Genomic DNA, 137,559 nt, shown 5'->3' with positions numbered 1-137,559 from the left:
AAAAAACCAAACAAACATAAACAGCCATTAAATAGAATGCATATGAAACCTGGTTGCTGCTCTGCAGGTACTTGAGGCTCAAAGAAGACACCAGAAGGAAAAGTCTGGAATCATACCTACCTCACCCACTCCGTACACCTACAACAAGGTGAGACTTGGACGGGAAGCGAGAGGATCGCCAGCCTAGCTTGAATCAAGTCTCGTTGTCTCCCTCCAGAGCTGTGACTTGTGGTCTCTGGGCGTCATCATCTACGTGATGCTGTGCGGCTACCCTCCGTTCTACTCCAAACATCACAGTCGCACCATTCCCAAGGACATGAGAAAGAAGATCATGATGGGGAGCTTCGACTTCCCTGAAGACGAGTGGGGTCAGATCTCAGAGATGGCCAAGGACATCGTGCGCAAGTGAGTTTAGTTACATTGTCAATGCCCTGTAAAATAAACAAATAGAATCATTTTTTTGTCATTGTAACGCCGCGATTAACTGCAAGCAAGCAATATTAGTGGCAGACGCAGAGATGCGATTTGGATTATTGTTTATATATTGTTGGCTAGTGCAAAATAATAGTGAACAGCCTTGAAAGAGACCGACTGGACTGAATGAATGACGGCCTGGTTTTAATTTTGTGACTGTGCTGAGTTTCTATTGCTTGCGGACGGAGGAGAAAATAAGATTTTTTTTTTTTTTTTTTTTTTTGTTACATATAAAAAAAATGTTTCCTTTGTTGTGGAGAAAATTAGTCGATAACACAGACAAGGATTCTTTTAAAGACAAATAAGCTTGAATAGTTTATTATCATTGCAAAGTGGTCTCGTGGTATTTGTCCAAAAAGCGGTTTCATGCTGAGGTCGTTACACCCCCCACGTGTGGGCAAATGAAGGCAATAAAACAATAAGATGCAGCACGTTTGGTGTGGCTGCTCGCATCTGAGATTTCCTCTTGAAATTCAAGGCAAGGCAACAGTACGGCAAAAAGCAACACGTAAAGTGTTGATGATAACATCTCACGGCGTCAGCCGTTTGAAAACCTTTTCTGTTTTGATCAGGAGGCGTAAAGGAATCGAACCCAGGTCTCGTGTAATTTTGTATTTGAATGGCTATAGAGTTTTCTGGCAGCGGTTACCGGGCCTGAATTCACGTCGTCGTACACAAACATCTCCAGTCTTCGGGTTCGGACTACCGACTATGAGCTGATTTTGACCTCCCTTCAGGCTGCTGAAGGTGAAGCCAGAGGAGAGGCTGACCATCGAAGGAGTCTTGTCTCACCCGTGGCTCAACTGCACCGAGGCCCTGGACAACGTGCTGCCCTCCGCCCAGATGATGATGGACAAGGTGGGCAGGGGATGGGGAAAGACACTGTTGGAGTCTTTTTGAACGAAGATGCAGTGACACTGGCGACGTTTCTCAGGCTGTGGTCGCAGGCATCCAGCAGGCCCACGCGGAGCAACTGGCCAACATGAGGATTCAGGATCTGAACATCAGCCTGAAGCCACTCAACTCCGTCAACAACCCAATCCTCAGGAAGAGGAAACTCCTTGGGTCAGTTTGCTTATGTCCATGTCAAGTGAAGGAGCTTTGGTTGTTTATTTGAGGCTTTTACTTGTGCAATTCTAATTTTGTAATACTCAATGCTCTCAGGAGAGAGGTTTGATACCGATACGAATACTCACCAAAAGCGTCCATACTTTTGATCCATAAATTTCAACGAATACAATGAGGAAAGATTGTGTTCTCTCTTTCTGACGCACATGATGAGTTGCCAACGGGTTGAACCTGGTGAGGACAACTTAGATTATTTTTTGTCACCAAAATAGTCGGTGGTGCATTTATTGAGGCAATTATAACGAGTTTTGCGGGGTCAGTTACTTGTTTTGTTTTATGTTCTGGCAGAAAGGTTCATCCACTGGTATTTCCTGTACATCCAGATGTATTTTTTTTGAAGCATTTCTTTATTTATCCGCGACTACTGTCAAAGTTGGGAATGAGTGCAGCATGATTCTGTTTTTTGTTCCGAATGCCGTACCAGTGCAGAAACCGACAGCCGGAAATAAATTGAAAAGCTGCTTCTGATTCTGATGGTTGAACAGTACGTCACCTTTGTTGCAGGCCCAAGCCCGGTGACAGTTTCTTCATTCACGACCCAGAGAACGGCGGCGAGGACTCCAACGTAGCGCTGGAGAAACTCCGAGATGTCATTGCACAGTGTATTCTTCCGCAGGCGGGTCAGTCAACAAAAACACGAGACGGTAAACAATTTGGAAACGTTGATGAAATTGTGCTTGCTCAGGCGAGAACGAGGACGAGAAGCTGAACGTGGTGATGTTTGAAGCCTGGCGGTTCAACAGGGACTGCAAACTCCTGCGAGATGGCCTGCAAGGCCTCAGTTGGGACGGTCAGTGCTCACTTCTGCTGCTTGACTTGAACTTCCAAATGATGTCACACCTTAAACAGTTTTCCAAAATATGAGCGATTCTCCCCCGAAAAATCAGTGAGACTGAGCCCCGTCACGAAGAGCAGAAAAAATAATGTACCGTAATTCCCGGCCCACAGAGCGCACCTGGTTATAAGCCTCACCCAGTACGTTTGTAAAGGAAATACTATTTGGTACATACAGCCGCCGCAGCCGTGCAAAAGCCGCAAGTGCCAACATTAAAACACGAGATATTTACAAAGAAAGACGGTACACAGAGAGTTTAACGCAAGCGCCGCCACGCAGACGATAACATTAGCGCTAATGTTAGTGCCGCTGTGCTAATGCTAACGTCAGTGCCGCCACGCTAACGCTAGCACCGCACTAACTCTAACAGGGCTGGTAAAAAAAAATAAAACGTACTGGTAAAAATCACTGAGACACGGTAGTAACACGCTAGCGCAGCGCTAACAGGGCCGGATCGGTAAAAGTCACTTCCTCGGCACATGTATTCCACCGGTCTCATGCTTACCTTTTCCGCTCGAGTGCCCCCTTGCGGCCGTTAGAAAAAAAAAAAAATGCATAAATGAGCCGCATCACCTCATAAACCGCACAGTTGAAAGTATGGGAAAAAAGTCACGGCTTGTAGGCCGGAAATTACGGTAATTGCCACGCCTCCAAATATTTCAGAATTCAGAACTATAATCATAACACAAACTATGATCCTGAAATACTTTCTTTTCAAAACTGATCTTACATTACCCTTAAAAATAAATGGTTCACGCAAATTTTGGTGTACCAGCTCGTGGGAAAATCTTTTTTTTTTTTTTTTTTAAATTCATCTTTCATGACTTTTTGTCCATTTGTGCCCTTTGATCTTGCATTATTATGTTTTCGTTTGATCACTTAAGATTTGGGTCAGGACTGACTGGATTTGAGCTCAACGGCCTTTACGTGGGTGTTGTTCTGTGTCAAAATTATCGGAACACACCAGACGCAATACGACCAAAACGGTTAAATGGCTGATTTTAATATTCATGTGTGGGATCTGTAACATAACATTTTTGTAATTTTATTTTTTTTTAGATATAACAAACTTTTGAGCACCACGCCCAAGTTTCATTTGGTGCTTTGTGTTTGCAGGTCGCGCGTTCTCCGATAAGGTGGATCGCTTGAAGTTGGCCGAAATCGTAAAACAGGCCATCGAAGAGAGGACAAATCTGGAGGAGTCGCACTAGTCGACGTCTTTCTATTCATCCTTTTTATATTCATCTTTTTAACACGGCTTTTATAAAAAGTCAAATGTGCTTTTCCTCCCCCTGGATTCATTTGCAAGTCCTATCGTACAGCTGTTAAAAAAAAAAACAAAAAAACTTGGTACTTGCAAAGAAAAAAAAATTTCATTTTTGCAAAAAAAGGAGAGAAAAATCCATGTGAGAAATTATTTTCTTGGAGGGAATTTTTATTCGCAGCCTTTAGTAATTTGTTTTATCAATGATTTCATTTCTTTTAACTTTCCAATCTGTTTTATTTATTTAAAGAAAAAGTTCCATTATTTATGTACCGTTTTTTTTTTTTGTTGTTGTTGCCTGTGAGCGGGCTTTAAAGAGAAGAATTCATATTTGTATGCACACGATATGTTTTCGAGCTAAAGTTGTTCTTTTTTGTAGGAGAAGCTCCTCGTCTTCGTCCTCCCAGCACATCAAATCTTTCCTACTGGAACTTCCTCCTTCCGCTTTTCTTTGTTGCGTCACTTTCCATCTCGTACCCATCCAGAAGATTGTTGTTGTCGTCGTCTCTCGCGTTAAAGTCCCGATTCAGCCTTCGTCGTCGGCTCATTTTTGTACGATTTGTTTCAAAAGCGTTCATTTGAGTTCGACATCCTCCTGCTTGACAAAGAAACGCCTTTTCTTTGCTCGTGGGTGTCCATCCTCATACGTCCTTCCTTCCCCAATTTGTCGCCGGGTGCATTTAAACGGCTCCCTTTTCATCTTGTCCGGAGACGCCGTTGGTGCCCATTCAAACCTACCGAAGCACTCAAATCTCAAAGAAAAAAAACAAGTACAGAATCAAGTTCCCTCGACGATATTGATCATCTTAAAACTCCATCCATCCATTTTCTTTGCCGCTTATCCTCACGAGGCTCGCGGGGAGGGCAGGAGGCGGGGCGCACCCTGAACTGGTTGCCAGCCAATTGCAGCGCACATACAGACAAAAAGTCACACAAATCACACCTGGCGCATGTTTTTGGGATGTGAGAGGAAACGGGGAGAACGTGCAAACTCTACACAGGCGGCGCTGGGATCGAACCCGGGTCCTCAGAACTGTGGGGCCAACGCTTTACCAGCTGAGCCACCGTGCCGCCTCCCAAAATTCCGGCTCAACGTCGTATTCAAGAAGCATTCGTTAGTATTCCCGAACACATTTTGAACAGCTGTAAGTAAATAAAGCCCACCCCCCATTATGGGGGCCTTAATGTTGTGATCATATCCCCAACCGTCCATTTTCTGAGCCGCTTATCCTCACAAACACAAGTGCTGGAGCCCATCCCGGCTATCATTGCCCAGGGGGGCACCCTGGACTGGTCGCCAGCCACTCACAATCACACCTAGGGGCAATTTAGTCTCTCCAATTGCCATGTTTTTGGCATGTGGGAGGAAAGCGGAGAAAAGCCACACAGGGAGGGGCGGGATCGAACACGGGTCCTCAGAACTGCGAGGCCAACGTTGTAACCAGATTAACCACCGTATCCCCATCTGGTCTCGTCCAAGTCCATGTGCTCATGCCTGTCATATGGAGTCAAGCCCACATATGAACATAATGTGGAGTAATATCCATATGTGGGTCTAGCCAAGTGGCCTTGTCCATATATGGTCTAGTTCCGTGTGTTAATGTCCATCTTATGGGTGTGTGTGTGTGTATATCATATATATGATATACCCCCATCCATATATGGCGGGTCCGGATCCAAAATGCTGCGTTGTCGCGTCCACCAACGCATGTGTGTGCTAAAATTGATGATATGGAATCTTGTCCATAGCACGCTCATCATGTCGGCCACGAGCCAGTGTGGCATTTCTATGGCGACGTGTTGAGCCAGCAGAACTCCGCGTCGCTCGATATTCACAGCTTGTTTCTTTTCCGCCACTTAAATGCTCGCTCTCTGATCCCCGTGGATGGAATAATATGGATTTTCCTTTTCCAATCTGTCGCTGATCGGATAACGCCAAGGATGAAATATTACACCGACGACGCTACTTTTCACGGAAAGGAAATGATTTCTGCCGTTTACGTTCAGCGTTAGTGAAACTATTGAGGATTTGGATTTTGACTTCGTTATGCTCTGCTCCGTCATTTGATGATGTGAATATTTGGGGGATTTGTTGACGAACGTGAATCTCTTGAAATCTCCTGGACGACTTCCAACTTCCAAAACTATTTGAAGGCCTTAACGCACAAGCAAAATGTGCCTTCGGGACTTCGGAGTACAAAATTGTTCAAATCATTATTTTGTATTTTCTCAAATATATAAATCATTCCACAAATGGGATTTTTTTTTTTTTTTTTTCTAAAATGGCTTTCACATTTTTTTGGGAGCTCAACTGAAGTAACTAATCAAAAATGTTCTTTTTTTTTTTTTTAATTAGCCTTTTTAGTTTAGCATCTGATTCAAAAGCATCAATGTTAAAAAAAAAAAAAAAAAAAAAAAAGATTTCTCAGCTGATGTAGCACGAGCCCATCATTGAAGTCTTGACATATTTCTGCCTTCTCTGGAATGTCTTGAACTTGCTGACTTTGTAATAAAAGACTTTGCGATAGCTCTCGTCTTATGTCGTGCTTTCGTTCTCTTCTTTTTCTCATTTAACGTTTGTTTCATTACATAACATTTTGTCGCAGACGTTACAGCTCGGGTCATGATACTTACTGACTTTATTCCACTATTTCTTTTCTCCTGCATTATTACTTTTTGTGATCGTGCAACTTATTTTTTTGTCACGTTTAGGGTTAATAATTACTTCTTCTGTCCCATATTACAACTTTTTTTTCTTTTTATCATGCTAACCAGTTAGCTCGGTGCTTCTTGCTGCAATGAAAACACCACAGATTGAGCTCAAATGCTTCCATCGTTCATCATTTTGTATGTTTATAAAAAGAAAATAAAAGCATTTTAATTCAAAACTCTTTTAATTGCAGAAATAAAGTGTTTCATGAGAAAAGTCAATTGACAACCACCAACATGACTGTTTTACATACAGAAGGCACTGTTTTAATCTTCAATCATTCGTCATAAAGCAGCAAGACTGCTCCCGTGATGGGATTGAAAACTATTCTAAATTAGAGTATCGTTCATACTTGTCATTTCAAACTGGGAATTGGAAAAGCAAAATGACATTTTGTCATTTGAAATAAACAATGGAATCGCTTTTGTTTGACGGTGTTGGCGTGCCATTTGAAAATGGAAAGAACAAATGGACACAACGATGACTTGAGATGGTTTTTTTTTTTTTAACCATTTAGGAGTACGTGGAATGACATTTAAGTGGACCAAGGAACAAATAGAAGGAAAATCTGTCTGCCTGCACGATCGACAGCTGTGCGGAAATCAATATTTTTTGCATTTTTGGTCCTTTTTTTGTGCAACACGCCAGACGACGAATCGTCCTCAGGTTCCAAATTTACACTGCTGCGACGCTGAGGGCTTTGTTCAAAATAGAGTTACAGTAAAAACCGCGCCGACGACGACGACGACGACGACAAGGTCCATTTTTTTGAAGTCGGTCTCCAGACTTTGCGTTTTTCAGTCCGAGTCCTCATCATCCAAATACTCTTCAGCGTTGCTGTGTGAGCGGGTGATGGCTGAGGTAAAGAAACAAAATGGTTTTGTTTGCGTTATGAGAGCATCTACAGTAAAGCCTCAGTTCTCGAACGTCCCCCGTTTTGGAACGGAAATTGAGATTTTTCTGCTTCCGTTTTCGAGCGAAAATCGGAACTTGAACGCAGCCGAAAAAACATGGAAATAATATATTGCGCGCGGCCAGACCAGCTGACCCACGACGCGCTTTATTGTGAATTCCCACGCTGCTGAAAAAACATGGAAATAACAATGCGCGCGGCGCCGCAGGCAGCTGACCCGCCAATGACGCATTTTGTTATTGTCTTTTCAAACTACTCCAAAGAAGGCAAATTGCTTGTTTAAAGTTATTGTGCACTTTTGTTCATACAAAATATTTACAAGGCTGGGGGCCGAGTCACTACAGATATGGCAAAGCACTCCCAGCCTAGCGTTCTCTACTACTAAAGCATACATTTTAAGCAAAAAATAAATATATTTCTTCATTTATTTTATTACATAAAGTATTTAAACTATACATGTATTTCTAGTATGCAGTTTATTATCAGGAAAACCTAAAAAAAGTGTTTAAAAAAAAAAGCCTAATTTTTTTGGGCTTGGAACCCATTATTTCGTTTTCCATTCATTGTAATGGGAAACGTCGATTCGGTTTTCAAACAAATCACTTCTCAAACCGTTTTCCGGAACGGATTGCGGTCGAGAACCGAGGCGTCACCGTATTTGGGAAAACGTCAACATCGGGGCTCGGGACTTACAGCTGGCCAGCTTCTTCTTGAGCAACGAGGCACATTGCGCGTTGGTGGCCATCTCCAGAGCCAGCTTGTTCTCGTTGTTGCGGACGTCGGTACGTGCGTCTGGGAAAAAAAAAAACCCAAAACATACCTTTAGTATTTTTTTGTTTTTTGATACACGTGTTGCTGATTAGAATTTTTTTATGTTTCGAGTTGCAAGCAAACATGTGACGAGCGTTACGTGGTGGGTGCTAACGTCACAACAAGCAGCAGATAGATAGTGAACAATATTTTAAAAAAAAAAAAAAAAAAAGTATTTTCCTGTCAAAATAATATTGCAACCTTGACGTGTGTACTCACTCTTGTTCAGCAACATGGCAACAATGTCGGAATAACCCTTCCAAGAAGCAGCGTGCAAAGGAGTGTCCCCAAGCTTATTCTACAAAACAAATCTTGGTTTAAAAACACTTTTTTTTTTTTTTTTTTTTTAAATTGTGTTTGTGCCCGAACACTGAATTCTTTTGAACTTGTTCTCACCTGCTGGTTGAGTTCGACGCTGGGCTGGCTGAGCAGAAGCTCCACTACGTCTAGGAGTCAGAAAAAAGAAAATGTAAACGGCTCATTGGGGCAAAGAGGGACATTTTCTGACATCTTCAAGTCAGACAGGAACCGTGACGCACAGGGAAAAAAAAAAAAAAAAAAAAAAAAAAAATGGGAGAAAAGAAACTTATCAAACAGAACAGTGACTGACGCCAATACTCTTTGCTTTGTGGCACCGTGAAATGTAAAAAAAAAAAAATGCAAAAACAAGACACGGAAAGCGCTTTCCATAGAAAAAAAACATTTCTCTACAGGCGCCACGGTGGATTCAGTTGGAAAGCGTTGGCATCACAGCTCTGAGGTCCCGGGTTCGATCCCGGCCCCGCCTGTGCGGAGTTTGCATGTTCTCCCCGTGCCTGTGTGGGTTTCCTCCCACATCCCAAAAAACAAGACACTCTAAATTGCCCCCAAGCTGTGATTTGAAGTGCGACTGTTTGTCTCCATGAGCCCTGCGATTGGCTGGCGACCGGTTCAGGGTGTGGCCCGCCCACAGCTGGGATAGGCTCCGGCGCTCCCCGCGACCCTTGAGAGGATAAGCAGCTAAGAAAATGGATGGATGGATGGATGGATTTAAAAGCAATGAGCGACGCCGGCGCAGCAAATGTCTCAGGTTGAGCGTGACGGCGTTTATGGAAATCCCCTTCAACATTTCAGGGAAGGGCCAATGGAAAAGTTGCCACTCGGAGTAACATGGGGGGGGGGGGGGGGGGTGTCTTCACCTCGTTATATGGCTGCGCTCTCCCCCAATCATCACCGCGTGCCAACTGTACCCAGAAGACGGCGCCGCTACCTTTTGCTACGACGTTTTGGCGAGTTCTCGGCGCCTTCGAAGCAGGACGCACCGCGACAAGCACAAAGACAAAATCTAGATTGTTAATCTAAAATCTCTCGCAAAACTTGGCCACAAGCGAAGGTCTGCAAGTTGGATTTGAAACGCACGGGACGGCGTGGAAGACCCTACGTCGACCGATGCCTTAAAACTGTAACTCGAGACGAAAACGCCGGGACGGACTTCGACGGCGATACTGAAGACGGTGAATTAAAAAGAACTTTTCTGGGATGTTTGAGTCGTTTTACTGCCGTGTTACAGTCGTTGTATTTACAAAAAGTCTGTATGACTAATTTCACACCGTACCGTTATGTACAATACATATCTACAGCGGGGTCAGGCTACAAAGTGGACGCGGTTTATGATCCGGTGGTGCTGTCACGTCACGACAGGAAAGGGGAGGCCCAAAGGCTACAACCAGAATCCAACGATCGCGACCTTGTGGCACCGAAAGGCAATCACAGACCTTTTTTTTTTTTTTTGGGAGAACTTCTGTAGTTTTTACTGCAGCGCGGTACCTTTATGTCCTCCGTGACATCCCCAGTAGAGGGCAGTGTTGCCCGCCTTGTCCAGGCCGTTGATCCCCACCCTGTTCTCCACGCATTCCCTCAGCCAGGAAAGGTTCCCTGAGTCAAAATCGGGACAAAACGGGAACGGGTCACGGCCAACGGAGGCGACGGGACGAAAGAGGCAGCCGGGCGGTCGCCGCACCTCGTTTGGCCGCTTCGTGCATCGGGTGGTCGATGGACTCGGCGTGCTCGGTCACTGAAACGCACCGCCGCTGATTTTGCCACTTGGGATTCACGAGCCAAAAAGATTTCAAATGTCCTCCCCCACTTACCGTAGTTGCGCGGAATAAGGCCCGTCCTCCCCCGGCATGTTCCTTTCCACCAGTTACTGTCACTCTGAGGACAAAAAAAAAAAAAAAAAAAACTCATAAATTGGTTTTAAACAGAGCTTTTCTATTTATATATAAACACTTGTCACAAAATTTCTCTTCATAACAAAGCGATGACGAAAGATACGTCTGGAACTAATACTTCATATAAACTATAAAAAAAAAAAAAAAAAAAAAAGCTTGATTCATTGGTCCGAGTGTGTTAACTTCTTTTTCCCTCTTCACTTCTTACGACTATGAGATTTGGGCGCCTGATTTAAGATGTACCGTAAAAGCGGATTTTTCGAGGATGGTCTTACCGAGTCAGAGATGTAGAGGATGTCATCTTCTTCGAAGTAAAGCTCATCAGGCTGCAACATACAAAAACAACGCGACAGTTGGACAAGTGGCCCGTTTGTCGGCCCTTGAACGGACGAGTTTATGATCAAATGCGGCGGAACCCGACAGGGATGGATAAGTTTCATTTTTCTAATTTCCGGCCTATAAGACGAGTTTTTCCCCACACGCTTTCAACCCTGCGGTTTATGCAATGATGCGGCTAATTTGTGCATTTTTTCCTAACGGCCGCAAGGGGGCACTCGATCGGAAAAGGTAAAAGTGAGACCGGTGGAATGTATGTGCCGAGGAAGTGACTTTTACCAGTCCGGCCCTGTTAGCGCTGCACTAGCGTGTTACTGCCGCGTCTCGGGGATTTTTACCAGTATGCTTTTTCTTAACCGGCCCTGGCGTTAAACTCGCTGTGTACCGTCTTTCTTTGTAAATATCTCGTGTTTCAATGCAAGCACTTGCGGCTTTTACACGGCCTCGGCCTGTGTGTGTACCAAATGGTATTTCCTTTACAAATGTACCGGGTGAGGCTTGTAACCAGGTGCGCTCTGTAGGCCGCGAATTACGGTATTTTTCCTCCTCGGTTATAAAACAGGGTTCATACTCAGTCGGACCCCCAAAAATTTAAGGGCTTTTTAGGGCTGACACGGAAAAAATTTCGGGCCATCGCGGGAAACCAAGAGTAGGGAAAAAAGACTCACCCAATGGTGCCATCGGCTGTTCTTGGTTCATCAAAGGTTCCTGTGACAGTGATCACCTGTCGCCCCCTTGTGGTAGTTCTCATTGATGTGACCATTGTCAACGTCTTCACATAACCGTTTAGAGAAAAACTGATTCTAACTCCAATTGCAACAAATGTCTGTCTCAGCACCCCTACGAGTGTCGCTCCTTGAGCCCACCCACTGCCTCCTCTATTTGCTGCTGCAGAGGTGCCAAAGAGGCTCTCTTGTCCTCGGTGATGAACCTCAGCTTCCTCTTTTCTTCTGCCTTCTCAATGAGCGGAGATATGTCAGTCTCTATTCTGGCTTTTTTGGCTTTGAGGCAGTCGAGATGAAAAGTGGCAGCGATGCCAAATGTAGCCAGGTACGAAGTCTTCCTTTCCCCACGGTGGTAGTTTTTAGCAATGTCACTGTCTGGGAGCATGACTGCAAACCCTTTCGAATTATTTTCACAAGATTTGTAACTGTAACGGCTGCAGATCACTTTTAAAGTCCGCACGATCTCTGCCTTTCACGAGTCCGCCTTCGTGCACTGAACGACGTTCACAGAGCCTGACTTCCGGCTGGACAACTGGAGGTGCTCGTACCACTGCCTGAAGTTGATGCTTCACTATCTTGATATTTTACAAACAGATTCATACCAACGGAAGATGAGCGAGTCTTCGCCAAATCAGCGTGTCTCCTTCCCCCCCCCCCCCCCCCCCCCCCCCCCCGGTGCGACTCCAGCGCTTTGACGTCCATCTTTCCTAGCCGGTAGCTCTGCTGCCCAGATGCCAGTAAAACATGTGCCGATCTTTTGCATCTCGACGAACCCAGCTTCCAAACTCCTTACTTTCAACCCGAGCATCTTGAAAAATGCACTTCCCCGTGATACAAGTTGGATCAATGAGAGGCGTAACGAAGACGAAGTCAAATGCCGACTCACGGAAACGAACAATGGAATAGCGATGACAAGATGGCGACTCGTTGTCAACACTGTGACTTCCGTTGACAATTTCCGGATGTTTTAGACGCTAGACGGATCGCTATTTTTTTTTTTTTAAATAAAAGATCATTTTTCTTTTTTCGGGAGAATTTTGGCGGTAGAGGTCCTCCCTTTGATTTTTGATCATTTAAGGCCTTTTTAGGGGCTCGACTGGTTTTCGCGGATTTTAAGGACTTTTAGGAGCCCCTAAATGCACCTTCGAAAATTTGGGGGTTTTTAGGCACTTTTAGGAACGCGTGCGAACCCTGTAAAAATAATGCATTCCAAGGTCAAACACTCACGAGTTAAAAGACAAACGTTTCCATGGTGGATGAACGCGTGACGTCCATCTTGCCTTACGTGCTAATGATTGTGCATCACGATTGGCCACTTTGATGCTTGGTGTCATTTTGGCCGGTATGCCAACACCTTGAGTAAAGTTTTGCATGTAAGTGGTCCATCTTTTGCAATAAGCCACACCCCCCCAATCAAAAAAAACTACCAAAAAAATGGAAAGGCTGTTGGGCTGAACACTGTAATTTAATGAAGTGACAAAGTGGTGCCTCCTCGAGTAAAAAGCAAACCAATTCACTTTTTTTTTTTTAATTTAGACTGGGTGGACTGCAAGATGAGCCCTCCTCGCCATGAGCAAACAATTAGCTCTGCGGCAGTTGCTATGGTAACTGCACAACTTCCGTCAAAACTGGCTAATGTCAACCTTCGAATGGTCTCTACTTCTGTCGTTCAGCTGTATTGAACGTCCAACTGGCATGAAATCAGCAACTAGCATTTTTCATCAATCGCATTTGAAAAATGTACAGATGTGGTCCACCAGTCATGCCCGCAGATATAAAGTTGCGGCTGTGTGTTCTGTTTGTAATTATGAGTGTACCCCTTTAAGAGCGGAGGGGGCCGGTGTCAGGTAAACCAGGAAGTAGAAGTAGGTTTTCATGTGCGCTGAGAGTGTGCGACAAGTGCGCAATGGCGCAGCTTAGAGGCAACATTAGTCAAGAGTACGCAAAATAAGCGACGTCTTTCGATCCATTTCAATCTACGTATTTCTACTCGTAACAAATTTTACGCACCCGTTAATGACAGTGATTGAGTCACATTTCTTTTCGGTATTCGGAGGGAGCACAGCTAGCGCATACCATCATTTGTATCCTTTGCTCAAAGACAAACATGGGGAAAAAAAAAAAGGTGTCTTACAGTTCTGGGGTGAAAGGTGAACTCAGCTCTGAACACCTTGACCTGGCCTGCAAGGAAAACCACAAAAAGACGTCGGGTTGAGTTCATGCCATAAAGCGGGCGGAAATCCACTTGGTGGCCACCAGAACCAAAAGGGGTCCACTCGTGGTGGATTTCAGCTTGGATGGCATATTTGGGGAACTTTGCATTCAGTGCAATACGCCAGCGCTTCTTACAAGAGCAAAAAGAAGCACACGCGCACACATACAATCTTGTGTTTTGAGAATAATGCTGAAGTTAACGCCATCGGAGAGAAACAAAATCATTCACATACATCATCTTAATATTTGGGGGGGGGGAATCAATGAGCCTTATTTGACATGAATGAATAAAAACGAGTGATTACCAGCTGGATCGTACATTAAACAGAAGGACTTTACAGCAAAAGTTCATCTTTTGTCATTTCTTGATGATTCTATTTTAAAATACACAAATCTTGAGTTTCTGTGGCATATAATCCAAAAATGCCAGACTGTTTTATGGTTACTAGACAACAGACGTCTAGAATAAAGCTGTCATGTCAACAGCATTTGGAAAACATTTTGAGAGTTAATACAGTTTTGACATTCCACATAATACAAAAGTCAACACATCAACCGTGTCTACACGTTCCAAATATGCACTGCGAGCAGGGGTGGGAGGCAGCCGGTGTGGGGCTTGGACGAGCCCGCTCACCTTTTGGAGTTGGGAAAACTTAATACCGAAATTTCCGGCCTAGATGCCGCAAATCAACCCCCTCCCCCCCACACACACACACACACGCTGCGGCTTGTGCGGTGATGCGGCTAATTTGTGCATTTTTTCCCCTATCGGCCGCAAGGGAGCACGCGAGCAGAAAAGGTAAAAATAAGACCGGTGTAACATATGTGCCAAGGAAGTGACTTTTACCAGTATGTGTTTTTTTTTTTTTTTTTTAAACCGGCCCTATTAGCGCTGCACTAGCGTTAGCCCCGTGCTAGTGTGTCGCTGCCGTGTCTCAGTGATTTTTACTAGTATGTTTTTTTGTTTAACCGGCCCCGTTAGTGCTGTGCTACAGTGTTGTTACTGTGTAGCTGCCACGGGTGTGTTAATTTTTTTTACCAGTATGTTTTTTTTTAAACCAGCCCTGTTCATGCTACCGTGTTGTTGCTAAGTTAAACCGAGATATTAAAACTTTGAAAACTCTGTATACCGTCTTTCTTTCTAAATATTTCATGTTCAAAAGTGGGTTTCAATGTGACCACTTGCGGCTTATGTATGTACCAAATGGTATTTCCTTTCCAAATGTACTGGGTGAGGCTTATAATCCGCTGCGCTTTGTCGGCCAGAAATTACGGTACTGTCAATCACGTTTTAGATTAATTAAATTCTATGTGAGACAAAGCATAACACGTTTGTTTTAGTCATAATAATTCAACAACAGAAAAAAAAAAAAAAAAAAAAGTTTTGACACAGGTTATCTGTATGTATTGGCGACATCGGGGACCGAGCCCTGCTTTTCTACACACTTTTGTCACTTTTCTTCTCTGGCGGCGGGAGCAAACGTGAAAGGGAGGAGCGAGGAGGTTACAAATTGAGATTGGGCCGCAGAGACGTCGCGTCGATCACACGCGCAGACGCAGGCGGTCCGCCACAAATGCAAACTGCAACGTAAGTTATTGCAGAATTGGCAAGACGCAAAATCATCAATTCATGGGATTTTTTTGTAATTAGTTTGTGAGTCTTTCTCCATTTGTTACTGTATGCGTTTGTATTTAATATGACGAATGCAGCACAATTTAAAGGTGAGCGAGCACCCCTCCCACACGCCGGAGCTCTTTTTTTGACATATTTTTTTTCCCCCACACTGCACAGGCCCGATCCTGTCGATGTCAATTATGCGCCGCGCGTCGGCTTGTGAAGCGCAGCACGCAAGCCCAATCACGTCGCTAGGAAACCCACACGCCGCGCTGCCGACTTCCAGCGTTTTAAGCCCGATGACCGCATATTTTCTCACACACAAATGATGAATCACTTTAAAAAGTGGATGCCAACAAGACGGGAGCAGTCCAAGTTTAATTAAAAGCGAACGCATCATCACACAAAAGTGACATTCCTGCATGAATAAACGTGTTGGTTTGTGTTTTTTAAAGTGCAAAAGGTGTATTTTTACAGGTATACGCTTGTGTTTTTCGAGATCACAAAGTGTGCTTTTGAGAATGGAGCCAATCGAAAACTCGTGGTGACGATTTTCAATTTCTACAAAGTCAAATCAACAAAAGCATTCTTGTAAAACAGACCTGAAACTCTGTCCTGCAAGACTTGGAAGTTAACATGACGTCACACACCGCAAAATCAGCTCAGCTCAGTGAGCGTCGACAGAATAAACCAGACGTTGCAAGCTTTGCTTCTTTTAAAAAATCTTTGCGATGTAGCAAAACCAAAAGGTGGTTTTTGCGTCGTGTAGTAAGAGAGAAAAAATAAGACTCATGATGGCATCTTAAGTCCTCATCATGAGATTAAAGTCATCACGAGCTAAAATGGATGTTGATTTGGGACGCTTTCCTCACGTGTCACTCTCTCGCCCAATTCTTGCAACCAATAAGAGAGGAGCTCACTGTCACACGGTTTGTGGGAATGTGTTTTGGGATCTTGCATTCATGAAAATTCCATTTTGTGTTCTGCTGTGTACAATTTGCAACGTGCAAAAGGTTGCTAATTCAATATTTTCTGCATTCAAAACAATGATGCAATGCATGCATCTGCAATTGTGTTCACTTTTAGCAACAGTACGCAAAGCGGACAAAATTCTTGGTTTGGAAAGGACAAAAAGAAAATGTTCTGCTAGAACACGTCAATAGCCATGAATTAAGTAGTAAAAGGCTCGACATGATTTTCCCCATCTCAACAGCGCGTCGGTTCTCCTTCAACGACGCCTTGACGTGAATAATTAATAGCGTGCGCCCTTAATGTCACGAATAACCGCAAGACAATAACAGACAGTAAAACCTCATTTACTCCCTTTGTTACCACTTGAGCGCAATCAAAAAACAAATAAATCCACGTTGACACATTCGAGCAAGGCTCCTAAATCCACAACTAGATGAGATCGTGGAGGTATTTTCCGAATAAATGAACATCGAAGGTCATATCAGCATGCTTCACCTTCAATGATCAGGAAGAGATTGAAACACCCCACAAAAGAACTCCACACATGAACATTTTTTTTTTTTTTTTAAGTGGTGCTAACGTCGCAGTAACACGGTACAGATCAGGCAAAGATTATATTTATGATAAAGCTGGGCATTTGATTGCATTACCTTGATGGAATATGGGGACAGCTGACCGTGAATTCATTTTTATTTGCATTGTTAATGAACTCAAAATGCCTGTCGTTAGAAAAGTGGACATTATTTGCGCTGCAAAGCAGGGGTGGGGCCAAGTCACGTCACACAATCTTGCTCAGTGACAACAGATATTCGCACAATTAGGCCCTTTGCGCCCAGCACTTGTGCTTATTAACTCTAGTAACGACTTTTTTTTTTTTTTTTTACACAAATTGTTCCAAAACCAGTCCCTCTATTGTCTTTTAAAACTTAGTTCAATGTTTTACCAGGTACCGGTGAGCAAACCTGAACTTAGCAAAGCTAATCTTAGCTAGCGTCATTGTTCCTTTCCTCAAGTGTTCCATACCTTGCTGCCACTCTTTTTCCTGATTTAATCCAAAACATAAATTTTGATTCCATCTATCATCCATCAATTTTATAGATCCCTTATCATTAGCAAATAGCAAAAACAGCAAAAACTGCCAGAGGTAGCCGGCACAGGCTTTAGCACGCCCACGACTCTTGTGAGGATAGGCTGTTAACTCAAATTTCGACTTAAGTCAGATTCCGCAATTAAAGTCAGAATTTACATCAAAATACTTTGTATAAAGATAAAAAAATACAGTGAAATAAACAAGATGATGTACGATAAGATAATAAGTGGAGGCTGTGCTTAGCTATTGCCAAGGAACCCGGTCCTCAATCGTCTCCATCTCGACAAGTATCAAAGAACCTTGTTTTGCGATCATTGTATCCGACATGGGAATGGAACCCTTCACGTGCAATCAAATACGGGCTTTGTCTTTAATAATTGTCATCACGGTCGACCGACTGAAGCCTTGGTGGTGTTGGTGTCTCTCTTTTCTGCAATCTTTTTATCATCTTGAGCTTCGTTTCCATGGTAATGGATTTTATTTTTGGCTGCAGAAGCATTGCTAAAAGACACAGCTGTCTTCTTCGGGGCCATAATATCAAAGAATAGGGTGAAAAATGCGAAGATACTCCCGCCGCACAAACACGGACAACCATTAGCCAGACAAAATGGCGGACGGAGGACGGGCGTTGTAAAGTCCAAAATGTCTTAGGTCGAGACCGTCTCAACCCGAGGACTCCCTGGATGGAAAATCTGATCACTTTACATTTTACATTCAAATCTTGTTTTCTGTGGCATTTCAAATTCAAATCCTGACGGCACATATTTACTTCTACGTTATTCTGCTGATTTCCTTTCTCTCCGTTTGATGGCATCGTGCTTCGGCAGACGCTCCGCGTTGTCATGTTACATTTTCATCTCGACTAATAAGGAACATCTGATCATTTTTCACACAATTCCTAATGATTTACATTGATTTCTTCCTATCAAAATAAAACGTAGTATCAAGACCCCTAATCCTCATCTGATTGTTACAAACTAGGGCTCATTTTATTTATGTTCCGATGACAGTCAATTTTGATATACGGTAAGGAAATTTTGAAGAAAAAAAATTGGGACACTGCTACTTTGCCTCTGGTCCCAAGACTGACCAAGATTGAAAAAAAAAAAATGTACTTAAGACCCGTGAACCCAAATCATGACTTGACTTGCTTGAATGTTGTTAGGACTTTACTTGCTATTTTTTTACCCATCCCCCCCCCCGCACAAGTAATTTGAGATTTACTTGCAACATGAAGTTTGACTTAAGACTTAATTATGGTCTACACATGTTTCATACTCATTTTCGAATTCCAAGCAGCTGAGAAGACATCTGCAGTGCGAGCTGCACAGAATGCATCAATTGTCATCATCGTTGAACCTGCGACCTTAAACGCAACACGCTCACCTACAGGACTGGTGCAAATAGGGAAGTCAGAGGCCAACCGAATGTCTCGAGAACTACATCACGATTTTTCATTCGTTTTTTTTTTTTTTTTTTTTTTTTTTGTTCTTCCCTCAGTGTTCACATGCAGACTTTACGTCTCTCTTTTGCGTGAACACTCAAAATAAGACAGAAATACACCATTCAGTAGGCGATTTTCACGATATTCCCCAAGCGTAAAAAAAAAACGCGTAACAAGGTGCTCGAACTAGTTTTCGAAATGTAACCAAAGAGCCCGACGTAGAGTTGCTCTTACCTGGCTTGGCCGGCTTGGGAGGAGGTTTGGACATCGGGGAGGATGAAAAGTCAAGTGCAAAATCGAAACACCGCGTAGAAAATTAAAGTGGAAACGTTCGTTGAGCAGGACACGCACTTGGGTGTCGCTCCCTTTGAGGAAGTCGATGCTAGCTCGGGCTACCCGGAAGTTCTGCTCTGCGCATGTGCACAAAGAAAAAAAAATACTTATTTTATTTCAATGAGTTAAATGAAGAACGCATTTTCCGTCTATTTTTACTCAAGTGTATTTGTTTTAACCCGTTTTTAATCCTTTCCCACGTTCTCAAATCGTTTTTTTTTTTGGGTAGATGTATTCACATTTACAGCCACGAATTCAATACAAGAACTGCATTAAATATTTGCTACGTTGAAGAGCTATCAAAGATTTGAAGTGTTTCTGTTATTTTCCTTCTTAGCTAAAAAAAAAAAAAAGATTTTAAAAATATCCATCTCACTGTGATGCGCTCCAGAGCAATGAATACTACTACTACTACTACTATTACTACTACTACTACTACTACTACTAATAATAATAATAATAATAAATTAACACCTCTGACCAGATCAATCCAATGTGAACGTTTTTATCTTCATAAAAGTAGAGTTCTTGACACAGTTATGTGAACTGTAATGGGCATTTTTTTCAATAGGATTTCAAAACGTATACATTTTATATGATTTTCTACGATAATATATTGCAATTATGTTGTATTTCATATCGTTTCATTGTTTTTTTGTTTTCGTGGTATTTGTTTATTTATTCATTGTTTACGATGGGTTCCCAAGTGACGTCACATTCAAGCCAACCAATCCTGAGAGTCGTAAGGCGGAAGTTCGTGAGCGCAAATGTTTAGCGTAAATAAACGGCGCATGTGATCTGTTTAATTTCTGCAGCGTTGTAGATTGCACATATTTGCTGCAGTCTGAGCTTTTTTGTTTGTGTGTCAGCGTCGCAGGCTAATGCAAGATGAAGACGCTCATTGTGGGAGTGGGTGGGTGAGTTCGATCACTTTTTTTTTTGTTCTCATAAAGTGCTTATTTTCTTGGATATGTTTCTCATAAAAGATGTCAATGTTTCCAGTTCACAATATATATATATAATTAAAAAATGGATAATCTTGGTGGCACTTAAAGGCAAGTGAAAAGAGTGAAAGGGTCACAATTTGGAAAACGGTCGCATGTGACAAACGTGGTCGAATGGATAACAACTGGACAAATGTATGCTGTGGAACTTTTAAAGGAGACATATTTTGCATTTTAAAACAGTTCACAGGGGTCTGTATAACATGTCTGTGATATGCTTGTTTCAAAGAACAATGGGTCCATATTGATGGCAAAATTCACACACAGCCTTTTTTTGAGTTTCTGAAACAAGCCTGTTTTTAAGTCTCATGCAAGTGAGCAACTACATCGAGCTCGTGGACCTACGTCATAAAATCACGTGATTCGCCATATTGCCGGTCAAACAAAGCATTGTTGCAAGTTAATTGTATTGAGCCCAAACGAAAATAAGTCTTACAGCACGACATCCAGAGTTTTGTCTGATACCGTTAAACATTTTAGAAGGTGAAAATAAACGAAGGTACGTGGAAAAATGAGATAAACTCGGCATAGAGGACCCGTAATTAATGCCGAAGTCAATCTTTTTGCCGATAAGAAATTGGACTGTTAACCCGCTTCCGCTTGTCTTGGACAATTGGATACAAACGTGTATCTGGTGAGTAAGTCGTTGAGATTTGCACGGAAGAGTTTGAAAGCGTTTAAAGGTATAGACGCATACAAATACTTCATTGCGAGATCTGTTCTCAATCAAGAATAAATCCCACATAGTGATGGACCAACTCATTTTCATTTTCTATCATCGCAGACTTTTTTTTTTAAATATGCGTTGTTCTCAAATGAGTCCAGTGCGAATTTAAAAAAGAAAAATAAACTTCTGGGATACGCTTCAGCCCCCGTACACGGAAGCGTGTTGCGGCCACACGTTAACCTACGTAAACCTCTGTGTGACCGACGGTTTATTTTCTTTTTTTAAATACGCATTGGACTCATTTGAAAACACCGCCACCATGCCGGCGGCTTCACCCGGCAATCGCGTAGGTGCTGGTGGTCAGAAAATGCTAATCTGTGCATACGACAAAACTCAATGCAGCGCTGCTCGCCTTTTGTCTTGGACATGCTCGGAATAATGTCAAACTGGTGGGGGATGTGAGTGTTTCTGTGCAGAACAGCTTGTTGACAGTCTTATTTTCAGATAACAAAAGAGATTTACTGTCATGAGAATTTGAACCAGTTGCTTTGCATTTATCTTTTTAAAAAAAAACGTTTTCTGCTGTTCCCCTTTAAGAATGACCAATGGAGGAAAATCCACTCTTTCCAAATCTTTACAAGAGAAGATACCCAACAGCTGCATCATTGCACAGGATTCATTTTTTAAGGTAGACTCGTTCAGGGGTGGGGAGCCATTTGACTTTCTGTAAAATCCTTTGGTGAAACATATTAAATTTATGAAAAACCACGCGCAATCTCCAGCCTTTCTAGGCTCACGTTGTTTTTTGTTCAGGATGAGTCTGTGGTTCCCGTGGACGCTTCCGGCTTCAAGCAGTACGACAGTGAGGAGCCTTCTATTCACAGCAGAATCTCTGAAGTCTAACACAGTTGAAAACGTTCCCGTGTGACCGTCTAGCGCTCAACGCTCTCCACATGGACGCCATGATGGGCCGGGTCGACGCCTGGCGAAGAGACCCGCCGGCTTTCCTGAGAGAAACCGGTGGGACCGCGGAGACGACGGCGCGGTGGGCCGGCCGCGTTTTTGTGCTGATCGTGGAAGGCTTCCTAATATTCAATCACAGGCAAACAAGGACTTTCCTGCTGCGTTCTACGCAAATCACCAAAGATTTGGATATTCTCGATGGAGAAACCTAAAATGCACAATAATCGAACTCAATCTTGTTCGGACCTCTGCTTGCAGACCTTTGAATGAGCTGATGGACAAAAGATACTTCCTGGAAATACCCTACGACATCTGCAAGGAGAGACGGAGGTCGGCGCTTTTATCCCGGTTCTGTTCTGCGTGGACGCGTCGAATCACGTTGAACATTTTAACACACGGACGTTGCTTGTGCGCAACGAACAGTTCGAGGGTGTACAAGCCGCCGGACCCCCCGGGCTACTTCGACGGACACGTGTGGCCCATGTACCTGAAGAACCGGCGCCAGATGGAGAACGCAGTGGTGGGAATCGGTGCGCTGAAATTAAGTAATACGGAGTCCCCCCTCCTCTCCAAAAAAATGGCATTGTTTGACAGTTAAAAATTGGCTAATTCTCACCTAAACAATCTCAAATGTCCCCGAGCTCTTAGAGTACCACCATCATTCCCAAGATTCAAAAAAAAAAACATAGCAGAGGTTTTATTTGATTTAATTGTACCCGATTTTGGGAATAATTGTGTAAAAATATCCTCGAATATAGACACACAAGATTGTGGAGTAAGCATTTTCGAGGGACATTTTGTGAAAATACACCAACGGGAAAGCAGCGCACTTTGCTCGTCTCGATGGAAAGTTGTGTGTTTTTTTTTTTTTTTTTTAAATCTTACAAGTGGGCGGCACGGTGGCTCAGCTGGTAAAGCGTTGGCCTCACAGTTTTGAGGTCCCGGGTGCAATCCCGGACTCGCCTGTGTGGAGTTTGCATTTTTTCCCCGTGCCCGCGTGGGCTTCCTCCTTGCGCTCCGGTTTCTTCCCACATCCCAAAAACATGCAACATTTATTGGACACTCTAAATTGCCCATAGGTGTGACTGTGAGTGTGGCTGATTCTCTCTATGTGCCCTGCGATTGGCTGGCGACCAGTTGAGGGCTGTTCGTTGACAGCTGGGATAGGCTTCAGCACTCTCCGTGACTGTCATGAGGATAAGCGGCAAAATGGATGGATACTAGAAGTGTGTGAATTGTCCATTTAGCAGTATGCTTATTGTCCCCACTAGTTTGTTTTTTTTATTTCTTTGTTTGTTTGTTTGCCTCGTGAAAACATTCATAAAATCGATATCCTTTTTTTTTTTTAAAAAATGTACATTTTAATGGATATGCAATTTGTTTTTCAAAACGCTGCCAGTTTAATTTCCCCTTGGGTAGGTTATTGGGTGTGTGTGTTGGTGTGGAATGGGAGAGGCGGGGCAACCCGTATAATAAAGCAAATCCCATTTATTTGTGTTGATATTGCAGTATTTTTGGATGGACTGAAGTCAAAGGAGGAACTGCTGGCTGCTGTATTTCAAGATGTTCGTCAGGAAATACATATGCTGACAGGTAAATTGGCTGTGAATTATGTACGTAGAAGACTTCAGAAGCTCAAATATAAAGTATGTGTTGAAACATAACGCACTTCTCGCTTTTTACTCGTTTGCAGAGAAGGATTGAAGAGAGAGCGTCGATTATTTCCTCCGCTTCGAATGAATTGGAAGACCGCAGTGGTACGTGCGCCTAAAAGGACCAAACCAACACATTTACAGAAGGTTGACATATTTAGAGAAGCTCGGTCATCCGGGAGGGGCTCAGTGTCGAGTCGCTGCTCCTCCGCATTGAGGGGAGCCAGGTGAGGTGGCTGGGGCATCTGATTCAGATGCTTCCCGGACGCCTCCCTGGTGAGGTGTTCCGGGCGCGTCCCACCGGAAAGAGACCCCGAGGACGACCCAGGACACGCCGGAGAGACTATGTCTCTCGGCTGGCTCGGGAACGCCTCGGGATCCCTCCGGAAGAGCTGGAAGAAGTGGCTGGGGAAAGGGAAGTCTGGCTATCCCTGCTGAAGCTACTTCCCCCGCGACCTGACCCGGAAAAACGGTAGAAAATAGATGTATGGATGGATAATCGAGAACGCCCGGGAGGCATCCGAATCAGATGCCCCAGCCACCTCGTCGGGCTCCTTTCAATCCGAAGGAGCAGCGTCTGTGGAAGCAAATATGTGCCGCCAGGATTTGAATTTGAAATGTAAAGTGATCACGTTCTTAGTCACGTCACTTCATATACTAGGAAAGCGTAAGTGCGATTGGCTGGCTGCTCGGTTCTGACCTGAAGTGACCCTGCCTGGTGCCGCAGACGGTGAATTTTAGACAGCTAGCAGAATTGTAGCAACTAGTGAAAATGTGATGCCTTTACATTTCAAATTCAAATCCCGGTGGCACTAATTTAGTTCCGTAAGCGGCTCTGTTCTGAGCCCCTCCCTGATGACCGAGCTTCTCACCCTCGTCTTAAGGTCACAAGGAATCTAGTCACAAGAGTGAAATGTTCTTATAAAGAGAAAAAAAAAAAAAGAAAAGCGTATGAACCAAGAGAAATCATGCTATATGGTTGACATTTCTCGAAATATTAATAACTTTTTATATTTACAAAATGACACATTTGTCAAATTTGAACTTTTGTCGCTCACTCTAACCACTTGATCCTCGGGGAGTATGATTTGTTTTCATGAAATGACATCATTATTGTTGTAAGGCTACATTTTTTTTTGTCATAAGATTACAACTTCCACTTACTGTTATAACTTTATTAAAGATTACAAATGTATTATTTAGACTTTCTCCTGAAATATAATTAAATTGATTCTTCTTTCACTTACTTTTTATTGTAAGATTCACATTTTTCTTGTAATCTAGCCCAGCAGCCAAAAACGACTCGGGCTGATCTTCAGCTCTCAAAAAAAATTGTGTGTCCACAAAATGCAATGCCCCCCCACCCACCCCTTTGACATACATTTTTTGTGGGGCTAAGGCCCCCCCCCCAATGTCAAAACTTAGTAAGGCCTCTGGTATTTAATTTTTTGTCAAATTCTGACTGTTATCTTACTATTATGACCTTTTCTTATGATACTACTACTCAAATTCAGGTCATATTGATTTTAATGTGTACGTTTTTCCTGTCAAATCCCAATTACTATAATAACTTTTTCTCTTTGCCATTTAAGTCTCATCCATTTTTTTCCTCACAGTATAAAATCTACAATCGTATTTACACTGCTTGATTTGTAAATCCACGATGTAGATTCCAACAGTTCCAACACCCCTGAGTGACACTGTTATAATCTTCGTCATATATCATGAATAATAAAAACAATGAAGTGCCCTCGTTTGTTGGTCCACATTAGAGACGAATTTAGAAATTTCTCAATGAATTACATGTGAGAAAATGCTTTGTGTTTTCAGAGACATATTTTAATGTACAGGTCTCATTGGTAATTTAGTTGGAAGGAGACGAAAACGACAGATTTTGCGCAATTTGTTTGACAGTACATAGAGCAGATGGTCTCAAACTGGCGGCCCGCGGGCCATTTGCCGCCCCCCGAGGTGATATTTTTTGGCCCGCACCTTACTACGAAAGTTAAACGATATTGCGGCCCCGCAGTTTTACATGAATGGAACTTTTACAGTGTTATGTGCGGAGCCGCAGTGGGGTTGCGGTGACAGCGACCGGGCTTTTTGCAAGCAGAGAAACATTTTTCATTCTATACACTTTCAAACTCTTCCGTGTAAATGTCGACAACTTACTCACCAGATACGCGTGCATATCCAGTTGTCCAAGACAAGCGGAAGCCAATTAACAGTCCACTTTCTTATCGGCGCAAACATCAACTTCGGCATGAAATACGGGTCCCCGATGCCGAGTTGATCTCATTTTTCATTTATTTTCACCTTCTAAATGTCTGACAAGACTCTGGGTGTCGTGCTACAAGACATATTTTTGTGTCAACCGACTTCGCATTGCTTGACCGGCAATATGGCGACGTAAACAAAAGTCACGTGATTTTATGACGTGGGTGCACGAGCTGTATAAAGCCAGCGTGTCCTTCCTCAAGTCCGCAGTTACCAGCGTCCACTGCGCGGTGTGCGTGCATGCGATTGGCCAAATGCGCACTCACTTGACTCGACTCGACTCGACTCGACTTCCTCATTCTTCTTCCCCGTAAATTCTCTCCCTTTTGACTGACTCCTCCGTGAGCGTTCAGGCTTGAAAATGCGACCGTGCTCTTTTTTGCCTGTCCTTCTTGTCTGTGGATGTTTGAGTTCTTGCCAGGGCGAGCTGAGTCAACACCAGCGAAGGTTTGGGAATGACAGACCTGTCATTGGTAAGTACAAGACGCAGTATCTCACTTTATCCAATAGATTACACTGTTTAACTCTTCCATCTGTATTTTAGGATTTGATATCGTTGATGTATTTTAATTGCCAGGTTTCACTGAAGTGTACTGATTGTTCTGTTGCTAGGGTAGCTTTCCTGTCGCTTACTTCCCAGTTCTGCTGAGGCCCATCATTTTCTGAGCGAACAAGCAAACCTCCAAATTGCATGCTAATTTGCAAGCTAAAAAAGGGGAACTTGTCAGATGTAATCTGTATAAATTAATGTAAATGCTTCTTCTCAATTTTTTAAGATGCATTTACATTTCAAATGTGTCCAATTTTAATTGAAATATATTTACTTTTTAAAGTTAAAAGAATTTATTTGTATTAAAAAACAAATGGGGAAAAAAATCATCGTAATTAGCCAAACAAAAACTATTTAAATTGAAAAGCTCAACTAAAATAATGTATTTAAGGGACAAGCCAAAACAAACTTACTTATATTTAAAGCCAATACATTTTTTTTCTTACTTTAAAGGCCAAAATATTTACAGACATGATTTAAATCAAAGAGGTAAACATTGAAAACTGGTATTTAAATTCATTCATTCATTTCCCATGCCGCTTATCCTCACAAGGGTCGTGGGAGTGTCGGAGCCAATCCCAGCTGTCTTTGGGCGGGAGGCGGGGTACACCCAGAACTGGTTGCCAGCCAATCACAGGGCACATGGAGACAGACTACGGGCAATTTAGAGTCTCCAATGAATATTTCATGTTTTTGGGGATGTGGGAGGAAAGCGAAGCGGTGAAAAGCCACGCAGGCATGGAGAGAACATGCAAACTCCACAGAGGATTTGAACCCGGGTCCTCAGAACTGTGAAGCAACCAATTTTCCATCATTTCGCCTCCATTTAAATTGGAATTCTAAATTTATAGAAAAAAACTCGCAGATAATGAATGCCCATCATCAATTAAAAAAAAAAAGAAATCCCGAATAAGCAAGCATAAGTCTGTTAGGCCCTCCCCCCCCAAAAAAAAAAAAAAAAATCAAAGAAAACAAAAAATCTTTAAAAATGGGACAATATTGAAAACATTTTTTTTTTAATAAACTGAAGTCTAATGTTGAGTATGCAGACGGCTACCGGACTTGATTTTGCGCTGCCTCTTCGTGTCCTCGCAGGTATTTTGACTCAGATTGTTTCAGACGAAGTGATGAAACAATACGGGAGCACGTACATCCCGGCCTCCTACGTCAAGTACATCGAGTCGGCCGGCAGCCGAGTGATGCCCATCAGGTCAGCTGTCGTGTCGTCCAAGCCGCTTATCCTCACGAGGGTTGCGTTAAAACTGGAGCCTATCCCAGCTAGCGTCGGGCCAAAGGCAGAGTACACCCTGAACTGGAGTTGTGAGCATTCGCATCCCTTGAAATAATATTTGCGACTATTCAATTTTTTTTCTTCATCTTCCCATGCAGGCTGACTCTTACCACGACAGAGTATGAAAACATCTTTAGCAGGATAAATGGGTAAGCAAACAACGGTGACGTCGGCAGTCGCCGGCCTCGTGCCCTGACTCGGGATTTGCGTTTCAGCCTCCTGCTCATCGGTGGAGCCTCCAATCTCGAGACTTCCGACTTCGCCAGAGTCTCAAATATTTTTTTCCAGCTTGCCCTCAAGGTGAGTGGCGTACTGCACTGGAAGCTTTATTTACGGTTACCACCATATCGGCTGAGCGGTGGGAACAAACGCTTTGTTAGTGCACTCAACTCTATTTTTAAGGATTCGGGAATTTACTTTAGGACTTTTTAAGTCCCTGGATTTGAAAGCAGACATTTCAAAATATGCTGGGTACTATTTTTCAGCTTCCAGGTGACAACACAATGTACCGTAATCCCCGACCTACAAGCCTCAGCGAGTACATTTGTAAAGGAATTACCATTTGGTGTATATACATACACTGCACCCGTGTAAAAGCCGCGAGTGCCCACATTGAAACACGAGATAGCTCGCGCTAACGCCAACAGGGCCAGTTAATATAAAACTTACTGGTAAATATCAGTGAGACACGGCAGCAACACGCTAGCACAGCACTAACAGGGCCGGTAAAAGTCTCTTCCTCGGCAGATATATTCCACCTGGTCTCATTCTTACCTTTTCCGCTCGAGTGGCCCCATGCACCCATTATAAAAAAATGCACAAATTAGCCACATCACCGGACAAACCGCAGGGTTGAAAGCCTGTGAAAAAAGTCGAGGTTTGTAGGCCGGAAATTACGGTGAATCGAAACAAATATTAGAGAGGAAGGGGAAGTCATGATTTGAAATCTGAATTGATTCAGATCTTGTCCCTATCACTAGAGGGAGCCCTTGATATATTGATTTGATTGATTGACTGAGAATAGGGATGGCAACATCATAAAGGAACACGATCCAGGGAGCATTGATAAGACACGTAAAATTCAGAGAAGCAATATTTCTGTGTATATGGCTACGGGTACGTGTTTTGATAGAATTTGCTGTTTTTTTTAATGTACTTCCCCCTAGGCTACAAGCACTTTAGATGTTAATAAAAAAAAAAGGAAACTTTATTGTGCGCATATAGAACGTAACATTGACTGCAAAATGTAATTTTTGCTTCTGTACTTACTGTAAGTACATTATAAAAAAAAATCTTAATTTAATAAACGAGTTGAATCACTAATTCTACTTCTAATGTTTTTTTTTTTTCAACTGTCAACAAAACAAAAGGAAAAAAATCAGCTTTGGTTTTATCGGACCCAAAAACATTTTCCAGGATCTGTTTGGGAGATTTCGTATTGGTCCAATGAAAGCAAGGTTGAACGAATCCAAAATGTGCGTTTGGCACATGTGCAAAAAGCCACCGTGTCCGTATCTAAAATGAAGGGGGCCAAAGTCAATTCGAAACAGTTCAAAGTCAGTCAGTTAGCAGAAAACTTTCGGGCTTCTGCAAGAAAGTGAAGGGAGGAAAAAAAAAGTTGTGGAGTTTTTGTGACAGATTAATGGTAGAAAAAGTTTTCTAATGATTTATCTTGGTCTCATTTTTCTTCACATCATTTGTACAGGGGTGTGTAGACTCTTTATATTCATGCTAAGTACAGATAGTGGACACTTTTGCCATCTCTGACCATATCTAATGATCGGCCACATCACTTAAAACGTGACATTTGTACAGGGGTGTGTAGACTTTTTATATTCATGCTAAGTGCAGATAGTGGACACTTTTGCCATCTCTGACCATATCTAATGATCGGCCACATCATTAGGTACAACAGTACAGTCTAATGAGATGTGTATTCATAACGCTCAGAACATCATAATACTTAGTATGTGTATTGTTGTGGTCGTGGAGAAAATGAAAATGGACCCTGCCACAAACGGGGGGGGGGGGATTCGTAATATTTTGTGCATCACATGTAACAAAGTAAGGTTCGCTGAAATGCAGGTCATTGCAACACCGCAGACTACAATCACAATAACTATGAACTATTATGGTATATTATCGTATAATAATTTGACCTCTCAAAAGTGGGCATTCATATTTTGGTAAAAAGTGCAAACTGTCCTTTTAGTTGCAGAGAGCGTAGACCTAATATTTTTGTGACTTTTGAGTATTTTGTATGAATTGAGATGAGGGGGGGGGGATAATTGCATTTTTTTTATTATTTTTTTTTTTTTTTTTGCTTTTTGCGGAACGTCCAATGCACGGACGGCGTCCAGGCGAACGAGGCCGGAGACCACTTCCCGGTGTGGGGGACGTGCTTGGGCATGCAGCTGCTCACCGTGCTGGTGTCGGGCCACAATCTGTTGACCGGAGCCGAGGCCGACAACGTGGCCTTGCCGCTCAACCTGACGGCAGGTCGGTCGCTCATTTTCTTTTTCACGGGCGAGCGCGGTAGCTGGGTTCGAATCTCGGCTCCGACTTCCTGCCACGGTCCACAAACACGACTGGGTCATTGAAGATTGTAAATGCTTGTTTGTCCGTGGGTCTTCGTTAAATGCAATTTTGTTCACCTTCTTTTTTCAAAGGCAGCAAAATACATAAAGTGACAAATATTATTGTGCGCCATTGAATGTTAAGGTGGCCTAATCACATTATACAATGCTCGATTTTCTTTTTTTTTTTTTTTTTTTTCAAATACAGAGAAACAAATCCAAAATCTTGTACAGTATTCTTTTCCTGAGCCAAGGTGCGTTCAATTGCAGTACTGAATCCGACCACTTAGCGAAGGCAGAGAAATATTTGCCACAATTTTGACAATTTGTGCACTTACGAGTACAATTGAACACTACTTAAAGGAAATGGAAGGACCGCAATGCAGCTTTTTGCTAATGTTATACAGTTTTTATTGTTTATTTTTCATCCAACTAAAGCTGGGGGAGGACAATAATGTCTTTGATTAGCTTTTTAATATCATCTGCACATATGCAATTTCAAGAAGCTTGAACAGAAGAAAAACGTACTGCATTTGTAAATAATCGCAGAAATTTTGCTCATCAGTCTTTAAAGTTGTATTGAATAGTTGTAAGTAGGTGAAAATAAATACATTTTGATTTTTTAAAAAAATGACAAAAAATTTCAAAGAAAGGTCAGTTAATGAATCTGTAATTTGTATCAACAATTTTGGATCAACAAATATGTTCTCTTTGTGTGATGTTTTAACAATGACATTAATCAAGTACATAAATTGGTCGTTTGTTCAAAGTAATACAAAAAATTAAGAAGTCTTTGTAGATGAATGAGTAGTAAGTAGTTTCCCAGAAGTTAAAATTGCTTTATTGTGAAATATTTGGGACTTAAGTTTTTCAAAAGGTTGTCTATTATGAAGTCATTTGCAGAACATTAAACATATCTCGAATAAACTCATCATTTTATTACTTATACTACTTAGAACAAACGCAAAAATCAAATTTAAGACACGAAAAACATGACTATATAAAGCTGAAATGCTCTGAATAACTTTAACACTGTGTGTGTGTGTGTGTGTGTGTGTTGGTGTACTTCTTAATCATTTTCTGTATTTCTAAATCAATTTTCAACATGGGACAATTTGATTTGGTCTGGATGCGCAACCCCCGCTGGCTTTTGCAGCGCCAGCACACTTTGGCCCGTGTCATGAAGTGTCATTCAAGCCGCTTATCCTCACTAGGGTTGCGGGAAATCTGGAGCCTATCCCAGCTAGCTTCGGGCGAAAGGCGGACTACACCCTGAACCGGTCGCCAGTCGGTCGCAGGGCAGATGTCATGAAGTGTCTTCATTGTTTTGCTTTGTTTTGTTTTGTTTTTGTTTTCCTCCCAGCTGCCTTCTCTAGTCACATGTTTGGGGGCTTCCCTCAGGAGCTGATGCGGGCTTTGCAGAAAGAACCTCTGACCGGTCATTTCCACCACTACGGACTCGCCGAGAAAGTAGACCAAAACTCTCGAGCTTGATTTTGATTTTATTCGGTTTTACTTAAGGTGTTGTTAACGTGTTGCTCGCAGGCCTTCAAACAAAACGTTGAGCTCCAGGATTTTTTCTCCCTGATTTCTACCAACGTTGGTAAAAATGGAGTAACCTTCGTCTCAACCATCGAAGGTTTGTATATATATATAAAATAATAATAATAGATTAGTGTTGAGACATACGGGGAAGGCGCTTTTCTGTGTCCTTAAAGGCATGCTTAGGCGAATTGGACATGGAAAAACTTGAACCAATGAGCTAGGAACGGGATTTTCAAAGCTTTTGGGTCAGATTCCGATAAAAAAATCACATTAATTTGAGATTTTTTTTTTTTTTTAACAATTAGCTGGGGTAATCTGACATGTATTCTGTCTGGATAAAAAGTCAGAATATGAAATAATAATTTGGATTTTCCATAATAAGATCAAAATTTAACATGGGAAAAAGTTATATTAGATGAATAAAAAAAGTTACTTGAAGCAAATATTTAAATCATTGCACATTGATTTTAAAATTTGTTGTAAGGTGCTTAGAGGTGGTATCATTATTTTTTTTTCATTACTATGATTATTCTTGTTTGCCCTTTAAGGTAATTTTTTTTTTGCTCACTTATGGGTATGAACGTGGTTGAGGATGACCTACTAGATTAGATAATTGAAAATGAAAAAAACCCTCCAATTCTGTCATTTATTGTATAAAAATTATATAACAATGCATGGAATATTTTTTCCTCTCCTTTTTTTCTTTTCTTTTTTCTTTCTTTCTCTGTATATAAAAATATGGGGAAAAAAACACGAAAAAAAACGACGCTATTCTCCTTTTTCATTCTGGCAAAACAATGGGAATGTATTCTCAGAAAAATGTTTTTTTTGTTAATGAAAACATGGAGGGTTGTCATATTTAGTTACGATGCATACGTCACAATCATATTAGCTCATTTAATTTGGCTAGAGCTAACGAGTTACGGGTTTTCTCGGTATTTTGATGCGCTGATGGCCATATTTAAAAAAAAAAAAAAAAAAAAGATCTGAGGGCGTCATTTCTTGCAAATGATTTTGTGAACGGCTCTTATCTCTCGTTTTCTTCCATTTTCACTTTTCTTTTTGTCCGGGTTTTGAATGTAAACCTCGACGAACAACGTGCTGTGATTGCAGGCAAGCGATATCCCTTCTATGGCGTGCAGTGGCACCCGGAGGTCAACCGTTTTCAGTGGGACGGCACCAAGAGCTTTCCCCACTCGCCTCGCGCCGTCCAGCTGTCGTCACTCCTGGCCCAGTTTTTTGTAAATGAAGGTCAGCCATTAATGGGCTCGAAGGATGGATGGATGGAGTAATTTGACCTCAATGTTGAAGATGTTTTCAAAAACAAGCACAAGTCCAAACACTTTGACAGCCTGGACTTTGTCATTTTTCAGGATGTTTAGCATCCCGACAGCCTATAATTGGCTAAAATGTGGATTTTTTTGCTCAAGAAAATGAAACTGGCAGTCTTCTCAGTTTTGAAGCAGTCGTTAAATCATTCGGAATACCCAAAATTGCTACGCCGCCGTGTCTCAGCGTGACATCAGTGACGCGACGAGAGTGCGAATTTGCTGCGTTTCCAGTTACTCATATTTGATATATCGCTGCTGTCGCGCAGAATCCCGAATAGACTTGGACAAAACAAGCCCGTTCGAATAAATCTCCCGTCATTATTTTCACTGAATATTTTGGAAACGTCCTCGTCCGCCACATCGCTGACAAAAGTCAAGAATCTCCAAAATCCGTCTGAAAATCAAATATATCAACAGAAAACAAGTCTCAAGTTAATATTTGGGGGGGTCATTCAGACATTGTTTTTCACTTCAGAACTAGATTGAAAAAGAGTTCAGAGCATTCGAGAGAACGTCTTTTTATATGGTTCTCAAAGTGCGGGACATGGGCTACTTTCAGCTTGCGTATGGAAGTAAATATGTGCCACCAGGATTAAATGATCAGATTTTCAATAGTTGTATTTCAGTGTAACTTTTCAATTTTAACAATTCAATTTAACGATTCGCTGTCTGAAATTCGCCCTTTTGTGCCACCAGGCAAGGTTATTTCAGGTCAGAAACGAACAGCCAGCCAATCGCAGTGACCCTTTCTTAGTCACGTGACATCCCATACTGAGAAAGCGTAACCGGATTGGTTCTCATTCGAGGTATAAATAAAATTGCCGTTGAAGGTGTCACTTGTGCACATTCAAAATTAGAAAACCATGGAAGTAAATTAGTGCCACCAGGATTTGAATTCTAAACATAAAGGGAACAGCGATCCAGTTATGCTTTCTTAGTATGTGACGTCACGCGACTAAGAAAGCGTAACTGCGATTGGCTGGCTGTTCGCTTCTGACCTGAAGTAACCCTGCCTGCCTGGTGGCAGACGGTGAATTTTAGACCGCGAATTGTAGCCGCTTGAATTGAATACTTTCATACAGATTTGAACCTGTGGCTGTAATTAATGTTGGATATTCGGATGGTTCTTGACTACTCGGAGGCCAACGCGCGACATACAATAAGCGCGCAAACGTAGACCCCCGGGAGCTCCGGGCCGGCGGCCGCGAATGGTTCTTCGGACGGGAATGACGAGCGAACTCCGGCGGCGGGCCGCGAGCCGAGCTCCCAGGCGGCGGAGGCCTTTAGCCGAGCTTCGGTGGTGGCGGAGACCTTTAGCCTAGCTCCGGCTAAAGGCCTCCCCGGACATCGAAGCTCGGCTCGCGGCCCGCCGCCGGAGCTCGCGGCCCCCCTTCGTGGCGTTTGGAACGGCACGGTACACTTCACATACGCCCACGTAGCTCGTGTGACTCGCGAAAATGGCAGCGCCCCGGAAAATTCGTAATTGTCGCTAAAAATGAGAGAGGACTTAACTTCACATGACCTATTGGACACATTGTAGGATTCCCCTTTGACATTGAAAAGTTACACTGAAATACAACGATTGAAAATGTGATCACTTTACATTTGAAATTCAAATCCTGCTGGCACTTATTTACTTCCATACTAGCCCTACCCGAAAGAGTCACCGAATGAATAATCGAGTGACTAAACAAGAGTGTTCCTCTCGAAACTGTGCCTAATGTTACAGTGGCTTACAATCACTTCTTTTATGAATAAAGCTGCCTTGTTTCTACGTTGTCCAATGCGGCGATACTTGAAGAGCACAAAAATGTTTTTCTGGTTCTCGCTGTACAAAGTGTGAGTGGAAGGGACACGAGCGAGCCCTCAGTTAGTTCGAGGGGAGTCAAGTGAGGACGTGCCTAAAATCACATGCGTCTCATTTCTGCTTTTTTTTTTCCTGCAGGGAGGAGAAGTTTGCATATCTTTGATGACCCAACAAAGGAGGTCTTGACACTGATTTACAAGTACACACCCGTTTTTGCGGAAAGCTTCAGCGGATATGAGCAGATCTATTTCTTCTGAAAGGCTGTCCTGAAAAAAAAAAGGTCGTAAAGTACACGTCGCAATGCAGACGACTCGCCATCAAACAAGCTGTACGCTGCTTTTTTTTTTTTGTTTGTTTTTTCTATGTATTACACTTCACGCTCAGACATACTGTGTGTACTGAAATTATTCCAAATCAAGAGCGGGGAATCTTTCCTTTTTGTTTTTTTTTATAGTCAATTTATGAAAAAATATAATGCAATGATCCAATTGTGCATCCTTGCGAAATGTGTGTATTTTTGGGGTCTACAACCCGAGGCACCGAAACCCACTCATAAGGTCGCTGGAATGTTGACAGGAGGACCCCCCCAAAAAAAATCTGAAAAATGAGTTATTGTGCATTGTACTCACGAGCAAAAATTGATTTTGCATCCCACGAAAGAACAAAACCAAATAAAAACCCACGTTATTGTTTTGTTGTTTTATTTCTTGCAATCATTCATATTTATAATTGCAAATTTTTGAGGGGGATTAAATTTTTTTTTTAATTTGAGTTAGTTTGGGGAATCAAATTATTGCCAGCAGATCACACAATTTTGGGGGGGATTAAAAATGTTATGCTGATGAAAACTAAATCCGGCATGCAGATTCCAAAATAGCAGTTAATTTTTTTTCTAGTGCATTATGTTTTTGTTTTTTTTTTGTTTGTTTTTTTTTTTTTTTTGTCCACAGTTTGCTCTGCAGATAAGCAACATTTCAGTGTTTGGCTAATTACGATTGGACTCGGATGTTCGTCTCCGTGGCAACTTCTTTGTGCAGTCACAAATGAGAGATGCGTGCAGCTCCCGACGCGTCAGTACAGTACGACCACTACTGTATACAGAAAGTAGCAATTAAAAAGGATTTGTGCCATATCCTCTGGAAAACAAAATCATGCAGCCATGTCCGTTTCTTTCATATTTCATTGTGAGTCAGTATTCGAAAAGTTTTATTGAGTAAGCACATAGCGTATCTGTTAAGTACAGTATTTTTCACATTTTCGTAAGAAAGCGGGGATCTATACTTAAAAAAATCTTGAATAACTGAGATCAGTTTTGGATCCCGCACCCAAAAAGTAGTTCAAAACAGCTGTCAGACATGACTCACTAAAACTGTTGTTACCCAATATCATCAAAAACGTGTTTTTCCCCCATTTTTTTTTAAAAAAAGGGGAAATGTAATATATTATTATTAAATGTAGTGACTTATTTTAATACCTGAATGATTCACTGTATATATGTGTATACATACTGTACTATAGGTACGTTTTTTTTTAAGTTTAAAAAAAAAAAATCTGGCCCTGCGGTCCCCTTTTGAGGAGGAAGGAGGGGTCAGAGGACGAGCGCGGATGTCGGGAAGCACAACTCCGAGCAGTGCAGACGACACTCAACACATGTTTCGGTCCCTACGCACGTCACTGACGTCCCCGTGGGAAGACTGAGGGGGGCGGGCGAGAGCCGTAAAAAAAAAGAAAGAAAGAAAGAAAGAACGTGAAAAAAAATCCATGCAGCCAACCAGCCAGTCTGTGTAACGTTCCACTTTGTCTCTCCCGCAGATGCTGCCGTCGTGCTCTCTCGCGTGCGGGAAGCCTTCTGAAGTCGCCGTTTTGGTCACGCGTGGACCGCCGGACGATGCGACTCGGATCGTGCGCGCTCCTGGTCATCTGTTGTGCCCGCGGCTTGGTTCGGTGACCTCATCTTGACTGCCGGCTACTTTGTTGAGCTCTTCCATCCGCAGAAAAACAAAAAAGAGGGAGAGAGACTCTTCGAACCGATACATTGATGCACTCTTTTCAGTGGTGCAACGGTAAGCAGAACTCCTCTACTTACGAAAGCAGCAACAACATGCCGATTTGTTATTTTTATTGCAACTGATAGCATTGGCCTTAATTCTTCTTACAATGCGACGGAGAAAAAAAAAAAAGAATGACAAAAGCATCGGAAGCATCTTGCTTGATTTTGGGCTGTGCAGCCTTGCAGCTGTGCGAAGGAGAAACGAGAAACGAGAACAATTCTCCCCTTTGTGCTGGCCAAAGCAGCAAAAGTGTGAGCTGGCTTCTTATCTCTTTCTGATCACTGTTAGCTACAATCATATCAAACTCTGCCTTTCTCTCGCTCTCTATTTCTGAGGTTGTGGGCTCAAAGCTGGCCATGTTGGCGCTCCCAAAGCATGCATGCCAGGTTCACGGGAAGACGAAATTGTCCATAGGTGTGATTGGTTGTTTGAGCTCGTTACTAATCCTATCCTACCTGCTCACTCCGAGCGAGAACCTCAACATCTTCATTTCCGCCACCTCCAGCTCTGCTTCCTGTTGTTTCTTCGGCGCCACCGTCTCGAATCCGTTCATCATGACCGGCCTCACCACTGCTTTATAAACTTTGCCCTCCTTCATCCGAGCGGAGACTCTTCTGTCACATAACACACCAGACACCTTCCGCCAACTGTTCCACCCCGCTTGGACCCCTTTTCTTCTCTTCCTTACCACACTCACCATTGCTCTGTATTGTTGACCTCGAGTATTTGAAGTCGTCCACCCTCGCTATCTCTTCTCCCTGGAGCCTCACTCTTCCCCCTCCGCCCCTCTCATTCACGCACAAATATTCTGTTTTACTTCTTCTAATCTTCATTCCTCTCCTTTCCAGTGCGTGCCTCCATCTTTCTAATTGTTCCTCCGCCTGCTCCCTGCTTTCGGTGCATATCACAATATCATCTGCGAACATCGTGGTCCGAGGGGAATCCAGTCTAACCTCGTCTGTCAGCCTATACATTACCACCGCAAGCAGGAAGGGGCTCAGCGCGGATCCCTGATGCAGTCCCACCTCCGCCTTCAATTCTTCGGACACACCTTCGGCACACCTCACCGCTCTTCTGCTGCCCTCAAACACGTCCTGTACTATCCTAACACATTTCTCCGCCACGCCGTACTTGCGCATGCAGTACCACGTGTAGTTCCTCTCTTGGTAAAGACACAATGTTGCTCCTTCTGACCTTGTCTGTACTTTTCCACGAGCATCCTCAAGGCAAATAATGCATCTGTGGTACTCTTTCTAGGCATGAAACCATTCTGTTGCTCGCAGATAAGTCAGCACTCTGTAGTCAGGATAAAAAAAAAAATCTTGTAAGGGGAATGACAAATAAGTGAATATGTTTCGTGGGGGTTATGAGACACGTTTATGGATGAGCGTCAGTCGCAGCGCCGGGAGCGACTGGTGCTTCGGTGCCACCCGCTCTGGATGTTTGTGACAACACGATGTCACGTCGCCATGATTTGGGCTCAACCTACTTTCTCCAAGCAGCAGAGCAGGCTTCAGCGATCCTCCTCCTCCTCCCCCTGTTGAATATTTGATGCCGTCTTTGGTGCACACAGCAGCAGTTTCATGCGTAGATAGGACAATAACAAAAATTAAAAAAAAAAAAAATGTACCAGCAGCTGTTAGAAGAGATACGGAACCACACGGGGGCTTTCCCGACATATTGTGTCTAGCGGGCAAAAGTGGATTTCGGATGTTTCTCTTTGGTGCGTTTACAGCCGCCATCGCCATAGCGACGCCTCGGAGTGTGTTCATATATAGGTCAGCGGCTCTGCGGGCCTCCCACTACCACAACAACAACAACAAAAAAACCCGGAGTAGATTTTACAGGTATTTGATGACTTTTCATTGTCACATTTGAAAAGAGAAATCGCTACATTCGACTTCTTGCGACAACAACAACAAATTGAGAGGGAAAGTTAACCACGGTGGAGTTTGTCATTGAAACGTTGGGGCAACAAGGCAGGATGAAAAAAAAAAAAAAAAAACAGATTTCCAAGGGAATTTCTGGGTATTTATGGGAATAAATGTGAATATGCTGTACCATGTTTACTTGGAATTGGTGACTTGAGATTTCTCCAATTTGAGAGTTTTGCTGATTAAAAGTCGTCGCTTGGTCAATTTTTAGCCCTGTTACATGGCCAAAATATTTTGGTACACTATAAAGTTTGGTACATGTACTTGTATTGATTCACTGATGGTGTAGTGGTACACACGCCTGCCTTTGTATGTGTATAATTCCCGCTCAGTGACGATGTCGATAAGTGCAACTGAATAGCGACCAGTTCAGGGTGTAGTCCGCCTTTCGCCCGAAATTAGCTGGGTAAGGCTCCAGGTGTCCCGTGACCCTTGTGAGGATAAACGGCTTGGATAATGGATGGATATAGTCACTGACGGTGTCGTGGTACACACGCCTGCGGGCAGCGTGTGATCGATTCCCGCTCAGTGGTTGTGTCGATATCTGCCCTGCGACTGACTGGCGACCAGCTCAGGGTGTAGTCCGAAGCTAGCTGGGAGAGGCTCCAGCTTTCCCGCAGCCCTTGTGAGGATAAGCGGCCTGGGTAATGACGTGACGTGTTCTTCTGTTTGAGTACAGACTGTGAGTACTTTTGCAACCTCTGCAAAATAGAACAAATGTCCCTGCGTGTTCCACAAACGGTGGATGGAGGAGATGCGTGCACTCGTGCGTGTACACAATGCGAGATAACGTGAGAACGTGCGCCACACTTGACCCAGATTTGCCTCGCACGGGTCGACCGCACATACGCGTTACCTTACAGCAATGGCACGCGCGGACGGCGACCGCGTCCCGGCGTCGTATAATGAAATTGCATCTCGAGGGCGGACCCGGACGGCGGGGTCGGTCGCCGGCAAGCGCCGATTAAAAAGCCCGTCGTGACGGAGCGGAGCGCGGAGGCGTCCGCCATCGATCGATGCGGGGGCTTGGATTTCAGCCGGGGGAGGTGCGAGTCAAATGTCGTCTGGGATCTTTATTTTTATGCGTGCGTTTGTGGGGTGAGGAGGGGAAAGGAGACGTCCGAAAAGAGAGATTGCTAAAAGGTTGCTCTCCGGCTGTCACCCGTTCACCCGTTCATCTTATCGTGTGCCATCAGTCTTTGCAATTTATCTTGTACTTCCTCTCCTTTGTGTCTCACAATGTGTGCCCCTGAATAACTTTCAGGTCCATCATCGCTTGTTAATCTCTGTGACAACCATCCGTCCGTCCGTCCATCGAGTGTTGCTCTCTTTGACTTATCTTTGTGTCTCAGCTTCCTTTTAATGCAGTACGTAAATAATCACCGTGAGCCCTGTCCGCTTTTAAACTGCTCCATAAACTTTGATTTTGGCTTCCTTTGGTCGTTCTGGCTCAATGGGTGTGCCCCCCCCGGTCCCCTTCTAGGGCCACCCTGGTTCTCCATACCAAACCGCAAATGCTTCCGTCATCTACTTCAGCTTTCCCTCTGATTTCCGTTAATCTCTTTTGACTCACCGCATCTATCTGAGTTTCCCTTTTTGATCATTTTCTATTAAAAACACACACTTGCATCGATCGGGCCAATCTTTCATCTAGCCATCCTTTTGTGCATCCCAATTATGAGGACAAAACCCCGCTGCCACGTATCGACTTTTTGAGTCTTTCCTAACAGCAGGTGTGATTGTGGCCTTTCTCCCTCCACCAGGAAATATGCGATTATGTCGCCGTTGTCGCAAACCTATCGCTTTTGTTGCACGAGGCCAGCTGTGAACGCCTCGTTTTGTCGCCGGGTCGTCAGCGGCGTCCGCCTCCGCTCCCGCGGCGCTCTTCCTGTAACCTTGGCGATGGCGCGACGATCTCTTTTGTGGTTGCGCAGCGAGCGAGCGAGCGGGAGTCGAGCATCAAAGCAAAGTGCGACGAGACAAAGGAGGGGGCGAGCCTCCCATCTGTTTGCGCTGGAGTTCAAGACTTGAAAACGCGAGATCCTTCTTCAGTTTGTAGGAGTGTGGCGTGGCGTGTAGCACAACTCGTAACTTTATTGATTTCCATGTGATAACAATGTGTTCTCTCCTTGTCCCCTGAGTGCCACATTATTATGTCATGCATGGTTTTGTCCAATGCTATACCCAACTGAATCCAGTAGTTATCATTTCTGTAATGTCAGATATGAAGGAATCCTTTTTTGTGAAGTGTGTTCCACTGGTACGACGCTAACGCTAATTACTCTACGTGCATCCACGAGAACTCTACGCAGCTCGGCTTACCTTTTGGCTTCGCTGTGGTGCGTTTCTACCCGTTGGAATTATTACTTTATCATGCATTTGTTTCTATCATCCTTGCCCGAATCATTCTCTTTGCGACCCAGAGTGTGATCCAGCGACATCAGGACACCGCTGAAGCTTTGAAGAAATGTTTACTTTAGTGTTTGTGTTGGTGTTGGCATCTGCTTCACCATTTGTATGCAGAGAATTTGCAACTTTGTAACCCTTTGACCTGAGAAAGCAATAAAAAGAGGCACAACGGTGAGGCTGACTCAGAACGTGGTTCGGCGGTGCAGCGGGTCGGCCGAACCCGACCTCCTCACGAGCCAGTCAAAGGTCTCTTCTCGTCTCCAATTATTTGCACATTTGTCCAGCGGTTAGGTGATGAACGTTGACAGCGCCTGCGCACGACAGCGTAGCCCGGCAACCGGACTCGAGCAGTCGCTTGAAAGCGGCTGTGATTCTTCGCCCAGGCCGGCTGGTCACATAAGTGGCGGAGATATTCGGTTTGAGGTGTCTTTATTTTGATTCGAAATGACACTTTCAATCACAGAAAATGGAACTCCATAAATCAAGAGTTGTCCACTTCGGACGAACAAAATTTTCCCCTTTTGTGTTCCATTCAGGAGAACATGGTCTCACTTTTCCTGTTTCCTTTTAATTGCCGATGCTAATCACGACAAATTAGCATCCCTGGAGGGAAAAAAAAAATCAGTTTACGCTGTTAATCGTCCTCTCTGTCCTCACGTAGGCTGCTTGTGTGGTCTGGCTCTGGTTTCTTCCAACAAGTCGTGCGCCATGCCGCCCATCACCTTCCAGGATCTGCCCCTCAACATTTACATGGTCATCTTCGGCACGGGCATCTTCGTCTTCGTCCTCAGCCTCATCTTCTGCTGTTACTTCATCAGGTGAGGACGCCGGGCCGAAAACTCCACAGCGTTGTTAGCTCAGTGAGGGATGGAAGACTGGCGGTGGGGGGGGGGGGGGTCACACGAAGGGAACGGAAATGAGGCAACGGGAAGCCTCCTGCACAAATGTCACTACGTGCTGCGTTGACAGAACTGAGGAAAATGCAGAAAATAAACAAAAACGGTGGGAGTGCACAAACGCACACGAAACAGCATCTGCAGTTTTGGTGGATGAAGCACTTCCTTTGGGCTTCTGGTGCAGGATACCCCGCCCACCGAGAGATAGATAGATAGATAGATAGATAGATAGATAGATAGATAGATAGATAGATAGAAGAGACCCCCTGCTATTTGTGGGGGGGGGGGGGGCATGGACGAGGCCAGACACTGAATAATGAAAAGCCATTTTCATTGCATTGAGGGAAAAAAAGTTAGTTGTTTTTTTTCTGTTTTGCTTTCTGTTTAGGAATAAAAGTTTTTGAATAAGCAGAGATAACTTGCCTTTTGCCTCCCAAAAAAAAAAAAAAATCATAATTTAAACGATGAAACAAAATAAATAGTTGAATCTGCGAGTGCGAAACCGCACGTATGAGAGGGTCCACTGTATTGTAACGTGGTATTGTAACGTGATAGATAGATACTGTACATCCCATCATCATCATAGTATTTATGATCAGCTGTCATCGGGCAGGAGACGGGCTACACCCTGAACTTTTTGCCAGCCAATCGCAGGGCACATCGAGACAAACAGCAGCACTCATAATCACACCGACGGGGCAATTTAGAGTTTCCATGCATGTTTTTGGGATGTGGGAGGAAAGCGGAGTGCCCACCCGGAGAAAACCCACACAGGCACGGGGAGAACATGCAAACTCCACACAGGCGGGTTCAAGATCGAACCCGGGACCTCAGAACTGTGAGGCCAACGCTTTAACAGCTGACCCACCGCGCTACCATCGTGTGCCCAGACACAGCTTGCGCCCTTTAGCTATTAGCCAGGTTCGATTCATATTTGGCAGTGCAAACAATCAATGTCGTACTTTTGTGCTTTCCCATGAAGACATTTTTACGATGGACAGACTTGGAAAAAAAAAAGACAAAAGATGATTCGCTATTCCCTGATTTTTTGTCGAAAAGTTGACTCATCGACTTGTAAAATAATCGGTTCAACCTCAACTTTCTTATCAAGTCGGTGCAAGAATTCAGATTGATCGATTGATCGATCAATGGATACGTCCTCAAATAGAGGCTCAGTCTTGCAGTTATCTAAACGAATATTTTCTTGACCAAAACGGAAATCCCGCACCCACCTGTTAGTAAGTACCACTTTAACAATCACAGACAGAGACCCCTTCAAGTGTTTGTCAGGCAAGGAACCGCAGTTTAGCCCCCCCCCCCCCCCCCCCGTTGTCTGATCATTTCAACATGAGTCATCAGCACTGAGTCACTTCCTGTGCGCGCATTAACATGCTGATGGCGGAGCAGGCGAGGAGGGCGACCGAAAGCTTCATTTATAGAGCCGCTGATTCATTCGATGTCTTTGTCGGGTGGGGGCGGGGGGCAGTTTTCCCGTTATCCCAACCCGGCGTGTCCTGCGTGCTTTGCGGTGGGGGACCCGGGCGCAAAAAAAAAAAAAGACGCCTTCTGTTTCCTATTTTCTTGCATGTGAGAATGCGTATTTCCATAAAAGCACGCAGGATCATCTCGCATAGGAGTGGCGAGATTGCGGTCTTGCGCGGCAAAAATATGACTTTAGATCGGGGGTCTCGAAATCAATTCACTGCGCCGAGGCTGACCCAATTTAATTGATTTAAAAATCCAACTTTCTCAAACGCATTTCGTATTTTTTAACCCAAAATAAGATGCACAAGGAAATTGGTGTAAACGCGTATGCAAAACTATGAATAAAACTCTCCATGGCAACAGCGCTGTAACTTTCACTCAATGAAAAATGTTTCTCTGGTCGATGTCACGCCCCCGAGATCAATACACCCCGCGTGATTGGTAGATTAGTCCGCTCTGCGCACAAGGGCTGTAAAAGTTCCGTTCACGTAAAACTCGAGGGCCGCGCTAACATTAAACTTTCACAGGAAGGTTGGGGGCCGCAAATGGCCCGCGGGCCGCCAGCTTGACACCCCCGCTTTATATAGAAGGAGCGTTATTGCCACGGCAACGAGGCGAGGCGAGGCGAGAGAAATGGGTCACACCCGTGAGGTAATTTCCGATTTGAACGTTTTTGGAAAGTTTGCAAAAATAGCTTTAACACAATGTGTGTAAAGAATGAATTTATGACAGTGCTTTCATTCAAAAAGCAGTGAATTATTAAAAAATGACTTTGAATATTACATTGACAAATGATTTCTAACACGGGCATTAGCCTTGCGCAAAGTATCTGAATGTCTTGAATGTAACTATTTTCATATGGAATTCAATTTTCTACATGTAATTTATCGGGCGGCACGGTGGCGCACCTGTAAAGTGTTGGCCTCACAGTTCTGAGGTCCCCGACTGTGTGGCGTTTGCACGTTCTCCCCGTGACTCGCGTGGGTTTTCTCCGGGTACTCCGGTTTCCTCCCACATCCCCAAAACGTGCAACATTTCTTGGACACTCTAAATTGCCCCTAGGTGCGATCGTGAGGGCAGCTGTTTGTCCCTATGTGGCCTGCGATCGGCTGGCGACCAGTTGAGGGCGTACCCTGCCTCCTGCCCGTTCAGGCTTCAGCACTCTCCGCAACCCTCATGAGGATAAGTGGCAAAGAAAATGGATGGATGGATGGATGTAATCTATCGAGATGCCTTGTTTATGACCGATTCGGTAAAACGACTATTGTTTTATTTCCTAACTTTTGACCTTCTTTTTGTATTTTTCCCAAATATTGTTTCGATCTTTGGAATTGACGCATGGTGATAGACCAGCTGCGCTGGCCTACATCATGCTAACTTCTTTTCCTTTCGGTTTGTCCCGTCAGGGGTCGCCACAGCGCGTCACCTTTTTCCGTCCAACATCACGCCAACCGGCTTTTCTTCATTTTCGTCACTCCGTGGCGGTCGTGAAATTAATGAAATGAAACGAATGAGTTTTTTGGGCGCTATTTGCATCGACTGTTCCCGCGACAGTCCGGAGTTTCCCCGGACAAATATTAATATCCGAGGAATGCCTCTTATTCACACACCTGTTTCACGCAGAGCTGCTCGATGAGGACATTTTCAATTTGAGTCATTGCACACAATAGCTGCAGTAATGTGCCTTCATGAACCCCCCCCCACCCCCCGCCCCCGCCCCTCCCATATCATGCTCTAACCTACTTCTCATGCCCCCCCCCCTCCTCCACGGGAACCCCCGCACGCACGTGAAAGCTGCATCCTCGCATTGTTCCCAACGGTGGCTCGCGCGCAGCAATCAGTGCGAACAACAAGCCCCGTGACAAAAACAACCAATAATTGTTATTTCCCTTCAAAATGGCATTTTTGTCCTCATTTTTTTTTTTTGGGGGGGGGGGGGGCGTACATGTGTGGCAGCACGAGGCCTGACGATCCCAGCCGCTGCTGTCTTTCTGTCTTCGGTTAGTGATCTAAAAATAATCGCTTAAACGACGATAAGCATCGCTTCGTTGCCGCTTTTGTGGGCAGCGGAAAACTTTACACTGCTCATTAGTTGTGTCATTATTGCTTGAATAATGGATGTGCGTGCGCTTAATTAACGATTGATACAGTACGGTGAGTGCCGTGGACCCTTGGACAACGATTATAATTTCATTATTTTCAATGAAAAAAGAAATGAGTAGTGTGGAAAACGGTCACCGGTGGTGTAGTGGTACACACGGCTGGCTTTGGTGTGGGCAGCGTGGGCTCGATTCCCGCTCAGTGATGGTGTCGATATCTGCCCTGCGACTCTACTACACCCTGAACTGCGACCGGTTCTGGGTGTAGTCCGCCTTTCGCCCGAAGCTAGCTGGGATAGTTCTCCGTCTCTCCCGTCACCCTTGTGAGGATAAGCGGTTTGGATAATGGATGGAATGGATGGATTCGTTGTGGTGGCTTGTGATGGGGCACGGTGGATCAGCTGGTAAAGCGTTTGCCTCACAGTTCTGAGGTCCCGGGTTCAATCCACCTGTGTGGAGTTTGCACGTTCTCCCCGTGCCTGTGTGGCTTTTCTCTGGGTGCTCCGGTTCCCTCCCACATCCTCAAAACATGCAACATTAATTGGAGACTCTAAATTGCCCCTCGGTGTGATTGCGAGCGCGGCTGTTTGTCTCCAACCAGTGGAGGGTGCCCCCCGCCTCCTGCCCACTGACAGCTGAGATAGGCTCCGGCACTCCCCGCGCCTCTTGTGAGGATAAGCGGCTAAGAAAATAGATGGATGGATGGACACAAAACTGCACGTCTGATCTGTGGCCAAAACTGAGGAGGAACTTGTCCATTTTGGTTGGGTTCCAGAGCGAGTGCTTTGATGAACTCCATCCATTTTTTGAGCTGCTTATCCTCACTAGGGGCGCGGGAATCCATCAAATTTCGTTCATCATTACTACAGTGGTCATTTGATCGATTATCCACTCGTAGAAAGTCGCCATGGCAGCACGGCGGATCAGCTGGAAAGCGTCGGCCTCACAGTTCCGAGGTCCCGGGTTCAATCCCGGACCCGCCTGTGTGGAGTTTGCACGTTCTCCCCCGTGCCTGCGTGGCTTTTCTCCGGGTGGGCACTCCGGTTTCCTCAACACATCCCAAAAACATGCAACGTTAATCGGACACTCTAAAATGTCCCGTCGGTGTGATTGTGAGTGCGGCCGTTTGTCTCCATGTGCCCTGCGATTGGGTGGCGACCAGTTCAGGGTGTGCCCCGCCTCCTGCCCAATGACAGCTGGGATTGGCTCCGGGTCTCCTGCAACCCTCATGAGGATAAGCGGCTCAGGAAATGGATGGATGGATTTTGTGGGTGACGGGGGCAATGCTCAGCCACGTTTCTTTACAGATTAAAACACAAATGACTGGAGAATATTCAACAAAATGAATCGTCTTTTCTCCCACAGCAAACTTCGCCACCAGGCCCAAAGTGAGCGCTTTGGATACAGAGAGGTAGACTCAACAGAGTTTGTGACATTTTCATACTGTCATTTGAATGTCTATTATACGTGCGCGTGTGTGTGTGTTTGCGTGACCCCACAGGTGGTTTTAAAAGCAGATTCGAAGAGAGTCAACATGCACGGGGTAAGAACGCAGCGCGAGCGACGTTCGCGGCTCGCCCTCGAGTGGCCAAACAAATGTGAAAAAAATGGCCGCTGAGCGTGCCGCCTGTCAATCACACAGCAGACGTGCGCCGTGTGTCTGGAGGACTTCAAGATCAAAGACGAGCTGGGGGTGTTGCCATGCCAACACGCTTTCCATCGCAAGTGAGTGCACGCGTGACACGTACACTATATGTCACACTTCTTTTCATCATAAGCAGGAAACGAGCCATCAAGCAAATATTCATTCACCGCCGTTGTGATGCAAAAAGTATTACAAACAAACAAACAAAAAAAGGTCATGAAAGAGCGTCAGTGGCGCTCCTTTAGGATTTTGGCAACATCCGCTGCTAATGGCTAAAAATAGTGCCGGCGTCCACTCCCATTGTCTGTGATTCAGGGAAGTTGCCACGGCTCAAAGTGAGCATTGCATCATTTTTAGCATTTAAATATTACACACGCGCGCACAATCTAAGGAAATCCAACAAGGGATATATTGTATGTTTATGTACTGCGTGCATCACGCTAGCGTATTGGGAGTATTTACAACAGTAACTAAGATTTCAGCAGTGTCACCAATCAAAACAAAACAAAACAAAACAAAAAATCTTGTTCCTAATTAAATAAAATACAAATAAACAATTTCAGCATGTTTTCAATTCAGTTTAAAAAAAAAAAAAATCAAATTAAACGACGGCGCCTGAACTTTCTTCTCCCACGTTCATAAAAGATGTCCCGTGATTAGTCGGAGACTATATTTAGAAAATTATTCATTTTGAATTGATTTCATTTATTTATTCGTGTCAATAAAACCACGAGCGGCGTGCCGCGCGAAGTAGTCGGTGAGGGGGGTCGGGGTCGGGGTCGGGGTGGGGGTGGGGGTGGGGGGGGGTTGATCTGGCGGCAATGCGCTTCTCGCGTAGTTTGCAGTGGGCCGACTGCAGCAAGCGGCAGAAAACGAGCGCCGTCTCTAATATTTTGGTTACTTTGGCAATGTATCAGAAAACTCTGACACAGTGAAATTATTATACACTATTGGAGTTCAAAATATCACCGCGTGTTGTTAAATGGCTGCAGCATATAAAATATTGGTCTTGCATTAGATTACATTGGATTGAGCAGGTGTACCTAATGACGTGTCCACTGAGTTTGGACTGCGATTCGAAATGAATCAGAATCAGAAACGTCCGAATCACGGCCAGCGACATAAATTCCATCGTTTGTTCCACGAAATCGTTTTATCTCTTTGATTTCTCCTTGCAGATTGTCTGCACTTTTCGTCCGGTTGGGATATCGCAAGTATTCTCTCGGTTATCTGATCCCCGCTTGAAAATAAAATAGTTGAACAAGTTTTTACTGGCTTCTGTTTTCAAAACTAGTGATTATTTTCTGTGCGAATAATAATATTTAAAAACTTTTATACGTGGGTTCAGAGTCATAAAGTCCCTCCAAGGTAAACCATAAAGTTTGATTCCCTTCGACGGTGTATCAGATTTTTGCCCCTATGTGTTGTTTCTTTAACCGATCCGATTTCAAACGGTCTGGATTTTCCTTACTCAGACAATTACGGCAGCGTATTGGTGCCACACCGGGAAAAAAAAAGAGGTCGAAATCACATAATAACGTGATATGTTTCACATTATAATGTGGACGTTTCTTGTTATAACGTTAATCATTTCACATTATAACGTGAAACGTTTGATGTTATAACGTGATAGCGACCACGTTATAACAAGTAATTTATCACATTGGAACATAAAACATAACACGGTAAAACCCAATAAATTCTACGTTATAATCTGGAAAGTTGGCGCTGACTTGTTGCGACCCTTTGGTCAGTCGCATCTTTCCAAGGCGGCAGACAGGAAGACAGGGCTAGAAGTGCTCTCTCGTCGAGTGTTGCTCAAAAATGGATTTGGTGAGCATTTTACAGAGTCACGGTGTACCCGAAGATTGCCTCTTACACGTGGAGCAAGAACATGTAATAATGTAGTAGGACATGGAGTAGAACCGGAAGTAATTGCCTTTTGGGGGGCGGGGTGAAGACTGGTGAAATGTATTTATTTACTACATTATATCGTGAACCGAATCTACGTTATAACATGAAACAAATCACGTTATAACGTAGAGCATATCATGAAAGTTTCACACTATAACATGAAATGAATTACGTTATAATGTGAAACGTTTCACGTTATAACATGAAATGATTCACATTATAATGTCTGCTTAACCACATTATAACGTGAAACATGTCACATTACAACGTGACGGCGACCTTTTTTTTATTTTTTATTTTTTTTTCGACGTGGCAGCAATACGCCTCCGCAGGAAAATAACGTGTTGCTTTGATTGTCAATTTTTTTTAGGGTTTGTGATGTCATTAAATCAGGTGACATTTGAGGCACGTTCGGGTGATGCCGTAATGTTTTTATTGTTATTTTCCCCCGTTTGTGGGTGCAGGTGTCTTGTGAAGTGGCTGGAGGTGCGCTGCGTCTGCCCCATGTGCAACAAGCCCATCGCGCCCCCGCCCGAGCAGCACCACAGCATCGGCACCCTGCTGGACGAACTGGTGTAGCCCCGCAAACCCTCGGGACGAGGGGATCGGCGACGCCGCGACGGCGCCTCGGGCCGGCCGAGCGCCCGGAGAAAGCCTCCCGGCGAGGGATGCCGTTGCCCGGCAACCGCCCCCGAGACGGCCAACGGGGCCGCGCCTTCTGATGCGGCGATGATGCGCGGCCACCCGCACGTCCCCGCGCCGCTCTTCTTTCTCCATCCTCCACTCGCACATCCTCACATCTTGCCTCCGGTTCAGGTCAAAAGCTTTTTGCTGTTGTTGTTGTTGTTGTTTTCTTGACCAACTCGATGCTACGAGACTTCCGTGAAAACGGCGAGACGGTCGCACAAGCCTGTTCTGATCTCGACATGCTGTGAAAAAGAAGAACAAAGCGCTGTAGCAAGGACGGACTGTGCAGTATTTGATCAGATGCGCACGGAGACGGCGTTCCGTCGAAACCGCGTCACAAGTTTTGTTTTACTTGCACGCAAACAAATGCGGGATTGTTTCCATTTAATGGGCTTAATTCAGACGGAAGTTCCTCAACTCAAGTACAAAAAATATGCCCGAATCGGTGAAATTTGCAGATGCCAAACTATCAATATTTGGGGGACACTCTAGTATTTTTTTTTTTTAAATAAAATATTAAACGGACCAAATTTAGACAGGTTTCCACTCGACAGTGACCAAATGTACTATTAATTAAATGGTAAAGTTTAAAGTTAAAAAATACTGACAAGCAGCCAATCAATAAAGTTGTTTTATTAATTATTTTTGATCATGTGGTAAATCTAATGGAAAAATATATACTTCTAATGAAACTACAATTTTATATTCTAAAATTGTATTTGATTACAGCATCTAAATCCAAAAAAATATATCAATCTTATCATTGTTAAATTGAAAAGAAATTTAAAAAAGAGAATTTCCTTCTCCAGCCCACACCCCTTAAATCGAATATGATTCCCCACCCCTCATCTAGTTGTTTTATTATTTGTGATTTTTATTTTAATGTCACCTACATTCCCCTTTCATGACATCAACACCATCTAATGAGATCACATATGCAAGATCTATATTAAAATAAAATGAAAAAATCCATCTTTACAAAGATAATAACGACCAGCTTAACGATATGTTTATTATTCTGATCGGAGATCATATCGTGAGGTGTTTCTAACATTTTGAAAAATATTTTTACAAAAAAAAATGTATTCAGCGTGAAACGGGGCACTTTATACTTTATGTTATAATAGAAAATATCATCAAATCGCTGCTAATCTGTTCCGGCTCTTGGATTGGATCTCAGTAGATTGTGCAGGTGTGCCTCACGAAGTGTCCTGTGAAAGCAAAAAATAAATGAATAAATAAAAAAAATCAAAAAAAAAAAAATCACTTTATAAAGGAAAGATGCACCGGTCACATTCTTACTGTTGCTTCTGGATTTGGACATCCTTCAGCAAAACACTGCCGAAACTGAGCACAAGTGTCACAAAACAACAGTCAATTAGTACTAAAATAAATAAATAAATCTGGTCAAATAATTTCTGTAAATAACAGCAAGCAACAATAAATCCACTCGTTTGTTTGCGTTTGTTTGTGGCGCCACCCTCAGCTGTCTTCTTTTTTCAAGAATCTCATTTTCCACCTCTTTACAACGAGAGAGCCAATTTGCATATATTAATGCACCCCCAAAAATGGGATATTGTTAAACTTTCAAAAAGTTCAAAATACATTTCTACCAGATAACACCAATAACGACAAATACAATAAGAATTGTTAGCATTATTTTGTAAATGTATTGTTTCGATGAACTCTGTCAATAAAAAAAAAAGGTGGATGCATTTTTTTTTCCTCTCTCTTGTTTTCAAAAAGTTTTGTATGGAAATAAATTAGTGCCACCAGCATATGAAATTGAAATGTAAACTGATAACATTTTCAATAGTTGCTGCAATTCGCTGTCTGAAATTGACCGTCTGTGCCAGCAGGCAGGGTTACTTCAGGTCAGAAGCGAGCACCCAGCCAATCGCAGTTACGCTTTCTGAGTCACGTGACGTCACATACTAAGAAAGCGTAACTGGATTGGCTGGTTTTTCGCTTCTGACCTGGCGCAGACGGTGAATTTTTGACAGCGAGTTGTCGCAACTATTGAAAATGTGATCACTTTACATTTCAAATTCAAATCTTGGTGCCACTGATTTACTTCCATCCATCCATTTTCTTCGCCGCTTACCCTCACGAGGGTCACGGGAGTGCCGGATCCTATCGCGGCCGTCAACGGAAAGGTGGCGTGGTTGACCAGCCAATGGACCTTTCCGACTGGCGATCTTAAGCTCCGCCCCCTTATCTATGTCCCACAAGCTTCCAAAATGGCGACTGAACAGAACAGGTTTGAAGTGGCTTCTCTATCACAAAATTAAGAGTTTGGACGGAGCAGGACGCAATGTCAGAGTTAACAGCAAAATGTTGGTGATTGATGCAAAAAATGTTTGACCCTCCACACACTTCATATATTGAAATCCAACAGGATAAATTAGTGGAATCGTACCGCGCATGTAAAGCAGGGGGAGTACTTTTTACTTGGCAAGATCACCAGTAATATCATTGGAGTCTTCATAAGTGAGTTAGGTTCGATTTTCTACATTTAAACAATGGTGATGAAGTCAGGCAGTACCGTAGTCACCAGGTGAAAAAGTTCGACTTGGCTCGTAATGGAACCCAGTGCTCTGTCTTAAAAGTCTGATGTGACCCAAATAGGAAAATAGACATTTCTCTTGCATGACGTGGCACATTTACGTATCACTAATCCGACTCTTGGGCATAAAACACGACACACTTCATTCAGCAGGTCAGTGATACGCTAACAAAGTGAAAGTTGTTCTCCTGCACTGATAATAATGAAATCAAACTCAGAGAAGATGCGCATCCCTCACTTGTGTTTGTTGATATTGTTCCCATTCAGTTGTACGTGCGCTCCTCCGCAAGCCTGAATCCATCGTAGACACTTGGTCGACTGTGTTTTCGGCTTTGGAAAATGAATCAAGCGGGCCCCTTGTAAGCTAGCAGGATATCTTTCATCAGAACTGCCCGTTCCCCGAGCGCACCTGAGGACCATTTTCTTCGTAACGTGAACTTTTCCAAGCGCGCGCTACTGACAACCAGCATTGCTTGTGTGACAATACGGCGAGAGGGGCGTGTCAGGCCAGGGGTTGAGACAATGCCGCTATCTGATTGGCCATTATTGACAGGTCCATTGCAGGGCACATTGAGACACAGAACTGTGAGGCCAACGTTTTCCAGCTGCTCCACCGTGCCGCCAATTTACTTCCATAGTTTTGTCATTCTGAATGTGCACGAGTGACACCTGCAACGGCAATTTTATTTCTACCTCAAATGAGTGCACGTTTGTGTCATTTCTGGCGTTCGGCCGCCACGAAAAGGCTTTGCGACGCGTATTGGAGATGTTGAGCGAAACAAAAGCACATTCACGTGCACTATGCGCGCATTCAAGCGGAGGGAGGTGCAGCCTGGGGGGAGGATGCACGCAGGAACCCGCTTTGCTCCTACCGGGTCACTCGACAGCTCCCGTTGCCCCACCGCCGCCTTTCCTCTCACACGAACAGAAGCTTCACAATCGGAGGACGCAGACGGAGTCTCGCAGATGACGCGGTGAGTACAAAGATGCCTTTCGGGCCCCCGAACCTGAAGAGTGAAAGCGTGAAAGAGTGAACGTGCGCCTGCCGAGATGCTGCTTGCGAAGCCCTTTTTTTTTTTTTTTTTTTTTTTTTTTTCCCCAAGATGATTTTCAAGGTAATTTTCAAAAGAGTTCTGCACACGCACTGATGCGATTAGTTGTAAAAGGGGGCTTTCGAGTTTGGGGTCGTAAAAAGACACACAGATGCATCTGTAATGGAGACACGCGTCGGGAGTCAAGCATACATGGCTGGATGTGGAAACATAGGGAGCTCTTTCATGGAACGCGCCTCGACCTGTGCAATAAAGACTCAACTGTGCTGCAAATACACTCATGATGGCAACACACACACGCGCACACAAGCTTGTTTCTGTCAACTTTGCGCGATTCGCAGAAGTTGCAGAAAGCCGCATCAGGTTTGCCTTTGTGGCGTTGTGCAAAAACCCTAACCCTAACCCATAACTTTACATCAGGCAAAACGCATTTATATTATTTGTAATGGGATTACAATTCATCGGTAAAGCATTTTTGAATCGTACACTTGTGAAATGAAGAAGTAATTGTTGGTTTTTCAGTCTTTCATCAAGTTTTTTCTTAAATTGCCAACATTTTACAAATCATCTCAGGGAATGAACGACTGTAGATGATTAAGCAATGTCCATCCATCCATTTTCATAGCCACTTATCCTCACAAGGGTCACGGGAGTGCTGGAGCCTATCCCAGCTGTCAACAGGCAGGAGGCGGGGTACACCTTGAACTGGTCGCCAGCCAATCGCAGGGCACATAGAGACAAACAGCTCCAATGATAATCACACCTAGGGGCAATTTAGTATGTCCAGTTATTGTTGCATGTTTTTGGGACGCGGGAGGAAACTGGAGTGCCCACCCGGAGAAAAGCCACGCAGGCACGGAGGGAGAACATGCCAACTACACGCAGGCAGGTCTGGGTTTGAACCCGGGGCCTCAAAACTGTGAGGCCAACGCTTTCCAGCTGCTCCACCGTGCCAGAATAAACAGTGAAGAAGTGTTAATACACCCAGGACTGGTCGCCAGTCAATCGTAGGGCACACGGAGACTGACGACAGGTGCACTCACAATCAAACCTAGTGGCAATTTAGAGTGTACAATGAATGTTGCATGTTTTGGGGAGGCGGGAGGAAAGCGGAGGACCTACCCGTAGAAAAGCCACGCATGCCCGGCGAGAACATGCAAACTCCACACAAGGCCAGGATTCGATCCCTGGTCCTCAAAACTTTGAGCCTAATAATCTAACCAGTTGTCCAACACGCCCCTGCGCAAAAAAAAAAAAAAAAAAATCTGTTAATTTTTCATGTAAAACCTGTTAAGAACGTTTGAAATGTAAAAAAATCTGACATTTAAGGTGAGCAAAAAGTTCCAGAATTTAAAAAAAAAACAACAAAGACAAATACTTCCATTGATTTATAACGTTTTTAAACAGAATTTTCTTGTGATTTTAGGAGCTTGGGTCAACAGGAGAGAACAATGCTGAAAGGCGTGAAGATGCCGCCTAACTAAAAGGCCAAAATGAAATGAGTCTCCCCCAAAAACCAACGCCATCATGCATCATACTTGCTTTTCTGTTTTTGCATCTTCCCGTGACCTCAGCGCGGTCATCTTGACGAGCGAAGGACAGCCATGTTGAAAAGATGGCTGCTGGCCCTGCTGACCCGGGCGGTCCCGGTGGCCTCGGGCCTCTGCTGCTGCGCGGCTCTGCTCTACCTGCTGGCCTGCGGGCCCGCGTCCAGACGAGACCCCGCGTGGCCGGCGGGCCCCGCCGGCAAGGACGGCGACGTGGCGCTGCTCCAGGAGAGGGAGGACTCCCACGGGCGCTACGTCGACAGCCTGGCCAAGCAGATCGCCCAGCTCAAGGAGGCCCTCCGGGAGAGGACGCTGCAGCTGCACCGGTCGCTGGACAAAGCCAAAACCAAAGGGATTCTGCCCCCGGGCCTGGAGAGTCTGCACAGAAGCCCCGTGCCGTCAGACCTCGAGGTACAGTCACATTTGCATTTACTTTTGAATCCGTCTTTCTTTTCAAACTTTTATCTAGGAACATTCTTGCTTCTAAGCTATGATATTATCGGTTATCCAAAAATATTCGAGGTGGTACTTCATGTGAAAAAACTGGAGAGCCACTGACATGGGAATGTATTCTATCAGGGTTATGATCTTAAAAAAAAAAAAATGCAAAGAAACCAAATAAAACAGCAACAAAAACTAAAAAAGAAAAAACGTTTAGTCCACTTTCTGTTCCACGTCAAGGTCAGATTTGCAAACGCATCTCTTAAATAATCGTCAAGTAAACATGGTTTAACGCCTGAGACTGTTTTGCTTTGGAATGTGGAGATGTGGAGTTGGACTCCCTCGCAGTGCAGTAGCACTAGTAGCCTGTACTACAGGGATACCGTGACCCAACCAAAAGACAATTTCGAGGATCATTTTGAACAAAAAGCTGTGATGCAGTATTCCCCCGCCCTCAAAAAAAAAAAAAAAAAAAACAATGTCAGACTATTATGTGATAATCGTGACATCATCAATAAATGAATGAACGCGTTCTTCCAGGAGTTCTTCCGATCACAGCTGAACCACGCGAGGTCAACGCGGGCGTGACGCTACCCAACGAATACGTCCTGATCCCCTTTGAGACTTTTACGCTGCGGAGGTAAGCCCGCCGGCCCGGCACGCATCCACGTTCCGCTTTGTTTCGGAGTCAGCCAGCCTTACCCGAAACATCTTCCAGTCGACGCTGCTCGCGTCTCACCGGGAAGACAAAAGCGGCAGTGCGTAACTTTGATTCTGACCTCCCTCCACGGGCTCCTCGCGCAGTTGATTTTACGCTCCTGCCTAGTACCTTCGGTGAGCTTCTGGGGGTACGAAGGTCAAAGTGCTTTTTTTTCTGTTGCTGGTCTTAACGTTTTGGAATGACCTCCCTCGTGAGACAAACACCATCACTCTCCATTTCTAAAACTTGTCTTGAAAACACTTTGGAATCTTTGGTCTTGAGACGCCGCCCTTTTTTTTTTTTAACCATCCGTCCGTCCGTCCGTCCGTCCGTCCGTCCGGGGCAACGTAGCTCAGTGGTTAGAGCATTGGTTCGGTTTCTCACTGGGGCCCCCACTCACCAAGAGGGGTTGCGTCAGGAAGAGCATCCGGCGTAAAAACCGTGCCAAACAATTATGAGCGTTCATCTGAGATTGACACACTGTGGCGATCCCCAACGGGACAAGCCAAAAGAAGGAGAAGATCCATCCATTTTCTGCCACTCTTCTGGGTCAGGTCGCAGGGGAAGTAGCTGCAACAGGGATACCCAGACTTCCCTTTCCCCAGCCACTTCCTCCAGCTCTACCGGAGAGATCCTGAGGGGTTCCCAGACCGCCCGAGAGACTTAGTCTCTCCAGCGTGTTCTGGATCGTTCCCGCGGTCTCTGTCCGGTGGGACGTGCCCAGAACACCTCACCAGGGTGGCGTCCGGGAGGGATCCGGATCAGATGCCCCAGCCACCTCATCTGGCTCCTCTCAATGCGGAGGAGCAGCGGCTCGACACTGAGCCCCTCCCGGATGACCGAGCTTCTCGCCCGTTCTCTAAGGGAGAGCCCGGACACCCTGCGGAGGAGGAAACTCATTTGTATCCGGGATCTTGTTCTTTCGGTCACGACCCACAGCTCATGCCCGTAAGTGAGGGTACGAACGTAGATCGACTGGTAACTTGAGAGTTTTGCCTTTGGACTTAGCTCCCTCTTTACCACAATTTTTTTAAAAAAAATCTCATTGTTTCATTGTTTTATAGTTTGCTTGTTTTTTGGCGTACACGCCGTTTTGTCTGATCTGTGATGGTTTTCAATACGCGCTATAGATAAAGTTGAAGTTGTAGGTAAGAAGTGGTCCCCCCCCCCCCCCATCCCACCCCCAGGGTGTACCAACTCGAGACGGGCCTCGGCAGGCACCCCGAGGAAAGGCCCGTGAGGAAGGACCGCAGGGATGAGCTGATCGGCAGTGTGGAGACGGCACTGCACGTTCTGAACGGACCTCAGCAGCACCTGGAAACCGGCAGGAGGAAGCACACGTTCTCCCCGTCAGACTTCATCGAAGGTCAGTTGTCTTTCCAACTTGTGTGCAGTCAAAATCTAGGACGTTTGAAGAAGATGCTTGTTTCTGAAAGGCGCTCCAATGAGGTGAAAATCTGTGTCGTAGTGTGAGCAGGTACTGGATATACATCTTTTCAAAATCTCAGTTGGACACTTTTTGGAGTATCCTTTGACGTAACCTGTTCTCACTCTGTCTCTCACACAGTTGTCCAAAAAAGATGCACAGTGTGCTTGCTTCAACTGCTCATTTGTGCCTCCCACTTGAGACTTGGAGTAAAACTGCAAGATCAAAACAAAATACACGTCGACATTGTACACCGAAACATAAAAGTGTTCAACCAAAGCACATCATTTCCTCAAAACAAAAGTCAGATAGCTTAATGCTAATGCTAAGATGTACTGCAAAACGCTCATGGGTTACGGTAACGATAACGCTGCAAACAACTGTCACTTTTAGGGAAGCGACACAACCATGAAATTCATGCGTGTGAAGCGAAATCCATACGTGGCTTTCACAGGTCTGACCCGCACCGAGCGCGATAAGGGCACCGTGTACGAGTTGCTGTTCAAAGGTGACGGGCCTCGGGACTACGCCAGGACGGTGCTCTTCAGGCCTTTCGGCCCCGTGGTGAGGGTGAAGAGCGAGCGGGTGGAAACGCGCGACATGCTGGTCAACGTCATCGTTGCGCTTTCCAACAGGGCGGACGCCTTCCGTCAATTTGTCCGCAATTTCAGGTGAAAAAAAGAAACAAACGACAACAACAAAAAAAATTTCTGCGTGATTTAGTGCATTTTTTGTGCGCGCTTGCGATGTCCGGCACAGGGAAGTGTGCATCCGGCAGGACGACGGGGTCCACCTCACCGTCGTCTACTTCGGACGTGAGCAAATCGATCAGGTGAAAGCCGAACTGGATCAGACGAGCAGGTTGGTCACGCGACTTGACTGACGTTCATTTATGCCTCGCCACTGCGGTTCTCGGATCAACTTTTCCACTTTCGAGGCTATTTTACGTTTCAGATTCGGTGCGTGCGTTCACAACCTTAAATGTGGACAACGGCGCGTTTTGTCGATATCAAATCAGACGATGCGGATTGATTTGATTTGAATGAATTTGGATGGTTGTGGGCTTCCGGTCCTGACCCGCCAGGGAGACTCGCTTCAGGAGCTTCACGCTGATCCAGCTCAATGAGGAGTTCTCCCGTGGGCGGGGCTTGGAAGTGGGCGCCAGGGCCTGGAGGCGAAGTCACAACGTCCTGATGTTCTTCTGCGACGTGGACATCCACTTCACAGCAGACTTCTTGACTTCCTGTCGCCTCAACGCAGAGCCCGGTGGGTCTGAAAAACGCAAATTTGAGAGTTTTGGGTCAGGGACCGATGTGGACATCTACAGTGAAGAAAATAAGTATTGAACACCCTGCTATATTGCAAGGTCTCCCATTCAGAAATTATGGAGGGCTCTGCAATTTTTATCGTAGGTGCGTGTCCACTGTGAGAGAGATGATCTAAAAAAAAAAATCCAGAAATCACAATGTATGATTTTTTTTTTTAATGATTTATCCGTGTGATACAGCTGCCAATAGGTATTTGAACACCTGTCTATCAGCTAGAATTCTGACCCCCCCCCCAAAGACCCTTTAGTCCACCTTTGAAAGTCCACCTCCACTTCATGTATTATCCTGAATCAGATGCAACTCTGTGTGAAGTCGTTAGCTGCATAAAGACAACCGTCCGGCCCGTACAATCGGTAAGACAAGAACACCATCCCTACTGTGAAGCACGGGGGTAGTAGCATCATGCTTTGGGGGTGTTTTTCTGCACACGGGACGGGACGACTGCACTGTATTAAGGAGAGGATGACCGCGGCCACATATTGTGAGATTTGCGGGAATAACCTCGTTGAAGATGGGTCGTGGCTGCGTCTTTCAACATGACAATGACCCGAAGCAAACAGCCAGGAAAACCAAGGAGTGGTTCCGTAAGAAGCACATCAAGGTTCTGGCGTGGCCTAGCCAGTCTCCAGACCTAAACCCAATGGAAAATCTTTGGGGGGAGCTGAAGCTCCGTGTTTCTCAGAAACTTGTCTGATCTACAGAAGATCTGTGCGAAGGAGCGGGCCAAAATCCCTCCTGCAGTGTGTGCAAACCTGGTGAACAACTACAGGAAACGTTTGACCTCTGTCATTGCAAACAAAGGCTACTGTACCAAATATTAACATTGATTTTCTCATGTGTTCAAATACTTATTAGCAGTTGTATCACACAAATAAAGCTTTAAAAAAAAAAACCATACATTTTGATTTCTGGATTTTTCTTTTTAGATGATCTCTCTGACAGTGGACGTGCACCTACCATGAAAATTTCAGACCCCTCCATGAGTTCTAAGTGGGAGAACTCGCAATATAGCAGGGTGTTCAATACTTATTTTCTTCACTGTATAATCATGTGCTATTGGAGATCGGAGTGGGCCGCATTCATACCCCTGAGCCACAGTTTTGCACCCCTAAATTACACCAAGTCAAATCAGGAATAAACACATTCATCTAGTACAAATTAACAACATGTTAATAAGCGACCTTTGTTCACGAGCAGGTAAAAAGGTGTACTACCCAATCCTCTTCAGCCAGTACAATCCATCTATCGTGTACAGTAATTACACTCAAGTTCCATCGATCCAGCAACAACTGGTGAGTCAACGAACGAGAAAAAAACGATTAGAAATGGACCAACGGACGAAAGTGTATTTTTTTTTTTGTCTTAGGTGATAAGACGCAACACGGGCTTCTGGAGAGATTTTGGTTTTGGGATGACATGCCAGTACAGGTCGGACTTCCTGAACATTGGTAATGACTAATAGGCGTGATGAAGAAATGCTACATTACACATTTATAAACGTAAGAACAAAAAAAAAAAAAAAAAAAGGGAGAATGTTCCATGCTGATGAAAGGAAAACTACTGCATTTCCTCATCCTCTCTAAGTATGACATTTATTAGCTGGTATCTGAAAGTCATCATGGATAGGCTGCAGCTCACTTTTATTTTAGAAAATGGATGAGAGGAATCTTCTTATATGATCGTTTTTAATCACGGAACGTTTGAATAATCGAGGCGTGGCCTTCGTGAGGGGCGGAGGCCACCCTTGGAGGAAGACCTCACGGGCTCGTTTCCCTCCCTTGACGTCCTGACGTAACGCTGGTGACTTTTTGCACAACATTATGAAACCCCTGCAGAATATTGAAGAGAGAGAAATAAAAGGAAGTGGCGTTGAAGAGGAAGTCAATTCACAAGTGCAGCGTTTGCCAGGTTTCCCGCTCACCGCTTGCGCGCCTTCCTCGCAGGTGGTTTTGACCGCAGCATCAAAGGCTGGGGGATGGAGGACGTGCACCTGTACAGGAAGTACCTGCACAGCAAGCTGATGGTGGTGCGGGCGCCGTCCCGCGGCCTCTTCCACCTGTGGCACCAGAAGACGTGCGCCGACGAGCTGCCGCCGGACAAGTACCAGATGTGCATGCGGACCAAGGCCACCGGCGAGGCCTCGCACGGCCAGCTGGGGGAGCTCCTCTTTAAAGACCACATCCGGGCCCACCTGGACAGGAGCAGAAGAAGTTTGTGAAGCCCGACGGACTCGGCGGAATTCATTTCACAGTAGCGGCGAACGTGACGCACTTTTCCAAACGTGACCGAAAAAAAAAAAGAGCTTGAAAAGGTTCCAATCGCAGTTACACTTTGGAACGCAAAAGAGTTTTCGCTTTTTCGATTTCATCTTTGGAATTTTTGGACCTTTTCAAATGATCTGGGTTGCAATATGAAGCAATATTGTCAAAATTGTGTACATTTTTCATGAGGCCAACAAGGTATGGTATGGTTATTTTCCACATTTTACACACATAACTATGTTTTTTCCGATTATTATTTGCATAAAGAACAAAAATGTGGTTCAAATCAAAATATAGATCTGTGATTTTTTTTTTTGTCCAGAGGAAAAATCCAATGCGTCCTGAGCATGCATTCATGAAAAATCTTGAAATCAAAATGACATCACATGACTGAAATTGTAACCAAATAGATTTCCGAAGAAATCTCAAGGCACCTTATACAAATCCCGCAGCGGGATGTGGACAAAGAATGCGGCCTGTGACCTAAAGGGCCCTACAGTTTGATTCCCCCACCAGTGTGCTTGCTCCGTGTTCCTAAATGCAGCGACGTTTCGTGCAATGCAAGGGAAAATGTCATGTCATTATCCAAGCCGCTTATCCTCATAAGGGTCACAGGAGAACTGGAGCTTCAGGCAAAAGGAAGACTACACCCTGAACTGGTCGCCAGTCAGTCGCAGGACAGATATGGACACCATCACTGAGGAGGAATTGATCCCACGCTGGCTACACCATCTGTGACTTCAGTGAAAATGTGCATTCATAATTCAAACAATTCAATCCATTTACTTGTCCTCAGGATTGCGGATGAGCTGCAATCCTAATTGATTTGGGGTGAGAGCAGAGTTCAACCCTGTATTAGATGCCAGCCAAACAAGACTGACACTCACAATGACACCATTATGAATAATTTCGTCTTCAGTGAACCCTTACAACTATAATGTACACACACGCACACGCATGATTTTGGAACGTGGAAGAAAACACGTAACATGAACAGGAAACTCGCAAAACGGAAATCAAGATTAAATCCCAGCACATTTGTTATTATTCTTGTTTTTGTTTTTTCGTGTTTGACATTTTATAATCTCCATGTTTACTGTATGACTTTATTGCGTCGTAAAGCGAGGACCCGTTGTCCGGTTTTGACTGCCAAAACAAAACATTTCAATGAAGCCTTTCAACATTGGGAGCACGCGTGGAATCCGCCGAAGTGCAGCGTGCGCACCTTTTTCTAATAACTCATAACGTCATCATGTTGCGGATCAAAATGAGTGACGGGCGAGGAGGGCGTGGCCATCGCCGCGGCCATCGTCCGAGTGCCCCGCTGACACCCGATTGGCTGCGCTCACTTTCCACTTCCGCATTCTGTGCTGCCTTCAGCATGCCGCGACAAACGGAAATTTCGCCACCCACAGCTTTTCTCCTTCTCTTTGTTCAGCATTGCAAATTTGATTCGGACGGACGCACAGAAGAAGAACTTTCGGATTACTTCTTTTTGTTCATGCATTTCTTGAACAGTATTTTTTTTTTTTACTTTAATATTGCGTGTCAAGAAAAGGCAGCCGCTAGTTTATATTATTTCCCAGCTGACCGCGAAGGCGGCATTATTCACAACGACAACCGCTTGCTCAGTTTCAGTATCGCGCCGGTAAATTCGCCTCCGACGCGGCCGCGAAAGATGCTCCGGCTGCGGGACAATTTTGACGGCTGCGAGGCTGTCCACGCGTGGCCCGAATTAGCTGCGTGACTTTCTTCTCGCGTGGTGTGAAATAGAAGCCTTCCGCTTTTACTCGTGTCACACGATGAAGCTGGTGTGTTTAACCGAATAAGAGCAAAAAAAAAAAAAAAAAAAGGATTTTAAATTTTTCTTTTTTTTTTTTTCTAAACAAAAAAGACAACATGTTTGAGGTTTCTGGCATCCCATACATCTTGTTGGACTTCACTTGCCTCACTCTCGGTATGTAAAATGTGATCTCTTCTCTCCATTTACCTTTTATTGACTTTCTATTGAGCACAGAGTTTGAAAAATTTCAGCAGTACAAATTTCACGCATAATTATTATGTAAATACACACTGGGAAGCTTGATGTGGCCATTGCTCAGGCAGGGGAGGTGGAAAAGTTCCTCCTCCCTATGTGTGAGTTTTCCATACCAAAGTTATATTTTTAGTCCACAACTGTATTTGCTTTGTAATCATAAGAAACGTGCAGCACCAGCAGAATGGATGCACTGACCCCGGCAATATCGCTCTAGTTTTGTTCCATGTGGGCTAAATCACCACCAGTTGACTCGTTTGAAACACATTTTCAGCTTCATCGCCTTGGTTTTCCAAGGTACAGTTAAGAGCATTAACGTGCACACACCCTTGGGTTTTTTTTTTTTTTTTGGGGGGGGGGGGGGAGGGAGCGAAATCTCGCTTAATGAAAAGCAACCCATCAGAAATTAGGCATAATTTAATGACGTACTTTGGAAATAAAAGATGCAATTGTAGGCCCCGTCATTATTGAATCTGAGTTTGTGACGCGTCATATACTTGGCATGCAGACGGTACACTCATCAGCCATCGTTATGTACATACAGTACAGCTGCTCTGTAGACTGATATGATTCAGTACAGGAGGTCTCATCATCAATTTTCATCATTTTGCTTCCCTCTAAATACACATGGTACTGTTGTCACGTTGGTGTACATCGAAAAAATAAGTGGTCACTAATTTTTTTCAGTTCATACCAATAAATGTAATGCTGCGATAACTTCAATGATATGTCAAGAAACTCAAGTGTTGACATCATTGTTTTAAGAGATGGAAGTGGAAGTGTTAACGGAAAGCAAACAGTGACAAAAAAAGAAATCTATCAGTGATATTTTTGGAGAAGCCGGCAACCGGACACAGTACAGCCTCGGTTCTCGAACGTCCCCTTTTTCAGACGAAGATTTCGGGATTTTTTTTTTGTTTCTGTTTTCGAACGAAAATCGGTACCCGAACGCGCCCAATAAAACCCGGAAATAATAGAACGCGTGCGGCCAGACCAGTTGACCCACGACGCACTCTGTTGTGAATTCCCACCCACAGAAAAAAAAAAAACGGAAATAACAGAACGCGCGCGGCGGTTGCTTTGGTTTTCGAACAAATCGGTTTTTGAGCTGCCTTCTAGAACGGCTTTTGGTCGAGACGAGAACCGAGGCGTTACTGTACGAGGTATGATTTAGCACTTCTCGAGTGTGTGTGTGGGAATTAGATGAATGTTCATCCTGCGAAACACGGCATCTAAAACGCTGGACAGTGCACCCGCGGAACAGGCGTAAGCGAGGAGAGCATATTGCCACAGTACGCTGAAATGTCCTGGACGCACAGAAATGCGGCGTTGAATGGAGTTTTGTCAAACAGCAGGTGATACGACGTTGCTGAATAGACGATGTCGTGTTTTTGCGATCTCAAAAATGTTTACAGAAGATGAAAAGAGCCGTTTGCCCCGTCAGGTCTCTTTTTGCACGCTCTGCCTTTTTGATCAAATAAAGAGATCAAAGCAGCCCTCAATTTGTATGCGCCAATTTGCACGTGTTGCGCGGACGCAATCCCGGCTCTGTCGACCGACCCTCAGCCCCGGCAAATTTGAGTCCGGCAAACCTTTTTAGTCCCTCCTATTTGTGATTCCCGATCTCCGTTTGCGTGTCCTCTTCAATCCGCCAGTGGGCCTCCCCTTCTTGGTTCTGACTCCTCAGCACAGGCCGTTCAAGCGAGGCTTCTTCTGCAACGACGAGTCCATCCGCTACCCTCTCCGAGAGGACACCATTTCCTACCAGCTCCTCGGAGGGGTCATGATCCCCTTCACGCTCATCGTCGTAAGCGGCATCTCGCGACCCCATCGAAACCGGCTCCGTCCGTTCGTCGTCTCTCTCACGTTTTCGTCTAGATCATGTGCGGCGAGTGCCTTTCGGTCTACTTGACCCACACGAAGAGCAAGACGCTCGGCCACAAGTACGCAGCTCGGGTGTACAAGGCCGCGGGCTGCTACCTGTTCGGCGCGGCGGCCAGCCAGTCTCTGACAGACATCGCCAAGTACTCCGTCGGGCGACTGCGGCCGCACTTCCTGGCCGTGTGCGAGCCGCGGTGGGATCGCATCAACTGCGAAGCCGGCGGATACGTGGAGAACTTCACCTGCACCGGCGACCCCTTCCTGGTGGACGAAGCCAGGTACAAAACGTCTCCTAACTGTCCTGCTCCCGTGACCATTCGGTAGGTTTTTATATTGAATGCAGTAAAAAAAAGAAAGCATAACTGCAATATTTTGCAAAACTATCCCTTAGCTATTGTCTGTTGCGATACAATTCATCAGATTTGATCAGTCAACCTGGTGTTGTCCCGTTGGAACCGAAAAATGGAGAATGCTAATTTCTTTTTTTCAGATGTACGGTACAACCTCATTTCTCAACCACAATCTGTTCCAGAAAATGGTTTCAGAAGTGACTTGTCTGAAAACCAAATCGATATGTCCCATTACAATGAATGGAAAAAGAAATAATGCATTCCAAGCCTAAAAAAAAATGGGTTTTTAAAGCATTCGTTTTAGCTTTTCCCGACAATAAACTGCATAGTCGAAATACATGTATGGTTTAAATACTTAACACCATAAAATAATTTACAAAAAGTATTTTATTTTTTTGCTTAAAATATATGCTTTAGTAGTAGAGCAGGCGAGGCTGGGAGGACATTGCCGTATCCAGAGCGACTCGGCAACCAGCCTTGTAAACTTTTTAATGATCAAAAGTGCAGAATAACTTTAGAGACGCAATAATGAGGGGGAGGGCGTTATTTGATTTCTGTGTTTTATCGGGGGAGTTTCGGGTACCGATTTTCGTTTCAAGACGGAAACCAAAAAAATAAAATCACAAAAGTTTCGATCGAAAACTGATTTGTTCGAGAACGTGGAGTTGGAGAACCGAGTATTCACTGCATTTCAGCTTACAAGTTTGTTTTATTGACCTCAAAAGCAGTTTTGTAAAAAAGAAAGTACTCAAACTGTAATTTCAAATCATTCTTGTACAACACAAAGGTTAAATGACTGATATACAAATACAATGTCACAAAAGAACACGTTGCTGAGTGTATTTTTATTTTTTCCGAAACAGAAAAAAAAAAACTCGTGAAATTTTTGAAGATTGTATGATAAATATTTTTATACATTTTGCTTATATAGATGTGAAAAATGGGCAAAGAAAAAACAATTTGTCCACTTTTAGATGAAAAGTATTATGTTGTGCAGAAGATGAATGACCTTTATTGACTTTGAAAAAATATGGTTTTTGTTTTTAATCTTTTGCAGGCTGTCTTTCTATTCTGGCCATTCGTCATTCTCCATGTACTGCATGTTGTTTCTTGTTGTAAGTACAATCGTTTTTTTTTTTTTGTTTTTTTTTGGCGACAAAACAGGAGAACCCTTTGGGCTCACATACGCGGGGAAATAATTGCTAATTTTAATAATACGGGATATGTATATGTACATCCAGTAGTCAATATTGATGCGGTTTTGCATTTCGGGTTAGCAACGTGCCAGAACTGTTTCCGCATCTTGTCTCAGCGTAAGTTCCTCTAAAATAACGTCGTCATCGTGACTTGTGAATTTTTTTCATTTTTCTTCGGGCATTGTCATAATTTGTTTTTGATTTGGTAGCATCTCAAGTAGACAGGTGCCAAAAGCCTACATGCAGTGAGTAGAATGCTAATATGCTAACAGTTCATATGGCAGCAAGATAGCAACCTGAGTACAGAAAATGTTCATTTTAGACCATGCGATAGCGTAGCGCTACTTCAAATAAAACTCATAAAGTGCCCGCAGTCTCAAGGATGCTAACATGTAGCAACTTGAATTGTGGAAAACCCAGCTATGTGGTTGACTGTACTGTATTTTCATTTACTTGAAATGTCTTTTGTGCCGTCGCCAGCTGTACATCCACGCCAGACTGAAGGCCAAGTGGGCCAGGCTCCTGCGGCCCACCGTGCAGTTCTTCCTGCTCGCCACCGCCGTCTACGTGGGCCTGTCCCGCGTCTCCGACTACAAGCACCATTGGACCGACGTGCTCGCCGGCCTCCTGCAGGGCGGCGCCGTGGCCGTCTTCACTGTGAGTACCGCCACCTTTGCCATCGAAAGCACGTCTCAGAGTTAAGCGCAGAAGTTGAAGAGGTGGTTGTACTTCATTTTTAACGCAAGTATCTGTACTTCTACTGTCGTGCTGCATATATACCATAACGTCTGACCGACAAGCTGCGACTTTTTTCACACGCTTTCAACCCCGCGTTTTATGCAGTGCTGGCATTGAACTTTTTCTGTGTTCCGAGGGTTATAGCCAGGTGCGCTAATGCTCGCACCGCGCTGGCATTAAACTTTTTCTGCATACCGAGGCTTATAACCAGGTGCGCTAACACTAGCGCCGCACTAGCTTTAAACTCTTTCTGTGTACCGAGGCTAATAACCAGGTGCGCTAACGCTAGCACGGCGCTAGCATTAAACTTTTTCTGTGTAATGAGGCTTATAACTAGGTGCGCTAACGCTAGCTCCGCGCTAGTGTTAAACTCTTTCTGCGTTCCGAGGCTTGTAGCCGGGTGCGCTAATGCTCGCACCGCGCTGGCATTAAACTTTTTCCCCACACCGAGGCTTATAACCAGGTGCGCTAACACTAGCGCCGCACTAGCTTTAAACTCTTTCTGTGTACCGAGGCTAATAAGCAGGTGCGCTAACGCTAGCACCGCGCTAGCGTTTTTCTGCGTAATGAGGCTTATAACTAGGTGCGCTAACGCTAGCTCCGCGCTAGCATTAACTTTTTCTGCGTACCGAGGCTAATAACCAGGTGCGCTAACGCTAGCACCGCGCTAGCATTAAACTTTTTCTGTGTACCGAGGCTAATAAGCAGGTGCGCTAACGCTAGCACCGCGCTAGCATTTTTCTGCGTAATGAGGCTTATAACTAGGTGCGCTAACGCTAGCTCCGCGCTAGTGTTAAACTCTTTCTGTGTACCGAGGCTTAGAACCAGGTGCGGTCAGTAGGCCAGGAATTATGGTAGTTTTTCTAGCCATGCCATTATGTTGGAATGACAAAAATCCTGTTGCAGGTGTTCGGCGTGTCCAACTTCTTCCAGCAGCCCGTCGAGGCGGGCGTGTCCCAGGAAGAAGGCGGCCGGCACACCAGTTTACAGGAGAACCCACCCAATTGCAACCACTACGGAAGTACTGACTGAAACCCCCCACGGCCCCTACCCCGCCCCCGTACACACACCATCACTCTGGCTCGAGGAGGGACTGGAAAGGGTGCAGCACAGGTAACTTGACTGAGGTACAAAGAGTTTTTAAGCTCGATGTGAGCTCGCCGCCCAGAGCGTGCTCTTCGTGGATGCGCAACGTGCGTCACCCAGGACGGAAATTCCATTTGCTCCGGATCTCACGTGTGCTAGCTGCAAACGGGCTCAGAAGGGGAAGGCCTGGCGGCACCAGCAAAAACCTCCGCTGTCATACGTGCACCACTCAGAAAAAGTTAGGAACGCACAGTTTGCGAACAGCAAGATGGGATGCAATGACAGAAGCACCCAACAACGGACCTTTCCGACCTGTCAATCACTCGTAGAATAGTAGCCAATCAGATAGCCGCATTGTCTTAACCCCTGCCGCCATGTTGTCCCTCACGCCTGCGACCCGTGTGAGGATAAGCGGCTTAGAAAATGGATGGATTGATGGATAACTTTCATTCAAATTTGTATCGGAGATACTTCAAATCACGGGTGGGTCAGCTTTTCGGTTAAGTGCTCCAAAGACAATGCTAAATTGTAGGCCAAAGTATGGTGATTGTGTTTATTGCTATGTATTGTCAGCATTTCGTTGTTAATTTATACATTTCTGCTTTTTAATCACAATTTCTGCAAGGTTTTATGTGCTTTTAAGAATGAAAGGGCCAAGTCAAATGCTGTTGGGGGTCTGCGAATGGCCCACGGGCTGTAGGGTGCCCACCCCTGATACGAGTGGTACTGCTGAAAATAAAATCATTTTGCTACTTTGTCATGATTCTTTTTTTTTTGTCCCTCCCACTTTTTAATTTTGTATTTTTGCAAACACACTTATATACTCATGTTGCACAAACTTGTACAATCTATTACAAAAATACATAAGTAGTATAATGGTAATATAGGAGTCATTTATTTATTTTCATAGATAGATCGATAGTCAAGGGGGCAGTAAAAACAAATGGTTCTAAATTGCAGCCGGTGCTATCATAAAATCTTCAAGTTTTTTTTTTTTCTGGAGCGCAAAAATAATGTCAAGTCGAACCTGACCTTGATTTGAAGTCAATCAGCGCAGCTAAATGGTGGCACGCTGATTACGATCACTTAATTACACCCCCATTAATATTCACGTCCCCTCTTATTGTGCCGCAAACACAAACGCGTCCGGCTCTGCTTACATTGCGCAAAGACACCGCTGGCTGATTTACGGGTCACACTCATGCTGGAAAGGATTTTTCCAAATTATTTTTCTTGCTTGCAAAAACTGGCTTTTGAACAGAGCTGTGTCGACTTTTCATAACCGCTCTATGTCTTACATTCCTGTCATGTTGAACTTCACATTAGAATAACATGGAAAAATATGCGGTATGCGTCATCAAATCATGAAGAATTTGCTTAGTCAACCAAGCAGCAGAACACACGCAGGAATAAAATTCTCAAGACGGTTGTTATGAAAAAACCGGTTGGGCAACGCAAAACTGCTGTACAATGTTTGCAGGGTCTTTTGAGTGCAAATCCACCCCCCTAAAGAAAGAAAGAAAGAAAGAAAGAAAGAAAGAAAGAAAAAAAAAAAGATCCAGTTGCACATATTCGGTCCAATAGTTATTTACTATAAATAATGTATCTTTGCTCATCTAAAATTTAATGGCTAGCTGGAAAAAAGGGATAAGAAACCTGTGTGTCCGCTTGTTGTCGTTAACAGAATAATATCCATCCATCCATTTTTTTTTAGCTGCTTATCCTCACTAGGGCCGCAGGAATGCTGGAGCCAAACGCACAGGAGGCGGGGCACATCCTGAACTGGTCACCAGCCAATCGCACTCACAATCACACCTATGGGCAATTGAGTGTCCAATTAATGTTGCATATTTTTTGGGATGTGGGAGGAAAGCGGAGTACCCAGAGGAAACCCACACAGGCACGGGGAGAACATGCAAACTTCCGCACAGGCGGGTCCGGGATTGAACCCGGGACCTCAGAACTTTGAGTCCGACTCGTTACAAGCTGAGCCACTGTGCCTACAAACAGAATAATATTGACTTGAATAAGTATTGCGTATCTGGTCCTAATAATAATCCATTTTTAATCCGCTTCATAAAATGAAGTCTTTCATTAGTCAGACAACTCCCAAGGTGCCATTTCCGGTTCTCCGTTCATCATAACGCTGACTTCTTCGCCATATTTGGAGGGACGACGCATTTTGTCAATATAAAAAAAGATGTACAAAAATATTATAAAATTGACTTTGTAAAGATTCCTGATGTAGGCGCATTTAGCTGAAGTCATATGCAATGAAATTATTGGAGACGACACGAGATACTCTTGTGCAATAAAAATGGGATCCCATGCAGTCGCTGTTGTCACCTTTAAATGATGAGAATGTTCTTTTTGTTCTCGAACTGGATCTCGCTGTTGTGAAGGCGAGCCCGACAATGCGCTACCAGAACCGTTACAAGTGCAAACAACGGCTTTTGGCCCGTGTTATGGCAATAAAAGAGCTTAAAAAGCACCTGGTCAAGAACATTTCTTTGTTTCACTTCAAAACAATGAAGTGAAACCGAACTATTTGGGCAGAACGGGGATATGAATTTCATGCAAATCAAGTCCTTGCCAAATATATCTGGGTAATTTCACCTCCATTTCTGTCATGACATTTCTATTTTTTTTTTCTTCCCCCTGCCAGGTACCACGGAAACATATGACTCCATTTCCAAACAATACATTAAATTGCATTGTTTTAAAATGAACGCTGCAGTGAAGTACAGCAAAATTTATCCATTTTAAAGTGAAATAAAAGTGAAGTGCACTCAGTCGGGTTATTCTTGCCCTTGCCACATATTTGGAATTACTGTTGTGCCGGATTCAATCAATAAACATTTTGTTGTGACAGGTTCCTCAGTCACGTCTCATCACAACTCACTTGTGTGTTGGCCCAGCGAAACTGCTCGTTAAAACGGTCGAGACGCTTACTCAGTCCTTCGTGAGCGCTCATTCAGCGCAGGAAGCATCTTGGTCATGTGGCGCCGCCGCTGCCGCCGTTCGGAGATTTCTCCTGGTGTCACAACGATGCTCGTAGTCATCATGAGTGTGCAGCTCCAGTCACTCAGAGCCACATGACTCACTTCATTCCTGCCAGAGATGCAGCTGGCTCTGTCTACCACAAAACATCTTTTTTTTTTTTTTTTTTAAATAAAGTCATATAAAACTTGATTTTAGTGGTTCATGTCAAAAAGTTTAAAAAAAAAAAAAAAGAAATTCACTAGATTAAATTTTCACTTTTTTAGGGTAATTGCTTATAACCTACAAAACACCCAAAGTCACCTAAAATTAAAACTTTGGATAATTCTAATTTAGAAATTTCCTTGTTCGGTTTATCTGTTTGGCTCTTTTTTTTAACTGCACATTCGTAATTCAATTAAACTTTTTCTAGCAGTGTCTCCCGATGACTGCAGCTCAATTGAGATGTGCTGCTGTCGAAAACATAACTTGGTCGATGAGCCAAAATGTTCTTCATTAAACCTCAACAAAACTGGGATGAAATAAAGAAAAAAAAAAAAAAAAAAAAAAAAAATTCACTAGATTAAATTTTCACTTTTTTAGGGTAATTGCTTATAACCTACAAAACACCCAAAGTCACCTAAAATTAAAACTTTGGATAATTCTAATTTAGAAATTTCCTTGTTCGGTTAATCTGTTTGGCTCTTTTTTTTAACTGCACATTCGTAATTCAATTAAACTTTTTCTAGCAGTGTCTCCCGATGACTGCAGCTCAATTGAGATGTGCTGCTGTCGAAAACATAACTTGGTCGATGAGCCAAAATGTTCTTCAATTAAACCTCAACAAAACTGGGATGAAATAAAAAAAAAAAAAAAAAAAAAAAAAAAAAAAAACAGACTTGCTGTTAGCAAATAACTGGACTTACTTCAAAGACCATGTCCAAAACCTTGATGAACTGTACTGATGCATTCTGACGTATCTTTCAACAGTCCTATCAAATGAATCCATCCACCCTTTACGTACTGCTTTGTCCAAGGGAGGAACAAATCCAGAGTGAAGGCTTGCATGTGTCAAGCGGACCAGGAGAAGCTCATCCATGCTTTTATCCCAAGTAGACTTGACCATTCTAATGGTCTTCTGACTGGACTCCCCCCCCCACCCCCCAAAAGAGCATGAAGCAGCTGGAGCTCAGGTTCCGACCAGAGCATATTCCTCGAATTCTACAGTCTACAACACCTCGGAGTCAGCCTTAGAATAGATTTTCCAGTTCTGCCACTGGGTCATGGAACCTAGTAGAGATCTCTGAGATCAACAGAATCGGGTCAAACAGTTGAGCGCAGCGTCCAAAGCAAACATGTCGGAGCAGCATTGATCTCTCACGCTGCACACAAACGGAATCAATTGACCCCTCCGTTTTTTGCGCTCCGCGTCACTGACCAATCAGAGGCCAGAGATCTGCATAGACCAAGCCCATTTTTGCTCCCGCCATTTTCTCAGACAACATTGCATGGTCCAGTATAGGTTTAGTTAGCGTTTTATCGCGTATTTGGGTTATTTAACAAAAGATATGGTTAAGAGGTGTAGTCACGGACTTTGTAATCGTGACGACAGGTATCCTGAAAGGCGAGTCGGTGGAGTTCGATTCGTACCCTTTCCAAAACCGAAGACCCAGTACGAAAAATGCCTTTGATGGATCAAACTTTGTGGAAGACCCCATCGTCAACTAAATCCATCTAATATCAACCGGAACACATATGTTTGCACGAAGGTATGCCCTATATTTGATTTTCAATACACGTCTTCGTATAAATGAATTCGAAGTTCTCCGCTAGCATAACGCCGCTACGTGTGATCGATTGACACACTTATTCTTTGTTGAGCGATATTTAGCGATGATCGGACTGCACAAACGTATCGATTTCTTGCTGGCTCGCGGCCGAAGCTTAACCAGACTGTGTTTGCACGAAGATATGCCCTAAATTTGATTTTTAACACACGTCTCGTATAAATGAATGAGACGTTCTGCGCTAGCATAACATTGCTACGTGCGAACGATTGCCACACTCATTCTTTGAGCGATATTTAGCAATGATCGGACTGCACAAACGTATCGATTTCTTGCTGGCTCGCGGCCGAAGCTTAACCAGACTGTGTTTGCACGAAGATATGCCCTAAATTTGATTTTTAATACACGTTCTGCGCTAGCATAACATTGCTACGTGTGAACGATTGAATGAAATCAGAAGCATGGCGTCTCTCTCAGTTAAGAATGTATTGTATTGTATTTGCCATTTTTACTGTTTGTCTTACGTCAGCGCACGTGGCGTGACGTCACTTCAGGAGGGGTGGTTAAGCGCCCTGTATGGAGGGGTCAATTGCCAACAGATGGCGTTTCCCAGAGCACCCCACCCCCCCCACAACTTTTAAAATCTCTCTTATACTGTTTTAATTGTATTTTATTTTTCTTAAAACCCAGTTACCTTGTGTATGAAATGCGCTATGTAAATACATTTGCTTTTTTTTTTTGTTTTTATTATAAAAACTTCTTGAGAACTCATTTTTGACTGACAACATGAGCTGTATTAAATTTACATTTCTTTTTATGGTTGTAGTTTGCTAACACAGAAGTGCAGTGCATTACAGAGCAGTAACGAAGAGTTGACCTAGTAATGGAGGTGGGCAGTATTTGCTATGCTTGCTCAAATACAATTCCAAAAGATAATGTTTGATGAGCCTATTTGGAGTTTGAAATGATTACTGTGCACATGCTGCCACCCACTGGACATTATGACTACAAAGTGGAGTAAACTACCAACAACGTTGGCATTTGAGAGGGAATACAGTATTTTGTACATTGTATTGTCACAAGGCAATAGTTTCATACTAGCTTTTTTTTTTTAATAGTCTGAGCAGGATAAAAAAAAAAAAAACCTCAAAGAATGTGCCATAACTTCATGAACTCAAGAGACAAAAAAAAAAAAAAAAAAACTGTTCAATTTGTTACACAATTTATTGTCATCATATTAAACACTTGCCTCCATCCTGACAGGCCCTCACATACGTTACAGGAGCCACCAAAACGACATTTCGCTAGTGGACAGCAGGACTCCTCACTAATGTTCTGAAATGATGCGCACGTACGCTTGGACTCCCATGATCCGATCAGAATTATTTTACAGCTTAGCATGTTTTGTAAAATTTTATCGGGACAAATCTGTACATGGAGGTTTTGGTCTTCAGCGTGTTGACATACATCATAATAATAATAATAATGATGATAAGAGGACTGAAGAGCACCTGAAGGGCTGGACCTGCTTACTCAAAACTGGACAGGAAGTTCAGAACTATCTGCTTAAGTTTGGCATCCGATGCCTCAGAGATCTTGCCGTCAGCCCTGAAAGGCAACCATCGGAGGTTTAATGTGTTGGGTTTGTTTTTTTTTTTGTGTGTGTTTAACAAGTTAAATGATTTAAAAAAAAAAAAAAAGTGTTGAATTGGGAGAACTTACTTGATAGCAGCGAGCAGGTCTTGGTGCTGGCTGAGGATGTGCTGCAGGAAAGCCTTCTCGAACTTTGTGATCTTGCTGGGCTCCATTTTGTCCAGGTGCCCCCTGACGCCGGCGTAGATGACGGTCACCTGCTCCTCGATGGCCATGGGGGCTGAAGGAAAGGGTCCAAAGTGAGCCCGAGAAAGATGGCGGGGAGAGTCGCTGAGCCAACACTCACAGTACTGTCCCTGCTTGAGCAGCTCGGTCAGCCTGACGCCCCGGTTGAGGAGCTGCTGGGTGGCGGCGTCCAGATCCGAGCCGAACTGGGCGAAAGCCGCCACCTCGCGGTATTGAGCCAGCTCCAGCTTCATGGTGCCGGCAACCTGCAAGGTTGGAAGAAAGCAAAACAAAAAACAAAAAAAACCCTCTTACTGAACGGCTTGGTGAACATATTTCCAATCCAAACAAACATCTTTTCACAAAAAGATTTGTAATAAAATTGAAATTGGGCCGATTACTAGAGGCGGAGGTCCTGCGCGTGCCGGAACTTTCAGGTTTTCCAACAATACGCTAGACTTGCTCATCCAGATTAGAAAATATATACAGTACACATAAAAAGGTATTACTGTAAGAAAACTAACTAGAGATTTGAATTCCATTGAAAAAAAAAACTTACATTTTTTTAAATTCTAATTTAAATTTTTAAATCCAAAATTTGATCCAAAAAAATAGCTTCAATAAAGCAAATTAACTTTTCTTGAAATCAATAAGTTTTTAATTTTAAGTCCACGTTTAAAAAATTCATTATTTTAGGGAGAAAAAAAAAAACAAAAACAAAAAATTGTGAATAATTTTTTTTTTTTTTTAATGTCAATGGACCTTTAAGACCTGTCGATAACGCATACAATAAGAGCCAATCAGAGAGCCGCATTGTCTATTGTCCACTATTTTATCCTGTTAGATTTCAATATGAAGTTTGTGACGCATCAAACTTTTTTTGCATCGATCGCCAACATTTCACTGTAACTCTGACATTGCGTAGCGCTCCGTCCCAAATCTTAATTTCGTGTACATATCCTCGCGTGAAATAGTTGAGACCTCTCTCGGACAAGTCTGACGCATTTGGCAAAAAAAAAAAAAAACATACCGCGATATTATCTGGAATCGACTTCAATCATGTTATGTTCAATCTCCATTTTGAAAGGTTGTGGGACATGGCTAAGGGGGCGGAGCTTAAGGTCGCCATCGGAAAAGTCCATTTAATATCTTGTTTATGAACCTGCTTCATGGCTCTGGTCTGGGCAGCAGAACCCACTCTGGACACAGACAGACCCACGTTGATGGCGGGTCGGATACCCTTGTAGAACAGCTCGGTCTCCAAGAAGATCTACGGCACAAAAAAAAAAAAAAAAAAAAAAAAAAAAAAAATCAAAAGCGAGGTCAGGACCAGCAAAAGCCGAGACGCGAGTGGGGGGTTTCGCACCTGGCCGTCGGTGATGGAGATGACGTTGGTGGGGATGTAGGCGGACACGTCGCCGGCCTGGGTCTCGATGACGGGCAGGGCGGTGAGGGAGCCGCCGCCGAAGTTGTCGTTCATCTTGGCGGCTCTCTCCAGCAGACGGGAGTGCAGGTAGAAGACGTCGCCGGGGTAGGCCTCCCGACCGGGGGGGCGACGCAGCAGCAGGGACATCTGACGGTAGGCGACGGCCTGACAGAGAACAATCGGACGTTCCGGTTCACGTTGCATTCAGGTTATGAGAGAACCGTTGGGGGCGGGAGGGGGGGAGAAGCTCCCATCCAAGTCCTCCCCGGACCCGAAACGTTTTTGCCGTTTAAGAACTCTCATGAGGCTCCAAAAGTCACCTGCTTGGACAGATCGTCGTAGATGATGAGGGCGTGCTTGCCGTTGTCCCGGAAGTACTCGCCCATGGAGCAGCCAGAGTACGGGGCCAGGTACTGCAGGGGCGCCGCGTCCGAGGCGGTGGCCGAGACCACGATGGTGTACTTCATGGCGTCGGCGTCCGTCAGCCTCTTGACCAGCTGCGCCACGGTGGACCGCTTCTGGCCGATGGCCACGTAGATGCAGTACAGCTTCTTCTTCTCGTCCGTGCCCTCGTTGAAGCGCTTCTGGTTGATGATGGTGTCGATGGCGATGGCGGTTTTGCTGGAGGGGGAGGCACTCGTCACGTTTGAAATACATGCAACGGCTGTAATGAGGGGAAATAATGTGAAATAAAATGCGTATCAAAATAAATAAGATATTATTGGTAAAGAACTGATGTGGGTTTTTTTAAGCACCTCAGTATGCATATTTAGAAAGGTTGCAGCAAACGGTGAGCGTACTTTTAACACTTGAGCTGGACGAATCAAATGATGACAGTTAAATACCCATTTCGATCTGCCACTGCCAAAATAAAATACTTGGCCTACCCAGGCAATATTTTCAAATTGCCGTCCCTAATGGTTGGCATTTTAGGTGGGACCGCCGCTCACCCAGTCTGCCTGTCACCAATGATGAGCTCACGCTGCCCTCTGCCGATCGGCACCAGGCTGTCCACGGCCTTGATGCCGGTCTGCATGGGCTCCCTCACGGAGATGCGGGGGATGATGCCCGGGGCCTTCAGACCCACACGCCGACGTGTCTTGGAACCCAGAGGACCCTGCGAAGAAGCCAACTGACTCCAGAGCAGCTTTCACGAACGATTATTACATTAGGCGTAGTATTTCGTGGCTTTTATCGACCTTCCCATCGATGGCGTTTCCAAGAGCGTCCACCACGCGGCCGAGCAGCTCCTCGCCGACGGGAACGTCGACGATGGCGCCCGTCCTCTTCACGATGTCGCCCTCCTTAATCAGCTTGTCGTTGCCGAACACCACCACACCGACGTTGTCGGGCTCCAAGTTCAGAGACATGCCCTGGCGGGGAAGAACCACAACGGGTGAAGGAAACCTGGGAAGTCTTCGGTCTTAAATGTACTTGCGAAAGAGCATTACTCTAATTATATATAAGCTGCGACTTTTTTCCCCAACACGCTTTCAACCCTGCGGTTTATGCGTTGATGCGGCTAATTTGTGCATTTTTTTTCCCTAACGGCCGCTAGGGGGCACTTGAGCGGAAAAGGTAAGAGTGAGACTGGTGGAATATATGTGCCGAGGAAGTGACTTTTACCGGTCCAGCCCTGTTAGAGCTGCGCTAGTGTGTTACTGCTGTGCCTCAGTGATTTTTACCAGTATGATGATGATTTTTTTTTTTTTTTTTTTAAACCGGCCCTGTTAGCACAGCACTAGCTTTAAAGTCTCTGTGTACCACCTTTCTTTGTAAATATCTCGTGTTTCAATGCGGGCACTTGCGGCGTATGTATGCACGTACCAAATAGTATTTCCTTTACAAATGTACTCAGTGAGGCTTAAAACCAGGTGTGCTCTGTAGGCCAGAAATTACGGTATGTAGGATGCAATTTTGTTTACATTTTCAGGGACTACTGCTGGATACTAATCACAAAGAAAAGCCGTTAATTTGTTAAATTGCTTCACTTTTTTCAGTCAACATAGATTGTGTTTAAAGAGATTTTCTTCCATTTTAACACTAATAATTTTCTCAATTTAACATGGATATTTGACTTCTAAAGCCGTCAGTGGCAGTGTTTGTCACCTGGTTACTTTGAAGTTTGTCAAATTTTGTTTGTAAAAAAATGAAGGTATATTTTTCCTGAAAATGTTGGTTGGCAACATATAAAGCATGGTGTTATGGCAGACTGTCAACAGCCCTCAGTAGACCCCGTTTTTGACAGTATGAAAGGATCAACTGCTGCTTTAAAGGTAAATTTGTCATTTTGTTTAACTCTATAAAGCAAGATCAGCGGTAAAAACACTAAAAATACAAGCAGAAAGACTAAGGGGTGATTTTGTACTTTAATTTAAATGTTTTGAGTTTTAGCCGTGGTATAGTCTCAGTTCTGGTGTCAATGTATAGTAAAGTCATTATTTCGGTATCAACTGCAGCAAGACAAAATACTGCCAACACTGTTTTATTTGACACCTTTATAGTTCATGGCCAACAAGCGCTTCTGAAAAATATTCACAGAAAGTCGGATTCACTACCTTGTTAGCGATTTTCACCGTAGGGACAGAACTCCATCATAAACCTTGGCCATTTAGTCTATTATATTTTGCTTTTAATAAAGTAGCTGTTTGACCGCTCCCCTGAGAAAAAGGGAGAACAATTAAATGCTCTTCCACTACTTGGTAGAAAGTACAATTAAAACTGTGGATACATCATTAATTAATTATGTTTTTGGTGTACGTCGTTAAGACTCTCTCATGTCAAATAAATGCCATGGCTCAATAAAAGGTTGGGAAGCGTTATCCCAGACGTACTTTGAGGCCAGAGGAGAACTCCACCATCTCTTCCGCCTGGACATTCCTCAGACCATAGACTCTGGCGATGCCGTCACCAATGGACAGCACTCGGCCGGTCTCCTCCAGGTCGGCAGAGGTGTCCGCTCCCATGATCTTCTCCTCCAGGATCGAGGACACCTCAGCCGTGCCTTTTTTTTTTTTTTTAATAAAAACAAAAACATTCATAAGCATCAATGTAGGCCAACACTGCTGGTAGTTAGTTATTGTTCAATACAAGGCACAAGTTGGGTCTGGGCGATTAAATCAATGTTACAGATTTATTAAACATCAGCAAGTTTTTTTTTTCCTTTTTGCTGCTTTTTGTGTTTCAAAATGCATTCCCACTGATATCCAGTTGCTACTATGAGACAGCTGCAAACAGAGAGGGGCTAGTCTCCAAAAAACAGTGCTGCCAACTTGGCAATTTTGTCACCTTACTTTATGGCTTTAGTGACCATTTCAACAAAGTTTAAAAAAAAAAAAAGTGCAGGGCAATCCTGGAGTAAATGGTGCTGAACATTCCAAAGCCAATAATTTATATGCTGTAATTTGTTGGGAACTTCTGAACTAAGCCACAAATATTTAGCAGGGGTCTCCTTCCTTCACCTGTATAACCGAGGCAAGTCCAAGACAGCCGACATCAGACGTACGGACCAGCTGAGCCATGCAGTTTGACAGCTCATTTGAGTACGTTAGATTGTTGAACATTTAAACTGTGAAATTTATTCAATGCGTACTACGGAAAGTAGGATTTTGCCCACCCAAAAGGAAGCACAACACCATCTGCGCAGAAATTTATTTTTACAGGTTGACGCTGGGGAAACTGATTCAAAAGGTGTGTGCTGCCATGACACATAAAGTAAATACCAGAAAGAAGAAAATAAAAGAGCTAATCATATTGAGTAATGTCATTTAATGTTCTATAAACAGATTGCTGTCGAGGTTTTATTTTGGTACCACAGCCCCACTGCAATGCCAAGACAGTAACAATGACCTTCCATCATCACTAAGGGCAAATTTCTCGGATTATCTAGTCATATTATTGTTTTTCTTACCAGTCTTCTGCAGCCATGGTCTGTGAGTGTGGAGGTGATTGACCCCCACGCAGGCGGCCGGGACAGCTTTGGACACCTGGCATTAAATGCATTAAAAATATAGCTGACTGCAAAGAACTATGGCGCGTTTGATTGCACGACTATGTTTTGAAGAGCGTGCACAGTATACGAGGAAGGGGGGAAGGCGATTTTTTTTTTTTTTTTTTTTTTTTAGCCCTGTGGCTGCAGTCAGGCAAGCTGACCTTCAAAGCGCGCTTGAATGAGTTGCTATGCTAACTAGCAGCTACGCGACATTAGCTCACGCGCTAACGCACACGCACGGCCGCCGTCACAAGGGCGACAATATCATACAATTACAAAAATAGAAAGCTGCAGACGGAAATTAACCTTAAATCACATTTCTGGGGTGTTTTAGAAGGAAGAAATGAAAAAAGTCGTGCTCGCTCGAGGCCTGCAGCGCTGACATTTATTCGGAGTTACCCTTCACGTCCAAAAGTTTACGCATGCACGAAATGAAGCGGCCGGGTCAACACTTACTAATCCGGCCCTTCTCGGTAGGGTCCTGGCCAACGCTGCTGCAACTCGCACGGATAACATTTCGTTCGCTTGGTAGTGACCGGCTGTCCTCCACCGCTGGCGGCTGCGACCTGCTCAGGGAGAACGTAATGGCTGAATCAACTCTTCTTCGATATATCTGCAAACTGCAGCGCGATCAGACCGCCTCGGCTCAACACTGCCTTCCTGTTGGCGAGATTTATATGACAAGAAGACGAAGAAGTCTTGCAAATACAAAAAAAAAAAAAAAAATTAAATCATAGATGCATTATCGTGCCAAAATTACCTCCAATACGACATTTGTGTCTATTTTTTCATTGCATGAAATATTCCCTGAAATACTGGTACATCTATTTAAATTCTGGAAAGAAGTATCCCGGTTTACTGCAGATAATATTGACCTACTTTACTCTTTTTTGTAAAAAAAAAAAAAAAAAAATGTATTGTTTGGATGAACGCAAAGAGCGCAACAAAACCATAAAGTCGTTGTTGTAAATTTATCAATTGTTACTGAAAAATGTGATGTGCATAAAGGGTCATTCAAAAACTTTGAGAATGGAAACAACACAAAACAAGCACAAATGTTTGACTCATTAGTTATTTTATGCTCTTAATTTACTTACTTTTATTTTGGCTGGCTTCTTTTTTTATATGAAATTATGGATTAATAATTGGGCACAGTCATTAGTTATTTTATGCTCTTAATTTACTTACTTTTATTTTGGCTGGCTTCTTTTTTTATATGAAATTATGGATTAATAATTGGGCACAGCTGAGGTGTCATCTCAGATGAACGCACATATATGTTTGGCGTAATTTTTACGCCGGATGCCCTTCCTGACACAACCCTTCTGAGGGAGTGGAGGCCCCAGTGGGATACGAAGCCACAACCCCTGGTTTGCCAAACCAGTGCTCTAACCACTGAGCTACGGGGCCTCTAGTGTCCTGCTCCCGATAATGGAATGTTTTGGGAACCACCACCACACAGGAGGTCTTCAACAAGGTTGGGACCTGTTCCAGGCTGAGGTTCAAAATGTAAGGGACGACTGTCATTGCAAGCAATGTCGGTGAATTTACACCAATTACAATACTATACAACACAATTTACCCAGGGGCACTTTAGCGTCTCCATTAACACATGTTTTCGGGAGGTGGGACGAAATCGGATTTCCTGGAGAAAGCCGACACAGCCTCGGGCAGAACCTGCCAATTGCACACACAGGGAGGGCTGGGAATTGAACCCCAGTCCTCAGAAGCGGGAGGCCAACGCTGTACCAGTTGCGCCATCCATCCATCTGTTTTCTTAGCCGCTTATCCCCACGAGGGTTGCGGGAGTGCTGGAGTCGATCCCAGCTGTCAACGAGGAGGTGCGAACGGGGTACACCCTGAACTGGTCGCCAGCCAATCGCAGGGCACATCGAGACAAACAGCCGCAATCACAGTCACACCTCGGGGCAATTTAGAGTGTCCAATTAATGTTGCATGTTTTTGGGATGTGGGAGGAAACCGGAGCGGCCAGAGAAAACCCACAAAGGCACGGGGAGGACATGCAAACTCCACACAAGCGGCTCCGGGATGGAACCCGGGCCTTCAGAACCGTGAGTCCAACGCTTTACCGGCTGATCCACCGTGATTATGCTCATTAAGAATACTATTATACGAGCATTCTTTTTTTTTTTTTTTTTAAACTATTATTACTAGATGATATGTAGATGAGAAACAAAAGGTCTTCGTTTCAGGGGCAGTACTGTAGCGTACTTTGCAATGGCAATCGTGGGTCCCTCGAGGTCGGGCCGCGGGGAAACAGCGCCACCGTTCGCCGGCTCCGCGGAACGACTCGTCCGCTTTTGTCAGTCGAGTCCGCCGATCGTCGACGGAGCTCCATTACAATCCAGTCGTGTAGGGAGTCAGTCAGTCAGGCAGACAGTCAGCGAGAGACGCTTTGCTCGTTCGGCCCGCGCGCTGCTCGCCAGCCCAGCCGCCTGAATGTAGATCCGCATGGGCTACTACTACGACGACCGCACTCGCTTTCTCCAAATAACCCAGCGGAGAGATAAGATAAGGATCCCAGGATGGTGTTAGTGCATGTCGGATACCTGGTTCTCCCCGTATTCGGCTCAGTAAGAAACCGAGGTAGGTGCCAGGTTGTTTGGTAGCCCCGCAAAAAACGTCTGCCCTGTTTATTATCTTAATATTCACTGCAGCTGTCGGCTAAGTTAGCGCTCAACTTAGCCGCTGTTTTAGCTCGCGTCGGCTAGCTCGTCGTTGACGCTCAAATCGCTCGCCAAATTGCTTTCGGACGTTTCACTTTGGTTCGCAGATGACCGTCAAGCACCGAATGACGGCTTTAAGGCGGCCGTATTTGGCCATGGATGGCGTCCAAATGCGGCCACTCGAGATAAGCTAACTGACCCGTGTTGGGGGGGGGGCTGGCTACATCCTGAAGCGGAATCAATTGTCACAAAGGATTCAGCAAGCGCCGGCTGTTGTGTTCTCACAACATTCCCGTACATAACACATCACCTTCTTTTATCCCCCCCCCCCTGTTACTTGGATTGCTTTCCAATGCGGCATTTCCATTTTATTATTGCCATTTTTTATTGTTATTTTTTAAACAAGCGCTGGTGTGCTCACACCGTCAAAAACACCGCAAAATAGCCGTAGCCTTCCCCAGCCGCCAGCCAGTCAGTTTATCTGTGCTTGGATGATGTCATTTGAAGATCATCTGCTTTCGCCACAGCGATTATTTATGATTATTGGCGTGGATGGACTCAAGCGGTAATCGATGCACAAGTTAATTGGCTCCAGAAAACGTATCACCACCATTTTCTGCAAATCATCGTCTTTTCTCCTTGTTAGTAGCTTTGCACCTTTTTTTTTTTGACGCGAGCGAGCGAGCGGCTAAAAAAACAACAACAACAACACGAAGCTACAGTGTAACATTAATTTGACAACAGTGGCATCAGTGATTTCATTGTGCTTTTATTTCTGTTCTTATTTCCCTGTTTCATAGTATGGAGGCTGGCTCTACATTCTGCATTTATCAGATCTTTGTCGTCCCCCCCATTGTGTAGCTAATGATCATCTGCTGCTGTGTGGTGTGGCGTGGCCTCTGCCTGTTCTCTGCATTTAGCTGTATTGTGAACCCCTTCTTCATTTCCTCTTTCCATCCGAAGACGACATTGGTATTAAAAAAAAAAAACAAAACAAAGCACCCCTTCCCCCTCTCCTCTTCCTCTTCCTCCTCCCTTCAAGATGTATTCCAACCATGTCAAGCTAACAAAAAACAAAAACAAACAAACAAAAAAAAAACAAAAAACAAGCTAACATCTTAGAGCAGAGCACCTTTTTGTCTTTTGTTTCTGTCGATTTTTTGCTGTAGCGCCCGAGTGGACATGTAGCTCCTTTTTTAATGGAATGTCATTGTGTACCTCCCATCCAGTCTTTTGATAGACAACATGCTGTAAATTCCTGTCAAGTGGATACATTTTTGCATGATCTGAAAAGCGGCTGCACTCGCATTGTTGAACACCAGAATTTGGCTCATCCTCCTTTTCTCTTCACTCAAGGTGCAGTGTACATGTTCTCGTGTGACAATTTGGACGGCGAAATTAGCCTTTCGCTGTCCGGCGGAGCATCCAAAGTCCAACGCGGGCCCTTCTTTGATGGGTTCTTCTAATTTCTTGATGATTATCTCCCATAGAAAAACATTTCAATTTGACTACATTTGTTCCAAGATCAAATTATGCCTATGATAAATGTAGTCTATCGCTAACCTATGCAAACACAGTGGCGAAGTTACAGTAAAACGCTTGCAGCATATAAATATAGAAATGAGTCAAAAACTCAGTGTGGTGACAACTGACTCTTATGTACTGAAAGAAAGATTTTTTTTTTTTTGTACATTTCAACACTCCGTAGAATCATACAACAAACCTCAGTTTATCGCAGCGAGAGGTTCCGAAGCCTTCGAAATAAAGAAATGCTTTTCAAAATAGTTTTCTCCCGGCCACATTTGAAACTTATAGAAACATACTTTTTCAAGTATTTCTACTGCCCGTATGTCCACAAGCTGTTCTCTGAATCAAATCCCAAGTGGGCTTGCTTCTGGCTTATCGTCACCCCAAATTGATGTTTACTGTAAAACTGACCCAAAAACGAGTTCAAGCACTAAAAATCTCAACCAAAGTTGATTTAGTTGAGCCAAAGTCTGCTCGCATAATGCTAACATTTAAAGTGAAAGACCAAATGGAAATTAGCCTTGTCGATAACGTACCAAGAACTACAAACCTCTAGCCGATTGCTAGTTGAATACAGATGGAGCAGCGGTACATAAAATCACGGCAGTTGTACATTTTCTCTGCTCTGTCGGAGTGACTGTTAATCAATATTAGTTTGGGACCTTCTTTGCCTCTTCTTTTTGGGTTTAATTAGGCTACATCTCTTCCAGCAGACCTCAATACTGCCTTGAATGTCGCGGCGCAACATGGTGCTAAAAGTACACCGACCACTCTAAATTCCGCCTCGTTTGTGTACTGTAAAAGCCATAAAGGATCGCCTAAAAAGCTACAATAATTCTGGGGAGTGGAAATGATTCACCGCGATAGAGCGACGGAACACTGTGCTTGTATCAGGATCGTTGATCGTTGTACAACAAAACTAAATTCAAGTAAGAGTACTTTCTCTTTGGTAGTTAATGTTTATGCACTCTTATGGTGTAAAATCATAAAGCGAAATGGTCTGGACTTCTGTGCCATATTGTTCCAAAAAGATCAGTTTGAATATTGTCCCACTTTTGGGGGGCTGGACTTTGGAGTTTGGCCTGGTAATGAACGGAACGGAACGAAGGTACACTGCACCTGCACACGACAACATGCCATAACTGTCTCCATTTTGTCTAGTCCTTTTGTTCCCCCTTTTGCAAAAACAAATCTTTGAATCACACTGAAATGTTGGGCCTGCTTCTCTTTCTAACAGCCTCCAAAACAATAATGGATAGAATGCAGTGGCACCTCCAAGGTCGAGCGCACTCTGTTCGGTCACCAACATCAAAACTTCGATTAACATTTTTAGCTTTGATAAACTGTCAGGCCAGTAAACGGTAAAGCCTCGGTTCTCCAACGTCCCCGTTTTCGAACGAAAATTTCGAGATATTTCTGCTTTTGTTTTCGAACGAAAATCGGTACTCGAGCAGCCCTGCAGAACCCGGACCAGCTGACCCACGACGCCGAAAAAACCCGGAAATAACATAATGAGCATGCCGCAAGCAGTTGACCCACCCGTGACGCGTTTTGTTGCTGTCAATTCGAACGCACCCCGAAAAAAAAAACCCCCGGAAATGACATAACGCGCGCGGCGCAACCAGTGCACTTTTGTTATTGCGTATAACGCAGCCTCTGTACACGGACGTGTCCTGGTAGTGACTGTTGTTTTTCTTCTTCTGGAGGACGACCGTATTAACCCCCAGTCGTGGCTCCAAAGAAGGCAAGTTGCTTGTTTAAAGTTATTCTGCACTTTTGTTAACAAAAAAAGTTTACAAGGCCGGGGGCCGAGTCGCTACAGATACGGCAATGCGCTCCCAGCCTAGCGTACTCTAAAGCATACATTTTAAGCAAAAACTAAATATATTTCCCAAATTATTTTATTATATAAAGTATTTATACTATACATGTAATTCTACTATGCAGTTTATTATCAGGAACAGCCAAAAAAAAAAAAAATGCTTTAAAAAGCCCACTTTGTTTAGGCTTGGAACACATTATTTCTTTTTCCATTTATTGTAATGGGAAACATCGATTCGGTTTTTGACCAAATCACGTCTCGAACCGTTTTCTGGAACGGATTGTGGTCGAGAACCGAGGCATCAATGTATCTAGAAGTTAACCAATCAATAGTAGTAGTACAAGCAGACGGAGTTCCGTTCCTATAGGGATATCGCAACCCGAAAGTTAGAACATGGGCTCATCTAGCTCTTACCTAAAAGTCACAATTCTTGTAACTGCGATGTTTGAAAAGGCAGCACTGGTTAGCATCTCTGCCTCACAGTTCAGAGGACCAGGGTTCAAATCCAGCCTCGCCTGTGCGGCGTTTGCATGTTCTGCGCGCGACAGCACGGGTTTTCTCCGGGCAGCCCGAAAAACACGCACGGTAGATTGATTTGAAGACTCTTAACTTGTCTGTAGGCACGAACGTTAGTGCAAATGGTTTGTTTGTTTATATGTGCCCTGCGATTGGCACGTTCCAAAATTGAATTGAGTGAAATTCCAAATTGAACCATTAATGTAAAAAAAAAAAAAAAAATTGGGAACACAAATCAGACGGTAGAAATCAACCAAGCAAGCAAGCAAACCAAAGACACTTCTCTTAATACTAACATAATGCTTCCATATAATACAAAAAGTTGTAGACTGCTGAATTAAAATTTGCATGGATGTCACAGTAGTTCTAAACCTTGAAACATTTCCACTGTAACATGCGTGAAGCAGTCATGACGCTGAACGTGGCTTAATAGGAGGGGCACATGGCGACCGGCCATCATCTCCAGCCACCATGACGCTGAAAAGCTTGCTAAAGCCGAACAAAAGCACTTTCTGCTTTGTAAGGAGGCCAACGCAAAATGCAAAACAGATGCAGGGATAGTGGTCGAGTCAGTCGCTTTGAAACAGGCGGATCTAGTCTGACAGAGTGCCGTTTTCGAGCTTGAAAGGTTTCAAGCGTTTTTGACTTTGGGGGTTCCACTGTATCAGCAGGCAAAATGCGCTCACTGGTGGTTCATCACTTTCCCAAAAATCCTCCCCACTAACGAACTTATGCGCAAAATGCTATCCATTTCACAGGGATGCCTATATTTTCCTGCACTGCTCAAAAGAGATTCTCTAGTAGTATAACGTGTCTATTGTTTGGTTGTGGTTTCTCTTGATAGTACTTTTTTTCCAATGCATGGTCACGTTTTATGATTCATATACTTTTGTTTTTCTTTTTGATTTTTGTTTTTTGGTTTGACTCTACATTGACCTGTGAGAATCCAATGTAATCTTTCTGTAGTAAAGATGTTACCCTGCTGTACTTGAATCATGTGCTGTAGCTCATTGGATGCCGCTTTTGTTCCTTTTTTTTTTTTTTTTTTTAACCCTATACGGAGCATGGTGGGCCTTGCCTTCAGTCTATGTGGTTTATTTATTTCTTTTTTTTGGTTGCATGGATTTTTATATTATAATATTAAGGGGAAAAGAAAAACACAATTTACTAATATTTTTCAATAAAGGATATAGTGTTTTTCCTAACCTTCAGTGTGCTTCTTGCTGATTTCCATTTATTGTCCTCCGCCCCCCCTCCCCTCCCCTCCCCTCCCCTCACCCACCTCCTCTCCTGCTGTGACAAAAGATAGATGATTCTCCACGCTTCCTCCATCACAGCGCCCGTACCAGCTTATCTGCTCTCATTCGTGGCGGGCGTCACACCCCCTCCCAAAGCATCCTCTGTGCCCCCCCCCCCCCCGCCCCAACTCCTCCTCCCCCCCTCCCCTACCTTAAACTTGACCCCGCAAGGTCACTTCCCGTCTGCCGCCCGGCCGCCGTCACGGGCCCTCCTGTTTTGATTTCCTCGCTCGGTTCCAGAAAGTGCGACGCAGACGAGCCGTTTTTAAGAAATGGAATAGAAAAGCATGTTCTTGTCATTGTGGAACGTTTAGCGCTGCCAAGTGGACGTCACCAATAATTTTCTTTCCACAAGCAGCCTTTGCAAAACACGCGACACGTGGAAAGCACACCCCGGCACGAGAAACGACGGCTGTGTCTCGACGGCCCGTCTGCAATCGTTTGCCAAATAGTTGTGGTCGGGACAAGTTTATATAAAAAAAATAAATAAATTATATATATATATATATTTCTAAGAAATAATATTGTGGGAAGGGTGCAAATAGGGATAAGCCGTAAACGCTAATGTCAAATATGACCCGTGTACGGAGTAACGTCAGAAGGTGAAATAACAGTGGAACCTGTCAGGTCAAATACGGAAGATACGTTGCGGAAGGATGGTAATTTTGCAGTTTCTATTTATTTCATAAACATTTTTCCTGTAATAACGAATGTAAACGCTTCTCTCGAACTGTTTCCAACATTTATTAGCTGTTATACGGAGGTTAAAAAAAAATCTGTGTAATAACGCGATAATTAAGATGACTTTTGCGTATGTTCCATTCTTTTATTGTGGATTTATTGCTCATATTGAGTAGCTTGTGTAGTCCTGCGTTAAACGTTAATTATGGACCATGTAATGTTGCTTAACCTTCGGCAACATGCTATTACATATAGTGGACGTTGCCCATTCGCTGTTAATTATTCACAAATATGAATATTCCTTTTATTGATTTCTTTTGTTTATCAATCCTTACCCATTGACCCAAAAGCTCCTAATCATCTTTTTTTGTGCTTTAACGTAGAAGTGTCCTGATTTGGTATTCCTCTCGGTTCTTTTAAGATCTTTGTATGGTGGGGAGGAGTTAAGTTTAGCCTGGGTTGTCGGGAGAAGTTATTCTTGCATTTACTGTACACATGCAGATCTTTTTTTTTTTTTTTTTTTACCCCCTGCCCCCAAATCAAATTATCTATAAATTTAAGATTAATTTCGTAAAATGAGCTTAAAAGAAGTGGGCGGAACAGTGTCTCAGCTGTAAAACGTTGGCCTCACTGTTCTCAGGTCCAGGGTTCAAGCCCGGCCCCGCCTGTGTGGAATTTGCATGTTCTCCCCGTGCTTGTGTTGGTTTTCTCCAGCCACTCCGGTTTCCTCTCACATCCCAAAAACATGCGACATTAATTGGACACTCTAAATTGTCCCCCGGTGTGATTGTGACTGTTGTCGGTCACTATGTGCCCTGCGATTGGCCGGCAACCAGTTCAGGGTGTGCCATGACCCATGTGAGGATAAGCGGCTGAGAAAATGGATGGATGGAGTTTAAAAATAGTGTTTTGATTATATTGTGACAGTTTAAACAACAAATCTAGTGGTGCCTTGAGATACGATATTAATTTGTTCTGTGACCACGTTTGTAACGCACTTGTATGACAATTCATATTTTCCCCTTGAAATGTAATCGGACATGGACGTTAATCTGTTCCATCCTCCCCTCAAAAAGAAGCATTTTTGAAAGGTGTTTTTAAAATAAGATAAATGGACAACTAAGTCAACGATAATATTGCATGGATATAAAGAATTCAAATTCAATCCGATAGACATCGTGCCGCTGCTTCTGCTGTGTGTGTCTTGACCACTTGGGGCAGTATAGCACACCTACCGACGTACACGGAGACGGTCGGCCCTCAGTAAGCCGCAGTCATATTAGTTGTTCTTCAGTGAGATATAACGCCCGTGAGAATCGTGATATTATTGTTAATATTATCTGCCTGCACGTCTCGTCCCACTGTTTACAACGTCTGGTCGTTCGGTATCTCAAGGCGGCACCGTGTAATACGTTTTGTACAGCGTCGAGCGAGTACGGCGAGGTTCCGCTGTAGTTCGGGGGGGTTCGTGCGCATTTTCCGTCTCGGGGGTGATTTTGGTGTTTGGTTTCGGTTCCCCTTTGCGGTATCCGTCATTGTCCCCCCCCCACAGAAGCATTTTGTCACCGTAGGTACGAGGTAGGGCTTCATTCACATGCTATGTCAACACAGTGGCATCCGTACATGGTGACCACAATTAATCGCCAGCGGTTTTTGGTGCCGGCCTGCCTGACGTGTTCTGCTTCTCCCCCCGCCCCCAGGATCCCATTTCACCCGGCAACAGCAGCAGCAGCAGCAGCAGCAGCAGCAGCAGCACAGCCATGCTACCTCTTGCCGCCACTTCCAGCTAGGCCCGCAGGCCCCGCTGCCCATGGACTTCCCCATGCCCCACCCGGGCCAGCCGCAGTCGGGCATCAACCCCCACCTGGCCCCGCCCGGCCACCAGCACGGGCCCCCGCTACACCACCCCATGCCCGCCCCCCAGTTCCAGGACATCCCCGCCCCTCCCTTCCTACCTCAGGCATTACACCAGCAATACCTCCTCCAGCAGCAGATCCTCGAGGCCCAGCACCGACACATCCTGCCGCCCAACAGGTATTACACACAAGTGGCCCGACTGCAATACTCGGCGCACTCGTACAACAATATGTACTCGTGACGACCAAACGCAGAAGCCGAATCAATCTTACAGATGGTCACTTCTTATCGTCAATTATTAATGTAGCCCGTTTGTAGAACATAACTGTTTCCGGTACGACTGCGAATAACAACTGAACAATTTTATCCGAATTTTCAATGCCGCCGTTATAGATTTTACAGCTATTTGTGTACTTATTGACGATCAAATGTGCTTCATACGTAAGTGAGGATCATAATTATCCAGTCGCCTGGCAAGTCAAGCGATGATAATTTAAAACTGTTATTAAAATAAATCGCAGTAGCAGCGCCCCCGGGTCCCGCTGTCTGCACTCAGGTCGACATTGCAAACGACGATCGGATAAATAAATACGGAAATAAAAATTTCCCATTTTGGGGCACTCATGGAAATACGCAGACTGGTGATTAACTTATAAATAAATTCAAACCCCCACAAATTACTGTCGAGCACGAAGGAAACATGAATTGAATGTGTAGTTGATGATGAATCATCAAAAACTTAAAAAATGATTTTTACTGGGTGATGTGATACCGGTATAAATACCGTAATACAGAGCGCACCTGGTTATAAGCCTCACCCGGTACATTTGTAAAGGAAATACCATTTGGTACATACATATGCCGCAGCTGTGGAAAAGCCGCAAACGCCCACAAAGAAGGACGGTACACAGAGTTTAGCGCTAGCGTGGCGCTGACGCTAGCGCGGCGTTAACGCGAGCGCGGCGCTGACGGGACCGGTAAAAAAAAAAAAAAAAACAAACGTGTCGGTAAAAATCACTGAGACACGCCAGTAACACAGCACCAACACGCTAGCACAGCGCTAACGCTAGCGCAGCACTAACGTGGCCGGTAAAAGTCACTTCCTCGGCACATATATACCAGTCTCACTCTTACCTTTTCCGCTGGAGTGCCCCCTTGGGGGCGTTAGTAAAAATGCACAAATTAGCCGCATCACCGCCTGAACCGTTGGGTTGAAAGCGTGGGAAAAAAGTCGCGGCTTGTAGGTCGGAATTTTACGGTACTGTATATTTGGAATAACCTTTTCATTGTTATGCTGATGGTAAAAGTCCCTTCTTTGTAAAGATGTGTATGGCATCCATTTTGTCCTTAGTCCAAGGTACCAAATCCGGTTCCTTAGCTTTTAAGTGGTCTGTCTGTCGATTCAGGATTTGAATCTGCCCCATTTTGTACATTTCTTACTCCATGATTAAAGTGTCCTGATTTGTGTCAGCAGACGGACACCCGAGAGGGTCCCGCACCAGGCCCACAGACTACGTCCGGGCTACGAGTTCGGCCCGCCTCTGCACGTCCCAGCCCAGCCGGTGGTGCAGCAGCCTCGCTACTTGGCCGAGGGAACGGACTGGTAGGAAAAAGTCCAGCCAGCCGCTACTTTGTTGCAATTGGCGTCTTAAATCAGGCGCCGGTGCAACGCGGTTGTACTTGACTTTTATTCAAGGAAACGAGGACCCGAATCCAGTTCCTTTGAACACCAGAAATGAGGGGTAAACGGCCCGTCTGCCCCCCCACGGGGGTCGGAACGTTAATGAGCCGTAATGACTTTTCGGAGGTTTTACCTCAAGACAGAAAACGGCAACACAATTTGCACTCGAGGCACTTTAAAGTTAGCGCGGTTTCATTTTTCCGAAACGTAAAAATGCACATTTTTAATCTTCTTTGGGGGGGGGGTCGTCTCATCCGTCGGTTTTCATTCGGGTCGCAGGTGAGCTGAGGTCATTTCGTCGCAGTTTTCCCTTTGGAATACGGGAAGAAGCCCGGAGATCGGAACCCAAAACTTTTGGAGCTATTTTGACGTCGACGACGTTAGCGGCATTTCGCCGAGCTGGCCTAATTCTTTTCAAAGCTTTTTGTGCCACAGTCTGGATTCATTTGAAGGCAACGTCGTGAAGTGGAAGTAAACGGTGAAAAAATTACAACCCAGTACTACACAGAATGGAGTAACTCTTGTAATTGGGCTCATTTCTCTCGCTGCAATTTGTTCTAATCGCAGTCATTGAACATAATCCTGCTTCATAAAGTTGTTGAAAATGGAAGCATGGTATTCAGTATTATTATTAATTTTTTTTGGGGTGGGGGGAGGGTAACAATTTCAAAGGCTTTCTTGCTTTGTTCTTTATTCACATTTATTCCTTTTTTTTGTTTTGTTTTGTTCCGGTATCGGATGCTTGATATGCGTACGTCATGGGTGGACCTGATTTGCAAAAAAATCAGTTTTTCATTCAGTCTCAGCGGGGCCTGGTCCTGGTTTGGGACTGCTGGCAGAAACCAGTCACGGCGCTCGCGACAACATCTTCGCATCTTCCTTCATTCAACGAGCGTTTCGTCAAAGTAACATTCTGAACATTGCAGAATCAGCATGTTCCCCCCCTCCCCTCGGTGTGGAACCCCCCCCCCCCCCACCGTGTGAAAGCGTATCAAATGATGCATAATGTGGCAGCTGATGGGATTCTTCACATATCTGTACGGCAGCTGTGCAGAAAAAACAATCGTACTATTTGTTAGGCTCGTGCGGAACTGGGTCAACGTGACGTTGGTCCGCCACATAGGATTAAGGTTCAGGGTTCGAATCTTGGCTTGCGCGGACACGGTATTTCGCAAAAATACTGAATCTTTTAATCAAAGCAGTTGAGATTGTCGTACCATGATATTTACGAATTGAGTACAAAGATTTTTGAAGTTCTCTAACCTCACAATATGCTGTTATGAGCAAGGCATGGCTACTGGCCAAGAGGGGCGTGGCCAGGCCACTCCTCTAGGCGGTACAGCTGTTTCACATTCCGACAGGAATAGAACTTTTTGTCACGAGCATTTGCCAGTTCGTCACCTTGCGTGTATGACCCAGTTTCCGGAATAAACCACATTGAACATTATGCCTCTGCCTCGGAGTCCTGCATTTGAGTCTGTCCCCGCACCGGAGGTTCGTGACATATGCGAGTTTAATCCAAGAATACATCGTTCTCAATTTACAGCATATATTTGTTAAAGGACTGTCCATTTACTGTAAATGCCCTGCAACTATACAGATGAAGGAAAATGCAATATTTTGCCAAATTAATGGCTTTTCATGTCAATAGAACTCAAATGAATTTGGTTATAGAACGAATCCAACTTGTGAATCAAGTTCCCTCTGTACAGATGTAGATGTCGCCACGCAGCATAAATATTGTTTTAATTTTCCCCCTGCCTAGGGATCTAAGTGTGGACGCGGGCCTCCCGCCGCACCAGTACCACATCCACCCACTGCCGCAGCACTATCAGCACTACCTGACCTCTCCCAGGATGCACCACTTCCCCAGGAACAACGCCTCAACGCAAGTGGTGAGCCGGAGTCACGTCCGGATCTGGACGGGCGGGGGCCATCCGTCGTCCTGACGCCGTCCTCTTTCATCCGTCCTCTCCCAGGTGGTCCACGAGATCCGCAACTACCCGTACCCTCAGCTGCACCTGCTGGCGCTGCAGAGTCTCAACCCCTCGCGCCACGCGTCCGCCGTCAGGGAGAGCTACGAGGTGGGTGATGACAATTGATTACAATTCAAAGTAATCTTTGTTTTTAAATGGGTCTGACCACGTTACAATACAGTGGACCCTCTCATACGTGCGGTTTCGCACTCGCAGATTCAACTATTTCTTTTGTTTCATCGTTTAAATTATTTTTTCCCTAAAAAAAAAAAAAAACTTTTTCATTTTTTTGGGGGGAGGCAAAAGGCAAGTTATCTCTGCTTATTCAAAAACTTTTATTCCTAAACAGAAAGCAAAACAGAAAAAAAACAACTAACTTTTTTTCCCTCAATGCAATGAAAATGGCTTTTCATTATTCAGTGTCTGGCCTCGTCCATGCCCCCCCCCCCACAAATAGCAGGGGGCCTCTTCTATCTATCTATCTATCTATCTATCTATCTATCTATCTATCTATCTATCTATCTATCTATCTATCTATCTATCTATCTATCTATCTATCCATCCATCCATCCATCCATCCATCCATCATCCATCCATCCATCCATCATCCATCCATCCATCCATCCATCCATCTATCTATCTATCTATCTATCTATCTATCTATCTATCTATCTATCTATCTATCTATCTATCTATCTATCTATCTATCTATCTATCTATACCTCCCTCCCTCCATCCATCCACTATTTTATTTTATTTTATTTTATTCGTCTTTTGGCTGAGCTTACTAAGCCTTTTATTTTTTCCCAAACAAAAGGAATCCTTATTCCAACAGTCTCGTACGGTGAAATCAAAGTTGTCAGAGTATAAAAATATCCAAATCGATGCGACTTCCCCCTTGCATCTCTTGGCAATGAAATTCAGCAGCATACAATGACAAAAACATCTGATTCAGAACCAGATTTCTCTTGCGGTGCTTTTGGGCACTGAATTTCTTGCACTCTCCGCTGGTCCGGAAAATCCTTTATGCGTCCAAATCTTCCCAACGTAACATAAGCACTTTTACATCCTCCTGCAGTCCGTCTTGGCAGAAATTGATCACATTTGCAAATTTTTGTGTTCTCTCTCTCTCTGTTTTTTTTTTTTCAAACAGGAACTTTTGCAGCTGGAGGATCGACTGGGCAGCGTGAATCGCGGCGCCGTCCAGACCACCATCGAGAGATTCACTTTCCCCCACAAATACAAGAAGGTAAGCTCACAGTACGGAAGTGAGTTCAAAGGTCAAATAAACTGAGACCAGCGTGTGGATGAGTCACTCCGGTGAATTTGAATATGGATATACAGCAAACGCAACCCAAATACAGCGATGGCTCGGTTCTTGACCACAACCCGTTCCGGAAAACGGTTCGAAAAGTGAATAGTTCGAAAACCAAATTCATGATTCCCATCGCAATGAATGGAAAAAGAATTAATGCATTCCGAGCCTAAAACATTAGGCTTTTTAAAGCATTTTTTTTTAGCTTTTTCTGAAAATAAACTGCATAGTAGACAGACATGTATAGTTTAAATACTTAATATAATAAAATAATTTAAGAAAAATTCATTTTTTGCTTAAAATGTATGCTTAAGTTGTAGAGTACGCTAGGCTGGGAGCGCATTGCCGTATCTGTAACGACTCGGCCTTGTAAGCTTTTTTTTATTAACAAAAGTGCAGAATAACTTTAAACAAACAATAATAAGGGGGAAAAAAGCATTTATAATTTTTTTTTTTACAAAAAGTAACACACAAAAATGTTCGTAACTCGAGTTAGCAAACAAAACAAAATCCAGAAATGCTTCTGTATGTATCAAATGTCTTCAGGGGTGGTGACTCGCCTCCTTTTAACAAAAAAACAATTTGTTTCTTAAGAACATTTCTGAAGTAGCTCATCACGACATCATTAAAATTTTGGAGTGCTCTGCTACATTCAGATTTATTGGGGAGATGAAGTTTGATGAAATTATGGATTTCGTCCCACTTGGCGTAGATTGCTTTGTTGTCAGCACTCGGGACAAACAACAGTCACGAATTGACAGTAACAAAAGGCGCCGCACGCATTATGTTATTTCACGTTTTTTTTTCAGCTGCGTGGGAATTCACAACAAAGTGCGTCGTGGGTCAGCGGGTCTGGCCGCGCGCATTATGTTATTTCCGGGTTTTCTCAGCGACATTCGAGCAAGCAAATACATCCGAAAAGGAGGCTTTACTGTACTGAGAAGAGAGTGTCACGTCCTTTGGCTCGCTCTCTGAGAGAAAGAACAGACACGTGAAGCGCTTGTGTCGATGTTGCAGAGATTCCCGCAGGACCTGAAGATGTGTCTGGACGACGAGGAGCTGGACACTGACGAGAAGTGCACCATCTGTTTGTCCATGCTGGAGGACGGAGAGGATGTCAGGTACGCACGCGTCAAAACATGTGCATGTTTTTTTTGTTTTTTTTTTTTTTTACATAACACAACTCGAGATAACACTTACAAGTGTAACGGCCACCGAGCGAGAGTACACGAGTAAACCCCGTAGTGCAGTAAAAAAATATGTGCAGCACAGTGGCCCAAGTTTTGCGTTCTAAGTTTCATCAATACATAAATCATTTTGAAGGGCAGAACTCGCTAAATAAAACATTTCTCCCAAAATGGAGGGTTCGTCCAAAGAAGAAATGATTTTTCAGAAAGGAGTCCTGCAGAGTTAAAATAAAACGGGGAATGCTCAGATCTCCTCACATTCAAATTCTGCAGCACGCAGTATAAAATGGAAAACTTCTCCATCACTCGTTACGTTCTTCGATTTCTTGCACTCCATGACGTTCCCAATGCTGCCAATAAATACATCACAACAAAATAATTACCGTAATTTCAGGCCTACAGAGCGAACCTGATCATAAGCCTCACCCAGTACATTTGTAAAGGAAATACCATTTGGTACATACATACGTCGCAAGTGCCCACATTGAAACATGAGATATTTACAAAGACGGTACACAGAAAGAGTTTTCATAGTTTTAATACCTTAGCTTAGCTTAACATAGCAACAGCACAGTAGCACTTACAGGGCGGGATAAAAAAAAAAAAAAAAAAAAACAGGTAAAACTCACTTCCTCGGCACATATATTCCACCGGTCTTACCTTTTCCGCTCGAGTGCCCCCTTGCGGCCGTTAGAAAAAAAAAGAACAAATTAGCTGCATCACCGCATAAACCGCAGGGTTGAAAGCGTGTTGGGGGCTTACAGGCCAGAAATTATGCTAGTATTATTAGTATTCCAGCTTCTTATGATTAGCAGCTTTAAATTTCCCCTGCAGCCCGTTTAGGCAGCAAACCAGTTTGGTTGGAAGTCAAGGTATCGTTTGACTCAGCGGTCTCCCACGTGTGTATGTGTTCAGGAGATTACCCTGCATGCACCTGTTCCACCAAGCGTGCGTGGACCAGTGGCTGGCGACCAGTCGCAAGTGCCCCATCTGCAGGGTGGACATTGAAACCCAGCTCAACCCCGACAGTTGATGGCGGATGGATCCCGTCGCTCCACTCGCTCTCCCCTCGGAGGGGGGCGATTTAACTGGACGGGGGGGGGGGGGACCTCCTCGCTACCCCTCCTTTGAGGGGGTGGCAGGGTAGGATTTAAGAAAAAAAAAAGCACACACCCACACGCACACACACACACACACATACACCCACACATAAAGAACACATGCAGGAATGCGGTGGACTCGTTTTCAAGACTGGGCTGACTTAGTGGATGTACTAGAAAATGGCGGCAACGGCCATAAAAGGATGTGCTGAGTCATGATGTGTGCGCCCCCCCCCCTACGCCCCCCCACTTTCTTATACACACACACACACTCACATACGCACACACGAGCACATCTGTATAGAACATTACACAAAAAGCATGATTGGTGTGTAGCCCGATGCTTGTGGTGTGCTATAGTACTGATTGAGTATTTTCCGAGTAACAGTGTTGTGTAGCAACTTGAGAGTTTGTGTGACACCGTTAGAAAACCAGGCAGGTAGGGAGGGGGGCGAATAGCGTGCGTTGTATGTACAAAGGCCAAAAATAGTGGACGACCCCTGCCCCCCGTTCGCTGTTGTTTCTTTTGGATTTCCAGTCAGCTCCTCGTTTATCGCAGGGGATCCATCCCCGTCATATGCCGAGACCGTAGAAAAAATATTTTTACGTATAGTTTTTTGTCACATTTTAACGTAGTTTTAAAACCTTTCTGTCGCACCTGTTCTCAGTCTAACCGTTCAGAAAAGGGAGACTCGGATAAAGTTGCTTGACGGAAATGAAAAGAAGAGTCGCTCGCACATTTCTCCGAATTAGAGGCCCGGCGTGCTTGCTTCAAGCTTCGTTTGGTCGAACTTTGCTATAAAACAGACCCGTGAAAGCGAGAGAACAGAATTAAAAATAGTATATTTCGCCACCAAAAAGTTCAACCATAATGATATGATTTCGTCAAACGAAACCCCCCCCCCCTAAAAAAAAAAAAAAAAAAAATCTTTGCTATATATCGTTATAACGAGGGTGTGAATGAACCGCAATATAGCAAAGGGGGAAACACTGCAGACACCATCCACGCAAACGCAGCTAACTGCAAGGCATGGCTTCCGGTGAAGTGTGTTGTGTCGTAGCAGGCGGCGGGGGCGGCGGGTGCCTCCTTGGCCCAACCCCCCCCCCCCCAACGCCCCCTTTTCCACGCCCCTTACTGCCCTCCATCATCAGGTGTGCATGCATGTGTGCCAGGCTTGTGAGCTGTGTCGCGCTCGTTGTGGTCGTAGTGCTGCAAAGTAGCCACAGGGACCCCCACCCCCCCCTCTCCAAAATCCCATTTGACGCACTCGGACCCCGACCTCGGACCGTGCGTGACAGCAGCCATCTTGCCTCTCGATGAGCGACATTTCTCAGAACCTTATTGCCTACCAGACAAGCACATGTGACCTTTTCTGTCTTATTATTTCCGTCACGACATTCATTTCCGTTTCGGTCCGTTTCCGCTGCGACCAATCACACCCGAGAGGGGTCACGGGTGGAGGGGGGGACAAAACAACACACGAGTTTGCCTGCATTTTTTTGAATGATCACTTCCTTCATTGCGAGCGAGTGAGGGTGAAAGGGATTACAAGCCATCCATTTTGAAAAGACAACAACCAAACAATTGTTCTTTAACATTGTCTTGTTCGATTTCAACTGTCTTGCCATTTAGAATTTTTCCAAAAAAAAAACAAAAAAAAAAAACCATTTTTTTTCACATGCCAATATGGACATGGTACTAAAACACTCGGTCCGTGTCCGCGTTAACCACAGTGAAGAGAAATAGCTGCAATGCTGCAAAAAAAAAAAAACAAAAACAAAAAACAAAACATATTTATTGTTCTGTAGCGTGTGTTTTTTTTTTTTTTTTTGTGAATGCACTATCATATGGAGTTGCCTCTTTTTGTTATTTTTTTTTGTTATTTTTTGTCTGTTTTGGTGATGTGTGTGTGTGTGTGTGTGTATGGGTTCCTCTCGTCTTAAGGTTTTTTTGCGTTTCGGTTCGATTTCCAAATATTTTCATGCTTCCCTGTGTGTTGTTTACCAAAATGTGTTAGGGCCACGCTGAAATTACAAGGTAAAAAAGTTAATGTGAATAAAGAGGGGAAAAAAGATGTAATAATAAATAATAATAATATAAGTCACGTCTTGAAAACTAAAGTGGCAAAAGTTTTCATATTACAATATTACAGTCATACCTTAAGGTACTAAGAAAAAAACCCCACATTTTTATTGACCAGCTTCGGATTTGTAGTTTTTGTTAGCATTTCCTACTTCCTGTTCCTGTCAGAACAACCTGGCGAGAAGTTCATTGGCAGTTTTTGACGCTTTCCAGCCGTCGCGTTTATTGGTACCATTGACACGCGAGCGCTCCGGTTACTTTCCCCGACTTTTGCGGCGCGGGTGATGGCCTCTCGACGTGTATTTTGTCGGGAAACAGCTCCTGTTTCGAGTAAATCGTGCGGCGTGACGGCCACGAAGCATCGCAAATCGCAACTGAATTGCAGTCGGGGGTGTGGAAGTAAATTAGTGCCACCGGGATTTGAATTTGAAATGTAAAGTGATCATATTTTCAATAGTTGCTACGATTCGCTGTCTGAAATTCACCGTCTGTGGCTCCAGGCAGGGTTACTTCAGGTCAGAAGCGAACACCCAGCCAATCGCGGTTCCGCTTTCTTGGTCACGTGACGTCACATGCCAAGAAAGCGTGACTGGATCGGCTGTTTGGTTCTGACCTGAAGCAACCCTTGCCCGGTGGCACAGACGGGCTGGGTTGTTGCACGTGACGTCACGCTTGACGCGCAGTCAGCTGTCCATCGTCGCCATGGCAGATTTTTGTTGCGTCTACGAATGTCGAAATCGTGAAAACAGAGACATTGGCAAGCGATTTTTCTGTGTTCCAATGATTATCGAAAAAAACGGCAACAAAAGTGTCTCGCAAATATACGACGTGCCGATCTGAACGGAGCTCGAATTGTAAGCGGTCAACGTGTATTTTCTAGTGTGCGGATATTCGACTTCGGTGAAGTCGTTCAGATCCTTTGAAAGTACGTCGTCCTGGAGAGTATACGATATCGATATCGTCACGGAGTTTGATCTTCTGTACATATCTGGCTTTGGTGACGTCATCGAGTGAATTCAAGTAGGCAGAAAACATCCGCAGCTCGCCGCTTACGTGTGGACGTTGCCATGGTGATGTCGTATGCAACGCCGAGCTTGTCTGTAGAAATGGCGGCCAGCGAATTGTAGCAATGATTGAAAACGCAAATCTTTGGTTTTCTGTGGCATTTCAAATTCAAATCCACGTATTGGCTTCCGCATCGGGGACGGAAAGACTTCTTGCCAAGCGGCGAGTTGGCAAGAGTGCTCCAGCGACATTTGGTGCGCTTACGAAAACTGCAAAAGGCGAGCTGTCTGATATCGAAGGTCTCAAAAAGAAACAAAATAGCAAAAAAGAAAGTGTACAGTGACTTTTGGGGCACCCTGCCATTTTTGTAGTGTGATATGAAGATTTTGTAAGAGTACAACTTTATTCTTGGGAAAAAAAATCTGATATTATTCCACCTTTTTTCCCCCCCTTCTCCGAATGGTGACTTTCTTCTCATCCCATCTGGCATCATGTCGTTGTTTTTAGCGTCAGCGTGGTGCTCGTTTTGCTTGGTCATGATCAGAGAATAACTTGATTGTGGGTTTTTTTTTTTTTTTTCTTTTGCTCTCACGTGAGACCTCCACATCCCAAAAAGTAAAAGAAAAAAAAAAAAGTGCTGAAATAACGGGAGGTTCTGCTAGTTCACATAGAATGCTGTGATTTAAAGATGCCTTAAGTATTTAACAATCATTATTTATTACTAACTGTAGCTAGCTAGCTATCGTGGTGGAATATTTAATGTCTCATAACTTTGCAATTTAATGGATATATTTATTTAAAATAAGACGAAAAAAAAATATGACAAAAAAAAAGAATACCTCATTATGCATTGGGTCGGTGGGGGTGCTTCTGCATGCCGTCTGTGATTTATGATTTTATTCTTATTCCCCCCCCCAAAAAAAAAAAAAAAGATGGAGGACCACTTTTGATGCCAGCACGGTGCTGTCGATCTCGATGAAATTCCCTTTAGCCTTCCCGCTTTTGATCGGAGACACATTTTGTGGTAGTTATTGCTTTTTTTTTTTTTTTGCGCCATCCGATGCTGCTTCTTCATCTCTCGTTCGTTTTTTTTTTTTGTTTGTTTTTGACTCGGCGTTTGCCGCCGTTTTTCTCTGGATCCCGAGGCCGCGCGTCGTCGGCCTTCGTTACCGCCGACTGTTTTGCTCGGTGTGCGTGTGTTTGCGGGGGTGGGTCGAGGATTGTAAATCTTACTTACTTAACATGCTAACTTGAGCCATTATTGACAAATATTTAAAAAAAAAAAAAAAGTGTGGATATAATAAGCTAACTTTTCAGTGTGCTTTTCCTCTCGATACTAATAATTCTTTGGGAGAATTTACAAAAAAAAAAAAGAAAAAAAAAAAGGGAAAACTATTAGAATTGAATGAAGGTGGCTGGCTGGTCTTGACTATTTATTATGAGTGCCGTTGAGTTTTGTTTTCTTGTTTTTGAACGGCTATTTGTGTGCTCTGACTGGCCTTAGCCCTCGCGACCGCCACAGTGTACTACCCCCCGCCCCTCGCGCCCCTCGCGCCCCCCGCGCCCTGTGTTGCTCCAGAGCCAAGTGGAGCGTAGCCATAGTATTAAACCAAGTCCAGCCGACGAAACAGTAGAAGTTTGAAAGCACAAGCTTTTTCAATGCATGTCCTTCTCAGGTTTTCCTATGTGTACGTGGGAGTAGCTCTGTTTAGATGTCTTTCATATGATGCTGTAAACCTTCTTGAATATTCCTTTCTTTGCTGCTGACAGTAAACAACAACGAGAAAACAAAACAAAAAAAAAAAAACAATGTGGAATATGATCATTATTATTATTATTATTATGATTAACCTGCCAGTGAAAAAGGGAAGTGGCCATCTTTGTACAACACACTGCTGTTTTGCTGTAACCGCGCAATGTTTTATGATCTTGAGTATTTTATAGAGGAGTAGAAGTATGTATCATCAATAATATGAAAGCAATAGCTAAATCATAATGAAGAATAACGTTGATCAGTGATGAATATTGTGGAGAGAAAAAAAAAAAACAACCTTTAGATTCACTCTGGGTGGATTTTGTACTGTATTTATTACTAATGACAATGCAAAAAGTTGCATAGCTTAACCCAAACTGTTCTGTCTCTTTTTTTATTTATTGTCTTGTATATGATCTTTTTCTATGTGTTTTTCAAATAAAATGCCTAAAATGCTGACAATAAATGCAAATTTTCTGACGCATTTATGCGGAGTCCCTGTGCAGCGCAAACACGCATTCTCGGTCAGAACTTATTAAAAATGAACAATGTGCACAGCATAATAAACCATAACCCTTGATTTCTTACATTCAAATCATATTGAGATTTTAATGCAGTTGCTGGATAAAGTGAGTTTTGTCTAATTCTGGTTCAATGTAGTCCCGCTGATCTCCAAATCTTATTTCCACTTAAACTTGCAAAAAAAAAAAAAATTAAAAAAAAAGTGGTGAATGTGACACCAGTTAATTTTTTTTTCCTGCCTCTAAATGCTGCGAGACATTTTTCTCCCATTTTGAACAAACAGCAAAACACGTTTACATTTGCTGTGTCGGCACAAATTTACAACGATTGTTGCGTTGTTTTCTTGATTGTCAGTGGTGTGATTTCTTTTGAATTGATTTAATCTTGCCGTTTTTTTTTTCTATGCCACGAAAAAGCTGGAGTTTGTAATTGTTTTAGTACTTCGGGTAGAGGATCCTCTCTATGCAGCCGTCAGCCTTGGCCTTGTCTAGCCACTTGGCACACTGAAAGACGGTGGTGACCGAGTTGGCCGTGTTGGTCACCTCCACGCGCTCCAGAAACCACCCGTGGTTGGCGCCGCTGTTGTCGTGCTCCACCTTGACCCTGAGAAGCTCGCCCAGGTCCAGCGTCTTCACCGCGAAGCGGTCCGTTTGGCCCCGCTCGAACAGGTTGCGGTTACTTCTTACGCAGGCGCCGCCGGCGCGAGTCGCCGTTGACGCCGTAGACGGTGATGCGGACGTCGGCGTCCGTGCCGGCGTCCTTCACGTCGCCCGTCGTCACGATGGTCTCGTACTTGACGGGCACCAGTTTTCGGACTTTGCTGGCGAAGCTCTCCGCGGACTTGTAGCACTCGAACGTTTGGAACCGATCCTTTTTGGACGCCGAGGGGACTCTGGCGTCGCACTTGAAGAAATACCTGAATGCGGAGAAGGATGCGAGTCACTTGAGCCAGTGCTGGCTGGTGTGCAGTCGGCCGAACTAACTGATTAACTGAGCTCTGCAAAGACTGATCAAGTTGGGACTGCCGATTTTCCAAACAAATCAAGGTTTTTACAGTCCACTAAAGCTCCATCTGAGGCCCCACAGCTCAGTGGTTAGAGCATTGGTTTGGTAAACCGGGGGTCGTGAGTTTGTATCTCACAAGAGGGGTTACGTCAGGAAGGGCATCCGGCGTAAAAACTGTTCCAAACAAATATGAGCGCTCAACTGGGATGGGACAAGCCGAAAGAAATTTACTAAAGCTCCACCTGAAGGATCCGGTGGGTCACAGTCCCCCTCACGCTTGCAAGCCGTCTGCAACACCACCCCAGCACAAAGATGTAGTTTTTGTGTAACTTCCTAATCGACGGACCCAAAGTTAGTTTTGATTGTGATTGAACAACTGAACACGATCATCTGTCATCTGTTCCATCCCTTGTATCCACCGATGATCGACAGGGATGCCACTCACTTGTTCCCCAGCTCTTTTTCGGTCACCACCACCTCCGCCATGTGCCAGGAGGACTCGCTCTTCACCTTCTTTCCATCTTTGGTGATGTGTCCGACGCAGATGCCGGCGATCTCGCCCAGGTGCTTGGACGAGAACTCGAACGTGTCAGCGGCGCCGCTGTCAAATAAGACGAAAAAAAAAAAAAAAAAAAAAAAAAAAAAAAAAATGGATACATCTGTGTCTCGTGGGCAATTTGTTGAGCCTCACCATGTAAACTTGTTTTTCTTGTTTTCCAGAAGAAACTCTTTGGAGCGGGCTTTCCTCCCTTCCAGAATAATCCAGACGTTCTCTTTGGTGGATGCGTCCTCTGACTTTGCGGTGGTTGTGGTAATTTCATATTCTGTTTCGAAGCAAACAAAAATCAACGTATGGATTTTCTTGTTCCTGTGTTTGGTGTTCAGGTTGGATAGGATTAGAAATGAGCTGATTAGAGGGACGGCCAAAGTTGGATGTTTCGGAGACAAGGTTAGAAAGAGCAGACTTCGATGGTTTGGACATGTCCCGAAGTGAGACAGGGAGTATATCGGTAGAAGGTTGCTGACGATGGAGCTGCGAGGGAACGTAGCGAGAGGGAGACCAAAGAAAAGGTTGATGGATGTTGTGAGGGAAGACATGAGGACACTTGGTGTTCGAGAGGAAGATGCACGAGACAGGCTTAGGTGAAAAAAGATGACACGCTGTGGGGACCCCTAACGGGACAAGCCGAAAGGAAACGAAGAAGAAGAAGACTGACTTGTTTTGTCACTGAGCTCCACAGTGTCGTTGTTAGCACACGCCAGCTCCCCGATGATCTGGCCGTCGTCTTCGTTTTTGGCCAACCAGCGGTCGCAGGGGAACCTGAACGTCCGATCCATAATCTCATCTTTGACGTCGATATAGTCGAGGTGCCAACCCGGAGCTGCGCCTTTTTACGCAAAACGTCACCACACACAAACTCAAAAAGAAACAACAGGAAAATGTTGTGTTTTGAAATTCAGTTAACTCCTTCTCTGCCGGTGACCGTTTTTCAAGCTTCCGTGTTAACTGGTAAAGCTGGCAGTAATTAATTTAATATCGGATGTATCGCAACACGTATCGAGCGACAGTGTGGTTTCATGCCTAGAAAGAGTACCACAGATGCAGTATTTGCCTTGAGGATGCTTGTGGAAAAGTACAGAGAAGGTCAGAAGGAGCTACATTGTGTCTTTGACAGAGTGTAACAAGAGAGGAACTACACGTGGTACTGCATGCGCAAGTCCGGCGTGGCGGAGAAATATGTTAGGACAGTACAGGACGTGTTTGAGGGCAGCAGAACAGCGGTGAGGTGTGCCGAAGGTGTGTCAGAAGAATTTCAGGTGGAGGTGGGACTGCATCAGGGATCTGCGCTGAGCCCCTTCCTGTTTGCGGTACTAATGGGTAGGCTGACAGTGGTAGAAGGGTGCTGAGGATGGAGCTACGAGGCAAAAGAGCGAGAGAGAGGAAGACCAAAGAAAAGGTTGATGGATCTTGTGAGGGAGGAGATGACGACAGTGGGTGTTCGAGAGGAAGATGCACGAGATAGGCTTAGATGGAAAAAAGAAGATGCATCTCAAAACGATGACATTCTCACCTTTGTTATCGTGCCACACTCGCACTTTGGAGAGTTCGCCCAGGCTGAGCACGTCGGGGAAGCGGAACACGTCCCTGGTTTTGCGTTCAAACTTGTTCCTGTTGGCGCTCTCTCTCAGCGGCAACGTCCCCGTGTCGCCAAACTCACCGAAAACAATCAGACACACGTTGGCGTCCGTCCCGGCACCTGAAGAGAGAGTACAGACGAGATATGGGACTACTCAATAGTCTCATATAATAACTGGGTGTCCAAATCTCAACTTAGATTGTGGAGAAGTGAGCTCATGCGAACGTCGCGCCCCACCTCTGACGTCACTGGTCTGGACTTGGATAACGTAGGTGGTTTTTTCCACCATCTCCTCGTCATCCACCGTGGCCGCCAGCTCGCGCACTCGAGCCCTCCTGGGTCCTTTGCTCTTTGACAGCCAATTCTCATACGTAAAAGTGTAGACCTCCTCGGTGGTCAGGTTCCGCAACAAAATCTGGACGGAAAACCATTGTCCAATGACCTGTTAGGGGGCAAATCCTACTGGCGATATCATTTCCCTGCTCGGAATTTACCCCGTCTAGGAACCAATCGGGACGACTCCCGCCGCCGTCAATCCTCACTCGTAACTTCTTTAAAAGGGGCGATGTCGTCGACCTCCAGGTTGAATGTGTCCTCTTGGCCTCTCTCAAACCTAAGCAATAATATTTGAAAGGAAATATGGTTTTTTTTTTTTTTTTTCATGTCTTGCCCTCTTTACACGAACCCTAAAACATTTCCCGTGAGTCTTGCTCAAATTTCTGTGATCTGTTTTGGTCAAAAGACTTCAAAGATCCACATCCTCCTTTGTGCAATAGATGTCAGGCAGTCCAATTCGGTGCCCACAAGTTTACCGGATTCCCAACGTCTAGCTTTGTGCTTCTTTTGGTGTACAATATTGGACTGCAGGCCTGTGCATAGACAATTATGTGGGCAGGTGCTCAAGCCCCCCACCACGCCCCCAAACAAGTGCCACTCATTGCCAGAATGACCGATACAATTACTACATAAATTGGCAGGCAAAAAGGCAGGTTTTGCATTTGGGACCAGGTTAGTAAAACATTTGGACTAAAGTGGTTTTGGCAAAGATGAAAACACTTTGGTTGACAGAGGCTGGGACACTTCCATCATCTATGAAATGAATCCACTTTGCGCTAGTTTTGTAAGTATGTAACGGTGTGGAACAATCTTTGCATCCAATAACACAAGTTCCGTTCAATCATGGATTCATTTACTGTAAATTTGCCCGGCTGCCTGGAATAGAGCAAGTACTGTAAATGCATCCACGCCACGGACCTGTCCTCATTCTTGGGCAGAAGCATTTCCTCTGTGCTCCCGTTGGCGCCGAACACAGTCAGGAAAATGTTGCCGTCCGTTCCGGTGTACCGCGTGTCACCTGTGACAACCGTGGCGGAATAAATCACCTAAACAGACACCCGGAAGTGAGTTTCTTCGGCCGTCGAGAACAAGGCGCGGTTTTGGCGGCCCCCTCACTTTGCGGTCGACGCTGATGGCGTCGCCGTCCAGCGCGTGGAAAACTCGGACGGTGAGGCTGTCACCCCGGTCTTTGGCAAGCCAGCATCTGCACAGAAAGCTGTACTTGAGGCCTTTGGTCGGCACAGCGATCGCCGGCTCGTCCACCGACCAGCAGCTCTCTGCTGTGGCGCCGTTGTGGCCGAGCTGAGAAATGGAACGAGAAACATTCCCTCGTTATACTGCTACGTAGAAATGTTGGAAGTCATCGAGGAGACTGATGTCCTAGATTCTCACTTCTACCCTCTTGATGTCTCCCACATCAGCTCCGTAGCACACGAAATGCTCCATGCTACCGGGCGCAAAAGATTTCTTCCCGACCGGCGGATCGAGCCGCAGCCGGTCCGTCTCCTGGTCTCGGGGGCCTCCGACGATGACGTAGACCCTGGCAGCGGCGCCGGCGTCGCGCTCCGGCCCGGTGGACAGAGTGAAGTGATAGGGGATGACTGGGACGCAGACAAGTTTCAGTTCAGACAAGAACTGATCAGGCCTTCTTGCGCAAACTTACAAGAAGACAAGATTTCCTTAAAATAATCAATTTGGAGATTAGGGGTATATATATATATATATATATATTTTTATTTTTTTTTTGGTGTAGCCTAGTACAAAATGTCATAAGCTCATTAACTAAACGATTATGATTACAGTTATGTAGTCAAACAACAAAGTGCATTACATTTATAGCGGATTGTCAAACATATAATTTAGGATTGAGCCAAAAATAGTCTTTTGTCCTTGAAGCTCTGTCAACATTAATAACGTGAAAAACTATTCATAGTTACGGGGGAGGAGCTCTGAGCAATTTGCGCCCCCTCGCGGCGATATTTTAAGGGGTCTTCAAGTATTTAGGGTGGGCAGCTAAGGTTAGCTCGGGGCCACCAAAGTGGGGATCGAGAATCGTAGTTTAGATACGCAATGCTACAATGGAATACATATTTTTCATATTGTTCCTTAGGCGGCCCTTCTTCCACCGCGGCCATCTTTTTCTTCGTCTTCTTGTTTGGGTTGCCGTCCAGCCCCATTTTACCTTGAGCCGTCTTCTTGGAATTTGGATCGGCGTTTCGTTCACCTTCGTATCCCTGAACCGCAAAACATTTGCGTTGTTTGCATGTTTTTCGTGGCGTTTTTTTTTTTTTTCCCCCCTCACCACATCGAATCAACCTTGACAAAGAAGGTCCTCTCCAAGCGTTTGTCCTCCTTCTTCTTTGACAGCCAGCGCTCGCACAGGAACATGTAAACCTCCTCCGAGTCCACATCCAGCACCTCCACTTGGTCCAGGAACCAGTCGGCCCCCATCATGGAGTTGTCGTGGCGAATTCGGATCTTAAACACTCGGCCTAGATCTACCGCTTCGATGGAGAATTTGTCCACCTAGGGACCAGACGGCGTTAAAGTGTTGACATCATGTTTATTTTGTCCCTGACGCTGTAGACCACGAGGCCGAGGACAATACCTGTCCTCTCTCAAACTTGTTCCTGTTACTTTCTGATCTGGACAGTTTGCGCTCTCCCGTGTCGCCAAGATCTCCGTAGATGGTGAGGAAGACGTTGGCATCGCTTCCCGCTTTGTACATGTCACCAGTACGTACGGACACCTGGTACGTATGAACTGGCGCGGCAAGACCACTTGAGTCAAGCGTCACTCATTTGTTTATGAATTTATTAATCGACGGGGAATTGATAAGGGGGAGGGCTGTTCATGGCCCGCAAAATGTAAAAGCATCTTGGACTGCAAAGTGTGGACCACAAGTGTGATGCATTATTATGATAGATCGAAATCAGGATTCAAGCTCACTTTCCAAGGCGTCCTCAACTTCGATTTCGGTCCGTTTCAGAGTGCCCCCCCTGAGGAGTTTCTCAGTGATGACTTTGGACGAGACCAGCTCCCTCACTGTCTCCCCGTCATCCTCGGACTTAGCGAACCAGCGCTCGCAGGGGAAAATGGTCGTCTCGGAACCCTGTCATTTAAAAAGGGCCCGAGGTTGTCGTGAAACTCGTAAAATAAATCAGTTTAGTTTTTGGGGTTGGGTGGGGTGAGGTGGGGTGGGGTGGGGCTACCTTTCTTTTCCTCAGCAGGCGTCTGATCTCCACTCGGTCCAGGTGCCATCCAGGGTTGGAGCCCCTGTTGTCGTGTCCCACTCGGATCTTCTCTATGATGTCGCCCACGTCTTCCAACTGGCACAGAATACATAGAGTGGATATAAAAAGTCTGCACACCCCTGTTCGAATGCTAGGTTTTGGGGGATTATAGACATAAGAGCAAATCATTCAAAACGCTTACCAGTAGTAGTCAGAAGACAACTGCTACGAAATGAATAAGGCCAGACTAATTTCTGCCTCTTTTCCCTTGCAGAAACCTGAAAGTTTTGCGCAACTACTTAGATGTACAGAAGTGTGTAGGAACTCCTTTCACCTTGTCTAAGGCTCCAGTTCCATCTGAAGAAAAGCAGCCCCAAAGCAGGATGCTGCTGCCACATTGTGTTTATTTAACAAATACAAACACTCTCAGACAAATGTGGGCGAATGTGTTATGGGCTAGTTTTTCAAAACGTAGAAATAAAGGTCCAGATCCCGATTGGAATGTGCCCGTTGGAGATTTCCGGTACATACCGTGCTGTAGGTGTTGCACAGAACACAAGCGTGGCTCGTATTCAAACACGTTACCTCCACGATGAACACGTCCTCGGCTCCCCTCCCAAAGTGCAGCCGCCTCTCCCTCTTGTTGACACACAAACCCTTCTGCAGAGTGCAGATCCCTTTCTGGCCGTACAGAACCACAAACACATCCGCATCGGTGCCAGCGCCCGACACGTCGCCGGTGTAGACCTTCAGCTCGTAGGGCGCGACTGATAGTTCAAAAGAAGATGGGCAAACTCTTTGTCATAGATGCGGATTCGCTCACTGGCCACGAAATTGGGCACGACAGCGCAACCTTTTCACATGAACATCAAAAGTGTATCAATAATTGTGGGGATAATGATGAAGGCGGCTCTTGATTCTAACGCTGAGAATGGTTTCCAATGTTTGTCTCGCTCATGCATCTTCATCGTGAACAATTAGGAACACCTCTCAGTCACGTGATACGTTTTAACTTTTGGCGGAATGGTGGGAAAACTCGTTAGAGCGTCTGCCTCGCAGTTCTGAGGAGCAGGGTTCAAATTCCGGCCCCGCCTATGATTGGTTTTGTTAAAAACATGTATTATTACCTTACCTTATGAATGACTTGTGACATCTCTCCATTCCATAAATGAAATAAATGGTGTCCCGTAAGCCCTGAAATGTGGTGTTATGACCACATTCCACAACTATCGAGACTGAAAGCACTTTGGGCTTAAAAAACAATGTGGCGTAATAGCGAAAGTTAAACGATGCGCCGCCATATGTACGTCATTTAACGCTTGGAATGTATCGAGCCGCTTAAAGCAACATTCTTCTGCAATAAAAACTGGAAATGTTAGCGGACTTGACTAGAACACGTTTGCTATCTGCTGTACACTCACATGGCGTGTACAGCTCAGTCTGCAACTCGGCAGGATGGAGATCTCTCACGATGGCACCGTCGTCCTCTCCTCTGTCCAACCAGCGGCCGCATGGGAAGCGTAGCCTCAGACCCCGCGAGGGGGCGTCGATCTCCGCCCAGTCCAAGAACCAACCGGGTGAGCCGCCTGTGTTAAAGATGTGAAAATGAGCCAATTGTCGTTTGCCATCACGGGAGGCTTTTGTTTCCCCGCACCGGAGTTGTCGTGACCGATTCGAAGCTTTTCCAGCTCGCCCAGGTCCACCGCCTCCACGGTGAACTCGTTGACTGCGCCCTGCTCAAACTTGTTCTTGTAGTTCTCGCAGGCCTTCAGGTTGATGATACCAGTGTGTGACGTGAATTTCAAATGAACACGCTGGGCTCTGATGGTTTTTTTTTCCTTACCTGTGTCATCGTTCTCTCCAAATAATATCGCAAAGACGTTAGCATCGGTTCCAGCGTACTTCTTTTCTCCAGTTTTTAGTTTAATTGTATACGTAGTGGACATGGCTGAAAGAGACAAAGTCTTCAATACTGCAATTGCCCATATAACACACTCATTTCTCAAACTGCAGTGTAGCTCTTGCACGTTGTATGCGCTTTGCCGTTAACTGCAAAGTGCTTCAAGTGCTTTCTCACCTTTGAGGCTTTTACATTAGATACTGTAAGGGCAGGGTGTTTTTTTTCCCCCACTGATTTTGTTTCAGGTCTCATTTGGACAGATGTGAAGCCATCAACATTTGACAGCTTAGTCTTTACAATTTTTGCAAGAGTATCACTCCCTTGTTCAATATTAGTCGATCGCTGACATTGGAGCAGCATTGCAAAATCTCTGCTTGGCAAGAAGCCCCTTTTTTTTTTTTTTTTTTTTTTTTGCTCCACAACTGTCTTCTAGTGGAAGTTTCAGAATCTTTATGAAAGTTACATCACTTCTAAAAACAGGATCTGTTCTTGGCAAAACACACAGTGGATGGCATGCTACTAGCGCCACTGATGAAAAGGAATTTGTGCAAAGCGGGGAGGGAAAGACTATTCACAGGCCTGCAATGGAACTCAGCAACGTGTACTGACTTCAGGTTGTTTAAAGGCTTGATTGCTCAATGACCTGGAGTCAGTATTTTTCAGGTTCATCACCCTCCGAAGCAGAAACTGAATCAAGGTTTTGTTGATGCTGAGTTTCAGAGAGGCCTCTGGGTACACGCTTGCTTGACCTGGCTTTGCAGAAACGCCCGCCCTGAGAGTTCTGTTTCCATCAGCCGGTTTGACACGAACAGATCCTGTGCCGGGAAACTTGCCACACGCGGCGTAAACTTTAAAACACGTTGGCGCAAAACTGCATCTGAGACAGAAAAACGGCTTGCTAGGTGGCCATTTTGAATCACTGCTCCATTGTCAATTGGCACGCGAACACGGTCCCGCTTGACCACATACTTGAACAGGACACCTTTTCATCTTTCATTCCTTTATCACATGAAGCAGCATCGTAAACGAGTTACCTTTCTGCTCAAGCCCCAGAGTGACGCCGCCTCCCTCTTCATCCTCATCTTTCTTCACGAAGGCCTCATCCACAGGAACCAGCTCCCTCGCTATCTGCCCGTCGTCCTCATCCACGGCCAGCCAGCGGTTACACGGAAAGTAGCACCTAACAGCCGGCGAGGATGGGCGGATTAGGCACGAAAATCACCGAAAAGTCCAGCGTGGAAGGGAGTTTCACCCACGTCGTGTCATCCTTTGTGTCCACTATCTCCACACCATCCAGACACCACGATGAATACGACGGCGAGTCGTCGTGACGGATCCGAAGCTTCTTCAGGGGACCCAAATCTACAGCTGTCACGATGAAAACGTCCTCCTGCAACGCAAAGAGACGCAATTCCTCTTAGTTACTGTCACAACAACGGTGTTCCAATTATTTAATACCACCAAAAGTGCCGAGGGTTTTCACGTGAACGTCTCAAATGGCGGCGAGAAACACAGAAGCCAAGTCTAAGCGTGTGAGGCCAGGATTTATACGGCGGCAGGGCCAGGTGTAACGCTGGGTTGAATAATTCATAAATTGGATTGAAGTCATGAGTAAAAGTAGGACAGGTTGAGCGGAGCAGCCGATGCCTCAGCTCCTTTCAGTCATGGCTGGGTCGCTTGTGGCAGGAGGGGAGGCGGAAGGGGGGCGAGGGGGTTTGCAATCCTACCAACCGGCGCTTAATTTGCAGAGCAGACAACGTCGCAAAAAAGGCAAGCGACGCCGTACCTCGCCTCGTTCCAATTTGTTGAGGTTGTCGGAGTTCCCGGGGTAGCGCTCTCCGGTGTCTCCGTACTCGCCGTAAATATTAATGAAGGCGTCGGCGTCGCTCCCGGCTCCCGGCGCGCCGGCCGTCAAGACGCACACTTCGTAGGTGTTGACTGCCAGACAATGGAAGGGATTCATTACGAACCCTCCTCAACCGTCCGTCTGTGCTGAGTTGCAGGCGGAAAAAAGTGGGGGGCTTTCTACACAATGTCAAAATCTGAAAGAATGAAGGATTTTTAAGTGAAAGATGAAATTACACTGATGAGTTTAAAAAATGAGGGCATTTTGAAGCTCATCCCAGCTCTCTTTATTTGGTGTCAAACCAAATAAAACTAAAATAAAGTAACGGTACTTTACCAAGATGGCTGATGGAGACAAAGGGCTGGGGGGCAGAAGCAGTTTTTTTTTTTTTTTTTTGTCTTTTGGAGGTGTATTTTTCCACCCGAAAAATATTGCTTTAACTCGAAATTTGACTTTGGTGGGAGAAATGTGCAAAGAATTATGTGGACAAGAGAGCGTTGCACCGTGGAGGTCTTCTGCTCCGTCAGGCAGCAGCTCCACCTGCAGCTCGCCGTCTTCCTCGCCGCGGGCCAGCCACCGTGAGCAGGGGAAACCATACGTCACCACCGCTTCCTGCATCTCCTCCGCGCCTTCCTCGTCATTCTTCTTTTTCTTCTTCTTGTCCTCCGTCGTGACGTGCTTGACCTCCGCCCTCTCCAGGAACCGGCCGGATCCAATGCCCGAGCCGTCGTGGCCGATACGGATCTTGAATACCTTTCCCACGTCCTTGGCCTCGACCTTTAGGAACGGCAGCGATAAGGTTTTGTTTTTCATAAATATATTTACATTTTTAGGCAGCGGCGATAAAAGGACGGAGACTCTCACTCCTGTTTTGAGCAAACCTTGAATACGTCCGTTGAACTCCTCTCAAAGTTTCTGGAGCGGCTTTCTAGCTTGATGACCTCCGTCTTCCCTTTGTCGCCGTAGATCTGGACGAAAACTTTGGCCTTGGTGCCGGCAAACGTCTCATCTGCGGTCACGACTGTTATTTCGTAGTTGATCACTGGAATAGTGACACAAAGGCAGCCGTGCACACGTTCATTTGTACGTGTATGAATGTTTCACTTAATGAATTTAACTGGGATTGAAAGTGACGTGTTTGCTTGTCAGGCACACAATGGAACCAGAGATGGCAGATTTGATTCACAGATCATATTTATCATATATTAGAGTCTAGTCATGCTGACCTTTTGTTGCTCTTATAAACGTCGTACCCCCACGTTAATATAAATATGTTACATACGTCGGCGCGTGTCCAGGATCTCGCTGGGGTAAATCTCCACCTCCGTCTTCCCGTCCGCTTCCCCCTTGGCCAGCCAGCGATGGCACGGGAACGTGTAGTCCTTCCCGTTCAGCGGGACCAGGATCCGAACGCTGTCCAAGAACCAGCCGGCCCGCACGCCTTCGTTGTCGTGGCCGATCACGAAAACAACACACACCCGCAACTTTTTATCTGCGGGCATGACCGACCACACCCGTACGACTGTGCAAACGTAGTCTCACATCATGGTGCCGGTCAACACTGCAAATCTGCCAACTTGTCTGTCATTTGATGGAAGCTAATCCCTTAACGGGGAAATGTTTCCCTTTAAATGGTGGCCTGGATGACATCATGTGGGTCCCACCCATATGGTGTGGGGGGGGGGGGTCATGGATGAATGGCGTTGTCGGGATGAGCTCATCTCACTATGGATGTGACTCAGATGAGAGGACTATAAGACTGATAAGAGGCTCGCGCTTTAAGTTCAGCACCTCTACAAACGCAACCTGAAGCAATTTAAATGCTGATGACCCCCATAGAAATGATAAAACAATCATTTTGCATCCAAAATTCATGGAGGATTTGTGTACGTGTTTGAATACCTTTTCTGCAAACCATCCCGCTGAAGAGCCTTTGTTATTATGGCCGATAGCGATTTTCCTCACTTTGCCCGAGTTCGGCGCTTCTATGGTGAATTTGTCCTCTTTGCCTTTTTCAAAGTTGTTTTTGTCTGTGTTTAGTAGCCTTTCCCCTAAAACGGAGAGAAAAAAAAACAACATATCGGTAAATTGAGGGACAAGACTTTATTTTTCTCATACCTTGGCACTAGAGAGGCTCCGTACTTTTTGGATTGAATTTGTTTTCAATTTCACCCTCATTGCGAAATTTGGAAATTCAAAATTTGAACCCAGTTTAATATTCGCAGTAAATATGAGGAATGATGTTTGAGCGTTTGTGGAAAGGTTGCCACGTGGAGTCCACTATTTCGACTGAAGTATTAATGACCAAATATCATAATGAGTTGCTTGATAAAAGACTACATATAGATGAAAAAAAAAAAAATGACGAACGTTTGATTCATTTTGCTCACCCGTATCTCCAAATTCTCCAAAGATATTGATGAAGACATCCGCATCGGTTCCGCTACCTTTTATATCGGCAGTGAAAACGCTGACAATATACTTATTATCTGTGAAAAAATTAACAACAAATTTTAAATGTATGATTTCAACCGATTTGTGTCAAGCAAAAAATAAAAATAAAAAAAGGCGTATTGTGAGGATTTCGTACATTTGGGCACGTCCACGTGGTCGACAGTGCCCAGCAAGTCCCGAACAAAGAGGCGGTCTCCTTCCACTTTGCTGAGCCACTTGTTACAAGCAAAGTAAAACCTGAGGTGAGGCCGGACCACGTCCGTCACCACCTCCCTGTCCAAGAACCAGCTGGCGTTCAGGCCCGTGTTGTCATGCTCAATCCTGAAGTCAAACCAGACAGAACCTTTTTTTCCCGAATTGCCACCTTCGCCCACCGGATCTTCTTCAAGGCTCCCACGTTGTGGGTTCGAATCCGAAACACGTCCGTCTTCGCCCTCTCAAACGCGGTGCGGCTCCTGAAGAAGTGAAGGGACATTCGCGCAAATCACCCCAAAATCCACTTGAAGGCAAACTGACCTTTTCACAGTGCTGTGAGAGCAAAACAAAGGGCACAGATTAGCTCCAGTACTCGAGATTCAGTCCCGGTAACAATCGCTTGAAAATCTCCCTTGTGGAGAGGAACTCACTTGCTGGCCAGATGGACTTTGGGAGTGATCCCGGATTGTCCGAAGAAAGCGATGAACCCTTGGCATCGGTGCCCGCCCCTCGCTCGTCTCCCGTCACCGTCGTCACTTCGTACACTGAAGAGGGCGAAGAATTTGACACGAGTTAGATTCGGCGTCTTCCTCCGGCCGCCTACTGTGGATCTAAAGTCGAGTCGCCGAGTTCAAATGTTCAAAAGTTCTTTGTGTGATATAGATTCCAAAAAAATATTCATTTGTGGGCCATGATTGTGAATGATAACCTGGACAATTGGACCAGAAAGAAACATTTTCAATCACGTTCAAGCTCATGTTGAATGGCAGGCAGAAAGCAATTAGGCCAGATGAACTTCAATCGTTTTCCTTTTCCACCGTTTTTCTGCGGTCGGTGACAAAATATGTGATCTTGTTTTGTTTATCTGGGCCTGCTTCTTGTGTTTTGCTCCCTTTACACGCCGTGTTCTCCTCGCCAGTTGCAATTGCTAGCTAAAAATGATTTTCCTCGTGAAGCGTGCCGATCTTCCGAAAGTCCGAAAGTGCCGCTCCCTTCTGTCGTAATTTTCATTTTTGTTTCCCCTCTTTCTTTCCCAGCTGTCTTTTTCTGCCCCTCCGCTCAACTTCAGCACACCATAATCATCATTTGGTCTCAAAATGTGAATTCTGTTGATGACAATTTTTTTTTTTTTTTTTGGGCAAATATACAAAGAAAAAACTGCACATAAAAAAATGGGGAATGGGAAAATGCATCGATAGGCTGCCGCGGTGTTTCTCAAAATTTATTTTTACATTTGAGAATCACCGAGAAAACATATCGCCCCAAAAAATGATGAAAGCCATCCTAATTATGTACCTTCTGCCGTCAATTTCGTCATTTCAATGTTTTTGTCTGTCATCATACGTAGCCGGCATTTGTAGTAAGTAATACCATAATTTCCGGCCTGCAAGCCGCGTTTTTTTACACACTTTCAACCCTGCAGTTTATGCGGTGATGTGGCGCAAGGGTTAGCCCGGCGCTAGCATTAGCGCATCTGTTCATAAGCCTCGATCCACAGAAAGAGTTTAACGCTGACAGCGTAGGCCGGGACTGACGTTATGTTATGTGGATCAGATTCACCTTTCTTTTTGTGGTACTCATCTTGACAGTTGTCCACAAGTTCCGCCAGCTGGCAATTCCGAAGCTCCCGTTCATAGATTTCCACGTAATTTTCCACATTCTTCTTCTTCTTCTTCTTCCTCTTCCCTTTGGTCTTCGTGACGTCTTCGTCGCTGTTCCCAGATCCTTTCGTCTTCCTCGTCTTGTCCTTTTTCTTCTCCTCATCCCCCGCCGCTTTTTCCTCCTCCTTGGATTTTTGCTCCTTTGAGCCCATCTTGTAATCCGAACACTTTGCGGTCACAATGACGTCCGGGAGATTGTCCTCTCTCCCGTGGTGGTGGTGGTGGTGGTGGTGGTCTTCATCGTCTGTGCTCGGCCACGGGCTGCCGAGGTCATCCCCGCTCGCTTTTTTGCTCGTCTTCTTCTTCTTCGCTATGTCGTCAGCTTGCGGTTTTTCCGTGCCGATTCGAACATCAGTCGATGCGCTTTCCAGCTCGCCGTCCTTCCGCTTCTTCTCGTGCCGTTCTGCGGACTTCTCAATTCTCCTCATGGCCTCCGAATCCTCGTCATCCACATCTTTGGTTTCCTCCGCCGCTCTTTGCTTTGTTTTTTCCTCCCCGGCGGGCATCTTTAATTGACGTACTACCCCGGTGAAACTTGATTAAAGAGACCTGCCACTCCGGAGGAGTGAGCGGCGCTTCCCGGCCTGTGCTGTGGTGCTCGACTCGGGGAAGACCCGTCACCGTTGAGCGCGCGGCGTGACCTCATTCCAAATGATCGGCTTTAATGAGGTCACATGACCCGGGGAGGCAGGAACAACCCTGTCCTTAGGTGTCAAGAGAAATGATACTTAGATTAGGACATAAAAAAACGAACAAAAAACACGTTTACGCTGATGAAAGATCAAACTATATGGACGTGCAATATCATGACTGTTGTGACCTAAACGTTCACTTTTATTGGCACTACAGGAGACTGAAAGAAAATGACAGAGACAGAAAAGTAAATAAACGTCTCCTACGTGTACCTAAAAAGCATTGGAGCAAGTTTAATTTTGAATTAAAAAAAAAAAAAAAATCAACACTCACAATCTTTGAACATTCGAACAACTTGAAGTCAGTTCAGGTCAAGTTTTCTTTGGCAAAAGACGACAAGCCACTTTCAATACTTTTGATAGGTCGAATGAAAAAAAAACACACATGTAGGGACCGACCAATTGAATACATTTGTGGAAAAAATCTGAAATGTACTCAATTTGAACGTAGGTTTCGACCTGACGCCGCCATCCTTAGGGAATTTTGACAAAAAGCGCAAATGTCATAAGCATGTTGTAATGACACCTGGTACGTCGTTTGAATTGTGGGGGAAAAAAATTGCATATGTCTCATTTGTTTCATACATCTCAGGTCAAGGGTGTCAAACTCGTTTTTCTCGCGTGGTTCCGGTTTCAAGAATAAAATTCAACAATGAAAATATTGAATCGTATTTGCATCATCAATTTATGATCTACTTTTGGAATCAGAAATCAAGGCTAATGTGTTTTTCAACCATTCGTGTTTGGTAACACAACAATGCTTGGAATATCTCAACTTCATCATCTATGATGCGTGACAATTTGGAATTTTTGAACACATTTTTACAATTGACACTCTGGTTTTGGCTTCGCGGGCCACATAAAATCACGTGAGTGGCCGGATCTGGCCCCCGGGCCTTGTGTTGTGTTTTGCGACGTCAATGCAACAAGAATATGAAGTGGTAGTAGTTTATCATTTTGTTTGTCGCCACCTACAGTCCAAGTGTGAATCTGCATTCACGTGAATTGACTGTGGCCCACTTTTTGGTGGCAACTGATAAAATTGCTGAAATACTGCAACATATGCTTGCTTGCCGTGACTCAATCAAAAAAAATAAAAATAATAATAATAAAAAAATCCTTTAAAAATGAGAAGAGAAAGGCATGTGCGGTTATGGAATTATGCTGAAATATTTGTTTGACATTCCAATATAATACAGGCCAGATGTGTGAACGTCGAAGATGAAATATGATTGGCCTGCAACTCGATCCATAAAAGGAAGTCAAAATGAGCTCGAGACTAGAATAAAAATAAGATGCAATAGCAACAGTCGGTTGGTACCAAAATATTGGAAAAAAAAAAAAAAAGTAAGCATTTTCCGGAGTTGCAGATTTGTGTGGGCTTTTCTTTCCTGGCAGCAGAGGGAGACATATGTTGGATAATATTTCACCCTGTATGATTATGCGGGATTAATTCGATTTTGTTGTTGATGTAATTCCATTTCACTATCGCTTAAAAAAAAATAATGGAGCATTTTCTAGAAAATACAAGAATGTTTTTGGAATAAATTTGGCAATGTAGGACTTTTACAAAATATATCCTCCTTTGTTTTTCCTTTGAAAAAATACACTATATTCTAATCATACTATTATGACGTTAAGCTAAAAAATTTTAAATATTTGCAATTTTTCAGAAGTAGTCTGCAAAGTCTATCATCTTTGTTTACCACACAGATACATTTATGATTTTTTTTTTTTTTTAAGGAAACATTTGAACCTTCGCGGCAAGCGCAAGAGGGCCTGGACTGGGATTCAGTCCGGGATCTCTCGACTGCGAGGCAGCAAACGTGATCGTCGATGGTCACACCGTTAAAATCAAGAAGATTTCCTAGAAAATGAGCAAATAAATCAAGACAAGCGAAGGTCTCGAAAGTGAGAAACCGGGCAACCTTCTGGGTGAACTTTGTTGTGTTTACAAAATGCATATCAGTGATCCAGTTCCAGGAAAGGGAGGTCCAAAAAGCCTTCAAAGACAATCTGAAGCAAAAATCTTCCGGACGCTGAGGAAACCACTTTGGAGTGCGGAGGAGCAGATAGGCCGCGCTTCGGGATCAGCAACACGTTGGAACTCGGTTGTCTTTGACTTCATCTGAGTTCAACCCAAGATTCTTCATCCCGGTGGGGGTCAACTTCAGTCCACTTTTGTTTGGGCAGGAGCGCCCTTTATTGTCAATTTGAATGTGGCTAAAATGAGGTGAACATTTAATCATTTGTATTCTTGTGACAATGATGTTATTCATCTTGAACAGGTACAACTTTTACATCGCTCCCTCCCCCACAAATGTTCACTTCTTTCTTTGCTAGGACGCTAGCAACAAGCTAACGCCAGCTAGCGAGGGCCGTGTTGGCCCACGTGGAAGAAGACGAGAACGCTAGCGACGGGCAAACGCCTAGCGAGGCCTGCATCGGCTGGCGAGGCCTCCATTGGAGTACAAGGACAAAACTTCGCAACGGATCGGACCGTCAGGACTTGGATGAGCCTGGACGATTGGACACAACCCTCGACGTTCGTCACTCCTGCCGCTTAAAACAAAGACAGGGTTTGAATTTCATTTGTTTTGCCGGCCATGTTCACATTTGTTTGGGCCCTTAACGTAGATTAGCTTAGTGTAGCTCATGTGTGCCTTGTGTACCTGTTATGTTGACTGTTTGTTGTATATACATATTTGATTTTCCATCCTTTATTTTATCATTAAATGTTCACACTTTTTGTGACATAACCAGGTTTATTATTTGAAGACAGTTAAAAAAGTGCCGAGTTTATTTGCTAGCTTGATTATTTAGAGCAAGATATAACCTTATATATATATATAAAATCTTATACCTGATAACCATATATAACCATAACCTTAACTCCTAAAGGGAAATATTATTTCAGAGACCTTTTGAGAGGGGATAAGTGCACAAGTAAAGAGTAAAGTTGTAATAGAAGTTTAGAATAATTAATGTTGTGTTAATTGATTAGTTCCTAATTTTAATTGAAACTGGTGACATCACGTGCAGGAGCTCTATAGATAACATCTTCCGTAAATGATTTTTCCCTCGTTACATCTTCCTCCAACCAGCCAATGTTGAAAAACGATGTAATATCTTATACTATAATTTATTTATGATTATTTTTACATTACATTTGAAGCATGACCCTGCAAATTTTTCCCAATTCGTGCACCTCGAGTGTATTTTTGTGTGACAACGACGCTGCGGCTCCTCAACACTGACGACACACCGGGGGAAAAAAAAAAAAGTGTCAGAAAACAAACACACCGCAGGGGTTAGCATGACAGGAAATGAAGTGGAAGTTAACGGTCGCAGCAGGAACCACGACGACTGCCATCTTGGCCCGCCGAGAGACCAGAGGTCCTCGATTGTGCTCCACTAATGTTTGGACGAGGGGATCATATCACGCTGAAAGCTAAACACGGATTCCTCGGACTGGGCCAAAGTACTGTCGTGCGCTTCTTCTCTCGGCAGCCGCCGGCGCCTTTGTTGACGCTGCTTACGCAACGCTGGCCGACAAAAGTCGACAATGACGTTGATGCTCACCACGTTATGACGACCAACAAGTGCACACTTGATACGTTAAATTACCCTACGCTGTGAAAAAATATGATCTATCTATCTATCTATCTATCTATCTATCTATCTATCTATCTATCTATCTATCTATCTATCTATCTATATCTATCTATCTATCTATCTATCTATCTATCTATCTATCTATCTATCTATCTATCTACCTACCTGCCTACCTGCCTACCTGCCTACCTACCTGCCTACCTACCTAGCTTATCTTAACTTAGCTAGCTAAATAACTTTTACTGTCGTCATGCACATTGAAATTCAAGCATCTCCTTTCAGTGCAGCATGCATGTAAAATAGAAAATAAAAAGTTAAATCCTATAGTAAATAATAATCTTAGACAAAACAAATTATACAACAAAAAACCCTCAACTGTGATTATCTGGTGACGCTGAATTGGAATCCCTCAGAATCCTTTGTTGGGTGTGCACATAATAATATCATTTTAGTTTTTTTTCCCCTCTTTAACAATTTTAATATATATTTTACTGGTTTACAGCCACATGTTGCTCGGTGTTTTTGTTTTTTTCAGGCATTTTTAATCAGAACGGTCACAAAAGCCAATAGCATATGGAAAAAAATCGATACAGAGGAACTTAAAAGTTAGACTAAATTAAAATCAATACATAAATAAACAGGTGACAAATCTCCCAAACATTCAAAAGTGTACTATGGTCCGATTAGACCACTGTTGAACTTTTTTGGCAGAAATTCCAAAAGTATTATTTGGTGACAAGAACGACAACAAAAAAATAAAACAACTGATCAGCATAAAAACAGTATTTTTTTTTTTTTTGGTCTGTTTTTTCTTCAGTACTGGAACTTTGGTCAAGGTGGAAGGAATTATGAAAAACTTTGCAAAATTTTAAGGTTTCTGCTAGGGGGAAAAAATGTCAGGAAAAGCCGACTAGAACATCTGCAATTGATTCATCACAGACCCTGTAAATTGCGACGGGTGTGTGCCGAGTCTGGTGTAATATTATTTTGAACGGGATAATTTAATATTGAGCGCAGCCACTTCTGTTATACGAGAGTCCAAAGTTGTGATTTCAGTTGTTTATTTTTGCTTCCCCTCTTGAAAATCCGATTTGAACGGGGGGGGGTAGACTTTTTTTTTTTTTTTTTTAATTACGAGCGTAGATAAACATTTGAGGATGACGCTCACCCCAGCAGCAGCAGAACATTCTGTGATTTCCTCCCCTTATTAGGTGGAGCGAGTTTGATGTCGTACCCGGGAAACAATCAGCACCTTTCGGTGGACGTGACTCACTCGGTCTTAGCTGGCAAAATCCTTGTCCTAACTTGTGTAACAAGACCGGAGCGGCGCCAGCTTCCGAGGGATTCGTCCGCGCACCGAGCTCGTCGGGATTTGCCTTCACTCCGCGTCTGCACGTCCTCACGCGGCCGACGCCTGATCGGGTGCGCGCTTGTTGTCTGGAAAAGCGCTCGACAATCCGCGTCGAGCCGTTCCAGCGACAATTAGTGGTGAGGAGCAGCAAGCGGAAGAAACCTGAACCTCCAAACGCGACGCACGCACGCAAACATGGAAATTATGATTCATTGAGTGCGTCGTTCCAGTGTGTTGACAATAATGGACTACCAAAAACGGAAGCGGTTTTGGGAACAATTCAGTCCAGATTATAAGCGCTCCTTGTTTTGTTTGACTCGGTTATCAAAGTGAGCCGACAGTACACGCAACAAGTACTGGATGGTACTTTCTGGTCTAGCGTTCCGATCCATCCGTTGCCAATAACTACTTCAAGACCGTTGTCACGTTAGCGTCCATCCATTTTCTTATCCTCACAAGGGTCGCAGGGAGTGCTGGAGCCTATCCCGGCTGTCATCGGGCAGGAGGCGGGGTTACACCCCGAACTGATCGCCAGCCAATCGCAGGGCACAGTGACTGGAGACAGACAGTCGCCCTCACAATCAATTTAGAGTGTCCGATTAATGTTGCATGTTTTTGGGATGCGGGAGGAAACCGGAGTTCCCACCCGGAGAAAACTCCACACAGGCCGGGATCGAACCCGGGTCCTCAGAACTGTGAGGCCAACGCTTTACCAGCTGCCCCACCGTACCTGTAATTGACTTTGATCTTTGCAATGACAGTTTTAGTTATTCTAAGCATCTCACACCAAATAACGTGACTTTTTTTTTTTTTTTGTCATGTGACATCAGCGGAGTCGAATTCAATCAACGAACGACGTCCTCGATGTTTTTTTAGTGGCAGCACAGCCGCCCCAGAGCTTTTTTTTGCGCTGTGAATAAACGGAAATGAGGAAATACGTTGTGATTATTGTTTCTGTATTTATATCTTTTTTTTTTTTGTCTTGTTTTTGAGAAATATCTTCCATATTTTGCAAGTGACAATGCTCCAGGACACATTTTTGATATTTCAGCGCACCTGCAACCCTTGTGAGGATTAGCGGTACACAAAAGGGAAGGAAGGATGGATCGTTTCGGAATAGCCGAAGCTAGCGAGGCTGACCGCTATCCTCATTCGCCACCTTATTTTTTTGTAACAACCAAAATCGATAAATAGAAACCAGCAAACAAAAACGCTCGTGCAATATAACTTTTAAATCCATATAAAATATGAACGGAGCGGCACGGGGGGGCAGCTGAAAAGTTCTCAGGTCCCGGGTTTGATCCCGCCTGTGCCTGTGTGGGATTTTTCCGGGTGGGCACTCCGCTTTCTTTCCACGTCCCAAAAACATGCAACATTAATTGGACACTAAATTGCCCGTAGGTGTTATTGTGAGTGCGAGTTTTTGTCTCTATGTGCCCTGCGATTGGTTGGCGACCAGTCCAGGGTGTACCCTGCTCCCTGCCCGTTGACAGCTGTGATAGGCTCCGGCACCCCCCGCCACCCTTGTGAGGATAAGCAGCAAAAGAAATTGGATGGATGGATCTGAACGCCGTAACGCACCCGCAACCACTTGGAGACAGCTGACAAATGCATCCTCACAAGTTGCGGCGGATGGCGTTTGAGTCGCACGCACGCAAAAGCGCTTACGTATTGATCCGTTTACGCTTACCAACCACTGTGGCTTTCCTGCCGGCCGATAAAATCGTTTGTGGTTTCACCAACTTGGAACCAAGCGAGGTGGCGACATCTTAAAAATAACGCAGGGATCCGCACTCCATTAAACTCTCAGCAAAATCTCACAGTGGGACTGGGTCATGTGATGGCGCCACAACGCGGAGTTGCTCCAAACCCATTTTGGGTCAAATGATTAACGACAATCTCGGAGACAGGACGGGGGCGGAGTCGGCGTCTCATAGGTGATCAGGGGGACGGGGGGAGGTAATGATTGTTCGGAACATGACGGAGCGACATCTGATATTCGGGGGCTGATTTATTGAAAACGTCAGCCGAGCAGGCCAAGAATCACCGAGCGAAGTTGGCAGGGAAAAGCGGAGCGAGCTTGGAAACGCTACTTGGCTTCCAGTACGTGTGAGCATGTGACTTTCTGGAGAGACGCTTCCAGATTCCAAAACAGATCTCAAAGTTGATGTTTTTGAAAACGGCCACCAAAAACGGTCGCCCCGGACGACAGACCGTGGGCACATTTGGGCTGAGTTGTAGGCGCGCTCGAGCAAAATTGGAGATGAATTACTTGCACCCGTCCAAGCATTTTCTATCCCTCGTCCTCATTAGGGTGCCGGATATCCCCCTCACCCCGAATAATAATCCTAATAATAAAAATGAGTTTCCTCCTCCGCAGGGTGTCCGGACTCTCCCGTAGAGAACGGGTGAGAAGGTCGCTCATCCGGGAAGGGCTCATTGTCGAGCCGCCGCTCCTCCGCATTGAGAGGAGCCAGAGGAGGCGGCTGGGGCGCCTGATTCGGATGCGTCCCCAACGCCTCCCCGGTGAGGTGTTCCGGGCACGTCCCACCGGAAAGAGACCCCGGGGACGACCCGGGACACGCTGGGGAAAGCAAGTCTCTCGGTTGGCCTGGGAACGCCTCGGGATCCCTCCGGAAGAGCTGCAAGAAGTGGCCCGGGAAAGGGAAGTCTGGCTGTCCCTGCTGAAGCTGCTGTACTTCCCCCACGACCTGACCCGGAAAAGCCGTAGAAAATGGATGGATGGATGGATGGATGGATGGATGGATAAATGTCAGCTTGTTGACCGGGAGGACATTTTTTGAAATTAGGATCGAATAAGCATGTGATCACTTCGCCCCAATTTCTGAAAGATGTTTCCATCAATCGATCTTTCGCCATGACAGCGTGGGCGTCTTAAACTTGACAGCGTCTGACTGAATACGCGACGATGATGAAAATGATGAAACATAATTGTAATTATTGATGCTGCAACTATCCAGAGAGGCCAAATGTTGGTTTCTGACAGGCGAATTTGCTCCTTAATGACAAGGTAATTACTAATTTCTGGGATACTTGCAAAATGTTCAGTATGCATGATTAAAATGGCTTATTTTTTTTCCATTATTATGCTTTTCTATCCATACCCTGCAATTGACCTGACCAGTCCGTGGTACGCACCGTCTCTGACCCAAAATCATCAGAGATACGGTGGTAAAAGTTCACTTTATTTTATTGGTTGAAATAAAGTTTTTCAAGTTGCGAACAACCGTGAGGTCAACGGATGTCACGTTGATGACGTTTGACTCTGACGATTCCACCGCATTTTCCCACCTTGCCATCGGTCGGGTCAGCTCACGCGGATCCAGTTTTCCTTCTTTTTGGGAGGGTTGCATAAGCACTCGGGTCCCCGTTTGGTGGGAATTCAAAGGCCAACGTGACCGCTTTGAATCCTTTGAAAGGACTCCCTCGACACGCCGCGTATTTGTCGGGGATTTAACAGTCAAGAGGTTGACTGATTCCTCGCCCGCGGCGGCGCTGCGACCGATCTTTCATCACGGGCCGAGCCTCGGGCCGTGATGAAAGATCGGTCGCAGCCGGCTCGTATCTTTTAGGAAAAAACAAATTAGCGTCTTAAAAGGTGAACTTTTTTCCTAATCTGATTGCGTTTTGTTTGCCTTCCTTGCCGCTGCCATCTTGACTTGACTTGACTTTTTTGTCAAACGATGAACGAATTTATTCATACAAATGAATCATAAAAGAAAATGAAAATTTAAAAAAATAAACTAACAATAATATAATAATACTAATAATCCACTTTTTTGACGATAGCGCAATAGAGTAGCGCCATTAGCATTTATTAGCATTAGCGTGAGGTACTTCATCACGACGATCCACAACAGTTTGTTGCTATTAATGTATTTAGAAATATGTTTCATGACATTTTAGTCAGTTTTTTTAAAAAATTAGTTGCGTGACACATTTGATATGTAATTTGTCTCTTCTGGCGGCACGGTGTCTCATCTGGAAAGCGTTGGCCTCACAGTTCTGAGGTCCCGGGTTCAATCCCGGCCCCACCTGTGTGGAGTTTCCATGTTCGCCCCCATCCCTGCGTGGGTTTTCTCCGGGTGGGCACTGCGCTTTCCTCCCACATCCCAAAAACATGCGACATTAATTGGCCACTCTAAAATTGCCCCTAGGTGTGATTGTCAGTGTGGCTGTTTGTCTCGATGTGCCCTGCGATTGGCCGGCGACCAGTTCAACGTGTGCCCCGCCTCCTGCCCCTTGACAGCTGGGATAGGCTCCAGCACTCCCGCGGCACTTGTGAGGATAAGCGGCAACGAAAATAGATGGATAGATTGATTTACATACCACATTTCACATGTGATTTGTCTCTTTTGATGATTTAATGTCGTGAGCAAGAATGACGCACGCCCAAGAGGGGCGTGGCCTGGCCTCCGCTCTGGGTGGTCTCATCTATGACAACCTGTCGATGGTCACAGCTGTTTCGCATGAGGCACCGTGATTAGACCAAGTATTTAAGTTGGAGTTTTGTCACTGGCATTTGCCAGTTCGTTGCCTTGTATTAGTGAGTTGCGTTCACTGCTAGCAGGAATCTCCACCACCGAGAGAAGGCATAGCGTGAGCTATCCTCGTCACAGCGATCCTGTGCCACCATAGTTAAGTCCCGTCGGAGTTCTTGTTTCCAAGCTTGCCTCGTAGTCATCAGACCTCGCTTCATGTTTTTGGACTTATCGCCTAGCGTTGTTGTGCCTCTGTCTTCTCGGACTGCTCACACCGTGTCTGACCTCAGCTTTGAATAAAACTACGCCCAACATCATGCCCTCGTCTCGGAGTCCTGCATTTGAGTCCAGCCCCTGACCGTCGGTTCACGACCTTTAATGTACAGTGGGTCCCCAAAGAGACACTTGTCAGTTCTTTTCTCAGCTCCGTTTTGTTTACCGGTGTTTCCTTGTTGTTGTTGACAGCTGATATGTGAAAACCGCCCCCAAAGCGACAGAAACACCGGTCGCCCGATGCTAAGCCGTTTCCCGTCTTGTCGCGCGTCACATGAGCTCCTTTTTTCTGCAGCGTCGGCACAACACCTGCCCGTAAAATATCTGAATCGATGCACAATTGTTGGGGCCAGCGAGTCGAGGTCGCACCTGTTCACACACCCCGAACGGATCCGATTACTCACGCCGTGTCCTCCTCCTCCTTTACATCACGGCGTGACACTTTAATTTTGCTCATGTGGTGTCTTCCCAGAGTCTGCCGGATTTTTTTATTTTTTTTTTTTTTTTAAGCCAACCCATTGCTTGTTTAAGCTTAATTGCAAGGACGCTGAGCTTGAGACTCTGTTTATTATCCCAGCGTCGAAAGTTCCCCTCGGACGTTTCCATCGGCTTCGAATCGCGGCCCTCCGCCTTTCACGCAGGATCTGCGATGATGCAACCGTAGGCCTGTTTGTCTCTTTGCGGATTTAATCTTAAATGTGTTTTTCTTGTTCTTCCCAGGGTCATCCGTCGCATTGCTCACGAAGGCCAGGAGATGAGCCCGTAAGCCGGAAAAGTCATGTGAGAAAGTTTAGAACTTCCTCTTCAAGATGATCATAACAGACCCAAAATGACCCACTCGCCCCACTATCATAACAATACAGTATGCAGCAGTTCGTGACGTCTTTCTGCATTTAAATATGGGGAATGATTTTGAAACTTGAATCAATAAAATTACCAACACCCAAAAAACACATTTAATGAGCCAGCAAATAAAACACTAATATTCCATGCACTTGATATTTAATTTTCATCTCATTTGAAAACTGGAAGGAGAAGAAAGAAAAATAATCTCGGCTCCGCCGCCGCTGCCGTTAGGTTACAGAACCCGCTGCGATAAGTGAAAATGGGCAGTATAGAAATATGTATTATGTTTAGATACACCCTAGCTGTGTTTTTGTAGCATTTCCAGCGTCTGAAACTTCTTTAAACTTTTTCCATCTTCAAACACACCTTTCAAACCATACAAACCCATTTAAACACGTATAACATATTGAGAAAGAGAGAGCGCAAGAGCTACGGATAGCATAAAAATAATACAAACAGTAAAACAAAATAGAGTTACTACCGTAATAACATTGAGAAACCCGCAATTGGAGTATTAATGATATTCAGTTGAAGAACGAAACCATGAAAATCTGATGATATGCGTTAAATAATATTGTACATTTTAAATGAAAAAACCCAACTTAACAAAAGCATCTGGTATGAACCTGAGGGCCTCGTTTTTCACATTTGCCACATCTCAAAAACATGGATTAATTGGAGACTCGAAATTGCCCATAGGTGTGAATGGTACTACTGGTTTTATACACACATGCAAACACACACACACACACATGTGCCCTGCGATTGGCTGGTGACCCGTTCAGGGTGTATCTCGCCCCTCAGCCCAAGATAGCTGGGAAAGGCTCCAGGACGCCTGTGACCCGAGTGAGGACAAGCGGTACAGAATATGTGATGGATGATTTCTAAATCAGAATAGTCATTGTTCCTTGTAATATTCTGAAATAAAGACATCATTGTCCAACAATTGAAGAATCCGGTTGGATATTTGTACCGCTCATCACCAGAAAGAAAGTATGCTGATGCATTTTGCTTGGCACGTTTTGCCATCCGCGTCTGACTCCAGAGAAATTTTCACTCTTTTTGTTGTAAAATGGCTTACTTTAACCAGGATCCGCCGCCCTACCTTGGCCATTGTCCGTCCCCCTGCCGTAAAATATGTAAATCCGTGCCGGCCGCCGGCTCTGTAACATCTGCATCCTTAATAACTCTCATCGATCATCTCCCACGATGTCTCGAATGAAGCGTGGCCCGCTTTCTCGCATCCGCGCTGCTCCTCGGGCACGGCCACGGGACGCAATCTTCCACAGCGACCCGTGTGATCATCTGCACGACTTGATGGCAATCATATTCAAGTCAAAATATCGTTGACTGTAAATAAAAGCTAAACAAAAACAAAAAAATCTGTCGGTTGGATTTCACGGCCGGTTGTTGCATTTGGAGTGGAGACTTCATTCAAAACATTTCACCGCGTCGTCTAAAATTGACTCGCGTCCATCACAAATGTGGTGAAAACCTTCGAAAACGCTACGCTCAGCACAAGCGCGCCCGCCACATGTGGAAAAGCATTCCCAGCACTCGTGTCAATAATTAGATGTCACAATTTGGGATCTTTTGTTCCCTTTTCAGATATTTGAGTTGAAATATTTGCACGGCTTCCAGCAAAGACAAAAAAAAAAAACAAAGGAACACTTGCCATTCACCTCAAAAATAAAACTGCACACTGCACATTAGTCATGGAGCTGAAATAACATCTTCTTTATCTAAAAAAAAAAAAAAAAGAGGGGCGGGGGGGGGGGGGTGGGTCGTACAATAGAGTCCAAAACAAAAGACAGATCCGTGCAGGATCACATTCACTCCTGCTTCTGCCGACCACAAATTCATGAATCAGCTGCTCCCAACTGTTATTCTTAACGTCTGATCTCATCTACTTCAACCAAAAAAAGATGTCCAAAAATGATCGTCACAAGGTGGCCAAAAAATAGGAAACGTGCATTTTCCCGTCACTTGATTCACACACACACACACACAAAAAAGTGGGTCATATCTGCTGGAACCATATCGAATTTGAACCCAATAACAAAAGAAGAGAGGATTCAGGTCGTTGAGAGGCAAAAAAAAAAAAAAAAAAGTTACTCAACTAAGCCCAATGGCACGAGCTATCGTATTGTTGGATAATAAGCAGCATTATGCAAAAACTACAGACCTTCTGTGAAAGATTTGTGGATTTCTAATCCCCGGAGCAATCAGTAGAAACAGCAGCTAATGAACAAATTGCGGGATAAAAAAAAAAACAAACCCCAAAACAGACCACGTCAGGTTTGACACCCGACCGCTGGACTAATACGCAAGTGACAGGGACGTAAGAGGTCTTAAATTTGGCTGATGAAGAGAAACGGGTTCGGCTGACCAGCTGCCCCTCCGGACCACGTTCTGAGTCAGCCTCACTGTTTGTGTGTGCCTCTTTTTCTTGCTTTCTCAGGTCAAAAGGTTACAAGGTTACAAATTCGCAAACTACAACTGGTGGCACAGATGGCAACACCAATGCGAACGCATGTTTATCTTACCTTTCCAGATGTCGCTGGGTCACATTGCCGCTCGCAAAGGGAATGATTTGGGAAAGGGTTTATAGAAACAAATGCATGATAAAAGAATAATTCTAACAAGACCGTTTAGCACGTTTGCCTTACAGTCGGCAAGCTCAAATGTGTATTCGGAGGGGGAGCAAAGAAGAGTTCAAGACAGAAGTGAACGATTTATTCGTTTTCTTTCACCTAAAGTCAACACAAGCGAGAGTTACACACAGCATAGCATCATGCACACAGAGGGGTCCTCCATTTATGACGGAGTTCCCAGAAGCGCAGCCGCCGCCATCGGGCCAAAACCGCCTACAGTCCAAATTGGAGAATTTTTTTTTCAGGAATCCAAACTATTGGTCAGTGCCCACGTGGATTTGCCAGGAGGGATGGATTAACCGCCCTTCGAGATTTTTATTAGAGGACAACAATATTTTTGGGGCTAATTTTTGTCACAAAGGAACTCTTCTCTTCCTTTGTAAGAATTCTACTGGTAGTTGTGTCAAAAAGCCGTTCTCGTCACAAATCCTGATGAAGTAGCAGCTAGCTAACATACAGACGCAACTGCACAGCTCCATGATTTTTGGTCAGAGGAAATGACTTTGTCATTTTGTCACGTACATCGCAAAGAAACTGTCCCCCCGAGCCAGATTTCAAATGGCAGATTCCTTTACTTCAAAAGCTAATATCTGAACCAGCAATTAGCTGCTAGCTAACAAATGATTATTTTACGTTTTTTCCACCGAGACGTGATGGAAGCGACCGCGCCGCTCCAGAATCGAAATTGGTTTGACCGCGTTATCCTTCACCAGAACCAAAATTCAGTTTGTCGCCCATGTGACAGCAGTCTTTTGGAGTCACTTGAGCCATTTCTAGGACACAATGCAGATTTACTTGGATTTACCTCGCTGCGAGGTAACGGAGCTAAAGTCTTCATTGTTTGAATTATTTTTCTCGAGCGATTGCCGGTGAGATATGACTCAGTTCTTCCTTCCACATTTTGAACACCCGCTGAAGTCAATCCGAGTTCAGATGCATTTTTCCTCCGTGGTTACAGCGCTGAGTGACATCTGTAGCCCGGGGTCCTTAGCCGGGGAAGCAAGTGGTTCCCTCGGCGCGTGGCCCCCTTCTGTCCTTGGGTCCACATTGCCCTGCTCGCACGACGACGCCCACGAAAGACCTTCTGGTTTGTGATTGTGACAGGAGCTCTCGCCGTGTTCCTCGCGTCCCTGGGGGAGGTACAAGAAAGTCTCGGAGCTGATGTCTGGACCGTCGTGAGACACGTGTGAACGCGAGTCTTGCTTGGAGACGACCGAGGAAAGTGGATGCGGCGCGGCGTCCGTGCAGCGCAAGCTGCCGCTGTTGCTCTTCTTCTGGTTTTTGGCGCCGGTCTTGCAGAAGAGGCACTTGATGTTCTCCACTAGCTGGCGGATGACAGCCTTGCGCAGCAGGATGTAGATCCACGGGTCCAGAATGGGGTTGAAGGAGGCGAAGCGAATCGCCGTCAGGTCGGGGTTTTTGTCCAAGCGCAGTTCTACTGGAGTCTTATAGAGCTGGTTCAGAAACACCTGAGCCTGCAAATACAGAATGGAATAGGGACATTTGGAAAAATCTGCAGAAATAAGTAAAGCAGCCCTCTCCCCCCCCCAAAAAAAAAAAAAAAAAATTGGACCAGCAGGATGTGAGGGTGTGTCCCAACGACGGCACAAGGCAGGACATTGTAGGTTCGCTGATCAAGAATTGAATGACTTCTGGGCCTTATGTATGCGTTCCACAGCGAGTTTTACTTCTTTGGCCACCACTTTTTCTTGTTCTTTGCATTTTCCGATAGTTGTACCGTTCTGTGGCTCGGCACTACGTATTTCTTGGTACCGCGACAGAAATTGTTCCATGTGTGGTGTGCTGCGGGGTGTCCGACATCTCAGATACGCCATTCACAATCAGAGCGCGACAAACACACTCGGCAACTTTTTTCATGTTTTTCTCATTGTATGAGGTCTCTTAAATCAAAAAAAAAAAAAAAAACGGTTACGATGTTAAATATCGGTAAATAATGTATGTATTTAATTCACGTTGCAAGTGAATCATCTCCCCAGAGGAAGGCAGCATGGTGCAGAAAGCCTTTTACTTTTTATCTGAGTGACAATTCATTCATAAAATAATCAGTTTGAATGTATTAAGATTCCTTTGGTGTCTTGGGATTCATTTTTTTTATGCGTTTATCGGGTTTCCTTTTTCTGTTCCAAATTCTGCCTGGCAACAAGTGTATGCACCTGTATGTGTCACGACAAGACAAAAGCAATAACATCGACGGTGCAGTGCATTTTTTTCCCCCATTTTTTCATTTAAAAAAACAAAACAAAACAAAACATGAATTTCAGATTATCTGTCGTCGAGTTTTTGGTATCCCAAAATATGCAAAGACCAGTGGCAACGAGCTTGGCCCAGAATCTAAGTGTGGGGGGAGGTTGTCGGTTGGGTGGTGATGACAAAAAAAGGGAAAAATGTTTAACAGGGGAAGTTAAATTTGTGAACAGGACACGCGTCGCGCCTGCACTCGCACTTGCACCGCAGTCGCATTGTGAAGAGCAGAACGGAACTTTTTGTTCTTGCGTGAGCGTCTATTTTCGCAATGTGGTTCGGCAATGTTCAGAAACCAGTTTTGGTTTCAGACGTTGTTTATTGAACTCTACCTTTAACCTCATCCCAGGGGAGACCACAATTGTCGGAGAAAGAGAGAGAGACACAAAGGTCTTTGTTCACAATTCTGTGTTGAGAGAATTTTTAGGCGTGAAAAATACGAGTCGTACTCGTACTAGTGAGTACTTGCACTGGAATTGGTCTTTAAAAAAACCCAACAAGGACCTCAACAAGGATGCCATGGCATACAATGAGAGATCATTTGGAACGCTTAAGTTGTTTGACAATAATTATCAATTAGTGTATCCTGGTTCATCTATTTTTGGCAGCAATGTATAGTGACAGACCAAAACAAATGACAACAAGTGCTCTCTCACTTCATGGCAGAAGGAAAAATAAACCTCATCCATCCTTCATCTACGGCTTTTCCGGGTCAGGTCGCAGGGGAAGTAGCTTCAGCAGGGATACCCAGACTTTCCTTTCCCCAGCCACTTCTTCCATCTCTTCCGGAGGGATACCGAGGCGTTCCCAGGCCGGCCGAGAGGACGTAGTCTCTCCGGCGTGTCCTGGGTCGTCCTCGGGGTCTCTTTCCGGTGGGACACCTCACCGGGGAGGCGTCCGGGAGGGATCCGGATCAGATGCCCCAGCCACCTCATCTGGCTCCTCGACACTGAGCCCCTCCCGGATGAGCGACCTTCTCACCCGTTCTCTAAGGGAGAGCCCGGACACCCGGCGGAGGAGGAAACTCATATCGACCGCTCGTATCCGGGCTCTTGTTCTTTCGGTCACGACCCGCAGCTCGTGCCCGTAGGTGAGGGGAGGAACGTAGATGGACTGGCAAATTGAGAGTTTGCCCTTTCGACTTAGCTCCCCCTTTACCACAATGGACCGATACAAACAACAAACAACAACAGAACCGCATCATCTGCAAAGAGCAGAGATGCGATGCTGAGGCCACCAAACCGGACACCCTCTCCGCCTCGGCTGCGCCTAGAAATAAAAAAACAATAAACCTGTTGCCCTTCATTCAACAGAATCAGTTTGTTAGACCACATCGTGATTTGTTTTTTTTTTTTCAGTATTTATACTTTGGTGGGTGGCACGGTGGCCGCAGGACCCGAGTTCGATCCCGGCCCCGCCTGCGTGGCTTTTCTCCGGGTGGGCACTCCGGTTTCCTCCAACGCATCCCAAAGACGTGCAACATTCATTGGACACTGTAAATTGGCACTCGGTGTGATTGCAAGTGCGACTGTTTGTCTCTATGTGCCCCGCGATTGGCTGGCGACCAGTTCAGGGTGTACCCGTTGACAGCTGGGATAGGCTCCAAGCACTCCCCGCGACCCTCGTGAGGATTAGCGGCAAAGAAAATGGATAGGATGGATGTACTTTTGTGCTGTGCTGCCTCTACTGTCTAAGCAAACGACCTGGCGCGTAAAATGCGGAGCAAAGGCGCAAGAGAGCCGACTCACAACAAGCGGAATGGAGCAGATGAGCACCACTGCCGAGGTGCCGATGAGCAGGATGACCATCTGGATCTCGGCGGCGGCCAGACGCCCGAAACTTCGGCCCACGTTGCCGCGGCCGAGCTCGGTGCCCAGCGACGTCCTGCGCACGTAGAGGCGGTGCATGCGGATGAGAGCCCCGCACACCAGCACGTTGCACAGCACCGTGGCCAGGATGAGCACCGAGCTGAAGCCGGCGTACATGAAGTTGAACGCCGCGTCGCTCGTCTCGTTGCTCCGCCACTCCAGGAAGCACCAGGTCTGCGGGTACTGCTTGCGGACGCGGCCGAAGCCGAGCGCGGGCAGCGCGCAGAAGAGCGCGTTGGACGCGTAGATGGCCGCGAGGCTCAAGCCGGCCAGCTTCTGGTCCACGTAGTCGTTGTAGAAGTACGCGTGGTTGATGGCCATGTATCTCTCCACGGACATGGCGCAGATGATGCTGAGGCCGGCCAGCGAGAAGAAGATCAGCGTGAAGCCGAAGTACTGACAAAGGGGCTCCCCGCCGGGCCAGGCGCCCTTCACGTAGGTGGCGATGGTGACCGGGCTGGCCAGCAGCGTGCCCAGGAGGTCGGTGACGGCCAGGCCGCACACCAGCGTGTAGAAGGTGCTCTCCTTCTGCTCCTTGCGGGACTTGCACAGCACCGCGATGGCGATGACGTTGCCCGCCACCCCGAAGATGAACATGATGGACGGGATGGTGGGGATCATGGCGCGCCCCGTCATGGAGCGCTCGCCCGCGCTCTCCATCCTTCTTCCTCGGGTCGCCTCAGCCTCAGCCTCAGCCTCAGCCTCAGCCTCAGCCTCAGCCTCAGCCTCAGCCTCAGCCTTACTTATTTCGCCGGAGCGCGCAACTCCTCGATGGCATCGTTTGAAACAAAGCCACAAACCAGTTGAGCCGGAGTCCGAACTTGCGAGAACCTAAACGTGCGCGAGTCACAGATGAAGGCAGGCTCCACGCTGCGGTGACTTCATTCAAAACACGCGAGTCCGCCCCCCCCTCCCCCACCCGTGCTTGCTTTCTCTCACAGACATCATGTCAAATCATTAGGCACACCTCCTCCACCACAGGTGTCGAACCGGTGGCCATCATTTCATGCTGTCTTCTGGTCTAATACCAATGAGATAGTTGCAAGTATTTTAGTTGTATTTGTCACCAATCCCCCTTTGATAGCATATACAGTAGCTGGAAAACATGTTTTTACAAGCTTGCCATGTCAAAAGTGGTCATTCATCAATGCGCTGTGAATACTGCGTGTAATTACAGTACAGAGCTCGTGCACCCACGTCATAAAATCACGTGACTTTTGTTTACGTCGCCATATTGCCGTCTGGCAAAGCTAA

At 44.8% G+C, this 137,559-nt stretch overlaps 12 protein-coding genes, 1 long non-coding RNA gene, 1 other non-coding gene and 1 pseudogene across 25 annotated transcripts in view; 8 read left to right on the top strand and 7 right to left on the bottom strand.

The window, feature by feature from the left end:
* Positions 1–6,583, top strand: part of mapkapk5 (MAPK activated protein kinase 5) — a 13,768-nt gene extending 7,185 nt beyond the window's left edge. For all 3 annotated transcript variants that reach the window (XM_061816939.1, XM_061816938.1, XM_061816940.1), the window contains 7 exons: positions 68–148; positions 218–405; positions 1,212–1,332; positions 1,409–1,539; positions 2,107–2,222; positions 2,288–2,392; positions 3,554–6,583. In XM_061816939.1, the coding sequence (XP_061672923.1) occupies positions 68–148; positions 218–405; positions 1,212–1,332; positions 1,409–1,539; positions 2,107–2,222; positions 2,288–2,392; positions 3,554–3,648 (837 nt within the window). In that variant the 3' untranslated portion in view covers positions 3,649–6,583. The remainder of the gene's footprint in view (positions 1–67; positions 149–217; positions 406–1,211; positions 1,333–1,408; positions 1,540–2,106; positions 2,223–2,287; positions 2,393–3,553) is intronic.
* A 377-nt stretch (positions 6,584–6,960) lies between these two features.
* ostf1 (osteoclast stimulating factor 1) lies at positions 6,961–19,146 on the bottom strand. Its single transcript, XM_061816941.1, has 10 exons — positions 18,975–19,146; positions 13,540–13,586; positions 10,620–10,670; positions 10,264–10,327; positions 10,134–10,187; positions 9,941–10,048; positions 8,531–8,580; positions 8,354–8,432; positions 8,018–8,116; positions 6,961–7,267 (listed from the first exon to the last, which is right to left on the bottom strand). Exons 1-10 carry the CDS (start codon positions 19,006–19,008, stop codon positions 7,209–7,211), a joined length of 645 nt encoding a protein of 214 aa, XP_061672925.1. The 5' UTR covers positions 19,009–19,146; the 3' UTR covers positions 6,961–7,208.
* Positions 19,147–19,836: 690 nt separating this feature from the next.
* On the top strand, positions 19,837–24,763 carry nmrk1 (nicotinamide riboside kinase 1). 4 transcript variants are annotated; one of them, XM_061817319.1, is made up of 8 exons: positions 19,837–19,986; positions 21,342–21,432; positions 21,558–21,606; positions 21,681–21,846; positions 21,966–22,037; positions 22,131–22,237; positions 23,217–23,300; positions 23,401–24,763. In XM_061817319.1, exons 1-8 carry the CDS (start codon positions 19,955–19,957, stop codon positions 23,409–23,411), a joined length of 612 nt encoding a protein of 203 aa, XP_061673303.1. In that variant the 5' UTR covers positions 19,837–19,954; the 3' UTR covers positions 23,412–24,763. The 4 variants fall into 4 exon arrangements, with proteins under 4 accessions (XP_061673303.1, XP_061673304.1, XP_061673301.1 ...); XM_061817320.1 differs by having other exon boundaries at positions 19,837–19,990; XM_061817317.1 differs by having other exon boundaries at positions 21,966–22,237.
* Positions 24,764–25,221: 458 nt separating this feature from the next.
* On the top strand, positions 25,222–35,429 carry LOC133499504 (gamma-glutamyl hydrolase). The gene is made up of 9 exons (XM_061817591.1): positions 25,222–26,109; positions 27,282–27,396; positions 27,576–27,626; positions 27,693–27,777; positions 29,838–29,976; positions 31,417–31,523; positions 31,599–31,692; positions 32,712–32,849; positions 34,875–35,429. The coding sequence occupies exons 1-9, from the start codon at positions 25,998–26,000 to the stop codon at positions 34,991–34,993; spliced, it is 960 nt and encodes a 319-aa protein (XP_061673575.1). The 5' UTR covers positions 25,222–25,997; the 3' UTR covers positions 34,994–35,429.
* Positions 35,430–36,661: 1,232 nt separating this feature from the next.
* Positions 36,662–51,259, top strand: rnf122 (ring finger protein 122). 3 transcript variants are annotated; one of them, XM_061817593.1, is made up of 6 exons: positions 36,662–36,799; positions 41,792–41,948; positions 46,976–47,021; positions 47,112–47,153; positions 47,256–47,335; positions 49,634–51,259. In XM_061817593.1, the coding sequence occupies exons 1-6, from the start codon at positions 36,775–36,777 to the stop codon at positions 49,746–49,748; spliced, it is 465 nt and encodes a 154-aa protein (XP_061673577.1). In that variant the 5' UTR covers positions 36,662–36,774; the 3' UTR covers positions 49,749–51,259. The 3 variants fall into 3 exon arrangements, with proteins under 3 accessions (XP_061673577.1, XP_061673576.1, XP_061673578.1); XM_061817592.1 differs by having other exon boundaries at positions 47,253–47,335; XM_061817594.1 differs by lacking the exon at positions 36,662–36,799 and adding an exon at positions 38,112–38,634 and having other exon boundaries at positions 47,253–47,335.
* Positions 51,260–53,254: 1,995 nt separating this feature from the next.
* LOC133499463 (chondroitin sulfate N-acetylgalactosaminyltransferase 1-like) lies at positions 53,255–61,355 on the top strand (annotated as a pseudogene).
* Positions 61,356–62,657: 1,302 nt separating this feature from the next.
* LOC133499349 (phospholipid phosphatase 1-like) lies at positions 62,658–69,219 on the top strand. The gene is made up of 6 exons (XM_061817278.1): positions 62,658–63,134; positions 64,868–65,019; positions 65,091–65,371; positions 66,501–66,558; positions 67,120–67,296; positions 68,284–69,219. The coding sequence occupies exons 1-6, from the start codon at positions 63,077–63,079 to the stop codon at positions 68,407–68,409; spliced, it is 852 nt and encodes a 283-aa protein (XP_061673262.1). The 5' UTR covers positions 62,658–63,076; the 3' UTR covers positions 68,410–69,219.
* A 5,215-nt stretch (positions 69,220–74,434) lies between these two features.
* Positions 74,435–81,110, bottom strand: LOC133498881 (ATP synthase subunit alpha, mitochondrial-like). Its single transcript, XM_061816120.1, has 11 exons — positions 80,921–81,110; positions 80,384–80,459; positions 79,308–79,477; positions 77,673–77,846; positions 77,424–77,590; positions 76,794–77,094; positions 76,414–76,638; positions 76,210–76,317; positions 75,169–75,313; positions 74,952–75,102; positions 74,435–74,837 (listed from the first exon to the last, which is right to left on the bottom strand). Exons 1-11 carry the CDS (start codon positions 80,978–80,980, stop codon positions 74,759–74,761), a joined length of 1,656 nt encoding a protein of 551 aa, XP_061672104.1. The 5' UTR covers positions 80,981–81,110; the 3' UTR covers positions 74,435–74,758.
* A 691-nt stretch (positions 81,111–81,801) lies between these two features.
* On the bottom strand, positions 81,802–81,874 carry trnaa-ggc (transfer RNA alanine (anticodon GGC)). The gene has a single exon. It is a non-coding gene; the product is annotated as a tRNA-Ala (tRNA).
* Positions 81,875–81,941: 67 nt separating this feature from the next.
* On the top strand, positions 81,942–98,873 carry ark2cb (arkadia (RNF111) C-terminal like ring finger ubiquitin ligase 2Cb). Of its 3 annotated transcripts, none has more exons than XM_061816122.1 (8): positions 82,031–83,071; positions 90,696–91,029; positions 92,327–92,455; positions 94,299–94,428; positions 94,513–94,617; positions 95,663–95,758; positions 96,842–96,945; positions 97,927–98,873. In XM_061816122.1, the coding sequence occupies exons 1-8, from the start codon at positions 83,011–83,013 to the stop codon at positions 98,042–98,044; spliced, it is 1,077 nt and encodes a 358-aa protein (XP_061672106.1). In that variant the 5' UTR covers positions 82,031–83,010; the 3' UTR covers positions 98,045–98,873. The 3 variants fall into 3 exon arrangements, 2 of the variants coding, with proteins under 2 accessions (XP_061672106.1, XP_061672105.1); XM_061816121.1 differs by having other exon boundaries at positions 92,324–92,455; XR_009794486.1 differs by lacking the exons at positions 90,696–91,029; positions 92,327–92,455; positions 94,299–94,428; ... (2 more) ...; positions 96,842–96,945; positions 97,927–98,873 and adding an exon at positions 83,952–88,009 and having other exon boundaries at positions 81,942–83,071.
* A 147-nt stretch (positions 98,874–99,020) lies between these two features.
* On the bottom strand, positions 99,021–111,929 carry LOC133498880 (lipoxygenase homology domain-containing protein 1-like). Its single transcript, XM_061816119.1, is given in 19 exon segments — positions 99,021–104,151; positions 104,153–104,390; positions 104,925–105,080; positions 105,171–105,303; positions 105,697–105,867; positions 106,552–106,737; positions 106,855–107,032; positions 107,112–107,171; positions 107,173–107,230; positions 107,872–107,999; positions 108,070–108,255; positions 108,346–108,554; positions 109,136–109,187; positions 109,270–109,479; positions 109,562–109,716; positions 109,903–110,065; positions 110,166–110,867; positions 111,608–111,772; positions 111,841–111,929. Coding segments are annotated over 17 exon segments (2,736 nt in total). The 5' UTR covers positions 110,376–110,867; positions 111,608–111,772; positions 111,841–111,929; the 3' UTR covers positions 99,021–103,908.
* LOC133500040 (lipoxygenase homology domain-containing protein 1-like) lies at positions 110,526–115,971 on the bottom strand. Its single transcript, XM_061818599.1, has 11 exons — positions 115,835–115,971; positions 115,215–115,373; positions 114,814–114,974; positions 114,436–114,709; positions 113,873–114,024; positions 113,343–113,476; positions 113,121–113,266; positions 111,841–112,134; positions 111,608–111,772; positions 110,772–110,953; positions 110,526–110,543 (listed from the first exon to the last, which is right to left on the bottom strand). Exons 1-11 carry the CDS (start codon positions 115,848–115,850, stop codon positions 110,526–110,528), a joined length of 1,701 nt encoding a protein of 566 aa, XP_061674583.1. The 5' UTR covers positions 115,851–115,971.
* Positions 115,972–116,528: 557 nt separating this feature from the next.
* On the bottom strand, positions 116,529–118,849 carry LOC133498883 (uncharacterized). 2 transcript variants are annotated; one of them, XR_009794487.1, is made up of 4 exons: positions 118,142–118,849; positions 117,013–117,126; positions 116,730–116,914; positions 116,529–116,659 (listed from the first exon to the last, which is right to left on the bottom strand). XR_009794487.1 is itself a non-coding variant. In XM_061816123.1 (3 exons), the coding sequence occupies exons 1-3, from the start codon at positions 118,746–118,748 to the stop codon at positions 116,907–116,909; spliced, it is 729 nt and encodes a 242-aa protein (XP_061672107.1). In that variant the 5' UTR covers positions 118,749–118,849; the 3' UTR covers positions 116,696–116,906. The 2 variants fall into 2 exon arrangements, 1 of the variants encoding a protein (XP_061672107.1); XM_061816123.1 differs by lacking the exon at positions 116,529–116,659 and having other exon boundaries at positions 116,696–116,914.
* A 1,853-nt stretch (positions 118,850–120,702) lies between these two features.
* LOC133499820 (uncharacterized) lies at positions 120,703–130,374 on the top strand. Of its 2 annotated transcripts, none has more exons than XR_009794752.1 (3): positions 120,703–121,167; positions 121,278–121,479; positions 129,396–130,374. It is a non-coding gene; the product is annotated as an uncharacterized LOC133499820 (long non-coding RNA). The 2 variants fall into 2 exon arrangements; XR_009794751.1 differs by having other exon boundaries at positions 121,278–121,513.
* A 1,923-nt stretch (positions 130,375–132,297) lies between these two features.
* ptger4a (prostaglandin E receptor 4 (subtype EP4) a) lies at positions 132,298–136,971 on the bottom strand. The gene is made up of 2 exons (XM_061818180.1): positions 136,186–136,971; positions 132,298–133,650 (listed from the first exon to the last, which is right to left on the bottom strand). The coding sequence occupies exons 1-2, from the start codon at positions 136,963–136,965 to the stop codon at positions 133,105–133,107; spliced, it is 1,326 nt and encodes a 441-aa protein (XP_061674164.1). The 5' UTR covers positions 136,966–136,971; the 3' UTR covers positions 132,298–133,104.
* Positions 136,972–137,559: the final 588 nt, after the last annotated feature.

Source organism: Syngnathoides biaculeatus, chromosome 4, assembly GCF_019802595.1.
Source record: "Syngnathoides biaculeatus isolate LvHL_M chromosome 4, ASM1980259v1, whole genome shotgun sequence".
NCBI classification, from domain to species: domain Eukaryota; kingdom Metazoa; phylum Chordata; class Actinopteri; order Syngnathiformes; family Syngnathidae; genus Syngnathoides; species Syngnathoides biaculeatus.
Note: the sequence above shows the minus strand (reverse complement) of the source record. Positions and strands in the feature narration are given on the sequence as shown.

What these genes read in the sequence shown, in the direction of transcription:
- ostf1 (XM_061816941.1), bottom strand. Translation starts at nt 19,008, where the DNA reads ATGTCCAAACCTCCTCCCAAGCCGGCCAAGCCAG. An exon ending in TCCCAAGCCGGCCAAGCCAG is followed by an intron (nt 13,587 to 18,974) that starts GTAAGAGCAACT and finishes TTTTCCTTGCAG; the next exon opens with GCCAGGTCAAGGTGTTCAGA. An exon ending in CAAGAAGAAGCTGGCCAGCT is followed by an intron (nt 7,268 to 8,017) that starts GTAAGTCCCGAG and finishes TCTTTACCTCAG; the next exon opens with CCATCACCCGCTCACACAGC.
- nmrk1 (XM_061817317.1), top strand. Translation starts at nt 19,955, where the DNA reads ATGCAAGATGAAGACGCTCATTGTGGGAGTGG. An exon ending in CACAGGATTCATTTTTTAAG is followed by an intron (nt 21,433 to 21,557) that starts GTAGACTCGTTC and finishes TTTTTTGTTCAG; the next exon opens with GATGAGTCTGTGGTTCCCGT. An exon ending in CGGCTTCAAGCAGTACGACA is followed by an intron (nt 21,607 to 21,680) that starts GTGAGGAGCCTT and finishes GTGACCGTCTAG; the next exon opens with CGCTCAACGCTCTCCACATG.
- LOC133499504 (XM_061817591.1), top strand. Translation starts at nt 25,998, where the DNA reads ATGCGACCGTGCTCTTTTTTGCCTGTCCTTCTTGTCTGTGGATGTTTG. An exon ending in AGCCGAGTGATGCCCATCAG is followed by an intron (nt 27,397 to 27,575) that starts GTCAGCTGTCGT and finishes CTTCCCATGCAG; the next exon opens with GCTGACTCTTACCACGACAG. An exon ending in ATCTTTAGCAGGATAAATGG is followed by an intron (nt 27,627 to 27,692) that starts GTAAGCAAACAA and finishes TTTGCGTTTCAG; the next exon opens with CCTCCTGCTCATCGGTGGAG.
- rnf122 (XM_061817592.1), top strand. Translation starts at nt 36,775, where the DNA reads ATGCACTCTTTTCAGTGGTGCAACG. An exon ending in TTCTGCTGTTACTTCATCAG is followed by an intron (nt 41,949 to 46,975) that starts GTGAGGACGCCG and finishes TTTCTCCCACAG; the next exon opens with CAAACTTCGCCACCAGGCCC. An exon ending in AGAGAGTCAACATGCACGGG is followed by an intron (nt 47,154 to 47,252) that starts GTAAGAACGCAG and finishes TCAATCACACAG; the next exon opens with CAGACGTGCGCCGTGTGTCT.
- LOC133499349 (XM_061817278.1), top strand. Translation starts at nt 63,077, where the DNA reads ATGTTTGAGGTTTCTGGCATCCCATACATCTTGTTGGACTTCACTTGC. An exon ending in TTCCTGGTGGACGAAGCCAG is followed by an intron (nt 65,372 to 66,500) that starts GTACAAAACGTC and finishes AATCTTTTGCAG; the next exon opens with GCTGTCTTTCTATTCTGGCC. An exon ending in ACTGCATGTTGTTTCTTGTT is followed by an intron (nt 66,559 to 67,119) that starts GTAAGTACAATC and finishes TGCCGTCGCCAG; the next exon opens with CTGTACATCCACGCCAGACT.
- LOC133498881 (XM_061816120.1), bottom strand. Translation starts at nt 80,980, where the DNA reads ATGTTATCCGTGCGAGTTGCAGCAGCGTTGGCCAGGACCCTACCGAGA. An exon ending in TACCGAGAAGGGCCGGATTA is followed by an intron (nt 80,460 to 80,920) that starts GTAAGTGTTGAC and finishes ATTTAATGCCAG; the next exon opens with GTGTCCAAAGCTGTCCCGGC. An exon ending in GACCTGCTCGCTGCTATCAA is followed by an intron (nt 74,838 to 74,951) that starts GTAAGTTCTCCC and finishes GTTGCCTTTCAG; the next exon opens with GGCTGACGGCAAGATCTCTG.
- ark2cb (XM_061816121.1), top strand. Translation starts at nt 83,011, where the DNA reads ATGGTGTTAGTGCATGTCGGATACCTGGTTCTCCCCGTATTCGGCTCA. An exon ending in ACAACGCCTCAACGCAAGTG is followed by an intron (nt 94,429 to 94,512) that starts GTGAGCCGGAGT and finishes GTCCTCTCCCAG; the next exon opens with GTGGTCCACGAGATCCGCAA. An exon ending in GAGGACGGAGAGGATGTCAG is followed by an intron (nt 96,946 to 97,926) that starts GTACGCACGCGT and finishes GTATGTGTTCAG; the next exon opens with GAGATTACCCTGCATGCACC.
- LOC133500040 (XM_061818599.1), bottom strand. An exon ending in ACAAATTGGAACGAGGCGAG is followed by an intron (nt 113,477 to 113,872) that starts GTACGGCGTCGC and finishes TTTGCGTTGCAG; the next exon opens with GAGGACGTTTTCATCGTGAC. An exon ending in TCTGGGGCTTGAGCAGAAAG is followed by an intron (nt 112,135 to 113,120) that starts GTAACTCGTTTA and finishes TGTCTCTTTCAG; the next exon opens with CCATGTCCACTACGTATACA.
- LOC133498883 (XM_061816123.1), bottom strand. Translation starts at nt 118,748, where the DNA reads ATGCCCGCCGGGGAGGAAAAAACAAAGCAAAGAGCGGCGGAGGAAACC. An exon ending in TGAGTACCACAAAAAGAAAG is followed by an intron (nt 117,127 to 118,141) that starts GTGAATCTGATC and finishes CGCCCTCTTCAG; the next exon opens with TGTACGAAGTGACGACGGTG.
- ptger4a (XM_061818180.1), bottom strand. Translation starts at nt 136,965, where the DNA reads ATGGAGAGCGCGGGCGAGCGCTCCATGACGGGGCGCGCCATGATCCCC. An exon ending in TCTGCTCCATTCCGCTTGTT is followed by an intron (nt 133,651 to 136,185) that starts GTGAGTCGGCTC and finishes CTGTATTTGCAG; the next exon opens with GCTCAGGTGTTTCTGAACCA.